The sequence below is a fragment of the Cornus florida genome, unplaced genomic scaffold (genome assembly GCF_030987335.1).
Source record: "Cornus florida cultivar Cherokee Brave unplaced genomic scaffold, ASM3098733v1 CherokeeBrave_3.0.0_Hap2_Chr08, whole genome shotgun sequence".
NCBI classification, from domain to species: Eukaryota; Viridiplantae; Streptophyta; class Magnoliopsida; order Cornales; family Cornaceae; genus Cornus; species Cornus florida.
In genome coordinates, this window is record NW_026775578.1 from 74797160 (window position 1) to 74941338 (window position 144179).

General features: G+C 35.8%; 6 protein-coding genes and 1 pseudogene across 8 annotated transcripts; 4 read left to right on the forward strand and 3 right to left on the reverse strand.

The window, feature by feature from the left end:
- Window positions 1-37514: 37514 nt before the first annotated feature.
- LOC132270469 (F-box/kelch-repeat protein At3g06240-like) lies at window positions 37515-38615 on the reverse strand. The gene has a single exon (XM_059771648.1). The coding sequence runs from the start codon at window positions 38613-38615 to the stop codon at window positions 37515-37517; it is 1101 nt and encodes a 366-aa protein (XP_059627631.1).
- Window positions 38616-42016: 3401 nt separating this feature from the next.
- On the forward strand, window positions 42017-60149 carry LOC132270470 (uncharacterized). The gene is made up of 4 exons (XM_059771650.1): window positions 42017-42136; window positions 57573-57866; window positions 57948-59474; window positions 59730-60149. The coding sequence occupies exons 1-4, from the start codon at window positions 42017-42019 to the stop codon at window positions 60147-60149; spliced, it is 2361 nt and encodes a 786-aa protein (XP_059627633.1).
- A 315-nt stretch (window positions 60150-60464) lies between these two features.
- Window positions 60465-62159, forward strand: LOC132270471 (uncharacterized). The gene is made up of 2 exons (XM_059771651.1): window positions 60465-60626; window positions 60783-62159. Exons 1-2 carry the CDS (start codon window positions 60465-60467, stop codon window positions 62157-62159), a joined length of 1539 nt encoding a protein of 512 aa, XP_059627634.1.
- Window positions 62160-78081: 15922 nt separating this feature from the next.
- LOC132268131 (pentatricopeptide repeat-containing protein At3g20730-like) lies at window positions 78082-86278 on the forward strand. Of its 3 annotated transcripts, none has more exons than XM_059768874.1 (6): window positions 78082-79167; window positions 79954-81466; window positions 81965-82039; window positions 82130-82207; window positions 84045-84170; window positions 85549-86278. In XM_059768874.1, the coding sequence occupies exons 1-2, from the start codon at window positions 78429-78431 to the stop codon at window positions 81066-81068; spliced, it is 1854 nt and encodes a 617-aa protein (XP_059624857.1). In that variant the 5' UTR covers window positions 78082-78428; the 3' UTR covers window positions 81069-81466; window positions 81965-82039; window positions 82130-82207; window positions 84045-84170; window positions 85549-86278. The 3 variants fall into 3 exon arrangements, with proteins under 3 accessions (XP_059624857.1, XP_059624856.1, XP_059624858.1); XM_059768873.1 differs by lacking the exon at window positions 85549-86278 and adding an exon at window positions 85088-85421; XM_059768875.1 differs by lacking the exon at window positions 85549-86278 and adding an exon at window positions 85088-85421 and having other exon boundaries at window positions 81973-82039.
- A 24091-nt stretch (window positions 86279-110369) lies between these two features.
- On the forward strand, window positions 110370-111066 carry LOC132268133 (uncharacterized). The gene has a single exon (XM_059768876.1). The coding sequence runs from the start codon at window positions 110596-110598 to the stop codon at window positions 110770-110772; it is 177 nt and encodes a 58-aa protein (XP_059624859.1). The 5' UTR covers window positions 110370-110595; the 3' UTR covers window positions 110773-111066.
- Window positions 111067-117961: 6895 nt separating this feature from the next.
- On the reverse strand, window positions 117962-121212 carry LOC132268134 (putative glycerol-3-phosphate transporter 1). Its single transcript, XM_059768877.1, has 3 exons — window positions 121097-121212; window positions 118975-120056; window positions 117962-118853 (listed from the first exon to the last, which is right to left on the reverse strand). The coding sequence occupies exons 2-3, from the start codon at window positions 119975-119977 to the stop codon at window positions 118288-118290; spliced, it is 1569 nt and encodes a 522-aa protein (XP_059624860.1). The 5' UTR covers window positions 119978-120056; window positions 121097-121212; the 3' UTR covers window positions 117962-118287.
- Window positions 121213-126099: 4887 nt separating this feature from the next.
- Window positions 126100-126205, reverse strand: LOC132272285 (small nucleolar RNA snoR100; annotated as a pseudogene).
- Window positions 126206-144179: the final 17974 nt, after the last annotated feature.

The window sequence follows — 144179 nt, forward strand, 5'->3', positions numbered from 1 at the left end:
ACTCCAACTGAAACTGAATAACTTAAAGTAAAGATATTCCAAAACTAAATTATGAAGTGAAATCCTACATCGTCGGTAGAATGAATGAGAGTCCCTGCTTAGCATGATCAAGCTTGAGACTGGAACCGTCTGTTACCTGAAAAGAATAATAAAGGAGTGGGTCAGGCCCACATGCAAGTCCTAATCTAACTGTAATCCATACAGTGCCCGATGCGCAGATACACCCTAGATACCCTCAATATAACTACGTAATCCATAAATATACATATATATCCACACTAAGGACATTCACTGAACTGTAGTAGACGTCTCAACCTGAATAGAAGGCAACATGTGAAAACGCACCCAAAGGTGGGCATGAGTACCTAGACCTAACAGGGTATACCTACCTACTATATCTAGCTACGCATCCACTGCATATACGCACCCTAACCAACGACTCTGACACTCACGCTCATATCGTGGTACCATAACCATATATCTAAAGTCCATCCGAAACTATAGTATGTCATTCACTTATTCAATGAGGAGACATACAAAATACCGTCCAGATAAGCACTCAACTTATTCAGTTGAAGTGACTTAACTACAACCAATTAATCCAGGAAGTCACTCAACCTAGTCAGTTGATTTGACTTAAACACATTAATGGATTCCATATTTTACAATCCATATTTTCCATCCGGTAGGTTAGGTTAGCGTTTTTAAGCTAAACCATCCCCTAGTATGCCACCGTCCCATACCGATGCATACAATCCTCCATAATCATGCAGATTATAACATATAAACAATCATTAATTGATTTACAGTCCAAACCCTCATCCAAGTAATTGCAGAAGAACAGTTTATATTCTAGCAATTTAAATCCGAGCAAAAATTTAGGTAATTTCAAAAAAGATTAAATCTGTCAACCACTAATATCCAGAGCATGCATATAACATATTTATTAAATAGATGATCCTAATATGCATTTAGAATCAACATATAAGCTCATGTTAATCCACTGGATTCACAAAGTTTAGCCTAAGCAACTAAGTCTCCTTCCATCCATTAATCGTATACAATGTGCATAACTTTTCTACAATTTGTTCCGTTAATTTAGAAGCAAGCTTTGATCAATCAAGGATCTTATTAGCACTTAAAATTAGCTTCTTAGTCCCAGAATTTTTAGACATAGTTCAGACACTCAAAACTCCAAACAGCTCGTTAAATTCAACTTCAGAACAAAGTTTGAGAGAGAGCCTGCTCTACTTTTGAAAGAGCAGGCTCTTGGAATTCCTAGAGCCACCTCTTAGGAGGGTAGAGCCGGATCTACCTCTCTTAGAGCAAGCTCTTCAATGGGGGAGCTGGCTCTATGCATTCCAGAGCCGGCTCTCTCCTCCTCCTCGAGCCTCCTTCAACCTTTGTTGCTCTTGCAACTTTCTGTAGTAATTTCGACCATTCCCAACCTGTATAGTTGGTTATAAACTGACCCTAAGATTCCCATCTAAGTCCAAAATAAATCCCAAGATGTGTTTATAGCAGTTAGATACAAAAACAGAGGCTACAGATTCTTCAGATTTTTCATGCTTCAAGAAACAAATAAATCACAGACACGCACAAACTGTAACTGAATAAATTTTCACACATACAGAACATTGATATAACAACTATTATACCTAAAGCAGTTAAATGTTTAATTAAATCCTAGAAGCTATCTAGGTGCACAGAACACAGGCAAAGGGACGAAGAAAGAAAAGAACTTGCCTGTTCAAACTTTGCTTGTTCCGGCAATACAAACCACTGTCAAGCCTCCTCTGCTTCTAGTTAGTCCACCACTGTACCTCCTTGGTCCTCTCTATTCCTCCCTTGACAGACCCTACAATGCTCTTTTCTTACAAAACCCCTCTCTGTTTCACTCTGTAAGTTTGAGACGTAAACAGAGCTCTCGTATTCCCAAAACCCTAAATCCACACACTGTTCTATATATATTGAAACGTAAAATAAATCCCGATTCCCTGTAGGTATAGAGACAGAGCCCTAATCCTAATCCTTGTTGGCCCATAACAAAACATACGTCTTAAAACAGTGCCGGCTACACACGAACTCCATTATACAATTGACTTTAGCTCATGGTTAAGGCAACTCAAGATCAACACATCCATGCATTTCATACCCAAGACAATCAATGAAACTAGTCCGGATCATGCTCACTACATTTCAAATTTGCAATGCCATTTCAAGTTCAAAATTTGTAAAAAAATTTCAGGTTCAAAATTTGCAAAAAAATTTCAAGTTCAAGAAGATTTTCATTTCATTTCAAATTTCATTCAACTTTGACATTTTGGCATTCAAACTTTGCACTTTAATCAACAAACAAATTTTCAAAATCATGATATTTCCAAAGTGCAAGAGCTTCACATTCCATATCAAATTGGAGGTTCAAAACAATTTTGTCAAAGACTTGAAAATTTTCATTCTTTTCAATTCCATTCCAAACTCTTTACTTCAAAACTCTTTTTCAATTCCAATTCAAGTTTTCAAAAACATGCCATTCGGAATATAAAATCAAAGTTCCAACTTAATTTTGCAAAAATTCGGCATGGTTTCCCTTTAAAAATAAACTTTCCAAAATTTCTCAAAGGCACTCATGCATAGAAAATTCAGTCTAATATTAAAACAGTCACATAGATTTTAAATCACACTCAACATTCAACAACAAGTCAATAGGGACACCGCCAACAACAAGCATTAAACCATGATAAAAAAAAAATACCCATTCTCTTTCTAAACTACTACAAACCAAACATCAGTCTTCAAAATTTTCCCATCACTATTCATTAGTTGCATTGGTCCATTTTATGTATACATTTTTCATTATTTATTATTTATTTTGTTTTTTCAATTTTTATATGCACCATTTTTTTCTATTCACAAACATATATACAAATGAAAAATAAAGATAAAAGTAAAAATGAAATATACAAAATAAAATAAGAACAAACAAAACAAAAATAAATAAATAAAATAAAATAAAAGACAATAAAATTGAACATACCCGATCCAAAAATTGGAAAAGAGAGTGAAGAGAGAGAGATTTGGGAAGAATCGAAGCTTTCCGGCCTCACCGTGATTGGAGATGGTAACCGGAAGCTCGCCGGAGCTTCGCAGGAAAGTGCAGAGGATGTCAGAGATGGAGATTGAACTCTCCTTGGCCGAAATCGGCCGGAGAAGACTAAAACGAGGTAACCCGAGAGAGATAGAGCAAGAGAGATGACAAGTTTAGCCCCTTTTGGCCAAAACTCTTTATCGGTAAAAATGGAGGTTATGGATGACGACGGGATGGGTGCTTGGGATTCCGCCGTCATTGAGGGAAGGAAGGTGGAGATGGTTGATAAGTGCTCAAATGTGACGCATTTTAGTACCTAAGTTAGGGTATTTTAGTCCATTCATCTATCTTTATTTTCCTGTTTGAGTACTTATTTGTGTTTTTATCTATTTGAGGTCAATAAGGTTCAAACGGGCTAAAAATGGTCCATTGCAGCCTTTTTGGAGTCAGGCAAAAGTTCCGAGAAGATTCTAGAAAAATTCGGAAAAAATGTCAAAAATGCTGAATTTTTGGATGGATCAAGAATTCTTCGATCGATCGAAGATTTCTTTGATCGATCAGAAATACGCTGGCAGCAAGCTGTTTTATTCCCACGTGCCCGAATTCTACCTACCACATAACTGTGGGATTAGATATTTTAAAGGCTTATTTTTTGACTTGTTCCTTACTCCAAGGACTTTGTATTTAAAGGGAATTGAACTATTTTGTAAAAGATCTTTTGTCTTTAATTTTACATTATAATAGTTAGTTTCTCTCTCTAAAAAAGTTAAAGATTAGGGTTAGAAGATAAAAGAAGAGTGAAGCATGAAGAACACATCTCAATATCTACACACACACTCTCTCTAGAATTTAACAAAGAAGAAGAGGAAGAAGATGGAGCAATGTTTGGGGAATACCCTTGAGGGTTCCAAGATCACACCCACCTCCTTTATGATTGGCTAGACTTCTCCTTGGGGCTTGGATGAGCCTCAAGTTTGTAATCTAAACCTCTATCTTTTTCATATTTTTTGGGGAATAATATCATGTGATTAGTGTTTTAGCCTTGTGAATTTAATGAATCTTTGGTTCTCCTTTGATTTTTATGGATTAATTATTTCTATTGATTGGCTATATGATTACATGCTGTCTTATGTGTGATTATTTAGGAATTGATCTTTACACTAGTTTTTCTATATTAATTAGATGCCTATGTGTGGTTGATTGAGAATCTAGTGATGACTAGACATGGTTTTTATTAGATGGGTTTGTCAGTTAATTTGATGGATTATACTTATGCTTGATGGGTTATTCTACAATTTAATTCATGCTTGTAGGTAGGTATATAATCTTTACATGATTTGATATTCTATGGCTTATTATTACAAATTCCATGACTCTCTAGATTGATGTGTGCTACAATTGTGACTAGTTTGATGGGTCATGCTTAGAATTGATGGGTTGTTTTACACTTAGTTTAATTGTTGGTTAGGTAGGCAATTCATTATTGAATTTGATGGTCCATGCTTAATATTGTAATTGGTAGTCGCATTTTGTTCACAAGAATGCTTTCTCCAAATTAGTTAAAAGTGTGTGGTTTGGTGAACGAGCTTGGTGGCGATTCCAATGCACCCTAAGACCTCATTTCTCATCTCTTAAATCCCTACCTCAACTTAGTTTATTTTAATTGCATTTTAATTTCCTTGCATCTTAGTTTAATCAACCAATCTCTCTCTTTTGCAATCAATTAATACTCCCTACTCATTATACTTTATTAGTTGTAGTAGTAGTTTTTATAAATATAAATTTAACTAGAAAGGGTTCCGTATCCACATTCATATTTTGACCTTGTGAAGCTACCTCTCGCATTAAAAAGTCCGTTTTCTAAACATATAGAAAGGGGCTCGTCAAATTTTGGTGTCGTTACCGGGGATTAACGGTTTTGTTGGAATTAGACTAGACAATAGTGTTCATTTGATTGCTTCTATTTTTATTTTATTTTCCATTGTATTTTTTTTTCTCATTCTTTATATTATTTGTCAATTTGGTACTTGACTACAAGAAAGGAAAACTTTGGAGTTTGAAGCAATCATTGGAGCTTAAAGCTAACATTAAAATTTGAAGTTGCTTAAGGACCTTTGTGAGCAATTCTTGGAACTCTTGTATTTTAATTGTGCACTTCTTTGCATGCTTGTGATAGCCCTTGTTGAGACTAATTTCATTGGTTTATTTTAAGTCCAAGCATCGACCCGTGTGGAGGCCAAATTTTTTTCTTGCATTTGGATTTAAATTGTGAATGGAAGAATTGTTTGATCCAAATTTGGGGGGAAATTATATCCCTTCACCTTATGATCCTCCATCATATTTTAATCCTTATGAGATTGAGTCCAATGTTCAACATGCATCATTTTACTATGGGCTTGGTCACTCTTACAATCCTTTTTATGACTATTACCCTCCCCCACCATTTTATGAAGAACCACCTCCATCACCTCATTCACCTAAGTTGCAAGAAAAAGTGTTAGCTTTACTTGATGTGCATATTTCACATACTCAACTTATTCTTTCACATTCTCAAATTTTAGCCAAGCTTGAAGCTCAAGTTGAGCAAATTGCAAGTATTCTTTCTTGTCAAGAGGAGGAGGGAGAAGTGGTCGCGCGGTGTCGTGCTCAACAAGCTAAAATGTGATCATGTGAGTGTGTGGGCAAGTTTAAATTTATAAAGAACCATAACTACCTCTAACTAAAAATATAGCTAGGGTGAGTAAGGATCATCCCAAGGGATCGGAGGTGTGTTTGTGACGAAAATTAATGTTGGATTAGTAAGTCAAGTGATCAAAGATGATTGGTGGTTTGTTTAATTAAACTATAATACAATTAGAGATTAATGCAAATAAGGAAAACAATCTAGAAAGTAGGGAAAATATATGGAAGAGAGGTCTTGGGGCATAGAGACACAACTAAGCTTCACTTCATCAAACACTGGCAATTATACATTGATAGGGAAATTTAGATTGTAACTTTTGTGTGTATGACATCAATTAAAACTAAGCATGGAAGGCAAATAAGCATGGTTTGTCTAGTCAATTAAATTGAGTAGCACAACCTATCAAATGAGACCACAATCCATTCAATTAAACCACAATTAATTCACACAATTATCTAGAGAAATACACTCTTGGCATTCACAAGAATAGAACACCAAGAAACAAGCATGGATTGTTCACCTACCTAAGAATTTAAAGCAAGTACACTACACTATACTAGATTCATGAAATTAGACTAGAGATGTGACACAATCCATCAAGAAATAAGTGTGAACCATCAAATAAATCTCAAAAGTGTTCAATCAACCACTATGCCTTAACCATCACTAGATTAACATCATCAACACACATAGACATGCATCAATTCCATTAAATCTAGAAAAAAACACATGAACATCAATTCTAGCATACATACACATATGACTAGAGCTAAATGATCAATTGAAAGTGTTAAATCATACAAATCAAGTAAAGATTACAAGATATATATTTATTCATGGTCAAAACATCCATTACAACTAAAATCCCCAAAAATACATAAAAGCTAAGTTTGAGAAGCACGCCTAGGGGCCATCTCTAGCCCCAAGAGAAGGATTTAGCCACTCATGGTAGTGGACATGGAATCCTTAAGGGCTAACTTGGAGGTTGGCATTATCATCTTCATCCTTGTTTTCTTCCCAAAACCCTAGTTCTAGAAAGGAAAATTTTTATTCTATAATTGGTAATCAAAAACTATCTAGCTATTACAATTCTTGTTTAATGATATTAATTACACTCCTTTGAGTAAGGACCAAGTCAAAATAATAGCCTGTCATTAGAGGAAATTTGCAACTATGCAAGGTAGGTAGAAAACGGCATGCTCGGGAATTAGACAGCTCACTGCCAGCAGCATTTTCGATCAATTGAAGTTGTTCGATCGATCAAACACTAGAGCTTTGATCAATCAAAGCTGACGTGGCACCCAAAATATCTTCAGACTTTATTTACATGACTGAGCTGGGACCTTAAAGTTGCCCTTCGATTGATCGAAGTTGCCCTAATGCATTTTTCTTGGCTTCTTTCCAACTTTGCTCCTTAGCTCCAAAAATGATCTAAATGGCTCCTGTTAGCCTGATTGAACATTATTCACTTGAAATAGGCAATAACACAAATAAGTATCTATGACATGAAAACAAAATAGATGATTGGACTAGAATACCCTATCTTAGGTGCTAAAATGCGTCACATTTGAGCACTCATCACACCCCCAAACTTAGATATTGCTAGTCCCTAGGAATGAACTACAAAGGAAATAAAGAAATAAACAACTATACAACTATAAACTTGAAAATAATAAAAGGATAACACCACTTTTGTAGGGAACACAATTGCATTTAGCATATGCAACAAGCCTTTTAAACCCCTAGGTTACCCTAGTGGACTAGTGACGTCTCGTAAGGGTTTCCAAAAATGATACCCATAAATATTAAGTTCATTCTTACAAAAGAGGCACCAATATTGCAAACAAGAATTGGGAGAAAACTACCTCAAGTATGCAATTTTTCAACCATTTCCAAGCAATCTCCCAAAATTTCAACATCAATCAAGCAAATATGGTCCTCCTCACATCAAGAAAATGATCATGCAAATCAAAACAACTCTAAAATCCTTTTTGAGTTGATCGGCATCAAGTATGTTGCTATCTAAGCCAACTAAAAAAATGATCACATCCTTACCCACAAACTAGCACACAAATCTAGTCACGATCATCAAAACAAAGAGTGGACCTTTTATTAAAGCTTTATTCAACTAGGTGCGCTTATTCTTTTCACTCGTTTTTTTTTTTTTTTTTTTTTAAATATCCTAGAGGATTAAAGATGGAAGCATGGTGTAATATAGTGATCTATTAAGTTTTCTAGCAAATCATGAGGTCGAGTGTTAGGTCAATGACTCCCAAACCGGACGGCTTTAGGACATTAGGCGTTTAAACACCCCTAAGGACTTACAAGCTCAAATCAACTAGGTTACAAATCAAAACAACCTCCATCTAATCATTTCCCACTTCTCACATTTTGGAATAAGTCTTCACTTTTTTATTACTTTTGCGACTTTTTTTTTTTTTTTTTAACCTAGAGTTTGGGCCCTCCACCTTTCGGCGCGAGAAATTCAGTGTTTGGTGAGGCTAGAATGCCGGCTACTCAATGAAAAGGGATTGTTATCCACTTTTGTTAAGATAAAAGTTTTCAATGCACTACTAGCTTAATTGGGATATAACTGATCGGTATGACAATTATACATCAACCTTTGCAATAGCACAAATAATTGTAGAATAGGGCTATTGGTCGGATAAGTTGAACTACTAGGACTGTTAGTTTATGGCAACCAAGGTCTTTAAATTCACTTTTAGTTTGATAAAAGGTGTACAGAGTTTGATTGGATTGTCACTAGAATTAGGAATTAAAATGTGCATAAAACAACAATTAATGCAAGGAAATTAAGGAAGAGAAAATGAGTAGAGAGGGCTAGGAAAGTGAACCCACTACCAATCCTATAAACATGTTAAATTGCTATTAACTTGGGAAATAATTTCACTACATGGCAATGATATGTAGTAATACTAGATTGCTACATTATCCTCAAGAAATTCATAGGATCAAGACTTAAGTATAATCCCTCAAAGTGCCACATGCTAGAACTACCTAGATTAGGGTGTAGCTATGACATGCTCACTAAGCAAGGGACTATCAAACCTCTCAATCACTATGGTGATAGCACATGGAGCTAAGAATCAAGATAAAATCCATCAAAGGAAAGCCTAAGCAATGGACTACAAGCTTCTCATACAACATGCCAATAAAAACCATTCCACGATCTCATTTCCATTCTCACTATGAAAATGAAAACCATACAATCATATGAACATATAATCTAAGATAAGATGATAGCTTCAACATAATCATTTATACAAATTAAGATCCATTACAAAATGTAAAGTGTTCTAGATCATGGAACCACCATATACATGAACCATTTCCCAAATTAAATGAAATTAAAGCATGCTTACAAGAGAGTGTTTCATCACCTCCCTAGGTAGGGAGTTAGTTACCCATGGATGCAAGGAATGAAGGAGAAGAAGAGGCCTCACCTTCCATTTTCGCACCTAGGGGCTCCTTAGCACACAAACCCACTTGAACCCAATATTTCTCTCTCTAAACTTGCTAAAATATGTGATACCCCTTTACAATGTAACCACCTTCTAATACATATCCTTAGCCATCCATCTATCCCCAAATATGTGGTCCTCTAACTCCAAGACCATTTAGAGCAATCCCCTAAATTAAGGGATAACATTTGGTGAAGAAAAGTGAAGCCCATGCCTGCTTGTCTGCTGTCTGGCGGGCGCCTGCGGATGCATGAAATTTTTACCTGAATCGGCGGGCGCCCGTGGGTTCTTGGCAAGCGCCCCGGGTGCTTGTCAGCTTTGCGTACCTTTGGTAAAAAGGCCATAACTTTCTGCTCCAAACTCCAAATGACAAAATGTTTGATGATTTGGAAATCTAACTCAAAGATCTAAGTATATCATGTCTTAATAGAAGTCCAATTCTTAAGTTAGTTGGGTCAAAAATGAAGAACAAAGTCAAACTTCACTACTGTCAGGCTGTAAATTTCAGCATTGCACACCTGGGGTAAAAATGACATAACTCTTTGGATACAAATCCAATTGAGGTAAAATTTATGTCTATGGAAAGCTGACTCATAGCCCTTCCTATTTTATGTTTTACTGAAGACCAAATTCGCACATGCAAAGGATTAAAATTGGAAGCCAATGTCTGATGGAATATCAACCAGCGCCTGCGCTGTTACAGCCTTGCACCAATTTGCTACTTGCAACCTGAAATGATTTGGCTCGGCCTGAAAACGTGGTAATTCTTCCTAAAAATTTTTGCATAGGGCGTCATGAGTCCTGTGGATCATTAATCTTGGCCAAAACGAAGGTCCCTAGCAAAGGCGTGCTTTGATTCTTTAAGAACTCGACAAAGCAGCGCTCTTAACTATCTTTGGGGCACCAACCTGAAAATGATCAAAAACACGCAAATAAAGCTAATATGTATAATATGATCAACGAATGGACTTAACAAATGCAAATAAGGGCACTTGAATATGCAATATTCGGCGCTTATCACTCCCCCAAACTTACATTTTGCTAGTCCCATAGCAAAACTATAATAAAAATACTTAATGAAATGACAACAACTCTCCTCTTTCGTGGGAGTGACGGTTGCATTTAGCATATGCAACAAGCCTTTTATACCCCTAGGCATCCCTAGAGAACGAGTGAAGTCTCATGAGGGTTTAACAGGAATGTTACCCACAAACATCAACATGGTGCATGAAGATGCACAAAGCTCATTTGCAAACTTGGAACATAGAGAACATTGGAGATGGAATCATTATTAAGATTACCTTGTGTATATGAAGCATTGATAGAACAAAATGGCTAATCATCTTTCAACTCTCAAATATTAACATCATAGTCTATATAAATACTTCAATTGTCATATCTATAATAGAAATCATCTCTAGCTTCATTTAAAGTGAACCGGATTTCCAGTATGTAGCTTTTACCCTCTTGTTCTAATTTCAAGAACACAAGTTTTCAATTCATTGAATTTCCTTTTAAATGAGGTCTCTAAGGCATGATTTTATTCAAAACACAACTTTTGTTGCTTCTTTTTTTTTTTTTTTTTTTTTTAAATACATATTATGGTCGTGCAATGCTGAAGTCAACTTTCTAACCGACCTATGTAGCAAGTGTTAGGCCAGCAACTCCCAAACCGGATGGCTTTAGGGTGCTAAGTGTAAAGACACTCCTAAGGCTTAATAACTCAAGTCAGCAAGGCTACGAACTCCAATGAACTATATTTATTTATTTTTATTTCGTGAATGACCATGCAATGCCTAAGTCCCTTAAGCTTTCTAACTAACCCATGTAGCAAGTGTTAGGCCAGCAACTCCCAAACCAGATGGCTTTAGGGTGCTAAGTGCAATGACACTTCTAAGATTTAATAACTCGAGTTAGCAAGGCTACGAACTTAAACTAGTCATTATCATTATCTAACTTTTTTTTTTTTTTTTTTAAAGTTTCAACATGCCAAAGGTATCCATTCATTAGGGTCATCAATTCAAATCAACTGAGTCAAGGTCAAGGTCAATCAGGTTGCATGCCTCACAATTGAGTCTCCGGTGTGCATATGTGAAGTATGAAGCATAGAAGAGAGTGATACTCGAAGATAATCTAATTGAAGCATTTATACAACCACTTGGGAACCACATACTCATTTCAGTTTTTCCTCATTTCATAACTATCATTTACCTCTATACACATGAAATCTGTTTTTGGTAGCCCACTGAGTATACATTGAAGATTCATTGGCGGCAGGTTGCCGCCAACCGTCAACATCGCCGACTTTGAATTCCTCGGAGGCTCCCATCGGAGTGTTCATGGAGGCCAAGATGATCATGAATAGGCAGAGGAGGCCTAAGAGAGAAACTATGTTTGTGTTCTTCATTTTTTTCTTATAAGGTTGAATCAATTAATTAAGATTGTGGAAGTAATGGTATTGCAATAGACAGTTCAACAAATGGGGTGTATTGTATTTGTGTGTGCGTCTGTGTGCGTAAATATACAGTGAGTGTGGAATTAAAAGAGAATTTGAGATTTTGGAGGGAAAATGGCTATAGACGTGGCGGTTATGGTCATTATGGAACTATGATTGTGGATGGTCGTGAGGGGTTGAAGCCGTAACGGTTAGGATTCAAAAATTGGTGCGACGAAAATCTCACTGACTTTTTTTATTTATTTTTAAAAAGGTAAATATTTACAAGGGGGCAATCAAAGCCGAAACAGAACAATAGATGTTTGAACCAAAACATACAAGTGAAAAATTAGATTCAGGGGGGTTTTGTGTGGAAACCCAAAAATACTTCTGGGATTTGAAATTAGAATTGAAAAAGGAATTAATATAAAATTTTATTTTACCGTTTGGACCAAAATGGGATTTGTAAAAGGAAATTTGAAAAGAAATAAATTTTGGACTACTTAAATTTTATAGTTTGTAGGATGAGAGATCTAAAAATGGTTTGTAAAAGAGTTAAATGCCCGACACTCGAGGCTTGCTTTTATTACTCATATATTAAACTAGTGAAAAAAAAAAAAAAAAAAAGCCGCCTAAACAACCCCCTAAGATTTGGTTAACTTTGCCCTGACACCTCTTTCGTTAATGCACCGTTAAAATGTCAAAAGTCAACTAATTAAAAAAATATAACGTCAAAACTACCCTTGACTAGTGAAGATGATATGAGGCCATAAATGAGTTTGAGACCAACTAGACCATAGATAACGTGGACCTTTACTTGTTTAGTTTCATTTTCCATTGAGCTGGATGTTTAATTGAGGTATATAGTAAACATATATTAAACAAGGATAGAGCTCTTAGACCTGACGGATACAACTCCCATTTCTTCCAAGCATCTTGGTCTGTGATTGGTTATAATGTCACAAAGGCTATATCAAAGTTCTTCTCTAATGGGAAATTCCTAAAACAGATTAACAGCTAATACATATCTCTTGTACCTAAATGCCCTCACTCATCATCTCTCAATGACTATATGCCCATATCTGCTGCAATGTTATTTACAAGTGCATAACAAAGCTACTAGCAAACAAGCTAAAACCTATCCTACCTCACCTCACAAGCACCACTCAGACATCATTTGTTCAAGGCAAAAATATAGGTGATTCTATTTTATTAGCTCAAGAACTCATGAAAGGCTACCACTTATAATCAAATTCCCCAAGATGCACATTCAAGATCGACCTCAGAAAAGCCTTTGATCCTGTTGGATGAGAGTTATTACTTGATGCTTTATCTCTGTTTGGCTTCCTATCCCAATACATAGCCCTTGTTAAGGCATGCATTACATATTCATCCTTCACTATAGCACTTAATGGACAATTTCAGGGTTACTTCAATGGGCTTAAGGGATTGAAACAAAGAGACCCCCTCTCACCATTTTTGTTTGTCATTGTTATGGAGGTCCTCACCCTAATCTTTGATCAGATGATCTCAGCTTCCTCTACTTTCAAATTTCATTGGAGATGCAAGAATTTACAACTAAGTCACCTAACATTTAATGATGACCTCCTACTTTCCTGTTATGGGAACCTCAACTCAGTTAAAGTTATTAAGCAAGCCCTTGATACATTCTCATCCCTTTCTAGCTTGATAGTGAATGCTTCAAAAAGTTCCATCTTTCTGTCAGGAGTGGATCTTCTTACAGAGATGACAATTAAATCAGAATTGGGGTACACCATGGGAACATTACCCATCAGATATTTGGGGGTTCTGTTGACATCTACAAGGTTGAAAACCAATGATTGTAGGTCACTCACTGAGAGGACCACCAAAATAATTTCCCACTGGTCTAGTTGACAGTTATCTATTGCTTCAGCTTATACAATCCATCCTTGTCTCTTCCATCAATTATTGGGCCATCATGTTCATCTTACCCAAGAGCACTCTTGAGGACTTAAACAACATTATAAGGAATTTCTTATAGTCTAGGGTGGAACTCAAGAAGTCTAATGCTAAAGTGGCTTGGGCAAAGGTTTGCACCCCGAAATGCAATGGGGGTCTTAGTTTCCCCTGCATTGAAGCATCAAATTATACTAGAGCAATAAAGCATATGGGATCCCTACTCTCCAAAAACCGACAAAGCATTTGGGTTACTTATATGGTGATGGTCTTACCTGATCAAGACAGATAGTTTTTAGTAGGTCAAAATCCTACAACAATGTTCCTAGGGTTGGAGGAAACTCATGCAACTTAGACCTATGGCACGGCCATTTATCTTCCACAAGATTGGCAATAAGGAATCCTCCACATTTTGGCATGACAACTGGATAAGACAAGGTTCTCTACTTCAAACGATTTGAACTATTACAGTCCAGAACCTGAACATTCCTCTAAACACTATGGTGCCATCCTTTGTCTAGGATAACAAATGGAACTTCCCTCCAGTGACGTTTCTCAATTTTGCCATTTTTGGGCATTTTTCAAAATTTCGGATTATTTTATTTTATTGTCTCGTTTTGCATGCCATGCACTGGTTAGCATGCCACAAAGGTTCTAAGTGAGGTTTGGAGCATTTCTTAGAGTTTAGAACTCTTAGGAGTGCATTTTGAGCCATTTAGGCATTTTTGGGTTTTCGGGCCGAGTGAGTCCCGCACCCGGATTTCTCGTACTCAGGATCATTTTTTTAGGTCTTTGAATTTCATATTTTGTTATTTGGAGTATAATTATGTGGCTATGTGTTTAATTACATCATTGTAGGATCTATAATATAGTATAGTGTGTGTATATATATATATATGCATAGGAGGGCATATTGGACATTTCTTAGGTCAAAGCGGACCCCACATTTGACCAAGGTTATACATATAGGTTAAATGACCAAAGTTTGGTCATTCTTGCTCCTCCACTTTAGTCGAACCAAACCTCTCTCTCTCTAAACTCACACATTCAAGACTAGATTTCATTATTTTCCCCTTCATGGCAAAGTTTACGAGCACGACGAGGGCTACGATTTGATCGGAACCAATTTTCAATTGGACACAATGCCCTTGGGACTCATAGTTGCATTCCTTACGTTATATACATCAAATTTTCCCTATGTTGGTTTTGCAAACGTGCTATCTCGGTATGTTTCATGAGAGCCCGAGATTGGTAGTAGATTTCTTTGCCTATGCGTAAAGTTTTTACGGGATTTTGGGTCAGTTTGTGAAGTCATAGATTTGATGCCAGTTTCACTTTGTCATGTATGAAGCATGTAGAGTCTCATATTGGGCTATTTTATTGGGTTTTTTGTATGGGAGATTATCACCTTTGTGATTTAGAGGCAGTGTGTGTCCTTTTTATTATTCAGGGTTTTGGTGGTAATGTAAATGAGTTTTGTCGACCTACTTCCATGTCGGAAGTGAAGTTTTTGGTCTCAACAGCGTTACCTATGAGATAGTGGTTGGGATGTGAGCTTTGTGAGAGAGGGTGGTTGTCCTTCCAGAGTTCTTCTTTTATGAGTCTGGCTGTAATTGCCACGGGATTGATGTGATTTATGTGTATAGGTTGATGGTTGTGGTTCATTATAATGTTATTCTTGGGGACATGAGTCCTTTGTTATTGAGGATCCGTTTTGAATTCAGTGAATGAGTGGGATGTTTACTTGAAATCATTTATGATGATTGATTTGAGTTTTGGGAGTCTTAGGGTCAAGTGAGATTTGATGGAATGTTTAGGAAGTATTGAATTTTGATTGGTTTTATTTGTGAAATTTCTTATTCTAGCTTATAGTTAGGTGTGTATTGATAGTAGTTGCAATCATTATGCGACGGAATGATTTGAGGAGATTGGATTTGATCATGAAGGTATCATGAGTTTTCTCTCTCCAGCTCGATGTGCTGGTGGTGGTCTTATCATATTACAATTGTAACTGTAGCCCGGTCGGTGATTTGTGCAGTGGTCATGATATGAGCTTTATCATGTAACGATGGTTGTGTTGTTGAGATTCGTACCAAAATAATGTTATTTGGGACTTTTCTTTGAGATTTTCATTTGATGGTGCAGCTTGATGTATCCATTGAGGTATCTTGTTTTGGATTGATATGTTAAATAGGACCTTGAGAGGTTAGAGTACCATGGCTATTAAAGGAATGATTGTATTTTTTAAGCGATTTTTGATGAAAATTTTCTCGATTTTCTTGGTTGGTGATTAAGTACGAATTACTTGTTAAGGTCCTTGATGTGACTCTTGTTTTGTAAGGCACCCTTTGAGGTCGCATGGCAGTTTTCGAGGTTTGACATTCTGTTAATGAGTTTATGAGAATGATAGTTGAAGTTCCGACTTGAGGACAAGAACGACATGGCTGTAAGAGTCAAATTGACAAAAGGACATAGCCTGATCAACCATTTTCCTTGAATTAATTCTACTTAGACAAAATGTCGGGTCAAAGGTCTTTATTTTCACTTCAGTAGTGACTTTGAGAGTAGGAGGTTGGATATTGTAATGATTTGATATGAAAAAGTTCTTTTAGAGTTGGACGTACTCTTCTAAATTGGTAAGAGGTGTCATTGAGGATAGGGTGTGTATTGATAGTCGAGTTGGGATTAATGACATTGTGATCCGAATAGTTTCATGTGGCTAGTTTGATGGATACGTAGACCTTAATTTTTTAGACTTGTGTTTCAGGAGCTTGTCAGCTCACTAGATGATGTAGATGATCCTCTTGATTGTGATCCTAGATAGGATTGATTTCTAGTCATTATCTTAGAGTAGAGAGATTGGATGAGTGGGTTGATCTTGTCGTTGATAATTAGTTGAGTAGTAGTGGTGGTGGGACTTGGCTTTCGCAGGTGTTATTGAGAGACCACGTTGTCTAGGGATTGGTTATGATAAGTGATAGTATATGGTTAGAGACTTGTGAAATATACACCCGGTGTCGAGTTTTGTATTTTCTGTGGTGAGGTATCATATGGTCAGGTGGCCACTTTTCATTCGAGGATACATTGTGTTATGGCCACGAAGTCGTAAAGGAGATCGGGATGTGAGGTTCCTTTGTATTGGGATATGTGGTATAGCGTGTTGTGTGGGATACTTGGAGACGTACTCTATTTACGATGTACTGGTTGTATTTCTTGTGTGAGGTGACTTGATTTCGGGGACGAAATCTCTTTAGGTTGGGGAGATTGTGACGTGTTTCAATTTTTTCATTTTTAGGCGTTTTTTGAATTTTTGGATTATTTTATTTTCTCGACTCATTTTGCATGCCACACATCACTTTGCGTACCACAAAGGTTCCGAGTGAGGTTTGGGGCATTTCATAGAGTTTAGAACTTTTAAAATGCATTTTGAGCCATTTAGGCTTTTTTTAGGTTTTCGGGCCGGGAGGTCCCGTGTGCCTCACTTGGATTTTTCGTACTCGGGATTATTTTTCGGGGTCAACGCATTTCATATTATGTGATTTGGAGTATAATTATGTGGCTATATGTTTAATTACATCATTGTAGCATGTATAGTATATATATATGCATAAGAGGGCATATTGGACATTTCTTGGGTCAAAATGGACCCCACATTTGACCAAGGTTATACATATGGGTTAAATGACCAAAATTTGGTCATTCTTACTCCTCCACTTCATATAAACCAAACTTATCTCTCTCTCTCTCTCTAGACTCACACATTCAAGGCTAGATTTCATCTTTTTTCCCTTGGATTTAGACTTTGCCATTGAAGGCAAAGTTTACGAGCACGATGAGGGCTACGATTTGATTAGAGCCGATTTTCAATTGGACAACCTTAGATTTTTGAAAATTGGGGGAAAGTTAAGGATTTGGCTTGATTTTGAGGTAGGAATTTCTAAAACTCAAATCATTTGATTCTTGTGAATTAATTCTCTTATATGTGTCATGATTATGTGTAAAATGTGAACATAAAGCTTGTTAGTTAGGGTTATTGTTGTAAGTGCATGAAGCTTGTTGGTTATGGTTATTATTGAAAGTGATGATATGCATGCTTTAAGTGTTATATATGTGTTAAATTACATGCCTATGTGAACTATTGTGAAATGATATGCTTGATGGATATTGTTGCATGAATTACTTGTCTAAATGCCATGAATGTGAAGTTAATTATATAAAAATTGATGTATTTATTTATCTCCCAAACATACAAGCTTGATTATGTTTTAATGTATGAAATTGCATGTTGGCATAATGATGGCATTATTGAGACATTCATGCATTGGCATTAAGTGAAAAAAAAGGGAAATTGACTTTTGAAATGAAAAATTGACTCTGGAAAAGGTTTTGAAAAGATGTTTGCGAAAACTGGACGGCAAGGAATCGCCTTATGTCCGTGGCATTAATGGAACCTAGAGGGCACGTAGGGAAACTGCTCTATGCGTGGTTGAGCTACCTAGCCCCAAATGACACTAAGGAGTTGCCTTAGGTTAGGGATAGTTAACCAATCCTTCTCTCGTGACGTTGGGGAGTTGCTTTGGGCCGAGTTACATTAACGGTTTAACGATTGTTATGATTGGCAAAGGTTTTGGAAATGAGGAGTGATATGGTATAGCATTGACATTGCATGGCATTGTAATTATTGCGCTTGGATTGTATGGTGATGAGTATATGATTATTTTCCCCAAATTGAGCATGATCTCCTTCTCTATATTCTATGATTTGTATTCACGGGATCATTAAAGAATGTGTTTTAGGCACCTCCTACTAAGCCATTGTGTTCACCCCTTTATTACCATTTTCAAGTTACGGCAAGGAAGTAATTGAAGAAGGACCCTATCATAAGCTTAGCTAGGGTCAATGATTTTTTTTTTTGAAAATTTTGTACCCAATGCTTGGGCTTAGCTAATATTTTTGTAAGCATTGTATTTTGAAGCATTGAGGGCCTAGCTTGTAATCCTATTCCTTTGGGAACTATTTTAGATGTATATTATATCATGCAATGTCAATTGAAGGAAATATTAGCAATGTTGTTATTTTGTAATGAATTGAATATTTAATGATTCATCTAATGCCCATATTGATGTTTAGTGCAAAAGAATGGTCATTTATACTTGTCGTGAGTTGGGACAGGGTGTTGAAGGTCAAAATGACCTAAAGGCATGACGAAAATAGGTTCCGGGGGCAGAAGGGGCAAGGAGCCCCATTTTCTGGGCAGGGTCGAGTGCTTGTCAGGTATAGGGGCATGCCGCATGGCATGTCCCATGAGGGCTCGTGAGGGGCGGATGAACGCTTGTTAATTGGAGTGAACCCACTATTTTTTTTTTTTTTTTTCCAATCCTTTTGAGCATCTTCATGTGGGTCCTACATGACCTTTAGGATGTACGAGACCTAATGGTCACGCTCGGTTACGAGTTGAATAACCCAAAATGTCATTTTTACCCTTTTAAGCCCTAAAACAGGCAACTTTGAACCAAATTATTTTCTTTCAATTTCAAGGGGTTCCAAATGATCACTTATGACTTAGAAGGCAGTTATAAGGTTTCCAACGCGTGCACGGCCCAAAATGACCAAAATTACCCTATAACCCTAATTTGACTTGTTTAAGGATTTAGTTAATTCTTTCAACCATAAGTGAACCAAATCAATTAGTAATGATCGTTATGACATTATTACGGCCTTTAGTATGCGGTATTGATTAAATAAACCATTTTACCCTTAAGGGGTTTCGGGTCAGGTTGGGTCGGGTTATGACCCGGTTAAGGTTTCGGGTTCCGAGTTTGGGTCGTTATACCTCCCTCCCTCACCAACACATTTCCCATCTTGCTTTCCTCACATAACCCAAACCCCTTAGCCAATGACCAAATCCGCTGGTACTCAAACCCCACTGGGATCTTTCTCTATGATCAATCACACACGATATACACCCAATCAATATCCCAAATGTCTTTTGGTACCACCTCACATGGTGTCAAGCCTCCATTCCCAGACACAGAGTAATCCTGTGGATGACCTGCCATAAAAGGCTACCAACTCTTGACAAACACAACCTCTCCAAGTACCACTATCAAAATTTATGTAGACTCTGCTTATCTCATGGGAAATCGCACTCTCATTTGTTCTTTAATTGCCTATTTTTTTTCTCCAATTTGGAGTTTCATACAACAAAGATGTAGATCATTTACAAGTCTTACCTCTTGGAGACGACTCATTGAGTGGGCCAGTCACCACTGGAAGCAAAACAAGCCACAATTCATTATATGGAGGATGGCATTCACAGCTACGGTGTACCACATCTAGGTGGAGTGCAATGCTTGGCTTTTCTCAAGCTAGGTTTCCTCCCAAAACATGGTGCTTTATAGAATACTCTCCTCTATCTCCTACAAGTTATCGACATGTCTGCTGAAAGATTGCGCAAACTCTTGTAGTCTGCTGATCGATTGGGGAGTGTCGTTGGATTGCACATGTCCCCTTCCAAAGCCATTGAACATTCCTCTCCTCAGTGATTTCACTGGCTTCCTCTCTATTGTAATGACCCGGTCATTTCCTTCCTTTCCTTTTTCCTCAGAATTTTACGGATGAATTTTTTTTGTTGAAATTTCTTTTCTGAGTTCAATTTCTCATCGCTTAGTGTCGTCTCGAGTGCTCGGAAATGGTTTCTGAGACTTTTTCCTTTCGATTGACAACTTCCTTCGTGGACCGAGTCATTTCCACATTTTTCATTTTTCGACACTATTCACTTTTTCGTCCTTTTCCCTATTTTGTCTTTTCCCCGTTTGTCACTTAGTTGGCAAAACCTCAATATTTGTGTTCGGAGTTGGTTTTTGACTTCACATATCTTCATCCTAAGTGGTTTTCATGAAATACGTATCTTTACTTTTGCAGAAAAGTACTCTGGTTGCTCCCGATGTCTATAGGGGCATGGATGCACAGTTCTTTAGAATCTTTTTCTTTTCTTGAGGTGTTTTTCATAAATATCTTTTGAATATTTTATTTTGGGGGTATCTAAGAAAATATCTTTTGGAAGATATCTTTTGGAAGATATTTTCATTCTGGGGAAGTTTTGCAATTGACCCTTTTTTATAGGGGCCATTGTGCAATTAACGAAAGTTATTGCAAAATACCTTGTTTTAAGTTTGGATCCTTATATGGGATTCATTTTCACATTTTTTTGAGTCATGTACTCATAGAATTTCCTTCTGGTCATTTTTCTCCAGTTTTAGGGTTTCTGGACCCGGTTGCAACTAAACTTATTTAGGGCATATCTCTCTGCTCGGGACTCAGTTTTCGACGTTGTTTCTTCCATTGTTCATATTTTCTCATTTTAAATCTTTTTCGTTCATAGAGTTTTGCCATTTGAGCGCGTCTACTCAAATTCCACTTTTCCGGACCCGGCGGAACCTTTTCGGGGCACTTTTTGAGATTTTCTATAAATAGAGGGTCTTAAGTCAAGAAGTTAGATTTCCATCATCTTCTTCACCCTCTTGGCCGGCAACCATGGGAGCCCAAGGGGCTGCCTTCATTCTTTCTTCTTCTCCACTTGATTTCCTTAGTGAAAAGTCTTCGGCCTTAACGTTTATCGTAGGCCTCGTCGTGCTCTACCTTTCTCCCTTATTAGAACCCATTTCTAACCATTTTGTGAGTTTGGGTTTGAAGTCAAGTTATGATTTTCATGGGGCTTCCTTGGGATTCATGTTCGTTGTGTTGTCCCCGACAAAACCTAGGAATTTCGTCGGATTCGGAGCAGTTTCAATTCGGCGGGGATTTGAGATTTCATCTCAAAATGAGGTAGGGGATGTCTTAGGTTTATATTAATGTTGTATTGATTGTTATATAAGCATATACAACTTGTAAGCATGCCTTTGTCCAAGTTTTAGAATTTAATTTAATTATTTTTTATGATTAAGATTTAATTCACATGGATGTATGTTGCTTAGAATTAAATTCTAGCATGCTAGTAATTTAGGCCTTGGTATACTTGTTAACATATATTAAATTTGGGTCATTTGAATAAGAATTGCAAAACTTATTTAATATTTATCTTTTATGAAATATTAATTCACATAGTTGTAACAAACATGAAATCAACTTGTAATATGATATTAAAGTAGGTCTTGGTGAGTTCCTTAACATATGTTAAATTGAGGGCATTTGGATATGTTTGAAAATCTAGAGAAAAATTAATTAATTAGCTTAATTAATTTTGTTTTAAGTGTTGTAGTCGCTTAAATTACTTTTGGGTATAATATATGTGAAGACCATGTTATAACCTTTAATATATATTAATTTGAGCCTAGTTGGAATTGACTTGAAATCTAGAGACTTTTCATGATTAGGTTGATAATCTCTTGAAATGGAATATGTTTAATTACCTTGTGAGCATGCTACTAACTTGTTATAGAATTAATACTTGTCGTCTCTAAATATGGTAATTTGACTTAGCATGATATGTGATATCATTGTCTTGAATAGCTTGTTTAAATATATCTTGTGTAGGTATATAGCCTGTTAGAATATTACAATTATTTACCTTGAAAGCTTGATACTAAATTGTAGTCTATTTAGTACTTGTGGCTTAGGATGGTAATGTGGCTCAATTATTGTAAAATATTCTTGTTTTGTATATAAGTTGCATATCGAGGACATGACATGTCATATGCTATTTAGAGTTAAATTCTAGGACATGAATTGTATGGATTCAACCTTACTTGTGCATGGAATTGTTGGGAAACGTGCAAGTTTTAAAAACTTTTCGAGGGATTTAACTTCATAGATCTTGATTCATTACATAGAGACGAGTTTTATGCAAAAATAAAACATGATGTATCATTCAATTAATGGATTGAATACTTACATCAAAAGGTCTGAGTAAACCTTTAAATCTTTCCTCTAAAGTGAATGTTCTCACTTATTGTAGATCCCTTAGCAAGATGCATTCTCCTTAGATCTCCATCTTCTTGGTAATTGTTTTGCCTTTAGGAATCACTCATAAGCCTCCATGAATGACCTTGGAAAACTAGGCTTGTGGGAGCCTCTATTAGATGAGAACATAAACCCTAATTTTCTAGAGAGAGAAAATTTATTCCTTTTTCCTTCTCATAAAAATCACCCCCTAAAATATACATAGACCATGTATATTTATAGGCAACATAAAAATAAAGAAAAGGAAACAACAAATCCTTCTCCATCTCTAATTCATATGTCTCAAATCTAATATGATTCCAATATCAAGTTGGGCTATGAGTGAGAATCCATTGGGCCTATTATTTTATTGGCTACAATGAATTAATAATTGGCCCGGTCCATGGACCCAATTCAATTAATTCATAAATTAATTTCTACTCCACTAAAAGAAATTAATTGAACTCCAATTAAATAATAAATAACCTCTAAGTCAATGTTGCACTTTGACCCCTCTATGCATAATTAGTTATCGGATAAATAATGCCATCAATCCGACTACTTAATTAATATATTTATTTTGGTACCTTTGATTATTTCTGGCTCGATCACAATAAAACATTTGTTTGACAAAAATAATAATTTAATAAATAAATATATAATAAATCATTTTGTCTAAAATCATACGAAGGCCTTCGAATTTACTTTGTGATCAACCATAATCAATACAAAATAAATACAAGTAGTAATGATGCAAATATTGAAAATATAACCCTCTAACTATTAATTACATAACTACCCGAAGTGTCGGTCTAAGGATCCCGAAGAATTCGCCGAACAAATCAAAGTAATTATTAATTAATAAAAGAGTCTATACTTTTCTCATGCTTAAGAGTCAAATGCCATGACGGTGATAGGGAGTAATTGCATACGACGGCTCTCGCAATATATCTCAACCTAATGCGGATCCAGTTCAAGTCTTAATTAATTATGAGTCCATCCATAATTACCGACTATGAACAATTTATAATTACTATTTATATATCATGCATTGATTGCCATCACATACATATACATAAATATTTCTTGTAATTACATGGACGCTATCAATTTCATAGTGAATCGAAATATAATACATTGAATTCACCAATTGTATAAAACATAAATATTTCAGAAACGTCAGGAACATATGTCAATTAATCCAAACAGGAATTTGCTATGCCAGGGCATATAAATCCCAACAGCTCCCACTTGCCCTCATAGCCAATTCAAATTGCACCTAACTCCAATGTTATCCAGATGATGATCAAAATTATTGATCAATGACACCTTTGATAATGGATCAACAAAGTTGTGTTCCAATGCAATGTTCTAGCTACAAGTACATTTTCTTGCCGGACAATATCATGTAGAACATGATACTTCCTATCAGTGTATTTTGTTCATCTATGGAACCTTGGGTCATTGGTTTGGACTACTTCTGCACTATTGTCACAATATAGCTCGATAGGCAGGCTAGTATGCTCCACAACCTCTAAATCAGTGAGATCAAACCAATAGGCTTATATTGCCACCTTTAAGGCTGCAATATGTTCCACCTGCAGGTTTGAGTCAACAGTTGAAATCTGCTTGACAATCTACCAACTGATTTCCCTTCCATTAAGTGAACATATACTAAGTCATGAACCTCATAGTATCTACTTCTGATTGAAAATCAGAACTAGCATACCTGACTAGGACCATATCATCACATCCATAAATGAGTATGATATCATTGATTCTCCTTAGGTACTTAATGATATTTTTCACAATAGACCAGTTGTCAAGTCCAGTATTGGACTGATCTCTACTGACTATCCCTACTATGTAGCAGATGTCCTGTTTGGTATAGACCATGGCATATATGAGACTCTCATATGCCGAAACATATTGTTTCAGTCTCATTTGCTCAATCTCCTCTGCTAGTCTTGAAAAACTACTTACTAGAGAGAGCGATCCATATCAATAAAGCAAGAACTCATTCTTTGAGTTATGCATACCAAACCTGGTCAAAACTTTATCAATGTAGGATTATTAAGATAAGCCTATTTTCCTTTTAACCTGATCTTGCAAAAGCTTGATCCTAGGAATATAGCTTACATCTTGAAAATCCTTCATTTAAAAGTAATTGAACAACTACCTTATAATTGATGACAAAACTTCCACGTCATTATAAATGAGTAGGATGTCATCAATATATAGAATTAAGAAAAATAATGACATTCCCTTGTACACTCATGATTTATTCACTAAGAAATCTTCTGGTATCTTTTTGTAGATTAACTTGCCTTCCATAGGAATCACCCTACTAGAAAGTTCTAAAAGATCCCAGAATTTATTAGAATACATAGATTCCAACTCTGATTTCATAGTAACTCACCAAAACGATCTGTATCCACATCGGTTCACGCTTCCGTGTAGCTTACTGGGTCCAACTCATGTTTAACAGGGATATTCATAATGGTCTCACCTAAAAACATGATTCTGTCGAATTGGATGATAATCCTCCCACTACATCAATGTACCGATGCAAGAATCTGTGTAGTAGATGATGCTAACGCATCAATAGGGAATTCATATATTATTCTCAATCTCTATAATAAGTGTGTTCACATGTGGTACATCTGGTACTCATACCAAATTCTCTAACATTATGCTACTAGGTATGTGATTCATAATATGATTCTCCTATAGATAAACAGTGAGTGAAAACAATCAACTTTTATCTTTGAGATCATAAAATAATCCATCCTAGTGACATTTAGAGTAGCTATCAAATCTAGCATGCCTATGATCTGATTCCAACTTACTTGTCCATATCAAACGCACGTGTGCAAGACTACCCCATATGTGCATACGATTCAAACTAATATTTAGTCAAAAACACAGCTCAACGGTGTCCTTGAGATAGACTAAGATGGAATGCAGTTCATAATGCGCATCGATGTCATTAACGCTAAACTCTTAAATGAAAGAGATAATGTGGCATTACTGATCATAGATCTAACCATGTTAAGTGGAATTCTGTTATTCCTATTTGACACCTAAATTAATTTAGCGTCAATTGCGGAAAACTGGTACACAACACCCTCATTGACCATATAGTCTTTGCACTATCCCAAGAAATACTCAAATACTCGATCAGATCGAAGTGTCTTGATAAGTTTACCTAATCTGTGCTCCACATCAGTCTTGACCCTCTCGGAATATACCAAAAGTATAAGACTTGTGTTGCAACAGGTAAATTTATCCAAAACGTGAGTAATCTTGATTGGATGTTCATAAGACTACACGTGTACGTGTGTACCGACTCCAATTGTTCTTTATGTCTATTTCATTTGGCTGATTAAGCCCTTAGAGTTATCTATCCTTCAAAACAAGATTCACAAGTTTGGTTTAGGCTCCTCTGCCTCACTAGGTAATAAACCTTTTTTAACCAATCTTTAAATCTCATTTTGATTGATTACAACCCAAAAATAGACACCAAAAATACAATGAGTCAGGAATAACAAATTTTCTCTTAACATTCAATCTAGAAGATGCAACATTAGTTTCTACATCCTGCAAATCTTAAGAGCTTGTGATTATAGTATATTAACCATCTTTCAATGCACCAGAAGCAATCACATATCTATTCAATTTTATAAAACCAGTTTTACAAAATAACGATCTAGTTTTTATAAGCCAAAAGTGAAATAAGAATGAGATTGCGTTTCACTTCTGTGCATAAAGATAGTTCTCTAATACTAATATCCTCATACTCTCTAATTTCAGATGTAATACTCCCACTGACTTAACTACAACCTTGGCATCAGGTCAAAAGATAAATACATACCCATATCATCAAGGCTTCTGGATTCCTGAAATCCTTACAATAAATTGCAAACATGTTTAGTGGCTCCAGAATCTATCCATTAGGAATCAATAGATACAACCACATAACATGGCTCAATGATTAAATATATATTTTCCTATGCCACGTCATTGCTTAGACAGTTTGTCCTTTAGTGTCTTAGTTAGCGACAAAAGATACCTATGTTTTGTGCTAGCCTAGTCCTATTATCATCCTTCTTCTTTGCTTTGCCCGTCCACTTGGGCCTAGAAGAAGATGGTATAGACTAGGTTAGATTGATAGGAACGCCCATACTCTTGATTATCCCTTCATCTGTTACCAATTCTATAAGAATATCAGCGAGTGTGAACTCAAACTGATTCCTTATTTAGTTCACTATAACAGAATCGAACGAGTTTGGTAACAAGACAATAATCATGTCAACTTGAAACTTACCACCCAAGTCAGCCCTATTGATCTCCAGCTAATTTTAAATAATAAACAATCATTTTCCAAAATTTGATTTCAAACTGGAGTTCATGAGGCTATCTTGATGGTATTTAAATTTGACACAGTACTTAGGCATATGCTCTATCTAATCTCACCAAAATATCTCATTGACATTTAATATGATGCTTGAAGAAAATAAAATAATACAAATGTTAGCTTTGGAGTATATTCGAGCTAAATTCTAGAATATTGCACCAAGTCATATCATTTGCCTTATCTAATTTATTAAAAGCATTAATGTCAAATTTGGTATTTCAAAGTAAAAGAGATAGGTATAGGAGTAATAAACACATTTTGTACCCTTACGTTGTGAAAAAAATATCTAAGTTCATTTTTCAATCATTATAAATAAGGTCCAATATCAAATAATATGTAAGCAAGCAGATAAAATGGATTAAACATAATTCATCTGAATATAAATGCATTCATACAACATGCAAGGTGAATTATTAATTCTGTCATGCATATTTAAAATTAAAATGAGTTTGTTAACCACATAATATAATAAATCTCAATCGAACAAGAGATCATTATCATTATTGGTGAACAATCCCTTTTAATTAATGCGGGTCCCTCAACTCTGTAGCATAATAAATCAACCAATCAATATGTCAATAACTTATCCTGTTGGAGGAGTTCATTATTACTATTATTGAGATTCATTTGCTATTAGGCGAGCACTTCCATTAAAATAATAATATGTGGGTCCCTTAACCACTGCATGAAAAATCGGATAACCAATACATCAATAACTTATTCGGTTGGCGAAGTTCATTATTGTTATTGGCGGGCAAATCCCATCATTTCCATATCTCTTAAGACAATGCCTTGTCTATCTATATGAAATGATTTCCGATTATGTTTAGCCTTTCTAAAATCACCTAGTATAGACCACTTTGTTGGGGAGCTAACACTATTGATTTTAGATTGAGTGTATAACGTTATTAAAGCTCTAATGAAAAATAAAACATTAAATATCTTGTCATTATAATCTAGACTCTTTAAATCATGCGTAGGGCCTTATTTTTAAAGATCTAATTACAATGAACATTTAATATTATTATTTTTATGAGATAACCATTCTTGTAATATTAAGATTCTTCAAATCATGCGTAGGGCCTTATTTTTGAAGACCTAATTACAATGGTGTTAATAACGAAGGCCATGGGGCAATGTATAAAAATCCCCGCTCCCACTCAATTTTTTTTTTTTTAATCATTCATAACTAGGGTTTTCATTTTATTCATTTACATGATATAATGCATGCAAAACGTCTTAATTTTAATCCAATTAAATTTAGAAAATATTTGGACTTTAAACGATTTACTAATATTTAATTTGAAGCACACTTTAAAAATAATTTACAAAAAATAATTTTGCGTTTCCCAATAAGTGCCCTCAAATTAATTAGTAATCAGATCCAATTAATTTTCATAACTTAATTAATATAAATCAAGCCATTTAAATAAATATCATGGATCCAATGCATGAATAATAATTAATTAGCAATTATATATTACATGAATTTCATACATCGCATAAATAAATAAATGACAGATAAAGCAAATAAAACGGCCAATGGAATCAGCTTTTAACATTTAACTACTCTAAGTATCGCGGGAAGATCATCCATCGGCTTGCAAACACCCACATAAGGCTGGTACACACCGAGAGAAGCAAAACACCGCTTGGAACGCGCCTGGAGGGCCCCACACGCGCTCACACGCGCCTGGGGCATGCTGCAGGTGAAGGCACGCGCCCCCACGCGCTGGCACTCGCCTGGGGCGCGTGGGACGCGCCCTCACGCGCTGGCACCCGCGTGGGGCGCGTGGGACGCGCCTCCACGCGCCTGCACACGCGTGGAGGTCATACAACCTTGGCCGGCGCGTGCAATGCACGCGCCAGCATATGTCACCTCCTGGCGCGTGTTCCTCACGCGCCAGGCTCACCCTCTATGCACTACATCTGATTCCAGCCTCCTCCGACGCCTCTTCTCGCCGCCGGAGATACTCCGGCCACCGGAAAAAAGCCGAAAAATTCCAGAAAAATCAGAAAAATTCCCAGAAAATTAAATTAAGCCTCAAAAAATTCCAGAAAAATTCCAAAAAATTCGGAAAAATTCCAGAAAATTACTGAAGCATAATTTAACCCTTTTGGATCTTCTTGAAGCTTCATAGCATCCTTTGATGAATATTACATGGCTTTAAAAATATTTACAACTTGAAATACAATGGGAAAAATAAATTATATCATTGAACTTTCAAACGGCTAAATCAAAGCCTTAATTACATTCATCCAAAGATAAAATTACATTCATTTAACCTATAAGCTTCATCCATGGCCCAACCATACATCATCATTCATTCACAATCATTCATACATCATTATGTATCAATATATATCAACATATTAAATCATACATCAACATACATCGATAAAAATATATATGAATATAATTTTGGATCCATGAATGATGATTTTCATAAAATCATGATCTCTAGTAATGAATCAAACCATGCTCTGATACCACTGTTGGGAAACGTGCAAGTTTTAAAAACTTTTCGAGGGATTTAACTTCATAGATCTTGATTCATTACATAGAGACGAGTTTTATACAAAAATAAAACATGATATATCATTCAATTAATGGATTGAATACTTACATCAAAAGGTCTGAGTAAACCTTTAAATCTTTCCTCTAAAGTGAATGTTCTCACTTATTGTAGATCCCTTAGCAAGATGCATTCTCCTTAGATCTCCATCTTCTTGGTAATTGTTTTGCCTTTAGGAATCACTCATAAGCCTCCATGAATGACCTTGGAAAACTAGGCTTGTGGGAGCCTTCATTAGATGAGAACATAAACCCTAATTTTCTAGAGAGAGAAAATTTATTCCTTTTTCCTTCTCATAAAAATCACCCCCTAAAATATACATAGACCATATATATTTATAGGCAACATAAAAATAAAGAAAAGGAAACAACAAATCCTTCTCCATCTCTAATTTATATGTCTCAAATCTAATATGATTCCAATATCAAGTTGGGCTATGAGTGAGAATCCATTGGGCCTATTATTTTATTGGCTACAATGAATTAATAATTGGCCCAGTCCATGGACCCAATTCAATTAATTCATAAATTAATTTCTACTCCACTAAAAGAAATTAATTGAACTCCAATTAAATAATAAATAACCTCTAAGTCAATGTTGCACTTTGACCCCTCTATGCATAATTAGTTATCGGATAAATAATGCCATCAATCCGACTACTTAATTAATATATTTATTTTGGTACCTTTGATTATTTCTGGCTCGATCACAATAAAATATTTGTTTGACAAAAATAATAATTTAATAAATAAATATATAATAAATCATTTTGTCTAAAATCATACGAAGGCCTTCGAATTTACTTTGTGATCAACCATAATCAATACAAAATAAATACAAGTAGCAATGATGCAAATATTGAAAATATAACCCTCTAACTATTAATTACATAACTACCCGAAGTGTCGGTCTAAGGATCCCGAAGAATTCGCCGAACAAATCAAAGTAATTATTAATTAATAAAAGAGTCTATACTTTTCTCATGCTTAAGAGTCAAATGCCATGACAGTGATAGGGAGTAATTGCATACGACGGCTCTCGCAATATATCTCAACCTAACGCGGATCCAGTTCAAGTCTTAATTAATTATGAGTCCATCCATAATTACCGACTATGAACAATTTATAATTACTATTTATATATCATGCATTGATTGCCATCACATACATATACATAAATATTTCTTGTAATTACATGGACACTATCAATTTCATAGTGAATCGAAATATAATACATTGAATTCACCAATTGTATAAAACATAAATATTTCAGAAACGTCAGGAACATATGTCAATTAATCCAAACAGAAATTTGCTATGCCAGGGCATATAAATCACAACAGGAATATGGTAACTTGCATTTGATTTTGTATAAGTTTTGAACTTATTGGTTTTGGAAAGCTTGTGAGGACATAATTTATGTGATGGCTAGGGTTTGGCTCTAGTACGGAGATAAGAGTCTTCTAAGTCATAAGTGCGCACTAGGTGGTACCTTGTGGGTCGTAATTACCCAAAAATACCTGCTTGGTTTAGCGACCACATGTCCTAGTTTTTTCACTATTTGGTTTCACATTTAATTTCAAATTGTTAATCATGGATTACTTGTAACTTGAGAATTAATGCTTGCTTTGGATATTTGAATTCTATTTAGTATACTTGAACTTGTATACTTGCTTCATGATTTAAACTTCATTTATTATACTTGTGCTATGTATACTTGTCATATGCGAAATCCTATTATTTAGTATACTTGTGTTTGTATACTTGATTTACGAAATTTCCATACAAAATGTATACTTGTGCACCTATGCTTAGACATTGCATGACTTGTCTTAATATGGTTTAGTATCCTTGGAAATGTATGCTTGTATGTTGTAGAATATATTTTAACATTACTTAGTATGCTTGAGCATGTATACTTGTATACCGTTGTTCACTTTAAATCATATGTGTAGCTTAGGATGATCCCTGAGTCTCACTTTAATATAGACGTTTGGCATGAGCCCCTTTAACATGTTTCACCTTAAGGTGATGTAATTGTAAAATACTAGGTCGATGCATACTCATCTCCTACGAGTAGCTTTATGTTACTCACCCACGTAGTGGGGACATTTTCAGGTACAGGGATCTTGATTTGGGATGCACACTATACCATGGAAGCTTCGTAGACTTGAAGCATCATTTTCATGAAAATGTTAGTATAAAATCTTATTTGTAACTTTGTATGACAAAACTTGTAATTTTGTTTTAAATATGAATGTGTACATAAGTACACCTTTTGTAATGTATTTGATATGCATGACATGAAGCCAAGGGCCAAGCATGCTTATATTTGCACTTATACTCATTTGGTGCCACATTTTGTTCAAAAATGTATTTTTATCAACTTTAGAGGTTTGACATGTCAAATTTTGTAAATGAGATGTTATGAGGCCGTAGGCCATTGTAGCATGTTTAAAATGTTATATTAAATTCACTCGATTTGGAGTTCGGACAAGGGAGAACACTTGCGTGAATGTTCACATCATCACACATTAACATATAATGTAAATTGATCATGACATGAGGGATGATGCCACGAGGGATGCAAATGTGACTTAAGCATTCTTTTCAACCTGGTGCATAGCAGAGGTTTCTTTGCACCTTCTTGAGTCATTTCGGCTGACCGAAATGCTATTTCGGTCGATTGAAACCTTTTGGGTTTCATTTGCACAGTAAAACATGCATTCCAGTAGCCAAAATCAAGTTTCAGGTCCATTTCGGTCAACCTAAATGATTTTTCTTCATTTTCAGGAGTTTTGGAAATTTTTTTGGTCGGCTATTTCGGTCGACCTAAATAGCTTTCATTCAGCTACCTTCCAGTTTTGTATCAGCACTATTGTTCCGACTTCAAACGACAATATCTCCTTCATTTCTAACCCAAATAGGGTGATTCTTGAGCCTAAATTCATGGATTTTGAGTCAGCTTTCCAATGGTACCAATGCGATTCTTAGATTTCAATCACAATGGGAGTTATTCATGTTTTAGTGAGAGGGTATCAGTTTTCGCTCAAACCGGGAAAGGGCGTTTTGTGGGATTCTTGTCCAAAGTTCTTAGAACCTCTTGGAATGTTGTGAAATGATTAGCATAGGTTGTGTGGACCTTATTTAACTTGGTTGGAGTCAAATTTCCCTTCTTGGTTGCAAATTGACCATTTTGCCCTTGATTAACGGGTTTTGCTCGTTTTTCTTCATCTTGTCATTTCTCCTTCGTTCGGACGCTGAATCATGTGATTCTTGAGTCCATCTTGATTAATTTTTTATTTTCTATCCAATGGTGTGCACGATGGCACCCATTTCTGGGTAAAATGATCATTTTACCCTTGGTCCATTTCTTGTAGGGTTTTGAAACCCTTGTTTCCCTCTTGCTTCCGTTGAGTCATGGGACTCCTCAAGAAGCCATTTTTGTGTCTTAGGAGTGATGTACATCTCTAGAGGCCATGGTTTTTTTTAGATTCCGCATTTTTTTTTGGATCCGTCTCGGGTCATCACAGGACACACTGGGTTTGTAAAATCCAGGATCGTTACATCTGTGTTCACCAGAAGGGCAAATATCCTCTCATAACGTTGTACATGTGTTAGCAAGGGCTATTTGATATTGTCTTGTTATTTGGGCTGGTTGTATGTGTATGGATTTGGCCTGGTTAGCTTATGCCAATTCCTTATTTGGCTATAGCTCCCTTGTAATTACTCATCTTATTTAATACATTTTGCTTGACTTTCCGGGGAAAAAAAGAATAATCATAATAAATTGAGGCATATGATTGATAAAGCTAATTATGTTTCATGCTGATTAATGTTTTAGTATTTCTAATCAATTCAATTTATAAAATAAAGGAAGGTAGAAGGAAAAAAAAAAAAAAAAAAAAAAAAAAAAAAAAAAAAAAAAAAAAAGAAACGAAGAAATAAATAGAGAAAAAATATGACATCATATTATGAACATTATATAAAATATATTAAGTAAAAGAATAAAAGAAAAGAAGAAATAAATAGAGAAAAAATATAACATCATATTATGAACATTATATAAAATATATTAAGTAATCGTCGATTTATATTGATAGCTTAATAGCTAAATTGTGTATCATTACTCAAAATCAATTTCATAATAATTTCATTGGATTGATTTAAATATATATATATATAGTCATAATATTAATCAATTTCATAATAATTTCATTAGATTGATTTAAATATATATTCTGTAGAGACTGGTTCCTTTTTCATTTTTATGGATTTTTTTTTTTCCGTTATTTTTCCGAGTTCGGGTTTTGCCTAACCAAGTCAAGTTAAGTGCTCAAGAATAGTTCCCGGCACTTCTTTCATTAGAGTTCTGTGTTGTGCTTGTTCTTGTTTTATTTGATGATCATGTCATCTTTTTTCTTTTCCAAGGTTTATTGTCTTTTTCTTTATTTCCTTTTTCCTTATTGCCTTAAGGTTTTGTGAAACCAAGGTAGGGTTGGTGTCCGGGATTGGCTCCCGACTCTTCGTGCATCCATATTAGTACATTTCATCCTCATGACATGATTTCCTTTATATAGCAATGCATGCTTGTTCAATTTCATTTTCATGGGGGTAGATATGTTAACTTTCTTTGGGGACATTTTCATTTTTGGGATCCTTTATGCGACTTGAGATATTTTTATTTGGGGCATTAGTGCGATTAACTTTTTAGATATTTCTAGAGAGGACTTTTGTGTAATTTTGGGAAAGTTGTGCAAGGTGTCTTGGAATGATTGGGGTAAGTGTTGGCACTTGATTGGGGCATGTGGGGAATTTAGATGATGATAAATGGAGGGCTAAAATGAGAGAGTGTGTGTGAGAGGTAGTGCAAGACAACATAATAGGATATATCTCATTGTCTTACAACTTTTTAATAGGAACTTCATCTTCTCCAATTCGTTTCTCTCTCTAAACCACCATGGATACTTAACTTAGAGCTTAGATTTCACCATCTTCCTCTCACCTTTTGCTCACACCAAAGAAGGGAGAAATCTTGCTTGCATCTTGGACTACAAAGCTCTTGTCTTGGATTTCTCATTGCTTATCTTTTCCTTGGATTCTAGAGAGGATTTCTCTAGTGAGGTGGGGCTGTAGTATGATTGTAACTTAGGAATTTCCTTGAGTTTTGGGGTTTATCATGAGCTATATGTATGTTATGTGAGTTGTAAAACGATTCATTGAGATTTTCTTTATGACTTAGGTTATAATATTGATCAAATGCATAGTTATATGTTGTGAAAGTTTTTTGTCTATCTAGAAAGATGATGGTTTAATGTTGGCTTCTTTGACATATAAATATTATTACCTTTTTGTTGTTCCTACCATTATAACTTGATAGAGATTGGTGTGATACATCCGAATTTTTAAGTGCGGGTTGGCCAGGACCACGCTCGAAGATCCGGGGAGATCAGTGATAAGCACTGAAAAGTGCACATTTAAACCCTTGATCTTGAGTATATTAGGACATTATTCTATCTTATTTTCCTGCTTTAGTCTTATTTTACATTTTTCTCTTTTTCAGGTTCTTAATCCCAAAATGAGCTAAATCAGCTGAATTAGAGCATTGTAGAAGGCAATCCAAAGTCTAGTGGAAAGATGGAGCAAAGTGGAAGCAAAAAGATAGAAATTGTCTCTGTTCAATCGATCGAACCTTGGTATGATCATTCCAAACCTTCCAATTAAGAAAGTGAAGGCAGTTGCAGCATAGGTTGAATCACCTTCAAGCTAAATATTTAGCATGTAGTACTTAAAATTGATCTCTGCATGTGTAGTAAAGGAGTCCTAACTTGGAATCATTGAATTGTTTTCTTTTGCCGTGGTTTTTGTTTCCACCAAACCAGAGATTTTGTTGTAGCTGTGATTGCATTGTTGAAGGGCTACAATGGAATATATATATATATATATATATATGTTTGATCCCGAACACCGCCACCATTACATTGTACAGCCTTAAATGAGACTACCACCACCATTACACTGTACAGCCTTGAACGAGACTGTCTCTCTACAACAAAGAAGAAGAACAACCCAGAGGTGCTCCTCCAAATATAGAGAATTATTGTGTTTTTTTTTTTTTTTTTTGGGCTTACATCACCAGTTGAGGATATTTTGGAGTTTTTATAAAAATTTTGGTAAAAAATGATGACTAGGGGGCAATTTATTCAAAATGCTGATAATATAAGGATTTATATGCATTTAATTTTTAATAAGATTGTTCCTTGCACATTTTTTATAGAGCAAGTGGTTTTCTTTACACTTTAACCTATAATATATCATTAATTTTCCCACGCACAATGTACATTCAAAGTCAACCAAATGGTCATGTTTTTTTTTTTCCATCAGTGAAATATTAAAACGTTGAGGGGTGTAAGTGAAATATTGCCAAATATGAGGAAGTATAGATGGAATTTACCCAATATAAATCATTACAAAAATCTCTCCCTAAAATAACCTAACCTAACCTAACCTAACGGGTGAACTTGAGGAAGGAGCATCAAACTCTTTCTGTTCCTCTTTCCATACAAAAGAGACAAGTGGAGTTGTACTCCAGTGGAGATCGACCACTTCAAAAACAATAATCAAAATTGAATTATATGGATGGGGAGGAGTAAAACCGTAAGATGGAATAGTATTCACACCCACAAAGAGCTAGTTTTAGGACCAAACAAGATGACTTCACACACACTAGGCAGGATTAGATAGGAGGCAGTCCAATAGTTTAAAGATAGCAATATGAATTAGTAAAATGCGATTATGGCTGATAAATATTTGATTCTATCTGGTATAAATTTCAAAGCAACACACATGTTAAGATTTTTTTTTTCTACACATAAATTATCCTAAATTACAATAATTTTATTTGTTTTCCTATCACATTTTTCATGATGGGTGATACGAGACTATTTACATAGATTATTGCATGAATTAAACTTATGTTATTTACATAGATTACATATCTTCTTCGACCTGATCAGGCAAGTCAAGATCCCTATATGTTTCCTCTCTTATGTTGTATTAAACTGAATTAGTGCAGTCACTCAACATCAAAGTTTCTTCATAACTCAGGTAAGCGAATGCCTCATCAAAATTGGTGAATAGAGCAGGCATGGGAATCATCCACACTTTCAGTTCTAATTCCATGTAACACATCCACGTGATCTTATTTCATTTCAATAAGATTAAAAAAAAAAAAATCAAATTAATAACTACATGTTAAAGTTCAAAGAATGTAGTTAAAGTTCAAAAAACAATAAAAGCTTATGGACCTATGGTTAAGCTCCTTTCAGTTCCTTGTGTCAAGGGAGCAAATCTATTAAGGACTGGAGATAAGAGTCGTCTCAGAATTTTATTTATTTATTTATTTGTTAAAATCTTTAAAATTCACCCACCCATTTTTTGAAATACGCAACTATATATTCGTGTAATTCGGACTAGTATAGGCAATTTTATAGATTTTACAACTTAATAATAATGTTTTATTCATTCATTCGACAAGTTCTTTATTTATGTATAAATGGACATTGGTGCAACAAATCGAAGCAAATATTATTACTCAAAAATAAATGACCCCTTCAAGAATATGAACACGTGAACTAATTAATTAGTGTCCGACATTTACAGTAAGGAAATCATCACAATAAAGAAACTAATTAATTAGTGTCCAACATTTAATTCGTTCTCCAAAAATTGTGGTAAAAACCTAATTATTAAAACTAAAAAAATAAAAAGAATCTATTTAGAATTTTTTTTAAAAAATAAATAAATAAATCCAAAATATCCAAAATTGAGAAAACAAAATATTCTGAACCCTAAACCATAGAATTAATTGGGGTTCAAAGAACCCTAAACCAAAGAGTTAAGCCATTATATATGGGCGATAAAAACATGCTTTCTATCAGATAAATTATCCTAAATTTCATTTGTGCTCTATCACAGGTGATGTGAAACTATCTACATAGATTGTTAGCTTCAAATCCTCTTCTCCTTCGATGACAATATTTTCCGAACATGCGTCCTCTCTTGTGTTGTATAAAGCCGACTTATTGCCGTCTACCAACAGCATAGTTTCACCATAATTCAAGACCGCCAATTGCGCGAACACATCTGACTTTGGGACTTCATCACCAGCAATTCTAGTCCAAGACTCCTCCACCCCATATTCCTTCATAATCCAATATGCATGATCCCCTTGTGGCATTACACAAAGGCATCCTTGAAACACCGTGAATCGGAATGCCTCAAATTCGGTGTAGCAAGGGGGCATGGCAATCATCCACAGTTTCTCATCCGCCAAACTGAAAGCAACAATCTCGAATTTCGGAAGCAAACTAATCCAATGAATGACTCCATTCAGCTCCACCATAGGCTCACTAGCTATAAGACCATCATTGTACTCAGGAAAGTCTTGAACTTTTCTCCAAGAACCAACACTCACTGAATATACATAAACGCTATTGTCGGTTATTTTCACCAACTTGCAATCATCCGAACAATGGTCATAGCCAAATCCAAAGTTACGAGGAAATTCACGATCTGGTATTTGCATGAACTCCCTCGTGGAAGGATTGAATATATATATGAACCAAAAATCTTCAATCGGTTTAGAAAGAAAATCTACCTCCATGCATATCAACCCATTGCCAGAACCAACGACGCTACACCGAGGATGTACAGGATTGTTCGGAAATAAAAATTTAATCTTTTCTACGTCAATTTCAAACATGGATGATCTGAAGCTTGCCGTGTAGAGACGGTATGGAGGGCGTATAGTGGCTATGAGCAAGCGTTGTGTTTCGAAGCTGGACTTCGTGAGTGCGAGTGATTGATTGAGGTGCTTTTTCATGAAGGGGGAGTCCGAGATCAAAGAGCGCCATGACTTTGACACGCACTTGAATCGCAGCAGAGACTTCACGGGCAGTTTTGAGAGTATTTCAACAAGGATAGGTTCGGGAAGGCTAGGCAAAGGCTTGACTTCTTCTTCGCAAGACTCATGATTTGTATTCTCTGCATTCTTCATCGCTATGGTTTGCCTGGACCAAGCAAAACTAACAATGGGCAATTTTGAATCTCTCAACTATGAATATATTATATGAATAACTTGAATCCACAAAGCTGATCAACTTTGAATACATAGAAGGGTACGTACATATTTATAATGGAAATGAATCATCTCCAACGAAATTTCTTTCTTACTATTTTTAAGAATATAATCTTGTTATAACCCCACATCATCAACTTACCATTCCCTCGTTAATTTACCAAACTTAATTAATTAATTAATAAATATAATATCTTTGTACTAAAATTTCCAAGATAATAATTACTGCCGATTTCCCATCCCCTAAAACTTTCACTTTACTTTTTGGCAAATTCAATTTTAAGAGGAAAATAAACTTTTTTTTTTTGTTATAGTTGTCTAATGCAGTGAAATCTATATTCTTATTCACAAATTTTTTTAAAAAAAAAATTATATCCAAATTTTCAGATTTTTACTAATCCAATTGTAACAGTGTCACTAATTGGATGAGAAAGAACCACAACGTTTTTAGTCCAAACGATACCATATTTATTAACTCAAAAAAAAACTGTGAAATCTTTGTTCCAATGGATAAAACTCTGGAAGGTAAAGGAGATCCAAATGAGCTTTGAGTTATCTGATGTATCAAGATCTTAAAATACTTTCTCAACCTAGAAAAAAACTCTAAAATCTTCCAAACCTTAAATTGTAGGTAATAAAGATTGATGATATTGGAGAGAAATTGAAAGAAGGAAGCTTAATGGTAATTGTTATCTTGAAAATTTTAGCACAAAAAAGTAAAGTGAAAGTTTTAACGGGATAGGAAATCGCCTTAATTGTTATCTTGGAAATTTTAGTCTAGGAGATATCATATTTAGTAGTTTATTAATTAAGTTTGGTAAATTAATGATGAAATAGTAAGTTGGTGATGTGGCATTAGAGCAGTTGTAAGATTACATACTGAAAGATGCTAGGAAAGAAATTTCCTTGAAGAGGATCCGTTCCTATTTATAATAGAGAAAACCTATAAAGCTTACATATGGGTTTAGGAAAATCTAATGGTATATGGAAACTGAAAAATAAAAAAATTAAATATTTTCTTTATAAAAAAAATTTACTTCTTTTGACTAGACTGAAAAATAAAACGTGAAAAAAAAAAAAAAAAAAAAAAAAAAAAGAAGGTTAACTGTTAAATAAATTGTTTGTTTCGATTTTACAAAAGTAAAGTTACTATGGAATAAAGAAAACCCTAACACAACATTATAAAGAAAATAATCCTGTAAGGAAACTGTCAGGAGGAAACCTAACCTAAATGGGTTTAGGAACACATAATAGTATATGGAAACTAAAAATAAAAAATTTACCGAAAATTAAATATTTTTAAAAAATTATAAAAAAAAATATACCTCCAATCTTAAAGCTACTTTACAAGGAAATTATTATCATTTTTTAAATTAGGCAACTGTCTTTTCAGATTTTCTATTTTTAGCTTTAATCCTTAATATTTTAGGTCTCGTTTCGACATGACCAAAAAAAAAAAAAAAAAAACGGAAAACACATATCCAATTTTTTTTTTTATTAAAAAAAATTATGTTTAGTAATTAAATTGCCTATTTTGATTTAAAATATATATATACCGAAAAAAGAGGATTCCAAAAATATTATGTATATTGAATAAATTATCTCTTTTGAATAGAACCAAAAAAAAAAAAAAAAAGTTTGTTCTATTAAATAAATTATTTCTTTGACGCGTAACCTATAAAAAATTACCAAAAAAAAATTTGAAATTACTTGTTTGGACTAGACAAAAATACCTGAAAAAAATTAACTTTGCTAAATAAATTATTTGATTCCCCAAATTCATAGGATCAGGATCCTGAGCGAAAAACGGTACCAAGGGCTTTGGATTGCTAACTTCAAATGGTCATAATTCTTTAGTTTTTAATCCAAATGAGGTCAAATTTAGCTCAACTTGAAGGTTTTAGGTCTAATTTTCAATGTAATTGGTTTCACTCAAAAAAACACTAAACCACAAAAGGAATTATGACTATTTAAGTGATGCAAGATAAAGAATTTTTTAAACCGAGTATACATAATGTAAGTGATAGTTATTTTTGAAAAATATTTCAATGTAATATTTGGCCAAGCTTGATGAGTGTTAATGTAATTAACCCAAATATATATATAAGATAGGGTTAAATGCAACCAAAAAAAAAAAAAAATAATAATTCCCTTACATTTTTCAATTTGTACAAATAACGACTTTCGAGAAAATTGAACAATAAATTGACTAATATACCCTTATAATAAAATAATATATATACAATTAGATAATGTGTATATATATGTGCATCTCTCTTAGGCTCCGTTCGTTAGGAAGGAAAAAAATTAGATGGAAGGGAGAAAAGAAGGGAAGGATGAGACATCCCTAGGGAAGAGATTATGAACTTCCCTCATTTTGTTCGGTTAGATGAAAAAGAAGATAAGAACCCACCAAATTCCTTTGTTTGTTACGAGAAAAGGGAAAAGAGAATTTAAAATTATTTTTATCATTATACCCTTCATTATTTTCTTTTCATCATCTTTACTACTCATTTGAACACTACCATTAATTTTGCTCTAATTTGTTGTTTGTTTTATTTACATATACATATACATATATATATATATATAATCATATTTCATCATGAATAATAATAATATAAAAAAAAGTACCCCACTATATACTGACTAGTGGCACTCAACTGAAGAGACTCAGAGGAAGGTCCTTAGTTAAGCAGTCTGGAATTGTTTTTCTGGTTTGTAAAACTTGATGCCACTCCTAGCAGTCAGATCAATTTGATACAAGTTAAGCAAACTGCGTATTTTCGGCTTCAAACTAGGATTACGGATTTCAGACCGATCAGTCTCTGCAACTCAAAAATATGTCTGGTCCCTTCAACGTAGTCCCAGAAACTCTACTAACATAATAAAAGGGAGCAAACGTAAGGAAATGGTGCTTCTGCTTCCTTATAGCTATGAAAGTAAAGAGGACTATAAGGTAATGCTTTCTGGCGAGCAGGGATAGAAGACGAGGATGATGATGTCAACGATATTAAATAAAAAACAAAATCTTCCGTGTCTTTTAAATAAAATAATTGGGAAGGCTAATATTGTAATTTAGTATTTTTATAATAGTACCACTTGTTTTCTCTTGTGTCTTCTGCCCAAATTTAGGTGGATGAAAATTGTAAAAAATGAGGGATAAGTCATCCCTCCTATTATCCTTTCTCTCCGTGTTTCCTTCTTACCGAACGAAGGAATTTTGTTCATTCCCTCCTATTTTTCTTCCACCCATCTTCCTTCCTTCCAACCAAACAGAGCATCAGAGGAACGTAAAATTGAAACTAGTTGAAATTACGATGGCTCTGGAAGAGAAATTTGAAATGCCACTCGGAGAAGAAGGTGTTGCAAATATGGCAACTGTTCAAGAAGGCACTGATCTAAACGAGAAAGTCAAGGTAGTTGCTGTGACGACCCTGGTTTTTTAGGCCAGCGTGTCCTGTGATGAACCGTAAGGATGATCCGATAACGAATCCGAATGCGGAAGCGAAAATAGAAAACAAGACTCTAAGAAGTCAAAGTGACCTTCCATGAGGTCGTGGAACTCAACAAGAACAGAAGCAAAAGATCGAAAATATGACAAATAAGCCCCTAGGGGAAAAATAGTCATTTTTGAAAACTGTAGATTCGGGAGCCACCGAGCACACCGCTGGAAGGACAACGAAAAACTAATTAAGATGGACTCAAGAATCGCATGATTCGGAGTCCGGACGAAGGAGAAACGGCATGACGAAGAAAAACGAGCACTTAAAGCAAAAAGGGTAAACTGGTAATTATCCAGGAAGAACCGGATGCAACCGAGCAAACCGTTGCAAAGACAGCGAAAAATTAGTCAAGTTCAAAAAAAAATTCACTTGAATCGGAGTCCGGACAAAGGAGAAAAGCTCAAAATAAGAATTGACGTCGCGGCGGCCCGACGAAGGGCCATGGCGCACACGGTGCCCATGCGCGAGCCCACCGGCGTGCATGCCGGCGCCCAAAAACATGGCTGGTGGAAGCCCTTGGCTGCTGCTACATTTTTTTTGATCTTCCTAGAACTGAGGCTTCAAACAGAGGTCAAGAAGAGTATTTCTGGAAAAACACGAAGAAGAAACCCACCCTAAAATTGAGTTTTCTACCCGATAACGTGGACGGAATCGAAAAAAACTCACTATGAAATCCCCAAAATTCCCCTAGATCAGAACTGAACAAGAAGGTCATAAAGCTGCTAAATGAAAACTGGAAGCTGAAACTTCACGAGGGATTTCCGGTATGAAGACGACATTTTCTGGAAAAACACGAAGAAGAAACCCCCCCTAAAATCATGTTTTCTATTCAATCATGTCAAAAGAAGAAAACAAAACTGATGTGAAGGATCCATAATGCCCCTAGATCAGAATATGCAAAAAAAATGCGAAATGAATTCACAAGAGGCTCAAAACACAAACGATAAGGTTTTGCCCGGAAACGACTATGCACGCAAACGTAACTTACCTATTTAGACGCGCTACAATGGTCCATAGCTTAAAAATATAGCCGATGCAAAATCCGACCCCCCAACGGGCAAAAAGGCGAAAATGGACTTGGAATGGAAAACATGGAATCCAAAAATGCAAAACGGGATCAAATGACCGTTTGGCCCTTGGCCACACTTCAAACATGATTAATAAGACCATATGAAATAATGAAAATGGAATTCCCACACCCGATGCAACCAAGGAGAAGCAATGAGTTGCGATTTTTCAAGGTTTTCAGAATATTTCATGAAGTTAAAAAGTTGTATAGAATACAATACATATGTCATTGGCCTCCAGCCTCATCTCATACATGTCAAATACATTGAAAGGAGTGCACTTATGTACACATTACATACATGGAATCAAATATACATATTTTGACATATAAGTCTACAAAATGACATTTCATGTTAACATTTGCATGAAATGGAAACTTGAAAGCTACACGACATCCAAGGAATGCTAGGCTTCACGAACCAAGTCTTCGTACCTGAAATATACCCCAGTATCGTAGGGGTGAGTAACATAAAGCTACTCGTAGGAGATGCGCATGCATCGACCTAGCATTTTACAAATTTATCACCTTAAGGTGAAACATGTTAAAGGGGCTCATGCCACTAGCGTCTATGTCCAAGTGAGACTCGGGGAGCATCCTAAGCTACCTTAGAGTCTAAGCAACAAGAATCATGATATACATACGTGTATGAAACGAATCATGGTTGGGATAATCCAAAGAACACGACAAGAAGAATGCTTGAGCATAGATTAACATGAATTGCATTTTCAATACAATTGAACTAGGTCTACAGTAATCCATACAACATGACAAAAGCATATTTGAATACAAGTTAACAAGAATCACATTATCCATGCAATTCAACAACAAAAGAGCATGTTATACAATGCAACAAGGTTTCAGTTCTCAAAGCCATCAACTTAGAATCTAAAGCACAAAATAACAGTAGTGGTTCATGCCATCTAACGTCTATGTTATAAATGATTCAATAGGATCAATCCTAAGTTTTATTAGAACGTTAAAACACGATTTTCAATATCGATACAATTTAACCAACATTGGAACTTCCAATACAACGCATAAAGCATAATTTCGCGAAGTTAACATCCTGTAACTTAAAATGGAACGACAAATAAGAAACAACAAGTTACAACATCATCTAGTTATCAACTTGAAAATGAAATGCGAAATCAAACAAAGTGGATACTCGGACGTCACGCCAGATCAGACCGACAACATAGTTACTTTAGGGTTACTAGCCCATGGGTAACCTCCCTACGTGCGCACTAGACCATATAGAGGGACTATCCCCCGTACTAGAACCACGTTCTAGCCATAGTCAAACAATGACATCCCCAAGTTTCCAAAATCAACAAGTTGTGCAACAACGCATATATCAACAGGAATATACAAGATAATCAACTATCTACCAAGTACAACCAAATTTGGAAACCTATACAATCCATGCTCTAAGTCCACAACTAATATGATGTGATGAATGTCGAATCTTCAGTGTGTGATTCGTTACACAGTACGCATGAGAGATGTTAAACACGAAGTGTGCAAATCATTACACAAGGCAACAATATATTCAATAAGGAAAACATATTCTCATAAATACAAACATAGCAACTATGTTATCCAATGTTCAAAACATAACCAAATGAATATACAACAAGTCTAAGTCCATGATTTGAATATAGAAACCACTTCTAAAACACAAATAGATCATGGAGCAAATTGATAGAATTTAAATAGATAAACACAATTAAATTCTATAGATTCCGATTCAATTCCACTTAACCTCAATTTAACACATGTTAAAGGACATGGCAAGGTTATCACCTATATCCATTCTAAAACTCAATTAGGTTGTTAGAACAACAAAGTAGAACTTTAATTAAATCACACTAATTTAATTACCAAGGTTCTAAAACAACTTCTAATAGTCCCAAATTAATATATACTAGTAAACAAGTCATGGCTAATTTAAATATCAAGTTAAAACCTTAATTAAGCTAATGGGACCACAAAATAGATTTTAATTAATTCTTTTAATTAAAATCTCTTGATTTTTAAACTTAACCAAATGCTCTCCATTTAACATATCTTAGAGAATATGCCAAGGACTAATGTAATATCACATTACAAGTTTATTTCATTCAATTTACGACCACGTAAATTAAACTTTCACTAAAGTTAAATATAAAATAAAAGTTGCAATTCTCATGCAATTAATCCCAATTTAATACATGTAAACAACTATACCTAAGCTTAATTTTCTAGCATGCCACAATACAATTCCAAGTTATATATCACCATGAGGATTAAATCTTAAACATGGAATTTAATTAAATAAAAGGTTTCAAAACCACACAGAATATTCTAAATCAAATATATGTGAAGCTATATGGCATGTAGATCAAGAATATCAAGTCGAAATTCAAATAGAGTGAATAGTGCACTCGGGGCAAATTAATTAATCAAATTAATTAATAATTACTAATTTTCAAAACTCCTCCAATCACTTTCGAATTCAACTATGTTGAAGAGCATGCTAAGGCCTAATTTAATATGCTAACACATATTGATTTTAAGCTAGTTAAGGCCATGTGAATTAATCTTTCACCTAAGATAAATATTAAATAAAATCTTTAATACTTATTCAAATGTTCCAATTTTAATACACGACAATGAGCATATCAAGGGGCAATATAAAATCATGCTACATGTTTAAACCAAGTCATGAGCAATCGGGAAAATTAGATCCCGTACAAGAAAAATAAATAATAAAATCTCTAGATTTTATATTTAATCATCCAAACAAGTATTATAAGCATCACAAGCATGCAATATAATAAGAATTTAAACCTAGAATATCTCCTACCTCAATTTGAGATGAAAATCCCAAAGGCCCACCAAAATAAAAGTGCTCCGAATTCGACGATACCGAAAGGTTTTGTCGGGGACAACACCTTGAACATAACCCCCATCAAAGCCCCATCAAAATCATAACTTGACCTCAAAACCAAACTTAAGAAATGGTCAAAACTGAATTCTAATAAGGGGGAAAGGTAGAGCACGGCGAGGGGAACAACAGACGTTAAGGCCGAAGACTTTCCATCAAGGAAAATGAACCAAAAGAGGAGAGAGAAGATGGTAGCACCCCTTGGGCTGCCATGGGAGCTCCAGGTCATGCATGAAGAGGGGAGAAGATGAAAATTGAAATATCTCACCCCCCCTTTTATAGAAATCTCAAAAAGTGACTCGAACGGGCCCCGCCGGGTCTGAAAAAGTAAACTTTGAGCAGACGCGCTCAAATTGCAAAACTTTGTGAACAAAAAAGATTAAAAATGATAAAATATAAACAACAGAAGAAACAACGTCAAAAATCGAGTCCCGAGTAGAAAGTTATGCCCAAAACAAGTTTGGCGAAAACCGGGGCCAGAAACCCTGAAACTGGAAAACATCGACCAGGAGGAAATTCCAAGAGTACACAACTCGACGAAATGTGAAAATGAATCCCGTATGAGGATCCAGGCTCAAAAAAAGTCATTTTGTAATAACTTTCATTAATTGCACAATGGCCCCTCTAAAAAGTTAAAACTACACTTATGGCCCAAAATGAAAATATCTTCCAAAAATATTTTCTTAAAAACCCCTGAAATAAAATATCTTCAAAAGATATTTACGAAAAACACCCCAAGAAATGAAATTAATTCCAAAGATTTATGCATCCATGCCCCTATGGGCACCGGGAACATCTAGAGTACTTTCTTGCAAAAGTAAAGATACGTATTTCGTGGAAACCACTCACGATAAGGATACGTGAAATCAAAAACCAACTCCGAGCATGAGAAGTGAGGTTGTGCCAAAAACTGACAAACGGAGATAAGACGAAATAGGGAAAATGACAGAATAGGGAAAAGACAAAATAGCGCATAGCGTCCAAAAACGAAAAATGCGAAAATGACTCGGTCCTCAAAGGAAGTTGTCAATTAACATGAAAGAGTCTCAGAAACCAATTTCGAGCACTCGAGATGACACTAAGCGACACGAATCAGAGCTCAGAAAGGAAAATTAAACGAAAAAAATTCATTCGTAAAATTTCAGGAAAAAGGAAAGGAAGGCAAATGACCGGGTCGTTACAAACTACCCTCCTTAAAGGAATTTCGTCCCCGAAATTAGGAACACACCAAAGAGAACAGAATCATGACCGAACAAAAGGTCAAATCAAAGGATAGCTCACAACGCACTGAAGGACAAATCCTGAAGTCCTAAGATCAACTGAAGGAACACGAAACCAAGAACTGAGGCAACACCTCATACGAATCGGCACGTTAACTCAACGTCAACTACCGAGAGAATCCCAAGACAACGAAACGTTGAAACATAATAGAAGATGAGAGTCACAAGGCAGTACGAACAGTGACCAGAACCCGCCCACACTTACTCGTCAGCAAGGTAGCATAACAGTATAAGGCACTAATTCGTAACATGCCCCAGAAGGGAACTTTTCGATACCAATGACATCAATGTCGAAAATGATCATTACCAAAAGCACCACGGGAACCAAGCATCTGCGAGAGTTGGGGTAGCAAATCCCAAAACTCTGACACCAATGATATTGGCACCATTATACTTAAGGCCTTAGATCTAAAAGCCATGATGGAAAAGGAAATGAAATGGTGCCTCCCTGGCCCACGTCTCACTCCACCAGATAAGGAAAAGGAAATGAATCGCAGTCGTCTACGCTCACATGAGCCTCACTCGCATCAACCAACAGAACAGACAAGAAGGTTCCCTACATGGGTCCTCACAGAATGAATTTCTCCTATCCAAGGAAGAAACTCGTGAAACAAGAACGCATCCAAGGGATACGACAGATCCTAAGAGACAATGCCAAAAACAGACATAAAAGGGGACAGCGAGCATGCATCATAGCAATGGACTATCTACTCAAGGTGCCACATGAGCAAACAGACATGTTATCAAATCAAAACATGTTATCAAGAGCATATATACACATAAAGTATGCTTAACAAATAATGGATGTCTCAAAGCACCTAAGCATGTGAACATGTTATCATACAAGACATGTTATCAAAGAAGGCATGTTATCAAGATATAAATGACACATCAAAGCAAAACAACGTGAGCATGATATGCACCCAAAACCCGTCGTCCAAGGTATTCGAACCCGGACGTTTTGATACCACCTATGACGACCCTGGTTTTTTAGGCCAGCGTGTCCTCTGATGAACCGTAAGGATGATCCGATAACGGATCCGAATGCAGAAGTGAAAACAGAAAACAAGACTCTAAGAAGTCAAAGTGACCTTCCATGAGGTCGTGGAACTCAACAAGAACTGATGCGGAAGCAAAAGATTGAAAATATGACAAATAAGCCCCCAGGGGCAAAATAGTCATTTCTGAAAACTGTAGATTCGGGTACCACCGAGCACACCGCTGGAAGGACAACGAAAAACTAATCAAGATGGACTCAAGAATCGCATGATCCGGAGTCCAGACGAAGGAGAAACGGCATGACGAAGAAAAACGAGCACTTAAAGCAAAAAGGGTAAACTGGTAATTATCCAGGAAGAACCGGGTGCAATCAAGCAAACCGTTGGAAAGACAGCGAAAAATTAGTCAAGTTCAAAAAAAAATTCACTTGAATCGGAATCCGGACGAAGGAGAAAAGCCCAAAAGAAGAATTGACGTCGCGGCGGCCCGACGAGGGGCCATGGCGCACATGCGCGAGCCCACGGGCGTGCATGCCAGCGCCCAAAGACATGGCTGGTGGCAGCCCTTGGCTGCTGCTACATTTTTTTTTATCTTCCTAGAACTGAGGCTTGAAACGGAGGTCAAGAAGAGTTTTTCTGGAAAAACACGAAGAAGAAACCCCCCCTAAAATTGAGTTTTCTACCCGATAATGTGAACGGAATCGAAAAAAACTCATTGTGAAATCCCCAAAATGCCCCTAGATCAGAACTGAACAAGAGGGTCATAAAGCTGCTAAATGAAAACTGGAAGCTGAAACTTCACGAGGGATTTCCGGTACCAAGATGACATTTTCTGGAAAAACACGAAGAAGAAACCCCCTCTAAAATCATGTTTTCTATTCAACCATGTCAAAAGAAGAAAACAAAACTGATGTGAAAGGTCCAGAATGCCCCTAGATCAGAATATGCAAAAAAAATGCGAAATGAATTCACAAGAGGCTCAAAACACAAACGATAAGGTTTTGCCCGGAAACGACCATGCACGCAAATGTAACTTACCTATTTAGATGTGCTACAATGGTCCATGACTTAAAAATATAGCCGATGCAAAATCCGACCCCCCAACGGGCAAAAAGGCGAAAATGGACTTGGAATGGAAAACATGGAATCCAAAAATGCAAAACGGGATCAAATAACCGTTTGGCCCTTGGCCACACTTCAAACATGATTAATAAGACCTTCTGAAAGAATGAAAATGGAACTCCCACACCCGATGCAATCATGGTGAAGCAATGAGTTGCGATTTTTCAAATAATATTTCATGAAGTTAAAAAGTTGTATAGAATACAATACACATGTCATTGGCCTCCAGCCTCATCTCATACATGTCAAATACATTGAAAGGAGTGCACTTATGTACACATTACATACATGGAATCAAATATACATATTTTGACATATAAGTCTACAAAATGACATTTCATGTTAACATTTGCATGAAATGGAAACTTGAAAGCTACACGACATCCAAGGAATGCTAGGCTTCACGAACCAAGTCTTCATACCTAAAATATACCCCAGTATCGTAGGGGTGAGTAACATAAAGCTACTCGTAGGAGATGAGCATGCATCAACTTAGCATTTTACAAATTTATCACCTTAAGATGAAACATGTTAAAGGGGCTCATGCCACCAAACGTCTATGTCCAAGTGAGACTCGGGGAGCATCCTAAGCTACCTTAGAGTCTAAGCAACAAGAATCATGATATACATACGTGTATGAAACGAATCATGGTTGGGATAATCCAAAGAACACGACAAGAAGAATGCTTGAGCATAGATTAACATGAATTGCATTTTCAATACAATTGAACTAGGTCTAGAGTAATCCATACAACATGACAAAAGCATATTTGAATACAAGTTAACAAGAATCACATTATCCATGCAATTCAACAACAAAAGAGCATGTTATACAATGCAACAAGGTTTAAGTTCTCAAAGACATCAACTTAGAATCTAAAGCACAAAATAACAGTAGTGGTTCATGCCACCTAACGTCTATGTTATAAATGAATCAATAGGATCAATTCTAAGCTTTATTAGAACGTTAAAACACGATTTTCAATATCGATACAATTTAACTAACATTGGAACTTCCAATACAACGCATAAAGCATAATTTCGCAAAGTTAACATCCTGTAACTTAAAATGGAACGACAAATAAAAAACAACAAGTTACAACATCATCTAGTTATCAACTTGAAAATGAAATGCGAAATCAAACAAAGTGGATACTCGGACGTCACGCCGGATCAAACCGACAACATAGTTACTTTAGGGTTACTAGCCCATGGGTAACCTCCCTACGTGCGCACTAGACCATATAGAGGGACTATCCCCCGTACTAGAACCACGTCCTAGCCATAGTCAAACAATGACATCCCTAAGTTTCCAAAATCAACAAGTTGTGCAACAACGTATATATCAACAGGAATATGCAAGATAATCAACTATCTACCAAGCACAACCAAATTTGGAAACCTATAATCCATGCTCTAAGTCCATAACTAATATGATGTGATGAATGTCGAATCTTCAGTGTGCGATTCGTTACACGCTATGCATGAGAGATGTTAAACACGAAGTGTGCAAATCATTACACAAGGCAACAATATATTCAATAAGGAAAACATATTCTCATGAATACAAATATAGCAACTATGTTATCCAATGTTCAAAACATAACCAAATGAATATACAACAAGTCCAAGTCCATGATTTGAATATAGAAACTACTTCTAAAACACAACTAGATCATGGAGCAAATTGATAGAATTTAAATAGATAAACATAATTAAATTCTATAGATTCCGATTCAATTCCAATTAACCTCAATTTAACACATGTTAAATAACGTGGCAAGGTTATCACCTATATCCATTATAAAACTCAATTAGGTTGTTAGAACAACAAAGTAGAACTTTAATTAAATCATGCTAATTTAATTACCAAGGTTCTAAAACAACTTCTAATAGTCCCAAATTAATATATACTAGTAAACAAGTCATGACCAATACAAATATCAAGTTAAAACCTTAATTAAGCTAATGGGACCACAAAATAGATTTTAATTAATTCTTTTAATTAAAATCTCTTGATTTTTAAACTTAACCAAATGCTCTCCATTTAACATATCTTAGAGAATATGCCAAGGACTAATGTAATATCACATTACAAGTTTATTTCATTTAATTTACGACCATGTGAATTAAACTTTCACTAAAGTTAAATATAAAATAAAAGTTACAATTCTCATGCAATTAATCCCAATGTAATACATATGAACAACTATACCTAAGCTTAATTTTCTAGCATGCCACAATACAATTCCAAGTTGTATATCACCATGAGGATTAAATCTTAAACATGGAATTTAATTAAATAAAAGGTTTCAAAACCTCACTGAATATTCTAAATCAAATATATGTGAAGCTATATAGCATGTAGATCAAGAATATCAAGTCGAAATTCAAATAGAGTGAATAGTGCACTCGGGGCAAATTAATTAATCAAATTAATTAATAATTACTAATTTTCAAAACACCTCCAATCACTTTCAAATTCAACTATGTTGAAGAGCATGCTAAGGCCTAATTTAATATGCTAACACATATTGATTTTAAGCTAGTTAAGGCCATGTGAATTAATCTTTCACCTAAGATAAATATTAAATAAAATCTTTAAAACTTATTCAAATGTTCCAATTTTAATACATTACAATGAGCATATCAAGGGGTAATATAAAATCATGCTACATGTTTAAACCAAGTCATGAGCAACCGGAAAAATTAGATCCCGTACAAGAAAAATAAATAATAAAATCTCTAGATTTTATGTTTAATCATGCAAACAAGTATTATAAGCATCACAAGCATGCTATATAACAAGAATTTAAACCTAGAACATCTCCTACCTCAATTTGAGATGAAAATCCCAAAGGCCCACCAAAATAAAAGTGCTCCGAATTCGACGATACCGAGAGGTTTTGTCGGGGACAACACCGTGAACATAACCCCCATCAAAGCCCCATCAAAATCATTACTTGACCTCAAAACCAAACTCAAGAAATGGTCAAAACTAAATTCTAATAAGCGGGAAAGGTAGAGCACGGCGAGGGGAACAACAAACGTTAAGGCCGAAGACTTTCCATCAAGGAAAAGTGAACCAAAAGAGGAGAGAGAAGATGGCAGCACCCCTTGGGCTGCCATGGGAGCTCCAGGTAGTGCATGAAGAGGGGAGAAGATGAAAAATGAAATATCTCACCCCCCTTTTTATAGAAATCTCAAAAAGTGCCTCGAACGAGCCCCGCCGGGTCCGAAAAAGTAAAATTTGAGCAGACGCGCTCAAATGGCAAAACTTTGTGAACAAAAAAGATTCAAAATGATAAAATATGAATAATAGAAGAAACGGCGTCAAAAACTGAGTCCCGAGCAGAAAGTTATGTCCAAAACAAGTTTGGCGAAAACCGGGGCCAGAAACCCTGAAACTGGAAAACATCGACCAGGAGGAAATTCCAAGAGTACACTACTCGACGAAATGTGAAAATGAATCCCGTACAAGGATCCAAGCTCAAAACAAGACATTTTGCAATAACTTTCATTAATTGCACAATGGCCCTTCCAAAAAGTGAAAACTGCACTTATGTCCCAGAATGAAAATATCTTCCAAAAATATTTTCTTAAAAACCCCTGAAATAAAATATCTTTAAAAGATATTTACGAAAAACACCCCAAGAAATGAAATTAATTCCAAAGATTTATGCATCCATGCCCCTATAGGCACCGGGAGCAACCAGAGTACTTTCTTATAAAAGTAAAGATACGTATTTCGTGGAAACCACTCACGATAAGGATACGTGAAATCAAAAACCAACTCCGAGCATGAGAAGTGAGGTTGTGCCAAAAACTGACAAACGGAGGTAAGACGAAATAGGGAAAATGACAGAATAGGGAAAAGACGAAATAGCGCATAGTGTTCAAAAACAAAAAATGCGAAAATTACTCGGTCCTCAAAGGAAGTTGTCAATTCACATGAAAGAGTCTCCGAAACCAATTTCGAGCACTCGAGATGACACTAAGCGACACGAATCAGAGCTCAGAAAGGAAAATTAAACGAAAAAAATTCATTCGTAAAATTTCTGGAAAAAGGAAAGGAAGGCAAATGACCGGGTCGTTACAGTTGCAGCATAGGCTGAATCACCTTCAAGCCACATATTTAGCATGTAGTACTTCAATGTTTAAATGCGTAGTAAAGGAGCCCTAACTTGGAATCATTAATTTGTTTTCTTTTGCTTTGGTTTTTGTTTCCACCAAACCACAGATTTTGTTATAGTTGTGATTGCATTGTCTAAGGGCTGCAATGGAATATATATATATATATATATATATATATATATATATATATATATATATATATATATATATATTAAGGTTTATATAAATAATTATATACGTATATTTAACAAATATGATTATTGTTATTATTATAGTTGTATATATATTTTTTCCTTTTCTTTTTCCTTCTCCTAAAGGTACCAGAATTGGTTTTAGGATAGGATTATAGTAGTATATATTTATACTTAGCATAGTCTGCTACGGTTATATACATATTATAGTGTAACAGAGGCAAAATAGAAAAATAAAGAGTTTTAGAGAGAGGAAGGAAAGAGAGGGATTGGCCAAGAAAGGAGGCCGAACCAAGGAAAGAAGGAAGGAGGATCTGCTTACGGGTTAAATCAGGAGCACATAGGACTGAGAAGGCAACCCAAGGTTCGCCTGATTAAGAAAAGAACAGAGGAAGAAGTAGTTTAAGGTTTTCAAATCTGAAACCTTAAAGGCAAGTTCTTCTTCTATCTCTTTTCTTTAGATCACGTGTTCTATACATACCTAGTACAATTCCAGGATAATTAGAAGTAAATTCGACCATGTATACATACTTAAAAAGATTAAAAACAGTGTTTATGTTTATATATATATGATTGTTAAATCTTGAATCTTGATGCATGAAACTTGTTTTGATTCATTCTTTTAATGCATAATGGCTTAAAATAAAAAGTTTGGGACCATATGAGACTTAGTACAGACATATAGGACCCTTAACGAAGGAGATTAAAGCAGGCAGAGGTCGTCGGAGTTGGAGAAGACGACTCGCAGTAGGAATGAGTCGACTCAGTTGCTAAACGAGTTAACTCAGTTGGAACTCAGTCGACTGGATTGATGAAAGAGTAGACTTGTTTGAAAATGAGCCAACTTAATTAGTAATCGAGTCGACTACTTCTGTGAATGAGCCAACTTAGTTGGGCCGAGACCTGGGTTAAGCATTTTAAGTTCCCAGAAGTAGTTTTAATCTATTTTAATTAATTTAAATGGATTAATTGGACTTGAAAAATTCCCAGAATGCATAATAAACTTAAATATGCTAAGGACTTAGATATTATGGATGTTTAAATAACTAGCTTCAAGTTGTTTAATGGATGTTTTTATTAATTTAATTGTCTTAACAATTAAAATAGATGTTTAAATGATTTTAATCATATTTATAGAGGTTTATATATTTTAAATGAGATATAAGTTGATTACTTGGGATGTAAGTTAACTGTATGCTATTTAAATTGTTATTATTGCTTAAATAAATGCAATGAATATCTGTATGATGTATATCATGTTATTTCTGGATTATTTGATGTATAAATAGATATGTTGCATCAATTGTTGGATTATGTGGAAACCATTGATTGGTTATGGATGAATGCACCATTATCAAGATATGGGGGCATATTATGGATTGACTAGCTATTAAGTTAAGTCTCATCTATTCATGTCAGGTCATGGAACTATATGGATGACATGCCATTGAGAGGCTATGGTAGATAGTTTATTTTTATGTTCTGGATAAGATGGATTTATATATATATGGATATGTGTCATGATATAAGCTTAAGTCTCAGGATTAATGGTTAGGGAGTGTATATTGCCTAGGATGCATTGCTAGATATTGTGGATAATTGTATGCCCTGATAGATCATAGTACTCATGTCCACTATATGTGCGTTTTGCATGTTGCCTACTATTCAGATTGAGGCTGCCCTATAGTCCAGTGAGAGTCATTTTGTGTGTATCTATATATATACAGATTATGTAGTTATTGTTTGAGTTGACTAGGCTATATATGTGTATCGAGTCTTTGTTTGGGATATAGTAGAGTAGAACTTGTTCGTGGGTTTCAGGTGTTTATCAGGTGTAGAGATTGTTCGTGTTGAGCAGAAACCAGTCAACTTCAGTCTTCCGATTCTACTTAGGTATCTACTTTATGTTTTCAGTTTTTCAGTTTGGATTATTATTTTTAGTTGGGATTTTATTAGGGGTCCCCATTATGGATTCTCAAGTTGTAATCTAGATGGGTACTGGTATCAGAGGATTTTGATTATTTAATGGGGCATCTATTTTATTTGGATATTGTTAGAGGAATTATTATTTAGTTTTCTTTTCAACTTTATTATTTATTCTTATTATCTTTTGTATTCTGTGTTCATTTATTACTTAGTTGTTTGATATTCCCTTGGTGTCGTGCGTGGACTTGATCAACCTGTATTCCAGAATAGAGGGGTATCACAGGGTGGCATCACGCAACCCACTATTTTGCCCCCAATATGATAGTCGGGGAATTATAATGTAGAGACCTGTTCTTATATAAGAATGAGGAAACCCGTTGTCAACGGATGACTTTGGGATGGTTTCTATGATCGGAAACCTTCATCTTGCCGTCCAAATCGCATCAGAATTATTATTTCTTCAGGGAACTAATCGTTCCCACAGATGGCACCAGTTGTTGATGCGAAAATCCTCGTGACCCAAAATGGTGGCATTTACTGCAAAACAACGGGATGTCACCTCGAATGGCACCGGTGGGGTACCGACCGAGGACCCTCTGATGATCAAGTTAGTACTTGAAATTGTACAACAGAAAAGTAATTATGTATTCAATGTTAGGGTTTTTTCTCTTATATGATTTAATGACTCGATATCCTATTTATGGCTGCTGTGTCGATGATTAAGATCTCCCTTGTCATCAGTAACGAGATCTGTTGGGGTGATGAAATTGGTTGCGATATTGAGGTTCATCTTATGTTGAATAATAATATCTCTATAAAGTTGGAGAGGAATGACAGCAGGTCAACCTAGGGCATTTTTTTTCCCCACAAAAATAATGGCTTTTATTCTATATTTAATAACTTAGTTGTTTATTTAATAATAATTTAGTACAGAAAACATAATAAGAAAAGAAAAACAAAAGAAAATAATCCAATAGGTCTTCTTTAAATTAACCTTCCAAACAAAAGTAGTGGTACTACTCTTGGAATCGAAGATAAAGATATATATATATATGTGTGTGGAGGGAAAAATCTCCCTCCAATAAGAATAATCCACATCATCATAAATATAAACTTATCCACGATGAGTTTATGAAGCCTACCTCGCTCAAACCCAAATTGAATTTGAGGCTAGTCCAAGATCACTATTCACAAGCCCAATACTATTGTTATTTGACCTTCAGTCCTGTTGAAGCCCGAATCAAGAGATTATCAGCCCAACACGGTAACATCAAACATCCTGCCTGTTATTCAAGCCCAACTGGTTCAAGGTGTATTCAGCCCAGTTTTCCAAGATTGGACAAATCCTATCGGTAGAAGGATTTATCATAAAAGGAGAATTCTTTTATGGGAAGTTCTATACAAGGCAAGTTCTATGTAGGAAATATTATACAATAGAAAGAACTCTATTTGTAAAGAAAGTCATGTATGGGAAAAATTACCTTAATTCTACTAATTTATATGTATAAATAGAGGCCCAGACCTCCAATAAAGGGATCCAAGCAATTCTACACTTCTCTATACACTGTTCTTATTTATTTTTACTGTTCTTGAGTGTGTTGTATTATTTTTCTCAATTATTATTGGTTGAGTAGAATTTTGGACCTACACTTTGGTGCCGTCTGTGGGAATCGTGTGCAAATATATTCCCACTCTTGTTTTTGTTTCACAAGTGAATCTTGCAGCTACCATCCAGAATGTCGAACGGAGGATCTTCAGCAGATCAACAGACGGAGTTGATACAAAAGATGCACGAAGAGTTTCTACACCAGTTTGACGTACTTCGTCAGGCAAACGAAGCAAGCGTGGCTCAGATCTCCTTGCTTCAACAGCAGAATAACACTCTGCAAACGACGCTGGCTCAATTGGTACCACCGCCACTAGTGGGTGACACAGCAGCACCCCCTAGTCAGAATATTCCTTCGATTACTGGACTTTCGCCTGATGGGGTTCCACCTAATGGGGCACGACCCAATGAGGTTCAGCCGAATGAGGTTCAGTAGCAACGGAAGGCAAGATTCGAGGCTGCGGCTTCAGATAACGTCCCTCGTTGCACGCAGGATGAGCAAGTCGAATCCAGCCATAAGCTTATGGTGTGGTCCAATGGAATCCCAGATGGTACAGGTGTTCAGGATGTCTTTGACGAGAAGAGACTCCTGAAGATTCAGACACCTGCCGAGATGGCTCGAGAATACAAAAATTCTTTGATCAAAACTCCTTTCACTGACGATGTGTATCTGGTTGAGAGGCCCAAGAAATTCACCATGCCTTCTTTCACCCAGTTTGATGGAACAAGGGATCCTTCTCGGCACCTAGATCATTATACTCAAAAGATGGCTTTGGATGATCGTAATGACCCTTGGATGTGCAGAGTTTTTCCTACCAGTTTGACAGGAGCAGCACTAGAGTGGTTCAGGAATAGACCGCATAAATCCATCCCGGATTACGTAACTCTATGCACCATGTTCCTGGCACAGTATTACGGAAATAAGAAGCAAAAGAAGAGCATTGCCAGCCTCTTCACCGTAAGGCAGAAAAGGGGGGAAACATTGCAGAATTTCTTGTCAAGATTCAACATGGAGGCATCAGAAATAGCGGATTCTCATCCCACAACTGCTATAGAGACATTTAAACTAGCAATGATTCAGGGGACGAAGTTCCACACTTCCTTAGTCAAGTATTCTCCTCCCGACATGCAGACTCTAAATGCCAGGGCCCAGATTTACATTCGGCTTAAGGAAAATATAGCCCACCGAGCGCAGCACGCTACCCTCATGACAGTGGAAAACAAGCCTCGAGAAAGAGTTCCAACTCCAAAGATTCAAAAAAGCCAACGTTCCTCAACGCCGATCACCGAGGCACCTGAAAAAAGGCAAAGGGTAGAGGAAGGATTTACACCTCTCCGAACTACCTTGGCTCAGCTCTTCCAAGAGAATAAGACGAAGTTCACAACTCCGCAACCGATAAAGCAACCCCTGGAGCAAAGGGACAAAAGCAAGCATTGCGCTTATCATCGAGATTATGGGCATTCAACTAACGATTGCCGATCCCTCAGGCGACAAGTGGAGAATATGATCGCCAGAGGTGACTTGACGGATTACCTCATGACAAAGGAGCATGCAAAGCCCCGCGAGGTCTATCCCCGCAAGGTAGAAGGTACGCAAGTAAAAGTCATCCATGTAATACATGACAGGTCTGAAGATGATCAAGAGTCCGAGGAGGTGTACAGATCCAGATTGAGGGCGACCCACAAGCTCAGGAAGATATCCTCGGTCAATGTTATCAATTCGGGTAGCATTAGTATTGGATTCGGAGATGGCGACCTATCCAGAGTGCAACTCCCCCACGAGGATCCATTGGTCATCAGTCTTTTAGTGGCCAATTGTATGATCAGGAGGGTTTTGGTAGATCCAGGAAGTAGCGCTAACATAATCACAAAGACGGTCTTTGATCAGTTAGAGATCTCGTCATCATCTATTCGACCTACCTTCAGCCCGTTGATGGGATTCGATGGCATAAGAGTAGATCCCCTTGGAGTAATAGACTTGTCCGTAACCGCGGCGAAGAGGACTCTGAAGGAGAACTTTGTTTTAACGGAGATCCATCCTTCTTACAATCTCATCATGGGAAGAGGCTGGATACATCGGATGAGAGGAGTTTTGTCCACCCTCCACCAAGTGATGCGGTGCTTATCTCCAGACGGGAAAGAAGTAATTAATATGTGGGGTGATTAAGTCGCAGCGAAGGAATGCTATATGTTGACACAAGTTGAAGCGAAGAGGGTGTCGACTCAACAACAACTAGGTGTGGCTTCCAAAATTGGACCCAAATAGTAATTACAGAGCATTCTGCCCAAGTATCTTAAGGTCAAGGAGGAAGAGAAAATTGCGAAGCCCACCGAGGGGACCCTCGAAGTCGTGGAAGTTATCCTCGGCGACCCTCAGAAGGTTACTTATCTAGGCTCTTCTTCCACGTCCGAAGAAAAGGAGGCACTAATTGATGTTATCCGGAGCAATGCAGATGCCTTTGCGTGGGATCACTCGGACATGGTAGGGATCGATCCCTCAGTTTCCTGCCATAGCCTGAAGGTGGATCCAGAGTTAAAACCGGTCAAGCAAAAACATCGAAGGTTTACCCCTGAATGCAATCACATTATAGCTGAAGAAGTGAGCAAATTGTTGCAAGCAGGTTTCATTCGAGAAGTGCAATATCCGCAGTGGTTGTCGAACGTGGTAGTCGTACAAAAGAAGAATGGAAAATAGAGGGTTTGTGTAGATTATACCAACCTCAACAAAGCCTGCCCTAAAGATAGCTACCCTCTGCCCAAGATAGACCAAATGGTTGATGCTACCACTGGCTACGAGAGGTTGACATTTCTAGATGCATACTCGGGATACAATCAGATTCCTATAAACCCCGAGGATGAAGAAAAAACGGCTTTTATTACATAAAAGGGGACTTATTGTTACAGGGTCATGCCCTTCGGACTGAAGAATGCTGGAGCTACTTATTAGCGCCTTGTCAACAAAATATTCGATAATCTGCTGGGAAAGACAGTTGAAGCATATATAGATGACATGGTGGTTAAAAGTGTGAAGAAAGAAGATCATCCGAAACATCTACAGGAAGTTTTCAATACTTTGAAGAAGTACAACATGAAGTTGAATCCATCCAAGTTCTCCTTTGTGGTATCATCAGGACAATTCCTCGGCCACATAGTGAATAAAAGAGGGATAGAGGTAAGTCCGGCTCAGGCTAAGGCCCTCATCCAGAATTAAGAACCAAAAAATCGTAGGGAGGTGCAGGTTCTTACTGGTCGGATCGCAGCACTCAGCCGGTTTATATCCGGATTGTCAGATAAGTGTAAACCATTCTTTGATGCTATATGATCCAAGAATAAAGATATATGGAGACCTCAGCAGCAGGAGGCCCTCAGTCGGTTGAAGGGTTACATGGCTGAACCACCAATTCTATCCGCTCCAAAACCCGGGGAGGTTCTTATTATGTATTTGGCAATTTCTAATATAGCGACAAGGGCAGTATTGATTAAAAAGGAAGGAAAGAGACAATATCTAGTCTTCTACACAAGTAAGACCATGACAGATGCAGAGATGCGATATAGTAAAGCAGAAAAAGTCATTTTAGCTTTGATCTATGCCAAGAGGAAGCTTCGGCATTATTTCGAATCTCATAGCATTGTGATACTCACCAACTATCCTATACGGGGTATACTCTCTAAGCCCGATTTATCTGGGAGAATTACCAAGTGGGCTATCGAGCTTAGTTCCTTCGACATAACTTATGAGCCAAGGGTGTCGCACAAAGGACAAACCGTAGCGAACTTTCTTCTCGAGTATGAAGATACTCCCGAAGAGCTGGCACACCTTGAACCACAGTGGGAACTTCGAGTCGATGGTTCCTCGAATCAAGCAAGTGCAGGAGTAGGCGTTGTAATGTCAACACCTGAAGGCACCAAGCTGCAGCAATGTATCTGTTTGAAGTTCCCAGCTATGAACAATGAGGCCGAGTACGAGGCATTACTTGCTGGTCTTCGATTAGCTAGCAGTCTCCAGGTACGTTGCTTAAAGGTTTTTAGTGACTCACAGCTTATTATAAATCAAGTGACAGGTCAGTACCATCCCAAAGAGGAAAGAATGAATGCATATAAAGAAGCTGTAGAGAATGTTGCACGGGGATTCGATCAGATCGAATTCTATCAGGTACCTCGTGTTGAGAATGCTGAAGCAGATCAATTGGCCACATCAGCGTCATCTTCAAATGAGGATCTGATTCAGATTGTGCCGATTGATGTTCTGGACGAGCCCAGCATTAATCCTCCGCAGGAAGTAATGGTGGTTCCAATTATTCCTCGAGAACCATGCTGGATTGATCTATTGGAAAGTTACCTCAAGCATAGAGTTCTTCTAGACCAGAAGTCCGAAGCACGAAAGCTCTGTATCACCGCAGCTAAATATGCCATCATTAACAATCAGTTATACCGAAAGTCATTTTCAGGTCCTTACCTGAAATGTTTAAGCCCTACTGAGGCTTTTGTGGTGTTGAGACAAATCCATGACGAAGATTGTGGCAACCATTCTGGGGGCAGATCCCTCGCGCATAAAGTCCTGACTCAAGGTTACTTCTGGCCGTACCTGGCCCGGAATGCAGAAGAGTATACACGGAGGTGTGACAAATGTCAACGTCACAGTCCCATGAAGCATCAACCTGCCGAAGATTTGCACGCAATGGCAAATCCATGGCCATTCGCATAATGGGGGATTGATATGGTGGGCCCATTACCCAAGACTGTGGAACAAAAGGAGTACGTGCTACTGGCTACAGATTATTTCACTAAATGGGTAGAAGCCGAGGCCTACTTAAGTGTGACCCATGAGGAGGTAAAAAGTTTCCTTTGGAACAACATCATTTGCCGGTTTGGGGTCCCAAAAGTCATTATGATGGACAATGGTAAGAACCTTGATAATAGAAGTACAAGAAAATTCTTTGCTGAGCATGGAATTATACAAAAGTTAGCTGCAGTCAGTCATCCACAAGGGAATGGACAGGCTGAAATAACTAATCGGACAATTTTCAGTTGTTTAAAGAAGAAATTGGAGAAATTCAAAACGAAATGGTACGAGAATCTCCCTCAGGTGTTTTGGGCGTACCGAACCACACCATGACAGCCTACGAGAGAGAGTCCCTTTGCCATGGCTTATGGATCTGAAGCTGTGATTCCAACCGAAGCGGCAGTTCCAACCCTTCGGACATTCTTATTGCTTGAAGGAAACAATAGTCAGCAGCTCGAACATAGTCTCGATCTCCTAGACGAAAAAAGGGATGCTGCAGCAATTAGGCAAGAGACAGCTCATGTAAAGAAACTGGAACCTAATTGGACCGAACCCTACAGGGTTACCGAAGTAGTGGGGAAAGGAGCATATCGTTTAGCCGAAGCTGACGAACGTCCCATTGCGCATCCTTGGAATGCAATACACCTTAAAAGGTATTTCCATTAGATAAGTTTGTCAATTTTGCTACAAATTCTTCACAAATAAGGCTGAGTATGCCCACAGTCAGCCAAACTTTTCTTTATTTGCTTCTATCATATTCAGTATAATTCTACTCCATTTATTCCTTTCCATAAAAATGGGGGCCATACTACTATATGATTATGAAACTTTTATGCATGCGTCGCATCATGCAGATTTTATGCATGCCAAGTCGCACTATGCAATTTTTATGCAGAGCAATGTTAGAAGCAAGCTGTTAAAAAAGCATTCGTCACAATGATTTTTAAGAAAAAACATGAGTTATGGCCTATGGTTAAAATTCTCTATCCCACATCGACAAAAAAGTATGTGTTACATTCTGTTATATATGGGAATATTCAAATAGTTGATTGCGGTGTAAGGAGGGCCCACTAGTATTAAAGGCTGTCAAGCTCAATACCAGAGGCATTCCTTACACCGAACTTTTTGACAAAATCTAGTCTATGTCCCACATCGGATAGAAATACAAAAGAAATACGGTTAATATATACGTAGTCCACTACATTTGGTTGCCAAGAAGGGAGTATCAATGGAGGAAAGTCTCCAAAGTCAACAAATAGGAAACTTCACAACCACTGTTACTCGCTTTCTTGGCCTCCTATCATTTTTGAATCATCGGCCTCATGATAAGTTGTTTGAGAAAAATATATGCAAACGTCCCCTCAGGCCCAGTGCCGGGGAGTAATTCATTAGCCTCGGACCCTAAGTGTCCAGCTCGGCAAGCCTCCCCTCAGGTTCAGCGCCGGGGAGTAATTCATTCGCCTTGGACCTTAAGTGTCCGGCTCGGCAAACCTCCCCTCAGGCTCAGCGCCGGGGAGTAATTTATTCGCTTCAGACCCTAAGTGTCGGGCTCGGCAAACCTCCCCTCAAGCTCAGCGCCGGGGAGTAATTTATTCATCTCGGACCCTAAGTGTCCGGCTCGGCAAACCTCCCCTCAGGCTCAGCGCCGGGGAGTAATTTATTCGCCTCGGACCCTAAGTGTCCGGCTCGGCAAACCTCCCCTCAGGCTCAGCGCCGGGGATTAATTTATTCGCTTCGGACCCTAAGTGTCCGGCTCAGCAAACCTCCCCTCAGGCTCAACGCTGGGGAGTAATTCATTCGCTTCGGACCCTAAGTGTCCGGCTCAGCAAACCTCCCCTCAGGCTCAGCGCCGGGGAGTAATTTATTCGCCTCGGACCCTTAGTGTCCGGCTCAACAAACCTTACTCTTACGCTCATATTCACTGATTCTAAGTTCGGTAATATAAGCCACGAGATTGTCCCACATCGAAAAACCACAAGAAGAAACAAGTATAAATATACTTGCTTCACACAAATCCATTTCAAGAAGGGTTCCCTTAACGGTTAAATCACCAAAGGAAAAAACAATCCTCTATTATCAGATAAACCATTAGAGGAGATCTCTTCTTCACATCTTATTTATTTTGCTTCGGAATAGAACAGATAAGGAACTCTCAAGCAGGGTACTTTCTTTAAAAATAATCTCATCTAACAAAGTGTGTGCAATATTAAAAGCATACAAGCATACTTAGTCGAAGCAAAATAAAAATGACACTGCTTAAGAAACATGGTTATATCATTCATATCTATCATTCCCAATGTTATTTCATTACAAAAATATTACTCTATCCTACTTCCTCTTCGGATCAAACGGGGTAGATTCAAAAGCATCTACCACAGCTGGACTTGCAAGTGGAGGATTTGATGGGCCAGTTGCAAGAGTGGAGACACTTGGAGCTGAAGGGACCTCAGGATGAGCTTTCACCATCTCGACAAAAAAAACTTCAGCTTCCTGAGCTTTTGGACCCTCATCATAAGGGAAAGACACTCCCATATGGGCATCAAAAGCCTCGGGATCTGTTGTCTTTTCCCCTTAACCCTGATTAAAGCCGGACCTGAAAGCCTTGGCGCTAGATAAGCACACCAAACTAGAGTAACGACCTTGCATCTGCCTCCCTGCAATGATGCAGGTGTTAAGGGCATCATTCAAACGCTGGACTTCAGCCTCCAGCGACTCAACTTTGGCATCAGAAGTAGCCAGACGCTTCTTGTAAACATCCCGAGCCTCGTATGCAATTTGTGCATTGGCAATGGCATGGGATGCCTTCTTCTCAGAATTACTGAGGTCTTTCTCCAGCTTCTTAAGGGAAAGAGACTGAGCCTCAGCAATAGCACAGAGGGCCATAGTATGGTACAAGCCCTGCATTATGAGATAATAACAATGTAAGAAAGTGTGTAAGGCAATTATGACAATGGAAATGAAGGACGGAGCAAACCTCTATGGCTCGAACAGGGGCAGATGGGAGTAGCTGTTCCAACCCCATTCTGCCGATAATTTTTTCATCCTTGGGGAGCCACATTCCCCGAGCAATAGCCAGTGCTGTAGATGAGTTAGCGATCATAGAATCACCAACATGGAGGATGGACTTGTCAGCCCTCGAGAAGGAAGGAGTCCAAGGTGCTCCAGCCTCGGTAAGGACGTAAGCGCTGACCTCATCCTCAGGGTTAACCTCTTCGGTTTTCTTCCCTTTGCTTTTTGGGTTAGAAGCACCCTTGGATTTCGCGGTTGAAGAGGAGTTCAGCCTTGCCCTTTTGTTCAAAAGGACTTCGTCAATCTCCTTTTCCTGCTCATTTGTACACAATATAGTCAACGGAGCATTCTCTGCAGCTTTCCTCTTCAAGTCTTTAGCCCTCTGTTTTTCTTCCTCAGTCATGGGGAAGCTGTCAAATGATGGAAGTGAGAGGTCTATGAGATCAGCAGCTACAGCTCTGGAAGCAACTGCTTTAAGACTTGCAGAAGTGAGTAAGCTCTCGATCGAGGGAGGGTTGCTCCAGACCCACCTTTCCAGGAAGGAAAGCCTCTTCTTGGCAGCCGAAAAAGGAAATGTTGCTGAAAAAACACCAAGAAACTCGTAAATATATCGAAATAATAAAACTCGACATGGGAAACAGCCCGAGCACTCTTCATGAAGAAAGGGGGGATGTTCTATACCTAACTTCCTGAACTTGCGAAGGATTGGGAGTTTGCTCGATTGGGGCACGGCCCATCTCCCTTTAACAATTATCATCCTCTCTTTCCACTTCTTCTCAGAAGTAGGAAGGTCTGTACATATCCTTTGGTGCAAGGGGGAAGTGAAAAAGAAACGACAAGGTTCGGTTCCATTCTTAGAAATAATCAGCAAGTCAGCCAGAGTCAGGTCAAGACTCTCCTACCACCGGCGAATAAGGAGTGCTGAGATTACTCGAAGGAAGTTAGGGTTTACTTGCAAGGGTGCAATCCCCAATTTGTTGAAAACTAAATGATAGAAGGGATGAAGGGGGAACCTAAGAGCATTGAGATGTCCAATAGAGAGAAGCAACTCATCTTCTTCGACGCCCTCGCCGGCACAAAAATCAGCGCCTTTAGGGTACTCTGCAATTTCTATCCCCTCGAGAATCTCGAATTCTTCCATTACGGATTCAATGGAGAACGGGATGCGTCAAATAGATAGAATTGCATTCCTTTCTTCCTTAGTAAGGATATTGTCTGACCCAGAGGTGGATGCTTCAGCCTGGATCGGGGAAGCACCTGGCTGATTAGCCGAGTCACTTACATGTTTAGGAAAGTTCAAAACCCTAGGTGGGGGAACCCTAATGAGACTAGGGGAAGACGAGGGAGTGGACTCAGAATCTGCGATCTCTATACGTTCAAGAGTAGTCGAAGTACTCATAATGCAAGATCGAAGAGAAAAAGATGAAGAACTAACCTGATAAGACGACGGAGTGAAGAATGCAAGAAACGTAGTGAGAGCAAAAGTAACCCTTATAGAATCTCTTAAGGCAGAATGGCAATGGGCAATCTTCGAAACGTCTTTTTGTAAAATAGACAACCATGCAACTTCAATTCCCTTTTTAATAGGAGCCGCAATTCGATTAAAGAGGGAATTGGGGGCAAAGTGTGGAGGGAAAAATCTCCCTCCAATAAGAATAATCCACGTCATCATAAATATAAACTTATCCACGATGAGTTTATGAAGCCTACCTCGCGCAAACCCAAATTAAATTTGAGGCTAGTCCAAGATCACTATTCACAAGCCCAATACTATTGTTATTTGACCTTCAGTCCTGTTGAAGCCCGAATCAAGAGATTATCAACACAACACGGTAACATCAAACATCCTGCCCGTTATTCAAGCCCAACTGGTTCAAGGTGTATTCAGCCCAATTTTCCAAGATTGGACAAATCCTATCGGTAGAAGGATTTATCATAAAAAGAGAATTCTTTTATGGGAAGTTCTATACAAGGCAAGTTCTATGTAAGAAATATTATACAATAGAAAGAACTCTATTTGTAAAGAAAGTCGTGTATGGGAAGAATTGGAAGACAAGCAACGCGAGTCCTACCTTAATTCTACCAATTTATGTGTATAAATAGAGGCCCAGACCTCCAATAAAGGGATCCAAGCAATTCTACGCTTCTCTATACACTGTTCTTATTTATTTTTACTGTTGAAAGTACAAAGAATTTTTCCCTAATTGTAGAGAGAGAAACTTTACACTCTCAATGATTTTTTTTCAACCCCTTTTCCCTCTCAATCCCTTCTATTTATAGACGGTTACAAACTCCACTGAGCTGGTTCTATCTTGTTCTCCTTTGGCTAGACTCGATTTCTCTCACTTTATCATGGGCTTCTGAAATGGCTTTATGGACCTGGGCCCATACGGCGCGAACTGGCTTCATCCCGTTCGTCCACACCCGACCCATCCTATGCAATATGGATCACTCCAAACCCGGGTCGTTTTGGTATCCTCATCTGCCCCCAATAATCTCTTTCCTCATTAATGAGGGTGAGATTATTGAAAGGATATGATCTTGGTCTGACCGCTTGGAGCAATAACTCGAGGAATCGAACGGCTGGCACAAGAACCCAGGTTTCGAGATCTGCAGCGCCACTTTTTGCCTTGACCTTTGGAGTTCCATGTCGCTTTTACTTCTCCTCTTTATAAACTCTGATCTTTCTCTCCTTCACCCTCTCTCTTACCTCTTGCTTCTACTCCCTGTTGCTTTCCTGCACATTCCGGCGATCCCTTTTAATTTCTCCGGCAAGTTCTTCCGGCAAGTCCTTCCTTTTCGATTCTTAGCTACTGTGCCGTTGCTGAGTTCATCACAAACTTTCAAGGTTAGTTTCTTTTTTAAAAAAAAACCTCTCCTTAAGAGACGCCTTTACTGCCTAAAACTCTTCCCCTTTTTCATGGCTTCCCCTAACCTGAACGCCATTCGATCCAAGAATTGTATCCCTCGCGACATTTCTCTCAGAGTCTACCCAACAAACTTAGACGAGAGATCTGGTGAGGGTCTTCTTCCTGGGGAAGTTTTATTCTCTGCCGTTCACTTGAACGTCATTAGGTTCCCCGTACACCCATTCTTTTGTTATGCTTTCAACAAATTGGGGCTCTGCCCCCTACAAGTTAACCCAAACTTTCTTAGGGTAATTTCAGTCCTCCTGCTCTTTAATCGTGACAGGGGTCTCAATCTTGACATTATTGACCTTCTCCTCTACTATCGGATTAACAAGATTTCACAAAACGACTTGTACTATCACTTCTTTCCTATTGACAAACGGTCAATCTACACTGATAAAAGCTCATTTGAAAAGGGTTGGAAGTGGAATTTAATTGTGGTTGGTGGGAATTGGCGGACTCCGCTCAGCCATTCCTTCCCAATCCCTTCTTCCTTCGGAGCCTATTTTGTCTCTGGCTACAAAAACCTGAAAACACATCCTTCTGAATGCAACTGTGAAAGTTATCTTCCCGTTTTTGCACTTTTCTTTGTAGATGCCTTCAAATTCCCCATGATGAATTAGTTTATAGCGTCTGTAGGGCTAGGCTAGATACCTTGCAAGAAAACGTACTGAACGATGTCCTTTCAGCTACTGATTTGCTTACATCTGATAATCTTTCTGACATCTCTCTTTTAGGGTCTACAATGGAAAACATTCAGATCCCATCGTTCAACAGGAGGAGGCGTCTTGCTCCCACCCCTTTTAACGCTCCTGCCATTATTCCATCTCCTACACCTACTTCCACATTATCTCTTCCTGCTATCTCTGCCCCAGAGCAAGTTGTGGTTGCCCCAGCTGCGACTCAAGTCTCAACCCGTTCTGCTGATGCGCCCTTAGAGCCCACCCATGCTGAGAACCCTGTTGTGGGCCATTCTGCTGAAGTCCGTCCTGCTGTCCCCGTCATTATGCCATCAAACATTTCGTCCGACACTTCTTCAGAGAGCACTCAGGATGCTGGAAATTCTGAGGACAATGGGGGGCCAGCTAATGCTGCTCTGTTGGAAAAGAGTTTGGGAAAAAGGCCAATGCCTGAGGGCGACCATGATCAGAGTGATATCCCACCGACCCGAAGGATAAGGATGGCTTCCTTCAGGGTTACTGAACTATCGCCCCCTGCCTGGTTCTTCATTCCTGAAAGCGAGTCGGCCAGAACCTCTGGTCTAATTCCATCCGTTCTTCCATGGCGACCTTTGCTCAGCCGTGAAGATGGATCAACCATTGGCCCCACTGACTCAATATATAAAGACCCCCTCACCTCGTTTGCTTTCTGTAAGGGCTTCTGGACGCCCAAAGACCTTGAAATCCAGAACAAACTGTCCTTTAGTGAGATGTTCTAACAGTTCCCGACCGCTACTATGGAGGTGACTCTTCTTCTACTGAACTGTGTTCCTTTTCAGTTATGATTCCTTTGTACTTAGTCTGACCTGAATTTCTTTTTCTTCATGCAGACTCTGTTCGGGATGTTCACCTTTCAGAAAACAATTGAAACTCTGAATAAAAAACTTAAGTCTCTCTCTATGGGCCTTAAAAGGTTTGTTGACGCAGAGACTCTTCTTGAGGCCAGAGTTGCTGAGCTGGAGTCAAAGCTTAGTGACTTAGAGAAGGAAGTTGCTGACCTAAAGGCAGAGAAAGACGGTCTGGCAAACGAGAGAGATTCCCTCAGAGCTGAACGGGATTCCCTGGAGACCGAACGGGATTCTCTTCATGATGAGGTTGACGTCTTAAAAACTGAGAAGAGTGTAGCTCTGACAGAAAGGGACTCTCTCAAAGCTGAAAAGGGAGACCTTCAGCGCTCATTCATTGCTGAACGGTTATCGTATGCAAATTCCCAAGAAAAACTTCTGAACGAACGGTCTTCCCTGATGAACATGATCAGCAGAGTCGAAGGAGGTATGAGGGCTCTCCTTGCTCGCTTTACCAGGACCAGTGCCATCCGGTATGCTGAAGGGTACAGAGACGGTTTTGTTGACCGTTCTCCCCCTGAAGGTGAATCAAGCTCTTGTGCTGGTCCTGATGAACTAGATGCTTCCCTGGACATCCACCCCCCAAACAATTATCAAAATCCACCATGCGACCCAGCTGAGAACATTTTTATTGAATGCATTGAGGTCGCCTCTTCAGGAATTGTCCCACCTTTTCATCCCTTGAACATTCTTCCTCTTTCTACCATCGTGCCTTCTTCCTCTGTTGCTGCCGACAGACCTGTGCCCGCTGAGTGGGTGATTCATCTCGACTCCCCTTCTAAGGATGATGGGGCAGGTGAGAATGGAGGGGACCTCGATGGTCTAGAGGAAGATGGTGGCGGAAATGACAAGTCACAGCCTGGAGAAGATCAGAACTGATATCCAATAGCAGCAGTATTTTTATTTATTTATTTTTTTTTTTTATGTATGGTACTACGTACCTTGAGGCCTTTTTGGCTATGAATGATAATGTTTTTGCTCAGCATCCCTTTTCTCCTTTGAGTTTTCTATTTTCAGCTTTGTAGTGTATTTTCACAAGTGCTTAACGTTCGGTCATGTCACCATTCTATCCTTTTCTTACTCATTTGTGAGCAAGTGTTTGGCGTTCGGCTTGAAGTGCCAGCTGCCACTAACTTGCTGAATGTCTGGCGCTCGGCTTGAACGCCTCTTGCCACTTGGCTTTTTTTTTTTTTTTTTAGCAAGTGTTTGGCGTTCGGCTTGAAGTGCCAGCTGCCACTAATTTGCTGAATGTCTGGCGCTTGGCTTGAACGCCTCTTGCCACTTGGCTTTTTTATTTTTTCAGCAAGTGTTTGGCGTTCAGCTTGAAGTGCCAGCTGCCACTAATTTGCTGAATGCCTGGCGTTCGGCTTGAACGCCTCTTGCCACTTGGCTTTTTTTTATTTTTTCAGCAAGTGTTTGGCGTTCGGCTTGAAATGCCAGCTGCCACTAATTTGCTGAATGCCTGGCGCTCGACTTGAACGCCTCTTGCCACTTGTCTTTTTTATTTTTTCAGTAAGTGTTTGGCGTTCGGCTTGAAGTGCCAGCTGCCACTAATTTGCTGAATGCCTGGCGCTCGGCTTGAACGCCTCTTGCCACTTGGCTTTTTTATTTTTTCAACAAGTGTTTGACGTTCGACTTGAAGTGCCAGCTGCCACTAATTTGCTGAATGCCTGGCGCTTGGCTTGAACGCCTCTTGCCACTTGGCTTCTTTATTTTATTTTATTTTTTTTTTTTATTTTTTTTTAGCAAGTGTTTGGCGTTCGACTTGAAGTACTAGTTGCCACTAACTTGCTGAATAGGAAGAGTGTAGATTTTTAACAAAGAAGAGACTTTTTATGAAGCATGGAAATTTCGTACACTTGCAAGCATGCAATTTAGAACGTACAATATGCTTGAAATTAAACTCTACTTTTACCGGTAGTACCTTTTCAGAGACATAGCATTCCATGGCTTATTGACTACCCTTCTTGTCATAGTTTCTAGGACGTATGCCCCCTTCCCTATGACTTCTGCTATTCTGTATGGACCTTCCCATGGGGAGAACATCTTTTTGACTATTCCCACCTTCCTTTTCAGAACCAGATCGCCAGGAGCGAAACCCCTGGGCCTCACCTTCTTGTTATGGCTATTCACAAGCGCCTGCTGATAAGAGGCGAGCCTCACTGCAGCCACATCCCTTTTTTCTTCCAACAAATCAAGATTGAACCTCAGCATTCTATCACTCTGCTCTTGATCCCACGCCAAGCTCCTTACAGTTGGAACCAACTGCTCGACTGGTATCACCGCCTCGGTGCCATAGGCCATAGCGAATGGGCTCTCTCCAGTTGGCCGTCTTGGGGTTGTTCTGTAAGCCCACAAGATGTTCGGTAGTTCATCTAACCATTTGCCTTTTTCATTCTCCAGCTTTTTCTTGATACAAGCAAATATTGTCCTGTTTGTGATTTCGGCTTGACCATTAGCCTGAGGATGACTGACTGCTGCTAACTTCTGATTGATTCCATATTCCTCCAGCAGTTCTCTCACTTACTTGCTATCAAGGTTGGTTCCATTGTCCATCACGATTGACCTTAGTATGCCAAAACGATAGATAATATTATTCCAGATGAAGCGTCTTACTTGAGTTTAGGTGACACTAGGGTACGGCTCTGCTTCTACCCATTTGGTGAAGTAATCAGTAACTAGCAGAACGTACTTATTCTGCGATCTTGCAGTCGGCAAAGGGCCAACCACGTCCATCCCCCACTGCGCGAAAGGCCATGGGGTGGCCATTACGTGCAGGTCTTCAGGTGGTTGATGTATCAATGACCCGAACCTCTGGCATTTATCGCATCTTCTAGAGAATTCTTCTGCATCTCGCACCATGTTTGGCCAGAAGTACCCCTGTGTCATTGCTTTGTGTGCTAAAGATCTTCCTCTAGAGTGATTTCCGTATACTCCCTCATGAATGGTTCGCATAATCTGTCTAGCTTCTGTAGGGGTAGCACACTTCAAATATAGACCCGAGAAGGAGCGTTTATATAACTGATCGTGCACAATGGCATACTTTGCTGTGCTGGACCTAATTCTTCTTGCCTCGTCCTTACGCTCGGGGAGTGTACCACTACGTATGTAAGCTATGATTGGATCAATCTAACTCGGCTCATATGGTATAACATTAACATGTTGAGTGCTCGGATTAGGCAGTTCTTCAAAAATGGAAGGTTAGATCAGTATGTCGACCGGGATGACCCTAGCTAAAGTATCTCCAGAACTGGATGCACTACAAGCCAAGCGGTCGGCATCTTCGTTATACTCTCTCGGTAATTGGATAAACCTGATCTGATCAAAGACTTTCGCCTCACGCAGAACCGCAGTTCGGTATGCTTCCATAGTCTCATCCTTGGCCCCATAGTCCCCATTGACTTGTCGAATGACTAGTTGTGAATCACTATAAGCCATCAGATTCTTAATCTTCAATTCTTTAGCCAACTTCAGCCCAACTATCAACGCCTCGTATTCTGCCTCATTGTTGGTCGCGCTGAACTCTAGTCTTATCACTTGGCTTAGCGTAGTTCTTTCTGGTGGCCCCCATTTGATTCGAGGAGCCGTCCATGAAAAGCTTCCACCAGGAATAATTACAATCCTCTACCGTATCTTCAGCATCACAGTCAAGTAGGAAATCCGCCACCGCTTGACCTTTAATTGCCGTCCTGGGCTCGTACGCGATATCAAATGAACTCAATTCAATGGCCCACTTGGTCATTCTCCCCGACAAGTGCGGTTTGTGCAGGATCATTCTCAAAGGGAAAGTTGTTAAAACGACGATTGGATGAGATTCAAAATAGTGTCTAAGCTTCCTTTTTACGTTGACCAGCGACAAGATCATTCGTTCGGCCCTAGAGTACCTTCTCTTCGGTTCAGACATCGTCTTGCTAACATAAAACACCGGGAACTGCTTGCCCTCTTTGCAACGGATCAGAACGGCACTGGTTGCTATACTGGACACCCCAAGATATAGAAAAAGTTTTTCATTCGGTTCTGGAGCAGACAGAACCGGAGGATTACGCATGTACTCCTTCAGGCTAGTTAGTACCTGCCGTTGCTCATCCCCCCAGGTTTGTCTTCCATGCCCTCGTATTGTATCAAAGAAAGGTTTACAGCTGTCCGAAAGCGTGGAAATAAATCGGCTCAATGCGGCTATCCTGCCTGTGAGTGCTTGCACCTCTTTAATTGTCTTTGGCTCTGCATTCCTGATCAAGGCTTCTGCCTGTGCTGTGCTGACCTCAATTCCTCTATGATTGACCACATGTCCCAGGAATTGACTGGAGCTTACACCGAACGAGCATTTGGCCGGATTAAGCTTCATCCCATACTGGCGCAACACATCGAACACATCTTGCGGGTGCGCTAAATGATCGTTCTTCTTCTTACTCTTGACCACCATATCATCAATGTAAGCCTCGACAGTGCTGCCCATCTGGCCCTTAAAAATCTTGCTGATCAGCCTCTGATAAGTAGCTCCAGCATTTTTTAATCCGAATGGCATGACTTTATAGCAATAAGTCCCTCGTTCAGTAACAAATGAAGTTTTCTCTTCATCAACTGGGTCCATAGGAATTTGGTTATAACCGGAATAAGCATCCAGGAAAGTTAACCGCTCATATCCTATGGTGGCATCTACCATTTGATCAATCCTGGGCAATGGGAAACTATCCTTTGGGCAGGCTTTGTTTAGGTTGGTGAAGTCGATGCATACTCTCCATTTCCCATTCTTCTTCTGCACTACAACAACGTTAGAGAGCCAGGCCGGGTACTGAACTTCTCTGATAAATCCGGCTTCAAGCAGCCGATCAACCTCCTCAGCTATAATCTGGTTTCATTCTGGAGCAAATCTTCTCTGCTTCTGCTTCACTGGCTTTGCATTTGGATCCACATTGAGGGAATGGCAGGATACAGCAGGATTTATCCCTGGCATATCTGAATGGCTCCATGCGAATACATCCGCATTCCGAATCAGGAAATTAGTCAACTCTAGTCTCTCTTCTTCAGTGAGTTTGGTGCCCACCCTTGTTGTTCGGTCTGGTTTCTCATGATCAATCTTTACTTCATGAAGGGGTTCTGTGGTCAGAACTGGTGGCTCCTCCCCCTTATCCTTGCTGGGAGGAGGGTTCTGTAATTGCTATTTTGGAATGGCGGAACGGATGGGATTTTTCCCTTTTCCAGCAGATTTCAAAGTTACTGAATAACATTCTTTAGCCGCAACCTGGTCCCCGTGTATATCTATCACCTTGGTCCCATCCGGACCCAGACATCGCATCACTTGATGTAAGGTCGACGGAACACCCTGAATTCTGTGAATCCATCCTCTGCCCATCAAGAGGTTGTATGATGGATAAATTTCCACTACCACGAAACTATCAGTCAAAACCCGCTCAGCGGCTTGTACTGTCAATTCCACTATTCCAATGGGTTCCACTCGCTTCCCATCAAATCCGAGCAACGGATTTCCTGTGGGTTTGAGTTTTTCGGGTTCGATCTCCAGTCGGTCGAACGTCACCCTGGGCATAACATTTGCACTACTTCCTGGATCAATCAGGACTCTCCGAACCAGGCATTCTACAATCGTCAGACTGACGACTAGTGGATCTTCTTGAGGAATCTAAACGCGTAGCAGGTCCGTTTTATCAAACTTTATCGACGTGGACGTGTTCTGCTGGTGCAAAGCGCGCACACTACCAATTCTTCTTTTCAGCTGGGCCTGGCGTAACCTCATCCTGAGCAACTCCTCTGATTCTGTCGTTTGTTCAGGCCGGCCATGAATTGCGTTTATAATCCGGACGGGCTGGGAGTTGTGTTGGTTCGGCCTCTGGTTCCGCTTGATTTGTTCAGTTGGGCGGTTATGCTCTTGCACCGGACCCTGAACATAGCTTGCAAACTCCCCCTTTGCGATCAGCATCTCTACCTGCCTCCTTAGGTTCCTGCATTCGTTAGTCTGATACCCAAAATCACTATGGAAAGCACAATGTTTAGTCTGATCCCTCTGTTCAAGAGGCTGCCTGATTAGCAGAGGAGGACGAAACTTATCTTTGTTCTCCCGGTATAGCCTTGCTAAGGTGACTCTGAGTGGAGTGACTGATTCCTCCTCCCTGGGCCTCTTCTCCGCCTTCCATGAGGGGTGACGTTGCGGTTGAGCTTGTTTTTGCCGGATCTTGGCTTTGGACTTCTCCTCCGTCGAAATAATTGACGTCTTCCTTGAATTAGCTGCTTCTTCCTCCTCAAGGCGAACAAAACCGTCAGCTCTCTCGTTCAGCTCGTCCATTGTCTTTGGCGTATTAACCACCAAGTTGGTGTGGAACGGCGTCCCCCGGTTCATTGCGAGTTTAAATGCTTGGACTGCTGTTGACGGGTGACACTCCATTACCATGCTTTTAATGAGGTTGAACCGGGTGAGAAAAGCTTGGAGCCGCTCATCCTCATGCTGCTTCATTGTAAAAAGGCTCGATACGTCCTTAGCCGGACGCTTATTCCCGTAATACTGGCTTATGAACTTATCACATAAGTCCTGGAAACTGGCGATTGAGCCTTGAGCCAGATTCTTAAACCAATTGAGAGCTGGTCCAGCCAAGCTCGTAGGGAAGCACTTGCACATCAAAGGATCATTATTAGTATTCAAAGCCATTTTCAACTGAATATGGTATATGTGATCGACCGGATCGGTTGTTCCGTCGAACAGAATGAAAATCGGCATGGAAAACTTCTTCGAATTCGGCGCGTTTAGAATTTCATCAGTGAACGGCGATGCGACCGTCCTTGCTGAGGAACGCAGTGCTTCGTTTTCTCTTGAAAACCGTGACGGAAATCCTCGATCAGCAGATCTCCTTTCCGAGCTATGGTAATCAACTGTCGCTAATGAAGGTCGGTATGGCAGATCGAACGACCTATCCTCCGCAAATTCACTCCGCCATGGTGACGCAATCCGATGTTCATACGCCGGTGCTTCCTCCCTCATAATCCGTTTGTGATGCGGTTCCAGACGAACAGATCCTTCCCGATCCTCTACTCGGCCGACATTCGGAGGCAGATTACCGATTATACCTTCATCACGACGTTGACCACCACGATTGACGTCTTCTGGATCACCTTGATGATCAGCTTCGGACGATAAAGCTCCCTCTCCTTCAGGAGGCGGCCTCGAAATTGCAGGAGCCTCTCGATGCTCCATTCCAGCTTATAGCTCTGCATTTTCTTTTCTCAAAGCATCGATCATGTTCATCAGCTCATCGAGCTTTGTCTGCTGGCCGTTCTCCAAAGAATTCGGGTTCGCCTCTCCGATCATCATTCCAGATCGGAGCAAAGTCATCAACTGCAGGCTTCTTGATCAAATCGGAGTTCCGCTAACGCACGCACACCAGATCTGAACTTATGCTTGCCGAATTCAGTCCACTACTGGCCGGATTCAGTAACCACAACAGATCACAACCGCGCAATTCGCCGAATCAAGCACGGATCTGATCTGCTTGGATCGGACGCCAATTTTCCAAAATCAACCGGATCTGGACTCGTCAAGACAAATCGTATTATCACCAATGTTGATTCAGCTTTCGCAGATTAATCGTCTTCCTCGCAGAATGCGTTGAATCAATCCGATCTGGAATGATATCAATCAATCCTTCCCGTTCTTCCCACAGACGGCGCCAATTGAAAGTACAAAGAATTTTTCCCTAATTGTAGAGAGAGAAACTTTACACTCTCAATGATTTTTTTTCAACCCCTTTTCCCTCTCAATCCCTTCTATTTATAGACGGTTACAAACTCCACTAAGCTGGTCCTATCTTGTTCTCCTTTGGCTGGACTCGATTTCTCTCACTTTATCATGGACTTCTGAAATGGCTTTATGGACCTGGGCCCATACGGCGCGAACTGGCTTCATCCCGTTCGTCCACACCCGACCCATCCTATGCAACGTGGATCACTCCAAATCCGGGTCGTTTTGGTATCTTCAACTGTTTATGAGTGTGTTGTATTATTTTTCTCAATTATTATTGATTGAGTAGAATTTTGCACCTCTAATATAGATATATATATATATATATATATATATATATATATATATATATATATATATATTATCGAAAATAAACTGACACAACTGATTCCCACGGGACAATAAAGTCTCAAGAACAGTGGCGCCCCATTTTGAAACCAAAATATTCTTCCCTTTTTTTTCTTTTTCTTTTTTTCTTTTTTTTGTAAATTATCAAATTTTGAAGCGAGTGAAAAATGTACACTGTACGAGTTAATGGGCATTATCTAGTGATCTAGAGTGCCCAGTTCTCCCGGTGTGTCCGTTTTAGATTTCTTCTCACCCTAATTTGGCAAAAAAAAAAAAGCAGCCCATTTTGGATAGAAGCGTCAAATGATGACTGTACAAAAAAAGCCCACTACGACAAGGGAAGCAAAAACAATGCCTTGTTAGGCCCAATTGAACAGGCACAGAGAGAGAGAGCCAAACCTACGATTGCGATTGCGAATGAACATTCTACCTGAAAAAACCTCAAAGTTTCGTTCACTCCAAACGTGGTATATGCATACCCAATTGACTTCCAGTGGTGCGATACCGATCTCATGAAGGAGTTGCAATTCATTGGACATGAGTATGAACCACATATATTCAGGATGAATCACCAGATTAGTTAAGAGTGTTCAAATACTTTTGCATGGAATTCTACCATGAACAGACTCAGCATGAAAACGGCTACCAAACTCAACGAACCAACCAAACCTGCATTTCTAGAATCAACCATTCAATCATTATGCAATTTGGGAAGATTACAAAGCGCTCTGAAACTGTTATTTTCCCGACCATTTGAGCCGGATTACTCTTCGTATTCAAAGATTTTGCAGCTTTGCATTGATAAAAATGCTGAAAAAGAGGGCCATTTGATCCACAACCATCTCTTAGCAAATGGGTTTGGTTCAAATCTGTATTTAAACACCAAAATGATTATATTTTATGCGAAAATCGGTGACATGGTCAATGCTCGTAAAGTGTTCGATAAAATGCCTGAAAAGAGTGTCGTTTCTTGGACAGCATTGTTGTCTGGGTACTCTCAGAATGGATTTTCAAAGGAAGCCCTGATGGTGTTTTCGGCAATGCACCGGAACAGCGTTAAAGCTAATCAGTTTACTTATGGAAGTGCTTTGAGGGCTTGTACGACTATGATGTGTTTGGATAGAGGGAAGCAGATCCAAGGATGTATATGTAAGGGAAGGTTTGTTGAGAATTTGTTTGTCCAGAGTGCATTGGTTGATTTGCATTCCAAGTGCGGGAAAATGGAGGATGCTTGTTATGTTTTTGAGTCGATGTCAGAGAGGGATGTGGTTTCTTGGAATGCGATGATTGGTGGGTATGCCGTTCAGAGGCTCACTAATTGTGCCTTTAAAATGTTCCGTTCAATGCTTAGAGGAGGTAACATCAGATGTGCTTGCATTTATAACTTGTTCCTTTCTGATTATATTTTTTTGTTCGCGCTTTGTCCAATATTTCTCTGAAGGGAGGTTACTTAATATAATTTTACCAAAGTGGTCATGACAGAAGATAGATAATGAAAATTATGAAATATTTAACCGTTTACAAGGAATGCCCGGGGCATAGGACTCACTAAAAATATTGGAAGGAATTAGCGCTCGGGACTCTCTGGTCATTTAGCTTTTTTTCTAAGCTATCTAGCTTGCCAGTCTATCAGATGCTGGGCTGTTGTTTCATTGATGTAAAGGTCAATGGTCAGGTTGTGAGGCGAATGGGCCTTCTGTTTGTTGCCATGGAATTATAGGTAGGGATTGTTTTATGCTGGGAAAGAACATTTAAATTTATATAGGTATTTTAGTGATGTTGACTGGACTATCCTCTATGGATGAGGGCATAAATTTTTAAATAATAGGTTTGGTGAAATTAGCTTGTGCAATGAAGATTAGTTATAGAGTTATAATGATTATTGAATTTGTTTCAAGAACTAAGAATTATGAAGTAAAATAAGCAAGGAGCTGCTAACACTCCTTTCCCGAGTCCCCACACTCTCTCAGTCACTCTCATATCTTCTTTCACTAACACTCTGTGTCCTAAACGTCATTTTCCCTTTCTGTTAAATGTGTTATTTTATTTCTTTTAACTAGATGCTTTTATACAGTCTCACAAATGTGTGTAGAATTTCTCTTGAACTTCTTCTCAGCATTATTGCCTAACTAATTTCAATAGGTATGATCCCTGATTGCTTCACCTTGGCAAATGTTCTGAAAGCTTCCACCGGCGGTAGTTGTCTCATGACAGTCAACCAAGTACATGCATTTGTCATCCATTTGGGTTTTGGGTCTTATAATGTTTTGAATGGATCGCTGATCGATGCATATGCAAAATGTGGAAGTGTGAGGAGTGCGAAGTGTATATACAAGAATATGCTGAAAAAAGATACAATATCATGCACAGCATTGATCACTGGATATGCACGTGAAGGTATCTGTAGTAGAGATGCCTTGATTCTCTTTGGTGGGTTACATCAGATGCACTTAGGGATTGATGGTGTTATATTATGCTCCTTGCTCAACATATGTGCCAATACAGCATCACTTGACATAGGAAGACAATTACATGCTTTGACTTTAAAATATCCACTTAGTCATGATATGGCCTTAGGCAATGCTCTTATTGATATGTATGCAAAATCTGGAGAAATTTCAGATGCTAATCATATTTTTGAGGAGATGGAGGATAAAAATGTTATTTCATGGACGTCACTGATTGCTGGGTATGGGAAACATGGCTATGGACACAAGGCAATTGCACTATATAGAAAGATGGAATGTGAAGGGTTGAAGCCAAATGATGTCACATTCTTGTCTCTTCTCTTCGCATGTAGCCATAGTGGATTGACTGGTGAAGGATGGGAATGTTTCAGTAATATGGTCGGCAAATACAATATCTTGCCTAGAGCGGAGCATTATTCTTGTATGGTGGACCTCTTTGCACGTGGAGGCCTGTTGGAGGAAGCCTATGATTTGATATGCAAAATGGATGTCAAACCAAATGCTTCGCTTTGGGGTGCGATTCTTGGGGCATGTAACATATATGGCAATATGTCTCTTGGAGAAGTAGCAGCCAAGCATCTATCTCATCTAGACCCTGTGAACTCAGTCAACTATGTGGCTTTGGCAAACATATATGCTGCAGCTGGCTTGTGGGACAATGCTTGGAAGACGCGGAAGTTGACTGAAGTGAGAAGTATGAAAAAGAATCCTGGATATAGCTTTTTTCTTTCCACAAATAAGAGGGTAGCTCTTCTGCAGACTGCAGAGAAGTTAAAATTACAGAACTGACTAATTTTGCAAAGTTGGCTTTTGAGATAGTGGCTGAATTGTTACCTGATGCAAAAGACTGCTTTGATACCAAAAATGATTTACCCACAAAAGTGAAGATTATTATTAGAAAGGAGGGTGGCCGCTCCATCTTGACCTGGTGGTCACAAGTTCGATATAAGGAAACTTCCTCAAAGGTAAGGCTGCGTACATCTAACCCTTTCCCAGACCAGTAATGGTGGGAGTCTCATCCACTGGACCAATCCATTTTATTAAACAAATTGGTGATGATACAAAGGAATTAGTGGGAGTCTAGGAGATGGTAACGTCAACTCATTATGATCCAAGGGCATTAGGATGTCATCATTGTACTTCTCTTGGTCGGATTCTCATAATCATTCTGAGCTTCAAACATTCAGGTACCTTCCAACTCTTCCTTATGATGTTCCCCTGTTGCATGTTTTTTTTCCTCCCTTTTTCTAGTTGACTATATAGTCAAGTTGATTCATATTATTATCATATATGTAGCCTATTCGATGGATATTCTTGTATATATTTTTGTTTACATATTCTTGATATTCTTATATTTTTGATAATGACAATTAACCTCTTTAATCATCTACCTGTTACAGTTATATAAGATCTACTAACACTGGTACATGCATCTTATTATGCAAGTATCCAGAGGATTGATGTTCACTATGACTTCATCTTTATTTAGAATTAGAGTTAAAAGTTCGTAAAAAGTAGCCTGTTCTAACAATTTACAATGTAATGCATAGGTCGAATTTTACCATGTGAAGTTCTTTATGCGTAGTATATTAGTGGCAAATCTCAATTATATTTATAAGTTTGAATGACAAACAATTCACTATGATTGATGTATTGTACACTCTACTGACTTCATCTTTCTGAAGCAACACAGCTGAAATCTGATCAAGAAGCTGCCGTGAAAACTGCTTGGAAACCAGAAGCAGTGGCAGTCCAAATTGGTAGGCTGTATAGTTTTATCCTTCTTCTTTTTGAAGTGTACCAATGGCCAGAAATGAGTATTGACCTCCAAGTTGGCTATACATGTGCAGGGAACAATCATTTTCTTTCAGAAAACTATTGGCTGCAAATTGAGAAATGGAGTATCTCCTTGCGGTGATAATAATCATGTATGCATTTTCATTATCATGTAGACTTCACACTAAAGTGAACCATAAACTAGTACAAATTTTCTTTTATTGCATATGGAATAAAGTACATTTAGTATATGTACTAATATTAATTTGGTCTTCTGTTATCATAGCTGTAATCACTCATATCTGCACTGCAGTTTCTTTACCTTAGAAACTAAAAGAAAAACTCTACACAACCTTACAGATATACGTATATATATAGATGTATATATCTATGTACATGAATGGTCATGGTGTGTATGAACATCATTAGACAACATGTTGCACTCCACTCTTATCATTGATTTGGTGGTCACTAATCTTATCTCTTTGTAATAATGAACGATGAATAATGAGTAATGCCACCTGATGGGAAATACCTGTGCTGGTTATTGCTTCTATAACAGTTGTTTTAACTGATACAGTGACCTGCAGAATTGTTTGAGACCATCTTTCAAGCACTTTTATGATCAGTAGTAGATCATGACTGTCTGAGTGGTTGGGAAAACATGTCTCTGTTGTGTAAGTCTTTTTATTACTTTCTTCATTCACATAAATTAATGCAATTCCTGGATATTTTTTGAAAAAAAATTAAATATTATGGGCATCATTTTTTTTTTTTTGGATAATTAAAAAATTATGATTGATCATCATGACACTCATAGAATGCAAGTGAAGAGCATTAGCAGTGTAACTTAAGCATCAGTGAACTCTACTCTTCTTTTTCAAGTAAAAACATTTGCCAGCTTGTCATCTACTATTGCCCACTTGTAGATTCCGAGGACATTCCTTGTTTCAGGGCTTTTTTTTCTTATCTTGATTTCAGCATCTCTACCTCATACATATTATATTCATCTATTCAATTGAGGACCATAATTTCAGCTGATGTGTTGATCCAAGTACAAAGTCTTCATTGAATATGAATAGATCTCCAAATGAGTTTGATTTGTAATTCTAAATAGATTTGTGTCAAGCTGAGTAGAGATCAAGTTTGCATATGGTTTTAATACAATTTTTTCAAGATTAGCTTTGCTTTATGTTCTTTTTGCCTTGGCATTAAACTTTTACAGTTTATGCCTAAAAGTAATACCATACAATTATTAGAATTTATATTATTATCTATACATAGAACGACATAAATTGTCAGTCACTCATCCCTCTCAAATTATATATTGTATGAATATGTGTACGGATATTCCTTTTTAGTAATATTGCCTATAGTCTTATGCCATAGACACCTCAACTTATTAAAAAGCCTATCCTCCATATAAAGATGGAAAAGTAGAAATTACTCTGTTTTTCAACCTCTGTTCTTGTTTTTATCTTTTTCCACGTAGGGTTACTTTTAATATTATGATTACAGTGTACATGAAAAGTCATTACATTAATATATGATTTGGCCCACACATACACCTTTCTGTAAGAGTCCAATAAAATTTGTCAGGAGAAGTTGAAGCACTGTAAGAAATGCTTGTTAGTGCTTTGATGGAGGGAGGCTAAATATAAAGATGTGCTGCCTGAAGACTAAAATGGTGGTCCATGAAATTCTCTATCACAAAGGTCTATGCTTGGACAGAAGAAGTCTTCTATTGGATATTTTAACTTTTCTGTTGAAAATATGAAACAGACTTACTTTTGGAATAAAAAATGAACAACTTTGTCATCCATATTATTCAATTTGCGAGCAAAGAGATATTGCATGGTCAATCCTATTTGTTCTCAATTCTATTTTGAGACGATTGGGCTGCGGTTAAGGTTGTCCATTTCTATTTGTTCAGGTTTTACTGCCTGTTAATACTTATTCTTTAGCTCATGGTCAATTCTTTTTGTTCAGGCTGAAGAGAAACAGATGCATTTATGAATGGCACATGTTGGTCTGAAGGTTTCAATTCGCACAGTAAACTTTCTGCTCTAGCTATTTGTTTCTTCCTCATCTTCACTCATTGATTTAAGCTTCAAGGTAGGTAGCAGTACAGATCCTAGTAATGTGCTAGCTTCTATTGTTAGTAGTTTATTTATATTTTTCAATTATGATGGAAAGTACTTTTGCTTGCAGCATGTTCATTTCAGTTGCTCTAATAGTGGAAAGGTGCTTTGTTTACTTGTATAAAAAATTCTATTCAAAATTTGATTTGGCAAAACAAAACTTGGAATGTTGCTTTCATTGCCTCAACCCATAGTTTAGATGCCCATATTTAGCCCCTTGCTGATGTTATTTTGATAATTCAATTCCCATCAATTAAAATATCAGTTTATAGCTCAAGTAAACATGTGTGCAGTATGCAAATTTATATCACAAAAGCATATATATGAGAGAATGAAAAGGAAAGAATTATAAACTCTGGTGCAATGTCCTACCACTACATTTTTCTATATTACAAGACCATGAATCTTGCAACCTCTAAAAAGGCACAAACTTTATAGACATTAAATGACTTGAGTAGAACAAAAAGGGAAAAAACTTTACAATGAAACCGTTTTTGTCGGGGATCTGAATTACACAGTTCCCAGGACCATGGAACTGGCAGACATGGGTCATTCCCTTCTTGTGCCCAATCTGCTGATGAGTAAAGTGACACCACTCTTGTAAAGTGCCCAATCTTACCATCTAGGGAACCATCAATTTTCTTAACATACTTATTTATCCCAATTGCTTTCAGAAGGGGCCCCAATGAGGAATCAGATATTCTCCCAAAGCTAAAAGATAATTTTCTTAAGACACTCTATTGTACTTTGTCTTTTTTATTATTCTCCTTTTTCTTTTTCTTTTTTTACCAGTTTTTATTTTTCTCAGCATGCAGTAGTCTTAGTTGTTTTACTATTTGTAATGACAACTATAAACGGTTATCTTATGTAATTAATTTCCATGTATTGAAGTAATTTGTTTGGCATCGAACCTGAATCACAAATTGGAGAGGCAGCAAGAAAGGGACGTCGGCAAGATATTTTACATGGACTATTGAGAAGTAAATGTTGCAAGAATTGTATATAAAACATGTTATGGTTTGGAGTGCATATAATTAAAGGCTATCTCTGTAATCTTAACTAGATGTGCTATACATTAGTTGCAAATGTTTTGTTGAGGAGTTGTCAACTAAGCCAAGTCACTCCATTCTTAATGAGCTTGGTGTATTATTTTGTGCCTAGATGGCAATTAAATTCTTGTATACGAGTGTTGACATATGTTGTTGATGCCAATTTGCATAGAGAATTCCCGAGTGTTGGAAAGTTGTTGCTTTTATGCTTTGTGTTTATTTATTTTCTAATATGTAAGCTGTGAATTGCAGACATTGGTACATTTGTGTATTTTTGTTGACACTGGCTGTTTCTTGTCACAGAAATGGAAAACTATTTAGGTGTTCATTCCTCTAATATTGATGAAAATGAGAGAAGAAAATAAAGGAAGTACATCTTCGGTTTTCATGTAATTATAATGGCGAGTTGCAGTTGTGTGGTGGTATGAGAAGTATAGAAGCAAAGGTTCCCGGCCGCCTGCCTCCTTGTGTGGAAATGCTTCTGGATAAGGAGCCCTCACAAGATTTGAAAATGGCACGGGAATTATATTTACGCCGCCTTTATTATGGGAGTGAGAGTGCTTGTATTGAACAAGTATGCCTTAACAAAGAAAACCTTTGATAATTTATGCAAGATTCTGAACAAGTATGCCTTAACGATACGATGCATGTTTGTGTTGAAGAAGTGGTTTGAGGTAGAAGCTGGATTAGCAAGGCAATCTGTTCATGGTGATGATGACTTGGAAGTTGCCGAGGAAATTGATTTTCATGGTGGGGCAATCCCTTATAGCTAATACAAATCGTATTGGGACAATCTAGACATCAAATGAATGGACTCAAAGAGACGCACTGGCACAAGCAATGTTTGCCGAATATCAACAAAGAAGAGGAAATTTATGATGCATTCCTTGTTTGGCTTTGTCCTTGTTTGCTCTATTATGATGTTTATATGTAGTTTGTGTTTGGGACTTGGGATGGTGTTGATGTAATGTTTTTTTGTGTTAATGGATTTTACTTGGGATTGGATAAGGTAATGTGAATTGAGAATTGAGAAGTGGACTTTTACTGCTGTGTGCGCTTTTACTCTGGCATTCCACTGTGCCAGTTTCAACAATTTGAAATCTTTACGACTTCCCTCTAAATTTGCCCTCTAATTGTCATAGAAAAAAACAGCTAGACTTGAGCCCAGTTCAAGAACTTTTTGTTCCTTTTATATGCCTTGACTCTGGGCTTTACAACATATGTTATAAGATCTGCTATCGGTTTGGTGCCTTTTGAAATACCTTGGACCATGGTTTCTCTTCTGATTTTTCTTTCCTTTCCTTCTCTCAGTTGGGTAAGTCTTGACAGAGTCTTTTGATTAGCCTTCGTGTCTAGCTTGTTGCATTGTGTGTATTGAATGCAAACAAAGGTTGCCAGCTGGTACAATGGAACTTATACATAGCATACTAGTATATTAATTGCAGTTGTTTTTTCATTTTATAAATTGTACCTGAATATTATTTTTGTTTGGTTTATTGTTTGGTTGAGTAGAGATTTGGATGAACATGCTCATTCAGCTCAATAGCAGGACACATCCTATCTGTATCCGAAGGTAAGGCTGCGTACATCTAATCTTCCCAGACCCTGCAATGACATGAGTCTCTAGGTTTGTCCTTATGCTCATTCAATTCATTTTTTTTTCCCGGTAAGTTGCAGGGGCCATGCTAATCTTCAAGTTATGCTTTTCCCTTTTGTTAAGAGTATATTCCGATTTTTGGGTATGTCTTGTGTGTCAACCAATTTTGTTTGCCGAGGAATGGAGTATTTATCCTGGATTTTGTGTAGTTGCGAAGAATTTTGAGAAAAATAAAATTAGAAATACGAGGATGTTCGTCCCATGATCTTTGTCTGCATTGTGTGTATTAAATGCAGACAAGGATCTGGTTGCTGCCTGATTTAAAGATAAATTTAGTTTGTGAGAGTGTGTTAATGTGCATTATTGATATTTTTCTAACAAAAAGTTGCATCAGTAACATATTTTTTCTGCGTGTATTGTGCACAATTATTTTAGTGCTTTTGTGCATCCCCTGGTAGGGAAAAACAGTTGTAGAGTGAATAATTTAGGTTACAAATGAGCTTGCAATAATAAATGAGAATGGGGTGTGATTCATTGAAAAATTGCTTTCATTTTTATATTGGCCTGATATTTATATTGTCTATCTATCTTTATATATAATACATAGTTAGGTGGATAGAGCATTATATAAAGATAGATGAAGGTTTTTGTTGCGTCACCATTCTCTATATGATTCCAAACTCAACAACCTTCAGTTCAACTCTCCTTTTTTATGATCAGTGGTTGATGACTACGAACCCCAATTATTTCAGGTGTGGCTAAGGCATGTTTATGATCAGTGGCTAATGACTTCAAATGTCTATACAAGTGTTTATATATCTCTATATATGTGTATATGTATGTGTTGGATCCCCGTGTAGCACTTTCACCCCTTATTTGAAAAAATGTGCTAATAACTCCTTTATTCTTTTAACATTTTGTGAAAGAGTAACGATATTCTGTCCGATTAAATTGGCCTACTCCTAGTCCGAATCCTACATATAATTGCCACATAATTACCTAAATCGTTAATATTTCTTCACACCCTAAAGATACCAAAAATAAATAAAAATGGAAAGAAGTTGAAGAGGTTTTGCCGACCCTTCTTTGATTTCTCCCCTGGTAACTTCGTTTTCGTCCTTTATCTCTCTAACTTACATTCTCTTTTCCACTTTGAAAAATTGAAAGGAAAACAAAGGATTGACAAGATGCAAATTCCATTAAGGTTGGAGTCATCTTCTTCTTGGCAACAAAAAACTACTTCTAAGTTAAATTGGAAATCTAATGTACAAATGAAAAATGAAAATTCTATTAAGGCTTAAATTTAGATACAATATTTATGTTGTTTTATGACGGCAAACAGTTAAACTTTTATGATTGAATTGTTGATGTTTGGTAATTTTTTTGTTTTCAAATATCTCTTTTTGGTGAGCCTTGAAACAGTGATAAATTGATCAATATGATTTCTGTTCAAAAGTTAATGTTTTTATTGTCTTCAACTTTTCCTTATATATTGGTAAATACTATGTATAATGGAAATAGAATTAAATGAATGATTCAGGGATGCCAACAATTATATCCTCTAATAAATGTGAATTGTATTCATCCAAGTGATTCTATTCAACATTACTTTTTACTTATATATGTTCTGCTAAAAAAGTAGCCCATATATCCACTTCGTAATGAACTTTTGAAGTTTATTAATTTTTTTTTTTTTTCTAATCAAATCCGCAAAACTCATGGTACAATATACTGAAACCAAAATATATATTGAAAAATATATATATATATATGAATACATACTATCAATCTTATTATGATTTTTTTTTTTTCTCTTCAAGCAAACATATACGTTTATATGTATTTTCCCTTTTGATTTTATGAACCAATAGCAACTTCTCAATCCTTTGTTTTCCCTTCAATTTTGCAAAGTGGAAAAGAGAATCATGAGTCAGAGAGAAAAAGAATGAAATCAAAGAGGGATCGTCAAAACCTCTTCAGCTTCTTTCCATTTTTATATTTTTATTTTTTATTTTTGGTATCTTTAGCATGCAAAGAAATATTAATTTAGGTAATTGTGTAACAATTACACATAGTATTCGGACTAGGAGTAGGCCAATTTGATCGAACAAAGTATCATTACTCTCTGTGAAAAAATACCATTTAAACAATTTTTTGACATAAAGTAATGTTGTATTGCTCGTTTTGCCCTTTAACCCTTCTAAAAATGTCCAAGGGGGTGTGTTTGCTAATAATTTCATAGTATAGAGATGTTATGTGCACATTTAACCAACTTTTAAGGATTTTTCTCACATTAAAAATAAAAAAAGAAAAAATTCTCTCTATATATTTCCCGTAACAGTGTATTATCTCTCTCTGAGTAGAGAGTTATACATTTCCTAGGGTTTAATGCCACTCATAAGTTAGAAAGTTCTAATATATGTATTTTTTTTACTAGTTAAATAGAGATTAAAAAATATATATCTCAAAAAAATATTTTGTTCTCACCATTGTCAGATTAATGGATAATATAGAAAATCTCAATTCTTTTTAAAATTATAAAGAAAAAAAAAAAAAAAAAAAAAAAAGCTTTATTCCCAATTAAAATTTAATATAGTTACGACCTTCCGTAGCCGCTTTCCTCCACCGCCGTCGTTGGCCTTCCACCACTACCTTCCTCCGCCTCCACCACCTTTCACCACTATCTTCCTCCACCGCCATCGTGCCACTGCCTTTCATCACCATCGCCGTCTTCAACTGCCTTTCACCACCACCGCCACCTTCCATCGCCATCATCACCTTTCGCCACCACCTTCCACCGCCGCCGTCGACACCCTCCACCGCTCGCCTTCCGCCATCACCACCACTTGGAATTGTGACTATCAATTTATTCCAATATCATTTCATATTTATAACCAAATAAGAGAATGAGAATACTCCATTCCCAGCTTAATTCCATTCCATTCAATTTCATTTCTACATACCAAAGTAGGCCTAATGAATTGAATGGATGACAGCGCGGGATTACCATAAATTGTTCTCATCATAATATTTTCTTAATTTTTATTCAATTCTAATTCTAAATATGTGTAACCAAACACACTTTATTCTATGTTTGGCTTTTGCAACATGAATTTTACGTTTGAACTTGATAAGGACAATTTAAACAGATAAGATAAAGAGGTTCAACCGGGTAAAGATAACCTCGATACAAATTCAAATTCAAAGGAGCAAATAATCTCCCTAACAAATCTCGTATGATTTGGTAACGAACAAATCTCCTCTAATCTCGCAATGAACTGAGGGAGAGCTGGCTATAAGAACAAGACCCTACCAGTTAATCAGGTATGACAAAAACAATATATTAAATCCCTGCCTTTTTCTTAGATCTTTGGTGACTAACTTGATTATCGGAGAGCTCTTAGTAGGCACCACACCGATGTCATCAAGGTTCATTGATCTTATCCTCTTTTCTTTATAGGAAAATGGTGTCGTCTCGGGTCGTGCTGATTTCTACTTCAACAGCTAGTGCCATTTGTGGGAACGACGATTCCCTTTTAAATCAATAAGTTGCTCTGTTGGGTATATGCATTTGAGGTCCGGTATGGTTATTGGAGAGGAAACATTGTTGCAGGGATCCAATCAAAGCGAAGGGTCAGGTGAACACCCAAACGTCCCAAACGACAAGGAACGACTTGCAGCGTTGGAACAGCAAGTCCAAACTCTGAATCAAGGTATGGACCAGTTGATATAACAAAATGCAGCGATCCTGCAATATCTTGTCCCAGCGGGTTATCGGTTCAGCAGAATTTCCCACAACAAGATCTCCCAAAACCCAAATGATGGGAATAGAAACCTTAAGGAGCGGGATAACAATCCTCCCCGAAATAAGACTGAAGTGGAGCAAATCTAGGTTGGGAACCTACATAGAGAAATGACTCATCCATCTCTTCCACGGAGTTCCTAACCTCATAGAGACGCAACAGTCAATGAAAAGACAGAGGAGGTTACCCATTTTGACTTGCATATCCAGGATCCCAAGGCAAAAATAGAAGATGTAATGCAAGCTATGAATGAGGAAGGTCCTGCCGCCGTAGATGACTAAGTGCGGAGGACTAGTTTGCCATTTAGCCCCGTCGTTATGAAATACCCCCTGCAAAGCAAGTTCAAGATGCTCTCATTCAAAAGTTTCGATGGGACCTATAATACCCCTAATTTCAAAAGGATAGTCTCGGTATTATTTTAATTATTTTAATTACATTTTAATTATTTATTTGATTTCTCGGCTGATTGTTTGTTTGTTTAATTGATTTAATTATTTATGTTTTAATTGATTTATTTGTTTAAATAAAATTGTATGTGATAATGTGTATTTGTTTAGGAATTTAATTGTTTTATTTTATTTTTATTTATATATATATATATATTTTTAAGGAATTGGATATAGATAGTAGTAATGGACCAACTAATTTAGTCCCATGGACTACTTGGATAAGGGTTTAGTTACATTTTTAGTATTTAAATTTTATTTTTATTTTTATTAAGTTGACTTGGATTGGGAAAAGGAATAGGGTTATTATTTAGCCTATAAATATATAATTATAGGGTTAGGAAAGTGGATTAGAAATATATCACGTAATATATTTTAGATAGAGAAAGGAGGAGGAAGAAGAAAGAGAAAGAGAAAGAAGGAGGTTAGAGTTTTTATCAAATCCATAAAGGTAAATTTTAATTCTTCTCTTCTCCTTTAATTCGTACTCTACGCATGCTAGATTAATTATAGGTCCTTTAAATAAAATAATTTGATTAAATTTCATGGATTAATTTGAAAATTTCAGCTCATGTTTTAAGAATGGGTTTAATATTCTCTCCTGTTGGGCATTGTTGGTGGCCTTAGTTTTAATTTAATTTAATTTAATTTATTTATTTTTATATGAATTGTTTTCTAAGCACGCCGAACGAGGAGTTTAATGAAAATTGCTTTATAGGCATTGTTAGTGGTTGGATTCTTTATTGTTTTTTTTTTTCAAAAAACATAAAATGCTTAGAAGGAATCAGTTTGTGCATATGTGAGGGAAGTTAGCATTTTGTTCTTCATAAATTCGGCACGAACGAGGAAGCAACCATCAGTTTGGTAATTTTTATATTCTAGAATTCTACGAATTGAATTGTAAGCAACAATCAGTTTGGTTTATTTCATTCATGGATGGTGCACGCCGAACGAGGAAGAGCAAGATATGACTTTAAAATAAATTAGTTTATAATATAATTATAATTGAAATTTGTTTTATTCGTAAAGTGTACACGCAGAACGAAATTTGTATAAATTATAAGTCAGTTTGATACAACAGTATTGGTTTTGTATTAAATAAATTGTATGTGAATCTGATTAATATAAGAATATTAAATTAATATTTATTGTTTTTGATTGATGGATCTAAATTAAATATTTATTTAATTTAATTAGATTCATTAAGAATTGGAATGCATGATTTAAGTTTACATGCTAAGTATGGAATTTAATTAATTTTAAAAGGATAAATTAATTAAATATTGTTAGATTAAATTATTTTAATCAATTGTTAGATTTAAATTAATTTAATCAGAACATGGAGATGTACAACTTAGTTGAGATGCATGTTAATATCTTGTGATGTAAATTAAATGCATGCTACTTAGAATTGATATTTTTGCTCAAGTAAATGCAAAAGATGTGTATATATATCATGTTTATTTGGATTATTAGATGTAAATATTATTTACATTATCTTTGTATTGGAAACTTTTATTTGGTTATGATATGGATTAATGCACTATTATGGGATGGGGGCATATTAGGGACGGATTAACTTAAGAGTTAAGTCATACCTATTTTTAATAAGGGAATGGATTAACCATAGTGTTAAATCTTACTTATTCGTGTCAGGTCAATGGAACAGTTGAATGACATATTATTAAAATAATAATTAGATAGTTTATTTTGATGGTTGGATAGGACGGATTTTACATATATAATTTTACGTTATGATATGAGCTTAAGTCTCAGGATCAGTGGTTAGGGTGCGTATATTGCCAGGGATGTGTAGCTAAATATAATGTAGTTGTGTACCCTGATAGGTTTAGGTATTCATGCCCAGTATATGTGCGTTTTACATGTTGCCTACTATTCAGGTTAAGACAACTCTATAGTCTAGTAAGGTTCCTTTAGTGTGTGTATATCTATATATGGACTATTTAGTTATTGTTGAATTAATTAGGATGTGTACGTGCATCGGGTCTCTCTTTGGGATACAGTAGATTAGAACTTGTATGTGGGCCTAACCCACCATTATTTTTCAGGTGGTCGTCAGTTCCAGTCTTAGAAATTGTTCGTGCCGAGCAGAGACAATCATTCACTCTTCTGACTTTACGTAGGACTCTTCTTTATGTTTTAGTTATTAGTTTTATTTCAGTTCAGTTATTTCAATTAAGATATTATTAGGGGTCCACAGTATGGATTCCCGAGTTGTAGTTTAATTAATTACTAGTATCGAAGGATTGGAGGATTTTATTATTGAATTTTTAATTATTATTTATTTGAGAATTTTTAAATAAGGATTTATTATTTAGTTTCCTTCAGCTTATTATTTATTTATTTCTTTATTATTCATTTTATATTCAAATGCTTGTTTAAATATTAATTGTTTGATATTCCTTGTATTCTGTACTCAGACTTGATCACCCGTGGCTCTAGAATCGAGGGGTATCACAGTTGGTATCAGAGCATTCCAGGTTTAAGTGTCTCTAGGAATCTATTGTTTTAAGACTTACGTGTAGCGTTTTCTTTTATTTAGAGCCTAAGTTTAGGATTTATTGTATACCTTTACGGTCCGCTTAAATCGTATTGATGTCTGTCTTTCTATGTTAACAGAATGGTTAACGCTAAAAAAAGACGGGACAATCAAAGAAACAAGCAGTGAAGGGGAGCGACACGTAGGCGTTAGTCAATTGCACATTAAGCAGGAGGAAGTACAGCAGAATCAGGAGTCTCAGGATCAGGGCTACAATCAGGGCAGGGATCCAGAGTTTCCTCCTCATATCAATGACCTCATTGCTCGGGCTATTGAAGCAGGTGTAGCAGCTGCACTTCGGAATCAGCCACAAGTTCAGCAGGCACCTATACCAGCACCAGTGGTTCAAACTGACCTTTGGGAAAAAGGTTAGGAGTTCTTTCACAAAGGGGAGCCTTCCTGAGTTTTCAGGTTCCACCGATGCGAAAGTAAGTCACCAGTGGAAGAAGGACGTCGAGCGACATCTTCGAATGGTTAAGTGCACAGAGGTTCAGAAGCAGATGCTTGTTACTTTCAAGCTTGTCAGGGATGCACTCTAGTGGTGGGAGTCAGTTACTTCTGCGGAGGAGAGGACTTCATTGACTTATGATCAGTTCAGTGCTCGCTTCGATGAGAAGTACTTTCCATATGCAGTCAGGACAATTATGAAGACAGAGTTCCTTAATCTACAACAAAGGAACATGACAGTGGCAGAATATGAGCAGCAGTTCACGTGTAATACCCCTAGTTTTCAAAAGGATAAAATGGGAATATTTTGGTTTGTTTTTCATTTTTATTTAAATTATTGGACTTATTTTTTTATTTATTTTTTTTATTTGGTTAAATTAGTTGTTTTATTATTATTTGTGTGTATTTAATTTAATTGTTATATAGTGAATTGGTTTGTTTAATTGATTAAGTGTGAATTATTTGTTTTAGATTAATTGATTTATTTTAATTGTTTATTGGTTTTAAATTAATTATTTAATTGAATTGGTATTTTAAATTAATTATTTATTTATTTTAATTTAATTAGTTTTAACTGACGTGTCTTGTTTATGGCTTATATGGTTTATATTTTAGGGTTATTTTAATTTAAGTTAGGGTTTCATTTATTCATGGTGTAGCCGACTGCTAAATTTAATTGAATTAAACATAGGTTAAATAATAGCCTATATATATAAAACTGTATGGTCTGCTAGGGTTGGAGAAATAAAAACAAAACCCTATTCACGGAATAGTATTTTGAGAGGAAAACAGAGAGGGTTCTTGAGAGAATCTGTGAGGCTAATGGAGGAAGGATAGAGGACGAGCAGAGGAGTTGCTCCTGGGTAAGTCAAGAAACAACAGAGGAATAAAAGGTTTTTCAAAGGAGGAAAACAATCTGGAGAATTCTGAAACGTAGAGACGGCGTAGAGGTTTTAATTCAAAATCTCATAGGCAAGTTTCAGACTATCTCTTTCCCCATAAACTTGTGTTCTGTGCATCTTATATAGACTCCAGGAACTTAATTAAACTATTAAAAACGGATTTTATGCATTGCTAGATGATTTCTGAAATCTGTTTTGTGTTTTTAAAGTTTAAACCCGTTGTTGCTTAAACTATTCTGTTGTGAGTTTATTTTCTGTCGTTTGATTTACACTGGAGTAGGAGAGGTTCTAGGACTATAAGAACTTAAACAGTATCCAAAGAATGCTACAAAAGTTTGGGATATGACACTGGACTTCGCCGGAAGCGAAGAAGAACTGAATTGGTTGTTTGCATAAACTGTTTTTGTCTTCAAATTAGATTTTTGCCAAACTATTCTTAGGGAAATCAAAGGAGTTTCTAGGAGTATTAGGGCTTAAATTGAACTCTTAAAATCCTTAAGAAACTTAGGACAGACAGTTAGAAGTTCTACCGGAAGCAAAGACGAAGCAGTGAAGCAGAGAGGGGCTCTCAGGGGTGAGAGCCGGCTCCTAAATGGTGGGAGCCGGCTCCCATGAAGAGAGAGCCGGCTCTAGAAGCCTAGGAGCCGGCTCCAATAAAGGGGAGCCGGCTCCCATGGGAAAAAAACCCCTACGGGTGTTTTCTGTAATTTTCTGAAGGTCAGGGGCTTAAAGGTAATTACTGGAAAGTGATGGGGGGTTTTAAATGATTAAAATTAACTTGTTAAAGCCTTCAAATAGTTGGTTTATGCTAAGGTGCTAAACCTAAATGCATGTCATAAAACATAAGCTTATGATAGGTTTACTGTCAAGGAAGGAGGAATGCTTGTTTTGCTAAGTTGTTTTGACAACTTAATTTGGACTGACATTGTAATTATTGTTAGAATTTATATCAATGATATATTTAGCATAGTTCAATTCCAAGAATGTTGGTTATGACGTCATGTACTCGTATTTAATAAGTTGTATATTGTCGGGAGTAGTGGAAGGTTAGTTGCTAGTTTCGTGTTAGCAAATTAAATGAAACTGGTATAAAATACTTTTGAAGTTTCATATGATGTACTTAAACTTTGGAGTGTCATTATATCCGACACAGAATTTATAATGGGGAATTACATAAATGCCATGAGATTTAATTATAAATTTGCATGCCGTAAATGATATGGGAGGATTTAAATGCTAGTCATCATTTTAACATTTTAAACGAACTAGTATGGATGTGTTGTTTTGGAATTCTAGTATAATGTGCAGTTTAAAATTCTGATATTCATTATATTATGTTATGAAGGATAATTGCTGAACTGTCTTAATTTCTGTTCTGTCAATTACATGGAAATGGATGGTTTAAATTGTTTATTCTTATTTTAACAATTTAAAAGGAGGATCTATGAATATAATCATATACTGGATGCATGATAGGAGCTTATCTATATCTGATTTCTATTATGTTGGTTCTGGATATACTTGATGTTCATTTTGAGTGTGCATCATGTGTGGATCATATGCATTATATGTACCGATATGGGACGGTGACATATCAGGGATGGATTAGATCAAAAAGCTAAGTCCTACCCCTTTCATACATACGGAATGGATTAACTAAAATAGTTAAATCCTACATGGATGCATGTCCTGTCAACTAAAACAGTTGAACGACATAATTGATGGTTGCTTTACTTTTCTGTATTAGGAAGAGATTTAAATATATATTTATGGAACCGTGATACGAGCTTGAGTCTCTTGATCACGGTTAGGGTGCGTATATTGCAAAGGTTGAGTAGCTAGATATAGCTGATGTTCCCTGGTAGGTCTAGGTACTTGGCCGCTGAAAAGCGTGTTTTATATGTCACCTTCTACCCAGGCTGAACTATGTTATAGGCTAGTGAGCATCCTATAGTGTGTATTTATATATCTATGGACTATTGTAGCTATTGTTGAGCTATCTAGGATGTATCTGCGTATCGGGTTTATGTACGGATTGTAGTAGGATGGAACTTGCATGTGGGCCTGACCCACCTTTATTTTTCAGGTGTTCGTGAGTACCAGGCTTAGGGTTTGATCATGGTGATGCAGATACAGTCACTCACTCTTCCGACTAAATAGGATTTTTCTTTCTGGTTTTAGTTTTGGATTTTATTCTGTAAAGTTTTATCAGTAGAGATTATTAGGGGTCCACTAGTTAGATTCCCGAGTTGTACGGATTTAAATTATATTAATTTATTATTTAAGGTTCGAGGATTTTATTTTAGAATTCTTTCAGCGTTTTGTTATTTTATTCTTAATTCAAATTTTATTCCTGCTTGTTTACATATTAATTGTCTGATATCCCTCGGATCTGTGCTCGGACTTGATCACCCGTGGCTCTAGAATCGAGGGGTATCACATCACGCACTTATCTCTTTTTGCTCCAGAGGAGATGGATACAGAGGAGAAGAAACGTAATAGTTTCGTTAAGGGACTTATGTGGTCTATTAAGCGATCTATTATAGGTAGTCCATCCTACACTACTTATGCTCAGGTGGTAGACATTGTTCTACAACAATATCAGTTGACTGTGGACTTCAGACAGGCTAGGGGTGAGAAGCGGAGTGACAGAGACTCTGCTAATCAGTTAACTGAGAAAGGGAATGGCAATGGACACCGATACAATGATAAGGGCAGATTTCAGGGACAGCAGTCTTGAAAGAAGCACAAGGGTAGTTCAGATGCTCACAGAGATGGGGCACCTATTCAGAGGCAGCAGAATGGGGGACCATAGGTAGGACAGGATCAGCCACAGGCTAATCAGCGGAGGAGGCCATTTGGTACTTTTAAAGGTACTTGCTATACTTGTGGAGAGCTTGGACACACTTCCAGGTAGTGTCCTAGAGTAAGATAGGGTCAGCATGTGCAGCAGGGACAGAGGGCACCATTACCTTTACCCACTTCATAGATTTTGCGCATTCAGGGACAGACCTTCCCAGCTTTACCAGCACCACCACAGCCACAAGGATAGGCACTGCAGTAGTTGTATTATGGCAGGGTATATAACCCTCGGCCACAGGATATTCAGGCGCCTCAGGCTGTTGAGGGTATGTTTCCTATTCATGGTACACATGGTTGTGTTTTATTTGATACGGGTGCTACACATTTATTCGTGTCTAAATCTTTTGTTGCATTATCTGGGATGATGGCGCGAGTATGCGATAGACCTCATAGTATCTCTACACCTTTAGGCGATACTGCCATTTTACATGAGAGTAATAGGCCTATAACACTAGATATTGGTAGACTTAGATTTCTAGCCAATCTATTGGTCCTGGACATGCACACTTATGATGTGATACTTGGGATGGATTGGTTATCTTACTACCATGCCCAAATTAATTGTTATGATAGGTCTATTCTTTTCACTATACTTGGTCAGGATATGTACGTCGTCACTATGCCACATTCTAATGGGGTTACTAGTACTTACTTGTTCTATGTGAAGGAAGAAATGGAGGAGGAGGTTACTGTGTCATTGGATAACATACCAATTGTACAGGAATTTTCGGATGTTTTTCAAGAGATTCCAGGGTTGCCACCTAATCGAGAGATAGACTTTGTGATCGACTTAGCTCCAGGCACTACGCCTATTGCTAGAGCACCATACAGGATGGCACCAATGGAAATGCGAGAGTTGAGGGATCAGATTCAGCAATTGCTCAGTTAGGGTTTTATTCGTAGGAGTACTTCACCTTGGGGAGCGCCAGTTTTGTTTATGAAGAAGAAGGATAGTTCACTTCGCCTATATATAAATTACAGGGAGTTGAACAAGGTTACTATTCGTAACAAGTACCCGTTACCCAGAATTGATGATCTTTTCGATCAATTGAAGGGAGCTACTTATTTCTTTAAAATTGATTTGCGTTCTGGATATCATCAACTTTGGGTTAGGGAACAAAATGTTCCTAGGACAGCATTTCTCACTAGATATGGTTCTTATGTGTTTCGTGTCATGCCTTTCGGATTGACTAGCGCACCAGCAGTCTTCATGGATTTAATGAACAGAGTCTTCAGGGCTTATTTAGATCAATTTGTCATCGTATGCATTGATGATATTTTAATATATTCTAAGTCGAAAAACGATCATGCTCGATATCTTCGCATAGTGTTGCAGACGCTTCGTGAACACCAGTTATATGCCAAATTCGAGAAGTGTGAATTTTGGCAGCGAGAAGTGAAGTCTCTGGGTCTTGTAGTGTCAGAGAAGGGGATAGCGGTCGATCCAGCCAAAGTCTCAGCAATGGTAGAGTGGGGACAGCCTACTTCACTTACGGAGATTTGAAGTTTCCTCGAATTGGCAGGATACTATCGTAGGTTCATTCAGGGGTTCTTGAAGATAGCGGGACCACTCACTTATTTGACTAAGAAGGGTGTACGGTTCATATGGGACAAACACTACTAGGAAGCTTTTGATGAGCTAAAGAGCAAATTGACTTCTGCACATGTTCTGTCTACGCCACAGAGCGGGATAGAGTATCTTGTCTATATAAATTCTTCTTTGCAAGGTCTTGGGTGTGTTTTGATGCAGGATGAACGACCAATTTCATATGGATCTCGTAAGCTTAAGCCTCATGAGCTTAATTATCCAACACATGATTTGGAGTTGGCAGTTGTGGTCTTTGCCTTATGTATTTGGAGGCATTATTTGTTAGAAGAGCCATTTAGATTATTTAGTGATCACAAGAGTCTGCAGTATTTGTTTACTCAGCAGGAGCTGAATATGAGACAGCGTCGATGGTTAGAGTTTGTGAAAGACTATCATTTCTCTATACAGTACCATCCAGGGAAAACGAATGTGGTGGCAGATGCGCTCAGTCGCCAACCTTATGCTAGCCTTTCTGCATTATTCGCCACTGAGTGGGATGCTTTGAAGACAGTTGATGAGTTGTCCGATGTTTTTATGGCTTGTATGGTAGTTAAACCTTCTATCATTCACAAGGTACTAAAGGCATAACTCACAGATCAGCAGTGCATTGATAAGGTTGCAGAGATAGCTTCTGGGGAGGTTCCATTTTATCATGTGGGGACAGATGGAGGCTTGAGGTACAAAAGGCATTTAATAGTACCTTCTACTGATGATTTGAGGAAGGATGTGATGACGGAGACTCACCAGTCTGAGTTTTCTGTTCATCCAGGAGGAGATAAGATATATCAGGATATGAAACGGCAGTTTTGGTGGGCAAGTATGAAGAAGGACATTGTTATCTTTGTCTCTATGTGTAGTACTTGCTAGATGGTCAAGATCGTTCACCAAAGACCGCCAGGTTCACTACAGCCACTACCTATACCAGAGTGGAAGTGGGAGAATATTTCTATAGATTTTGTGGAGGGATTACCTAATTCGTTTAAGAATCACAATTCCATTTAGGTCATCGTTGATAGGTTGACCAAATCAGCTCATTTCTTGCCTATTCGCACTGATTACACTTCGGAACAGTTGGCGAGACTTTACATTATAGAGATTGTGAAGTTGCATGGTATTCCGTTATCTATTATGTCTGATAAGGATTCGAGTTTTGTGTCAAGATTTTGGAATAGTTTTCAGTAGGCTTTAGGTACAGAGTTGCATCTTAGCACTGCTTATCATCCTCAGACTGATGGACAAATCGAGAGGGTTAATCAGATAATTGAGGATATGTTTTGTTCTTGTGTCTTTGACTTTAAGGGCCACTGGGAGAAGTATTTGCCACTTGTGGATTTCGCATATAACAATAGCTTTCAGAAGACTATTGGTATGGCACCGTTTGAGGCATTATATGGCCGACCATGTCGATCTCTTATTTGTTGGATGGAGGTTGGCGAGAGCAAATTTTTGGGTCCTAAGTTCATTAAGGACACCTCTAAAAAGATCGCACTTTTTAGGGATCGTATGCGCATTGCCCAGAGTAGGTTGAAGAGTTATGCAGATCGTCATACTCGTGCATTGGAGTTTCAGGTTGGAGATCAGGTTTTACACAAAGTGTCTCCTATGAAGGGAGTAATGCGCTTTGGGAAGAAAGGGAAGTTGTCACCACGTTTTGTTGGTCCTTTCATAATTACGGATTAGGTTGGAGTTGTAGCTTATTGGTTAGCACTTCCGAACCACTTGCATCAAGTCCACAATGTTTTTCATGTTTCTATATTGTGAAAAATTTTGCGAGATGAGGATCGTTATCAGCATATAGATGTTGGTGAGATTGAGTTGTAACCGGATGCAACATATGTGGAGCCACCGTGTCGCATTACAAACCGTAAGGATCATATTCTTCGCCATAAGGTCATATTGTTAGTACATGTCCAATGGAGTCACCATAATGAGGCTAAGTTTACTTGGGAACGCGAGGATATCATTCGCTCATAGTTTCTAGATATAATGAAGGAAGGTAAGGATGAATTCTGAGGACGGAATTTCTTTTGTTAAGGAGGAAGAATGTAATACCCTTAATTTCAAAAGGATAGTCTCGATATTATTTTAATTATTTTAATTGCATTTTAATTATTAATTTGATTTCTTGGCTGATTGTTTACTTGTTTAATTGATTTAATTATTTATGTGTGAATTGATTTATATATTTAAATAAAATTGTGTGTGATGATGTGTATTTGTTTAGGAATTTAATTGTTTTGTTTTATTTTTATTTTTATATATATATTTTTTAAGGAATTAGATATGGATAGTAGTAATGGACCAACTAATTTGGTCCCATGGATTACTTGGATAAGAGTTTAGTTACCTTTTTAGTATTTAAATTTTATTTTTATTTTTATTTTTATTAAGTTGACTTGGATTGGGAAAAGAAGTAGGGTTATTATTTAGCCTATAAATATATAATTATAGGGTTGGAAAATGGGGCTAGAAATATATCACGTAATATATTTTAGAGAGAGAAAGAATGAAGAAGAAGGAAGAGAAAGAGGAAGAAGGAGGTTAGGGTTTATCAAATCCCTAAAGGCTATTATATGAATTGGATATAGATAGTAGTAATGGACCAACTAATTTGGTCCCATGGACTACTTGGATAAGAGTTTAGTTACCTTTTTAGTATTTAAATTTTATTTTTATTTTTATTAAGTTGACTTGGATTGGGAAAAGAAGTAGGGTTATTATTTAGCCTATAAATATATAATTATAGGGTTGGAAAATGGAGTTAGAAATATATCGCGTAATATATTTTAGAGAGAGAAAGGAGGAAGAAGAAGGAAGAGAAAGAGGAAGAAGGAGGTTAGGGTTTTTATCAAATCCCTAAAGGCTATTATATGAATTGTTTTCTAAGCACGCCGAACGAGGAGTTTAATGAAAATTGCTTTATGGGCATTGTTGGTGGTTAGATTCTTTATTGTTTTTTTTTTAAAACACAAAATGCTTAGAAGGAATCAGCTTGTGCATATGTGAGGGAAGTTAGCATTTTGTTCTTCATAAATTTGGTACGCCGAACGAGGAAGCAACCATCAGTTTGGTAATTTTGTATTCTAGAATTCTACGAATTGAATTGTAAGCAACAATCAATTTGGTTTATTTCCTTCATGGATGGTGCACGTCGAACGAGGAAGAGCAAGATATGACTTTAAAATAAATTAGTTTATAATATAATTATAATTGAAATTTGTTTTATTCATAAAGTGTACATGCAGAACGAAATTTGTACAAAGTATAAGTCAGTTTGATACAACAGTATTGGTTTTGCATTAAATAAATTGTATGTGTATCTGATTAATGCAAAAATATTAAATTAATATTTATTATTTTTGATTGATGGATCTGAATTAAATATTTATTTAATTTAATTAGATTCATTAAGAATTGGAATCCATGATTTAAGTTTATATGCTAAGTATGGAATTTAATTAATTTTAAAAGGATAAATTAATTAAATATTGTTAGATGAAATTATTTTAATCAATTGTTAGATTTAAATTAATTTAATCAGAACATAGAGATGTACAATTTAGTTGAGATGCATGTTAATGTCTTGTGATATAAATTAAATGCATGCTACTTAGAATTAATATTTTTGCTCAAGTAAATGCAAATGATGTGTATATGATTTATATCATATTTATTTGGATTATTAGATGTAAATATTATTTACATTATCTTTAGATTGGAAACTTTTATTTGGTTATGATATAGATTAATACACCATTATGGGATGGGGGCATATTAGGGACGGATTAACTTAAGAGTTAAGTCCTATCTATTTTTAATAAGAGAACGGATTAACCATAGTACTAAATCCTACTTATTCGTGTCAGGTCAACGGAACAGTTGGATGACATATTATTAAAATAATAATTGGATAGTTTATTTTGATGGTTGGATAGGACGGATTTTACATATATAATTTTACACCGTGATATGAGCTTGAATCTCAGGATCAGTGGTTAGGGTGCGTATATTGCCAGGAATGTGTAGCTAGATATAGTGTAGTTATGTACCCTAGTAGGTCTAAGTACTCATGCCCACTATATGTGCGTTTTGCATGTTGCCTACTATTCAGGTTGAGACAACTCTATAGTCTAATAAAGTTCCTTTAGTGTGTGTATATCTATATATGGACTATTTAGTTATTGTTGAATTAATTAGAATGTGTACGTGTATCGGGTCTCTCTTTGGGATGTATTAGATTAGAATTTGTATGTGGGCCTGACCCACCATTAATTTTTAGGTGTTCATCAGTTCCAGTCTTAGAGATTGTTCGTGCCGAGGAGAGACAGCCATTCACTCTTCCGACTCTACGTATGACTCTTCTTCATGTTTTAGTTATTAGTTTTATTTCAGTTCAGTTATTTCAGTTAGGATATTATTAGGGTTCCACAATATGGATTCCCGAATTGTAGTTTAATTAATTACTAGTATTGGAGGATTGGAGGATTTTATTATTGGATTTTTAATTATTATTTATTTGAGAATTTTTAAATAAGGATTTATTATTTAGTTTCCTTCAACTTATTATTTATTTATTTCTTTATTATTCTTTTTGTATTCAAATGTTTGTTTAAATATTAATTGTTTGATATTCCTTATATTCTGTACTCGGACTTGATCACCCGTGGCTATAGAATCGAGGGGTGTCACAGGACTAAAAGATCCCCTCTACCACCTGGAGATCTTTTAAGCTCTTATGCATTTACACGTTATGCCAGATGAAATCATGTGCCAAGCATTTCCCACAACCCTCAAGGGATCGGCACAAGTTTAATTCAATAAGCTGAAACTAGGAACCATCGACACTTTTGAAGAACTGAGTAAGCAGTTTATAAGCCACTTCATTGCAGGCCAGAGGCATAGGAGGTCGGCCACCTATATGTTGACTGTGAAGCAACAGAAGGGAGAGTCGATCTATGAATACATCACCCGATTCAACACAGAGATGTTGTAGGTAGAAGAGGTAGACGACAAAGTGGCTTTGACCGCTTTCATGGGATGACTCCAAACCTCTGGATTCCTACTCTCCTTGTCAAAAGAGCCTCCCACCAGTATGACAGAGTTATTGGTCAGAGCGCAGAAGCACATGAATGCAGAAGACGTTATTAATGCATGGAATGAAAATGAAGGAAATAACAAGAAGAGGTCAACCCCTAGTACTAAAGATGAGAAGGAAACCAAATACAAGAAATCATTCTTCAACCAGAGCGATAGGACCACTCGTGAGAAAGAATCAGATAACTATGCCGACGACACTCCTTTGAATATGTTAATTGACCATATTTTCTTATAGATCCAAGACAATGCATCTTTGAAATAGCCACAAAGGATGAAGTCTGATCCAGTGAAAAGATCTCGAAATAAGTATTGCAAGTTCCACCAAGATCATAGGCACACTAGGGATGATTGTTTTGACCTTAAAAATCATATTAAGAATCTGATTCGAATGGGTCACTTACAAAGGTTCATTGCCAATGAAGGGAGCAACCCCAATAATCGCCGGGTAGCAACTAATTGGGGAGATCATGATCATCTCTGGATGAGTAGACCTTGGATGATGAATCCAACTCGGCTCAGGAAGCTAGCATGATAAAAGTTGCGTCCTAGTTAGAATCAGCCTCATCAAGTCATTCAAAATAAAGACCGGGGGCATGTCAGTTAATCACTTTAAGGGGGGGTAACTCCCTCACATGTCATCTTATTTTGCAATGAAGTTACCATCACCAATAAGATGGATGACCCTCATGTTTACGCAATAAAATATTACGTTTTCAATTACCTGACCTATGTGGTAATACTTTACATAAATCTAACAAAAAACCAAGCTCCCTTACTAAAGGGATTAGATTATTAAAGCTCGTGAAAACAATTCCCTTACTAAAGGGACATGCTGAGTGAAGTTCGTAAAAACTCATTCCTTTACTAAAGGGACGAGCTGAGTGAGGCTTGTAAAATTTATTCCCTTACTAAATGGACGAGCTGAGTGAAGCTCGTAAAAATTAATTCCCTTACTATAGGGATAGGTTGAGTGAAACTCGTAAAATTTATTTCTTTACTAAAGGGACAAGCTGAGTGAAACTTGTAACAATTATTTCCTTACCTCGATGTATTGTTCACCTCGAGAACAGTACTCGAGGTGACACTGTTCACCTAGGGAATAGTAACTCTAGGTAAAAAAAAAAATATTGTTCACCTCGGGAACAGTACCCGAGGTAAAAAAAAAAAAAAAACTATTCACCTTGGGGAACAGTACCCGAGGTGACATTGTTCACCTTGGGAATAATAACTCAAGGTAAAAAAAAATATATATATATATATATATATATATTTATTGTTCACCTCGGGAACAATACCCGAGGTGACACTGTTTACCTCGGGAATAGTAACCCGAGGTAAAAAAAAAATGTACTATTCACCTCGGGAACAGTACCCCGAGGTGACATTGTTCACCTCGGGAATTGTGTCCGAGGTAAAAAAAAGAAAAAAAAAAAAAAATTTGACATTCCCAAAGCTAGACGAACAAGCTTAGGAATGGGGGCAACTGGTAAGGAGAATTTAAACAGATAAGATAAAGTGGTTCAACCGGGTAAAGATAACCTCAGTACAAATTCAAATTCAAAGGAGCAGATAATCTCCCCAACAAATCTCGTATGATTTGGTAACGAACAAATCTCCTTTGATCTCGCAACGAACTGAGAGAGAGTTGACTATAAGAACAAGACCTTACCAGTCAATCTGGTATGACAAAAATGATATATTAAATCTCTGCCTTTCTCTTAGACCTCCGTTGACTGACTTGATCGTTGGGGAACTTTTGACAGACAAAAACACCAGTGTCGTTAAGGTTCATCGATCTTCTCCCCTCTTCTTTACAAGAAAATGGTGTTGTCTCGGATCGTACTGATGGGTCCTATAAAGCTCCCGGACCCGATGGTTTCACGCCTTTGTTTTTCCAATCCAATTGGGAAGTGCTGAAATTTGATCTCCTACAGGGTTTCAATGATTTTATTAAAGGCGGGCAGTTACCTCAATCTCTCAACTCTATAAATCTGGTTCTTATCCCAAAGGTGCCCCACCCCACCTCTATGTCTAATTTTCGGCCTATCACTTTATGTAATGTCTCCTATAAGATTTTTTCTAAAGTTCTTGCCAATCGTCTTAAGTCTCTACTCCCTCTTCTTATCAGTGAGACCCAGAGTGTATTCGTACCCAATTGGCTTATCCATGACAATATTATTCTTGCTCACGAACTTTTTCATGTTTTGAAATCTAAAATGAAGGGTGACTTATGCTTTATGGCCCTCAAGCTTAACATGGTGAAGGCTTATGATAGGGTTCATTGGGCTTTTCTGGGCAAGTTTTTGAGGCATTTGGGGTTTGCTCTGAGATGGGTTTCTTTAATGATGGAGTGTATTTCATCCATTTCTTATTCAGTTTTGATAAACGGTGAAAGAGGCGCTAATTTTATCCCATCCAGAGGTCTGCGGCAGGGGGATCTGTTGTCCCCTTTTCTCTTTCTCTTCTGCACTGAAGGTCTTTCCCTCTTGTTTAATGCATCCGGCCTAAAGGTTTGGAGAGGTTGTCCTTTGATTTCCCATCTTCTATTTGCAGATGATGCTCTCATGTTTTGTAAGGCCAAAGATCTTGAGGTTCGATGGGTTAAAACTATACTTGATCACTATGCCGCTCTGACGGGTCAGTTGGTTAATTTGGCAAAATCTAGTTTGTATTTTTCTCCGAATACTTCCTCCTCTCAAAAGGCTTCCTGCCGACAGTTGTTGGGTATTTTTAATATGGATTGGTATAATAATTACCTTGGTTTACCTTCATTCTTGGGTCGCTTTAAGGTGCTGGCACTCAATTTCCTCTCGGAAAAACTTTCAGCCAAAGCTAGTTCTCTGAAGGGTTTTCTTATGTCCAAGGCGGGTTGCGAAGTTCTTTTGAAATCAGTTCTCTCGACTATTCCGGTTTTTTCTATGCAATGTTTCCGTCTCTTGAAAAAGAATTGTCAAGCCTTGTCTAGTCAGCTTCTCAACTTTTGGTGGAGCGGCGTGGAGAAATTGAACAAAATCAAATGGATAAGTTGGTCTGATATGTGTAAATCCAAAGATGTTGGTGGTTTGGGTTTTAGGGATGTTGAAGCCTTTAATATGGCGCTCCTTGCCAAGATTGTATGGTGGTTGGAGGTCGAGGATGACTTTATGTTGTTCAAATCTTTTAAACCTAAATACTTTAAAAACTCTTGTTTTTTTGGAATTGGCATCTCGGTCCAATGCTTCGTGGGTTTGGAAGAGTATTTCGTCGGTTTAGGAAGTGATTCAGAAAGGGTTAAAATGGAGTATAGGGGACAGTGCGCATGTGAATTATTGGTTTGACAACTGGTTGCCTGACTCTAACCATGCTGTTACTTCTATCCAAGGTGCGGCGCGGTGTTCTTTGGTTGCTGATTTGATTATTCTTTCCCTGCATTGTTGGAATGTTGCTTTGGTGAACCAATGTTTTAATCAGCATGATCGAGTTCTCATCCTTCAAATTCCCCTTTCTTCTCTTCGAAAGTCTGGGGTGCATCTCTTAATGGCCAGTTCTCTGTTAAAAGTGCCTACAATGTGGCCCTCTCAATTCTCTACCAACCAAAGGCCTTTCCATCGGAGACAAGCTCCAGTTTTGATGCTAATTCTCAATCTATGTGGCGCAATGTTTGGAAAATTAAAGCCCACCGGAAAATCATTCTGTTTCTCTGGTAATGTATGCACAATCGTATTCCAGTCAATTCTCAGCTTGGCATCAGAAGGGTGCCTTCCCCTCCCGAGTGTCCTCTTTGTGAGTCCAAGGTGGAGACGGTGGATCATCTTCTCTGTACTTGGGTTTTTGCTCGCTTGGTTTGGAAATTATGTCCGCTTAGAATTGATTTTTCTTCTCAAGCTCCAACTATTTGGAAAAAACGATGGTTTGATTTATGTGCCCATTGGTCGCAGTCGGGCATCTCCGATGATTGCTTGAGTTTGGTTGCGTTTGTTTGTTGGTTTATTTGAAAAAGCCGCAATGATTTTGTTTTTAAGCGTAAATGTTGGGACCCTTTTGATGTTGCTCAACGAGCTTTGGTGGACTTTCAGGAATTTAAGGAAATTTCTCGTCAAAATTGTTTTCTTTGTTTGCCGGCTCTCCCAGTCCTCTCTCCTCCGGCAGTATGGAAGGCTCCTGCTCCGGGGTGTCTTAAGCTTAATTTTGACGCGGCTTTTAATTCGGCTCGCAAGTTTTGTGGGGGAGGTGCGATTCTAAGGAACCATTTGGGTTGGCCTATTAAGGTTGTGTCTTTCTTTTTTGAGCATGTCTCCAGTCCTTCATTAGCCGAGACTATTGTCTTGCGTGAATCTCTTTTGTTGCTGCCTTGTTGGGGTTATAAGGATGTGGTGCTTGAAGGAGATTGCAAGTCGGTCATGCATTTGCAGGTCTCTGTGACAGGTCAGGTGGAGGTTCTCCATGATATTTGTTCTCTTCTTGTTCATTGTAATGGATCCTCTCTTGCTTGGGTTCCTCGTGGTGGAAATTTGGTAGCTCATTTGTTGAGCAAAAATGTTCTTGTAGCCGAGTGTGGTGATTTAGAGTGGAAGGCCCCCGTGGTTGTTAAATGCTTTGCTCTTTGACTGTTCTTCTTCTTTTTTTTATTATGGTTTAATCTATTTGTTGGTGGGAAAAAAAAAAAAAAAAAATGGCCATCCCTCGTGGAGTATAGGTTTAAGATAAAAAAATTTCTTACTAATGGATTTCATTTTCCAAACGTGTTAAAAATGATTTAATTTAATCTAAGTTTATAAACTTTTAAATAGTTGGTTTAGTGCATGATGGTCTTCAGAAAAATGTTTTAAAAATGAAACTAAACTTTCAGATCATAATTTCAAGATGCTATTTTTTTATTTTATTTTGAATTGGACATATTCGAACATTAACACACGTATGTAAATAGAGCAGTGATAAAGAAACCGAACATTTCTACCGAAATAAATATCGAATCTTAAGTGACTTTGTCCACGTCAAATAATTTCATTATCATTGATCTTTTCTTTCCTAGTTTTTCCGTTTTCTCTCTCTTCCTTTTCGTTCTTTCTCCTCTTTGTGTCTGGTTCTTCACCAATTCTTCTTATACATCTCCTCTCTTGAGATACACATATCGGAAGTATTCTAGAGACAAGATCCAAAATTCTTTTTCCTTAGCTCCTTTTTCAAGATTACATACTTTTCTCTATTCATAAACCTTCCAATAATAAATCTTTCCAATTTCAGATGAAAACTATGCAAATTTTTTTTTTTTTTGGTAAGTAAATATCCACACAAGAGTTGTCATTAATCCAAAGAAGAGAAACGGGTGAATCTTCTAAAAGTTTCTATTTGATTTTTAATATAAAGGAGAGAAACAACAATTGTAACCTTTATTTTCTTTTTTCTTTTTCTTTTTTGTTCTGTTTTGGTTTTGTGATTCTGTATTTGCAAGACATGAAGAAATCTAATTTTTTTTCATTTTATCTTCAATTTTACGAAATCAAAAGAGAGACAAAACCAAAATCAAAGATAAGATTGGATACAAAATTAAAATCGAGAATTAGAGAAAGAGATGAGAGAGAAGGGAAGAGGTATGAGTTATCTTTTTAGAAGATAATCTGACGTGGCTCAGCCACGTTAAATTCGACATTTTATTTAGTTGTTTGGGATGATTCTTATGAATTCTATGTATGAGATGATTCTTATGAATTCTATGATACATCTCATGTAAACATATTGTATTTATTATAATAAAATCGCAAGAGGACTATAAATATTAAATATGTAAACATAGTACTATATTGGATAATAAATCATCATTATTAACAAAATTCGAAAAGAAAAGAAAATAAAAATTTTGTGAATACAAAGATTTTAGCGGCAGGTGTTTTTTTTTACTAGCTTGTTCCAGAATTACAAGAAACCAGGAATTTTGTCAACAATAATTGCAGTTTTTTAAAAAATCATTGCGGTAGGGAGACAGATATACGAAAGCCCTGCAATCTGTTCAAAACCCTAACCCTAACCCTAACCCTAATTTGTTTTGGAATCTGATCAATTTGTTCTGCGATGGGAATAATAAGGAGCGGTTTCTCCTTCGTAATGGGCACAGTTTGTGGAATATACATCGCGCAGAACTATAACGTTCCCAATGTACAGAGGCTCGCTAACACTGCAATTTTCATGGCGAAGCTCGTCGAAGAGAAGTATCGGAAGCCCAAGAAGACTGGCAACGATGACGTCTAGTTCACAAAGATACATCTCCAGTCCACTACAGGTCTTTTACTCCACCAATGATTTTAAACAGTTTGAGGGTTTTGTGATTTTTGCACAAATTAGGGTTTTGTGGTTTTTTAAACAATCGATTGATTTGTATTGGAATTAAAAATAAAAAAAAAAGCAGTGCAAATTGATGGTTGACAAAATTTAATCAATGCTTATTTCTGTTACAGATGAGGGTTCTGTGATTTAGGGTTTTGTACTGTATTTTTTTTTTTTTTTTTTAAAGAAATGAAAATTGATGGTTTATAAATTTTAATCAATGCTTATTCTGTTACTGCCAACCCATCTCTGTTCCCTCTCTCTATATGTTTATATATATACACATATGAACTCCAAGAATTGTATGTTGTAACAACTTGAAAGAAAGCATATATGATCATGCTAACTAAATCTGTTAATCTATATCCTGTTTCAAGAGTTGTATGATCATGAAAAAAAGTTCTTTTGTTCCATGCTTTGTTCTCGTGATTTAGTAATGCTTGTTTGTTAGGCTTGCAATGGCAATCGACGTACTTATAGATAGTTGAATGTTTTCTAGATATCATTAATTTGACATCCAATTTCTAGGATAAGTTGTTTATGTAATTATTTCTTGTCAATTGTGATTGACATACCCCTTTCTTGTATTGGCCTAGTATTTAGGGTTTTGGTGGAGGTGTTTGGATGTCAGTTTTTTACTTCCTTACTTTGAAACTCATTTGTGTAACTGGATAGTTCAAAGAATTCTTCACCATAGTGAAGAATATCTTGATTTGCAAATAGAAGTTGCGCAGTAGAAGTGAACATGGGGAAATAGTTAGTGTTCTACTATAGGTTGTGTTATATCATGGTAGCTTTTACAGATGACATGTTTTCCTCTTGTGAAACCTCTCAATTGTGGGGTCCTACAATCTTTTTGGTAACAGGGAGAACGATTAGGACTGAAGAAAGGGGGAAAGGTAGAGGGATGGATTGGAAATAGTTTCCTTTGCTTGGTAGGAAGGAAATGGATAGGAAAGTGAAAAGTGAAGGGGGAGTAAAATCATTTCATGCCCGCCAAAATCAAATCAGCAAAAGGGGTCAGAAACAGGGAAGGGTTGAAGGTAACTACTTAGTTCTGCATTTTTCTCTCTTTAAAGAATATCATTGAATTAATATTTAGGGTACAAGGTAAAATAATTTTGACATTTTTTCTTTACTGCTCAACAATACAAATGGAGTAGAAACCTACCAAAAATTAAAATACGGATGGAGGAGGAGACAGAAGCCTTTCCATCCTTACCTTTTCCATCCCTCCCACATTTTGCATTTGTTAGATTAAACGAGGCATTAGGTTATTATAAGGTGCTTCAATTATGTACAGTTTTTTAGAGTTAAAAGCCTTTCTAATTATCCTCTTGATCTCAGATTCAAAGCACCCTGTAAGGCCTTACTTTATTTGTGACCACAGGATGGGGTTGTGCAAGGGGGAATGGTCTTTGAAGTTTAAAGGCGGCAAGCTTATTCTTGTTAGAAACTCTTTGGCTTCTCTTTCTGCCACTGATTATTTCTATTTAATTCTTGCTTCTTTGCCTACAATGCTATAAAAATCACAAAGAATTTACCCTTTTTTTTTAATAAGCAAAAACAAGCAAGGACTGTAGCAGTTTATATCATTAGTGGAGCAAAAGAATGGGAAAGGCTGCATGTGGCCCAGAAAAAGGGGAGAAGAAGGGATTGGTATGCCGGAGGCTCTAGTTGGATGTTTTCAATGCTAAGTATGTGCACCTTACTTATCAAAAAAAATAAATAAATAAAAAAATGCTAAGTATGTGCACCTTGAGAAATTATTCCGAATATTAATGAAGGAAAGAAAATTATTAGGAGCATAATAGTTCTTGGAGATAGAGTATCCACCTTGGTATTACTCTTTAGACAAAGTGTGTCACTTCAAAATTTCTATTTCTACATAAGTGTTACTTTAGAAGTCGATATGGTCAGACCAGATGCAGGTTCATCTGGCTTCCATGTGTCAATGAAATTTGCCAGATTGGGTGGTATTAATATGGTTGATAATTTAAAATGAGACCTAATTTTGGCATGTTAGGTTTAATGTCGAGAAGTCTTACTGCAGTTCTTTTTATTTTCCAGTATTGAACTAATGCAATTTTGGTATTAGGATGTAATATGAAAGGGAGGGGATCTCCTTAAAATGTAGTATGTCTGAAATGTCAAACCCACAGTCCTCTCAAATGAATTATTCTATTACCAAGTCACTTTAGATGGTCATAGTTGATTCTCCACTAGGTACATCTAGCCAATACTGTGTACATTGTTAGTTAGGTTCCTATTCCAATACAGTGGAAGATCCTCCATGTTATTTCTTGTGAACCAAAGCGCTAGGATCTCCACCAAGTAGGAACACTTCTGTGTTCATTTACCAAAAATACATATCTAGGTCTCTTATTGTAAATTCCCTACATGTGCTAACACATGTTTTACATATGCTCATGGCACAAACAACTAAGTGGGACTGACCCCGCTTCCTTGGTTTAAAGGTCTCTTATATGAAGCTTTGGCTTTGATCAGATCCTAGATTTGGTGTTTGGTAACTGTTATACTAAATGTTAGAACATTTTATTTATTTATTTTGTTTTTTGAGTGTGTGTTGTTTGGGGTGGGTTTGGTTCTTGTACTTTTATCTATACTTTTATTTTGGGATAATGTTGAAATCCCTGAAGTGCATCCTCTGTCATGGTCATAAGCAGTTGCCAATGAAGACTCCTTGTATACTTCTATATAGAGGTAGGTTGATTCATCTAACCTTTTTTTCATTGGGATGTCAGCTCGCTATAAATTTATGATCATGGTTGGTTGGTTAAAGAGCTAGAGAATGGTTGTGTCTGGATTTGTCACTTGTCTTATGTGCAAAATGGTATCTGCCAATAGTTGATCTTCTCATGCACACACACGCATACCTCCATTGAGGCTTGAACACCCGACCTCTCTTTGGGGAGGAGGGCTTGTTCCAGCTGGGCTATTTCCCATTTGGCCAAAAATGCACGACCCCTTTTGATTCAACACAACTTGTAACTTGTTTCGTGATAAGGGAATGTATAAGAAATCTCTGTGACCTGAAACTTAGAAACTTCTCATTACATGGCTCGGCGTTAGATTAGTGATTACATAGGCTGATTCGGTGTTGCTTCTTCAATGAATATTTGGATTTGAATGCATCTGGATCGTTTTGTAGACAATATAATGCCATGTTTGATTAATTTTATGGGGTGGACACAAGAACCACCTTGGGTTAGTGAATGCATACTTGGATGCCTCTGTACTTCCTAAAAGCTGTTGCATAACTGCATACATGATTCACATAGTTCTGATTTTGAATCCAGTGTCCACTGTGGTTGTTTCTGTTTTATATGGTAAAATTATGTTCCTTGCTCATGATAATGACCATTATGAAATGCTTAGGCTTGGAAGGAAGGTTTCTAGTAAGAAACCAGCCATTTTCAGGGCACCAATTTGTGCCTTTATGGGGGCACTACAATACTTTTCAAACATGTGGATTCTATTTTCTTCAACACCCAACTCCTTTTTCTTCACCTAGGAAGTTGGTTAAAATTTCCTGTCTTTTATGTCCAATCCTTGTCGTCTATATGTCTCAGTCTTCTCTATTTTTCCTTAGGTTTTTTATTTTTATTTTTTAAGTGCCGGGAATTTCAAATTTTAATGTTGTATGGATCAAATTCAGGATTATATTTTACTATCTTTTATATTTTTAAAAGAATAATGATTTAAGAACCGAATTCGTAATTACAGAATTTAATTTATGTGAGTGGGGTGATAAGCCCCCACTGTATGATGTCATCATACGTCATCATGTGGTGGGACTTACCACCCCTCCTACCTAAATACTTTTTCTTTCTCAAAATAGTTGAGCATTTTGGGAATGGTGACTCACACTCAATTTTAGTTATTGAATACTCTCTCTGTCCCAAAATAGTTGGAACTGTGACTCCTAAAATACCCAACTATTTTGGGACAGAAGAAGTATTCAAGTGAGTTATAGTTCTTAAAGTACCAAGTGAGTTATAGTTTTTAAAGTACCTTACTATTTTGGGACAGAGAGAGTACGCAATAATCAGAATTGGTTGCCCAAATCACTACTTTTTAGAAATACACTCAACTTTTTAAAATTACACTTTAAAAGACGTCACAATTTACAAAACATTTTTAGATAAGTTAATTATCCATGTTATTATTATTATTATTATTATCTTTATTATTATTTTCTCTCGTGTTAGGTTAAGTTGAGGTTGAAAATTATGCATTAGACTTGGCCTTATCGGCATCTTTTAGAATGCATCTTTTGAAAATTAAGGATATGTTTGCTTTTTAAATATTACATCTGTTAAAGGCTGACAGGAATATTTGTTTTAGTTATTTAAAACAGTTATTAATAGTTTTCAATAAAGAAAATTACCCGAAAATTGGTCTAGATAATTATCTGGGAATGATTATTTTTTAACTCTATTTATAGAAAAACAGTTTTAAAATAAATCCCAAAAGATACTGGGAATTAAGAACAGGCCCCAAAGTTTATTAATTTTTATTATTTATTATTATTATTTTTTTCCTTCTTTTGTGTTTTTGGAAAGAAAATGTTTAGTGTGCTGGGCACTAAGAACAGGCCCCAAAGTTTAATCAATATTATATAAAGACATCAAATTCATTAATTAATAGAGCATTTTTGTGGATAATATACATAGTAAAAACTTTAAGCTAAAAAAAGGAATTTTTTTATTTTATTTTCTTAAATAAATAAATTAAAATTTAATATTACTGAGATAGACAACTCAACTAAGTATTTTATTAGTTGAACGCATGCATGGATCTCATCAAATTTTCTTTTTATATTTCCTTGATTTTTTGCATTCTAATAATGAATAGTATAATAGGGTTTCTTAAAATATATTGTTATGCAAAATATATATATATATATATATATATATATATATATATATATATTTTTATATATATTTACAAGGCAAACAAACAAGCCAAAAACACAAACAGAGAAAGAAACAGCACCATCTCTGCTGCGGGCCAAACACCTAAACCAATATATATATTAATCTACCATGCAATCAAGATGGGTTGTTTGTCTGTTAGTTTGCGACGACCTAATCTGGTGGAAGACGTATCCTGTGAAGTTCTTTTCCTATTAGGGACAAAATATGAAAAGAAACAAAAAAGTGGTTGTTATACGTGGGTTTAGTTAATTTTATGTATCCAATTGCTTCGCTCATTCAGTTTCTAACAGGTGATTGACTTAGACCGCATTTAGTTGGTGCCTGTCTATTTTTTGGGCTGCAATTAGGTATTAAACACTCACAATTACATGTCATGTGTTTTATCTAGTGGTCCATTGTAGCAAGGGTCATTTGTCCCACATCAGATTCGAATGGAAAAGTAATTAAGTATAAATAGATAGGTATGCAACATTACCCAATAGTTTGAGCTTTTAGATAAATGAGCAAGTATCCATTCGTTACATTTAGTATCAGAGCCAGACTCAATCCTTGATTCGGTATTACGCCAAACGCTCGATCCGGAAGGCGTCCAGGTGAGCACCCCAGGTAGGTAAGGTGACCCGAGGGCGTTGCGAGTTTGGGCGGGAAAGAATATAACAAGGGTCATTTATCTCACATCGAATGATTGGTATAAATGGGTGGGTTTGCAACACTACCTAACAACTTGAACTTTTGGGTAAATAGACAAGCACCCATCCGTTACATCCATCCACTATTTACATGTATGGCTTTTGGATGAAAGAGAGAGGGGAAGGGAAAGTGTATCTCTCAATTTTCGTTTGGTTAAACGAAATGGAAAATAGAAAGGATGGATGAAATGACACATTTTTTTTTTTTTTTTTTGGTTAAAAGGAAGAGAAAAAGAGTTTTTATATTCTTTTTACTAATATACCCTAATTATTTAAAATTATAAAATTACTTATATCCACCCCAAAATTTTAAGAATGTTAGAAATGGAAAATACATATTTATATTAGTTATTATTTCTTTTTCTCTTCTCTTCCTCCCAATTTTTGGGCAGATAGAAAAATACAAACATAGAAAGCATCCCTCCTTGCTTCCTCCTTCTTTTCCCTTCCCTCCATCCAAACACAAAAAAGTTATTTCATCCCTCCTCTCATCCATTCCTGCTTAATCCTTCCCTCCAACCAAACATAGCATATTTAGCATTATCTATATTTTTATTTAACCATATTATCACTCAGGTCAACCCCTTAAATATTGGACAACTTACCTCTCTTATTAAGGTTTTGTCAAATATTTTACATAGACTCCCACTTCATTTCATAATTTCACTTAACTCTCTTGAATTTCTAGGTAATGTAACAGATCTCCCTTGCTGTTGTATTGTTAGGCACGTGACGGAAGCAAGTAGATTCAGAACTTGTTGGCATCAACAACAGAAAATTGATAAAATGTTAGTTTTGCCCTTCTAATGGATGACATGACAAACATTTCATGGGAACAATGATAAAATAACATACTACTGTTGCCAAATTGGACGACTATCATTGACGGGTGAAGTAAGTGGAATTATGAAATGTAGAGAAGGTCTATTGGGAATATTAATAAATATCAAGGGAAGTAAGTGAAATTTAATCTTTATATATATATATATAGAGCAAAAGATATCTTAAAAAGTATGTTTGGACTTTTCTAAAGTAGAAGTTGGAGGGTCAAGAAATTAGTGTTTCAACTTTCAAGTGAGTTGATGCCTTGCACCCCTTGGTGTAAAGACCAAACTTCAGAGGATCATATATAATGTCGTCGAATAACTTTCCATTGAATTTCAGAACAGTGTGTTTAGTGATTTGGCTGCAATTGCATGGTCTAACAATCTTACTGATCCAAAAGTTTTGTAACAGCTGAAGTGATTCTCTCTATCCACAATTTCTCTTACCGAAGGTTAAAATCTTGAACCAAATTTTCCATTGGGTTAACACAAGCAAGTTGTTTTTCCCGGGAAAAGAGAGACATTGCTGCAATCCTTTGTGGTCCCACAAACCCTACCAGTGGACAACTTCTGCCCAGAATTTGGTCTAATCTCATCTTGTTTTGTAGCATGATAAGTGAAAGTTACCATAAGTGAAGAATTTAACTCATGTCAACTCAAGTTTTGCTTGTTTGGCAACTAAAATTAAAACAACAAAAACTGCACCCAAAGTACACACAAAATGTTCTTCCACTGTCATTTGGACCATTTTCATTATCCTATATACATACTAAAAGTGTACACATACATATGTGAACCAATTGGCCCACAAATTTCCCTTCCATGCTAAAAACTTCTTAGTGTGAAAGGGCTATCCCCTCTAAATCTAAAAATGACCGAGGGGCTGTGATTTAGAGCTCGAAAAACACTCTCGAAGCATTACACACAGGCATTAAAAAGGAAGCCTTTATATCAACTTGAATGAAATCAAACTTCAAGTGGAGCTGGATGAGGCCTTGAAGAAGGGGTACATTGTGACCTTGACTTCTGAAACCTTGCAGCCACTTCGGCCACGACAAGCCTGGTTAGAAGCAATCCCGCCACCAGAGCCGATGCCATTAGCATTGAGAAAACCCCATTCCAGCTCTTCCTAGAAATGTAACCGGTTACCAATGGTCCAATAGCAGCTCCAATAGAGCCTGTTCCGTCTATAATTGCTGTCACAGTTGCTAGTGCGCGTGAGTTGCCTTTCAGTGAGCTGTGTGTCCCAAGGTCAGCTGAGACCGCTGTTGTTATAAGAGCATAAGGCCCGTTCACAAACATGCCAGTGATTAGCATGAAAATGATGTTTAGGGGCAAAGAGATGTGTCCGTAGCTTCTGTACAAGTAGAGAGCAGGGATGGAACAGTACATGAAGCTTGCAGCTGTTATAGCTCTGGCATCCAGGTGATCAGAAATGTGGCCTGCAAGGATTCCTCCGACCACACCTCCGACGTCAAACAATGTAGATAAGTTCCCAGCTGCCTCATCAGATAAGTACTTGCCATCTATAGCTGCAACATCAAAGATATAACAAACGAAACTAAGAACACATTTTCATAATTGAAAAAGAGACGACTAACAAAATTAATACAAATAAAAGCAGAATAAAACAGTTCGGAAACGTTAATGTACCTGTGTGGCTAATGTAGAAAGGAAGCCAATAGAGAAATGTATAAGCAACCAATTTAGCAAAGAAGAGGCAAAGAGCAAAAGGAGCAACCCCGGGAATTTTCCATGCTTCTACAAACCCCACAGCTTCCTCCTTATCTGTCTCCGGTTTCAACAAAGGTTCGGTTATTCTCTCTCCACTTTTCTTTGGAGAGTCTAATTCATCTTCATCTCTATCAGCTCCAACGGAATTGGGACTGACCGGCAAGAAAAACAAAACCACCAAACCAAACAAAGCAATAATGAGACCGGGAACAACCATGGACCAACCCCATCCATACTTCAATAGAGCCGAAGCAATCAAAGAACCAGTGATGTTTCCGACAGATGTATGAGCATTCCAAATCCCCATCACGAGCCCTCTCTTTTTCTTCCCGAACCAGTTCCCAACCACAGCAACAACGGAAGGCCATCCAGTGGATTGCAACAAACCCGCAAACATCTGGACTATTAAGTAATAATAGAAAAGATGGATGTTTGCAAAGTACCCAAGTCCAAAGAGTGAAGTGAACAAACCAGTTCCCACCATTCCCACTGTTAGAAAAATTCTAAGATCCATTCTGTCACCCAAATGTCCCGAGAAGTACATTCCAACTGCATACACGGAAAGGAAAGCCACATCAAGTTCACCGAGCAAGGCTGTGCCATCGAAACTGTTAAAGGGCGCCCAACCACTTCCAAGCACCCATGAGACTCTGTTGCTTTCAGACGGTTCTTTAGCGTAGGTTCTTTGCCATGAGAAGAGCTTCAAGCCCACATTTGGTGATTGCGGATCAAGGGAACTTTTGACAATGCTTGTAGTCTTTCGAGTGGTATGGTAGCTTGTGTATGCAAGAAATGTTACAATTAGGACGATCGCTTGGTGTGCTTTGAAAGAGAGGGCGGATTTCTTTCTGTACTCTAGGAATCGGATTCCGAGTGGCTTCCTAGAGTACTCCTCTGATTCCAATTCCGGAAATGAATCCATGTATGGGTTGTTACTGTGAAAGAGATAAAGAAGAAGAAAGGATTGAACTTCCTCTTGCAGATATCCAAAAAAGAGCAAGCTGAAAAACAAAAGAATTAAGGAATTAATACGATATGCAAACTATACAAACAAACCAACGATTAGACAAGAGAATCGACTCACAAATTTAAATATAGAATTAGAAAGAACTAAATCTAAAAACTATAGAGCTTTATTTTGATTACACTTAATCAAACATGAAAGTTGAGATGTAAAAAGTTAGGCTCAATTCGGATTGATGATTTGAGTAGTGTGGTTTAAACTTAAATTTAATAACTTTGATTTAAATTTTAACAAAATGGATTAGATGGACTACTTCAACAGCCAATCTTTTATATAAACATTTGAAAATTATTCAATTTCTTGGATCAAATCAAATCGAGTTCAAACTCACTCGTTTTAATATATAGATATAACAAACTCACAGAAAGACAATTTCCTGAATTTTATACAAAATCATCAAATTCCAGACAGTATCACAATTCCCACTTAGGAAACCACTTCAAACAAAGTCATCAAATTCCTAGAATAACTTCCAGGAAGAAAAAGGCAAAAAATATAATAAGCACTACATGGAAAATCGAATTCAAAATTTTCCCTGGAAAATCCTTTACTTTCCTTCTGACCAAAAGGACAACATAGTATGAACGAATCTGAAGCAGAATTAAAAACTGATTGAATCCGAACATGACTAGATTTTTTTTTAATCAAAAAAATGAACTTCAGATCGACTGATTCATGAACAAAACACTAACAAAATTGCAGTACAATTAAAGCATTTCAGACATGGAAAACAGTAAATAACTAAAAAGAAATTCTGCAAACAAATTAATGGTAACCAAAATAATTTTTTTTTTTAGAATCCAACACAAACCCACAACAAATTTTCCCTTAAACAAGTGTTTGAACAAATACCCATCAATTATTATTGCTTATTAACGATCATTTCTTGCTTCATGTAATTAATCAGAGAAAAAAGAAAAAAACGGACAACCAAAAAACACAACCTAAAAAATGCAAAAAAAAAAAAAAAAAAAATGTTTAAGTTTAAGAGACATTGGTGCAAATATAAAAAGTTACCTTGCTTAGTTGAAGAGATCAGATCGCTTACAAACGCCTCTCTCTTGTTTGCTCTCTCTAGAGTCTCCTCTCTGCCTTTTTCTTTCAGTTGCTTAAGCTTAAGCAACAAGTGAGAAATGGAGGACTTTTAAAGCAGACGCTTGCTCATTTGAGCAACTGTGAACTACCGATAGTACCCTTGCCTTTTTTTCTCTCTGTGTTTTGTTTTTTTTTTTTTAAATTACGTAAATGGTAAGGTAGATGGCTTTGACTGACAAGTGAAGACCCCTCGTCATGACACAAATATGATAGAAATACGCAAAAGAAAACTATGTCTATGCGTATTTTGCTCGTGTTTGTTTAATATTCCCCCATTAGAAATCAAATGGGAATCCTTTGACATCAAACAATTTTATCAAATTAAGTATGCTTGCACGTGGATAGCATTTGTTATATTAGGAATATCAATGTACACAATTATTATTCTTATTCTTCTTATTATTATTATTATTATTACTATTACTGATAAAATTGTTTAACATCAAACAATTTTATCAAATTAAGTATGGTTGCAGCGATAGCATTTGTTATATTAGAAATATCAATGTACACGATTATTGTAATTATTATTATTATAAATTATTATTATTTTTGTCAAACTTACATGTTCTTTTTTCTTTGTCATTGTTATAAATATATCTATTCATAAATTCGAGATTTACGTTATATACTAAAAGTTACGGAATAATCTATGGAATAAGGAATTTACAAACCTTTTGTTAATTAAGCTACACTTGAATTTGAACTGAGTATAATGATATGTGTGGTGGCATCTACTATATCAAGAATATCAATGAATCCAATTATTGCAATTGTTTGTTTGGATTTTTTTTTTTTTTTTTGTCTAATTCACTTTCTTTTTTTCTTTGTGCGTTTTAGGAATATTTCCATTCATAGGTATGAGATCTATGTTTATGAATTGAAAGGTCCAAATGATGAACATAATAAGGAATTTTGAATCCTTTGTTAATTAGGCGACACTTGGATTTGAGTTGAGTATAATGGTGTGTGGTAGCAACTACTATTTCAAGAATATCAATGAACCTTATTATTGCTATTATTTTGTCTAATTCATTTTTTTTTTTTTTTTTCTTTATGAGTTTGAGGAATATTCTTTTTCATAGATACGAGATTTACATTTATAAATTGAAATGTTCATATCAACAAAATAAGAAATTTTGAGTTTTTTTGTTGATAAGACGACACCGGAATTTGATCTGGAAAAAAAATAATTATAAAAATAAATTTTGTTCATTTTATTTTTATATCATAATCTATGTCATTAATTTGGAGCATAGGTAAGATGTTTGTTATTTTTAGTTTTTTAAATTTTAAACCAATATATTTGAAACCAAAAAACTTTTAACTCCTATTCTATAAGTGTTTCTGATGTGTTCCTACAACGTCAAACCAAGAAAAAATTATTCAAAATTCCGAATAGAAAAAATTATTCAAATATTCAACATACATTTTTAACTGTGTAGAGTTATCTTCGAAATGAATAACATTTGAAAAGTGTAAAATTTAAATATATACCATGTATATATACTTATTTACATACACATAATTATGTATATACACACATACAAGCAGACCTATTTTGATTTCAACACACACTAATGTTCAAAATCTTCAATACCCAAATCCTGTCCGCCACATCCACCTGCCTCCGTCCCCGCCCCCGCCGCCGCCGCCGGCCGCCACCCATGAATACAGTAATTACACAATTACAATAGGGTCATTATTGTAAATCAGTACCCAGCTGAGCATGAGGGGATGCGTAAAGCAGGTAAAGTATATTCGCATCTCGAAACAGAATAATTCGCTACGGGGCAGTGCATATTCTCCCACCATACAGGTCCGGACCCACTTCTGCCACGTGGAAAATCCAAAATGGGAAAACGCATGGACGAGTTTTAAAGAGAAAAAGACGTAGCTAACGTTCTTGGCTCCCAGTCAAAGGCATGTCCGATTCAGTATCCATATCCATATATATATATATATATGATATACTATAATATGTGGGCCCTCAAAGAAACATCAGGCGAAGTTTCGTAGTCTGGTGCCATTCGCTTTCAACAGGCCCATCACATATGGGCCTTCCCAGATGAAGTATTCTTGGAGCATCCGCTTAAACTGCCAAGTTAAAATACCTGTGGCCAGCAAGCATTGTGAGTTATGAATCTCTCTCTCTCTCTCTCTCTCTCTCTAGTCTCTCCCTATATTGACACACACGTATAAGCATATCATTTTCACAGATACGGGTGCTCAAGAATAATATAACTATATTTGTGTGATCCAACCCGGTTTGAATATTAGTGGTCGAGCTTGAACTCTATTGGAATTAATTTTGACTTAAATCGGAGTGATCGGATTCGATTTGAATATTAGTGGTTAAGCTTGAACTCTATTAGTTTAGTCAATTTTAACCTAGATATGAATTTTTAACACTAAAATTGATTAAGAGAGAAAGTAATCATAGCAAGTATTTATTTGCAAGAAATAAGATTGTATGCATATTGGAACTTGAACCGGATTGACTTGTACGTTTAGTCAATTTTGATTTTGAAGTAGGATTTGACACCAAGTATTTGTTTATAAAAAATAATGTTGCGTGTTCGAACTCAGATTGAATATAATTTCTCGATCTTAAAACTTAAATCGTTTCTCAAAAGAGTTTGATGCATGCCAAAATTGATAAAAAGAAAAAGCTAAATTACACTGATCTCTTCTATGATTTGACATAATTACACTAATCTCTCATATGATTTAGGATATTATTCGAATTTTTCATAAAAATAAAACTAACCAACACGGATCTCACTTCTATGAAAGTCATCGCCATTCAATAACGAATTTTGTTGATGTAATTTACTTAATTAATTAAAATGTCCATAATACTTTTATCCCTACCATTTTATAACATAACTGTTGCTTCACAATATGTGAACATTTCAGTAAATTAGACTTGTCTGTTAGTGCATTTGACGATCTGTCATACGGAAGGGAAGTCCGTATAAATTAGTTTCATTTTTAAAAGAGGTTCGAGTAATTTTCTAAATCATAGGAGATGTCCCTGTATTATGGCAAACCATGAGAGAAGTGCGTATAATTTACCAAAAAAAAAATCATGAAATTCAAATTAGTCTTGATGATAAAATATAATAATAATAAAAATAAATAAATGAAAATGGAAATGAAAATAAAAGCTTTAAGTTAAATTTTAATTAAGCCTAACTTAACATTCCTTTCACTTGTGGTCTTACATTAAGCATGAAAGAATATGAGATTGAAAAAGGAAAAGTTGAAAGCTCCCTTGAATAATCACAACACCATTATTTTAGGGTTAGTTTGGTGCAATGGAATGGAATAATTTTTATTTCATTCTTGTATTTGGTGCCCAATTTTAAACTTGGAATTGTCATTCTCCACTATTCTTGGAGAATGGTTATTCCATCAAAATTATTCTACCTTTTCAAATGACCATTTCATTCCTACTTTTAAAAAATACAAACTAAAAAAAATATTAAAAAATAAAACCTAACAAATTACAAACCCACGCCGGCATCATCGTCTCCTTTATCAAACCCACCGTCGGCATCATCATCTCTTCTGTAGACAGTGAAACATACAAGAACACCCAACCCATTGTCTAACAAACATAATATTGATCTTGAACTTCAAAGTGATGGATATCAAGACACAACAAAAAATCAAAAGTAGATCTGAGTGAAGCAAACAGTGAACAGGATCCAAAAGCACTGAAGCTTTTTCGTGATTTTCTCATTGATTTTGTGAAAGAATTGCTGAAACCAACTTGGGAAGAGGGTCGTTCATCACCGCTGATCAAATCACCGCCGTTCGTTGCCGCTGATCAGATCGGATTCGTCCTCACCCTTTTTCGATCGCTTCCTTCTCCCCATTGCCTTTTCTCGCCTAATCTCCAACACCTCACTTGCCCAGTTTCTTTCTTCTCTCTACTTTCTCTCTTTATCTCTTACCCCAATTTCCTTCTTACATACCTCTTTCTAACCACTGGATTAAAAAAATTTTGATGTTAATTTTTTAGTTAAATTTTTTTTTTTATTAATGATAAAGGTAATTCGGAGAAAACAATATAAATGATGATAAAGATAAAACAATATAAATTCATTCCATTTCAAATTTTAGTCCAACTAAACAAGTAAATGGAAATTATAATTTTATTTTTACACATTCTATTATTTGCAACCAAACAAAAGAATGAGAATCATCATTCCCATTCCATTTCATTCTTAATTTCATTTTCATTCCATTTCTTTTTATTCTTGCGCACCAAACCAGCCCTCGGTACGTTACCATATGTGGCCACATGAGTATTATAGAGCTATCCTTAGGCCTGATCACAGTTCGGATTGGATCAGTTTGGGGATAAAGTTCAAACCGAACCGGTCCCCGCAGATTGGTGAAAATTGAAACCGAACCGATCCGTGGAGGCCTTCAATCCGAACCAAACCGATCCGTTACTTCACGGATCGGACCAGATCGGTTTCCACAGATTGGGCATAAAACAAACTTAAATCTTATCATTTAACTTACTACGATATTAGATCTCCAAAACAATATTATATCTGAACCCAAAATAAAAACTAAATATACGGAAGAAAGGAATTCAGATTTGGAAAAATCAAAACAAAGTCAAATATGGAAAAATCAAAACAAGGAACTAAATATATCAAAGAAACGAATTCAGATCTGGAAAAATCAAAACAAGGAATAACAAGAGTCACCAAGATGATAAAGATTTAGAACACCCAACAGTGCTTGTTAATAGAAAATCTATATCAAACGAACAAAACAAAATTAATTAACCAAGGAACATGATACAAGAAAATACAAAAAATGATATAATAAGACTTTACTAGCATATATTTTTTTTTTCCGGAAAGTATAAAAGATTTATAGCAAAACAAAAAAATAAATATAGATGTAGGTCTGATCCAGGCCCCCAAATCAAAAAGCTACAAGCATCAGAGGGGGAGACATGATGACCCTTCATTCTCTGTGCACTTTACCATGCTTCCTTCATTCTTATATTTCAAAACATCGGCTTATTATACACAGATATAGATCTCAACGATGATATATATATATATAAGAGGAGGAAGACAGAGGCGAAGAGTGAAGATTGAAGAGAGAGTCACAAAGGCGAAGAGAAGAGGGTGAAGAGAGAAGACTGAAGAGAAGAGGCTCAGGGACGGAGGCGCGGCTGAAGTGTAATGAAATGATATGAGAGTAAGATAGGGTTAACTTAAAAGAAAATGAATAAAATAAAAAACAAAATACGGTGGTAAGTAATAAGTATATTTAATATTGTGTGTGTGTGTGTATATATATATATATATATATATATATATATATATATATATATATATATTATATTAATAGGCAACGGTTCGGTTCGGATCGGTTTTTTCAGGATCCAATCCGTTAACCGAATTGCGAATACCAGATTGCAAATTTTTCAAACCATCACCGAATCATGAGATCTGAAAACCGAACCGAACCACACGGATCGGATTGGTTCCGACCGGATTGGCGGATTAACGGATTCTTTACTCACCCCTAACTATCCTACATAAAGCCTTTCCTAGATGATAAATATTCTTGGATTATTCACATAAATTGCCTAGTGCCGACAGATACATGTGGCCAACAAGCATGGTATTCATATGTCATTTCATTTCAGTCGGATAAAAATCCTTTCCGGCACAATAGTGCATCTATTTCAGCTGATGAAAATAAGTTCGGATATATTTAAAGATGGATCCATGTGTGTGTTTTGGTAGGTTCAAGTCCATCCCAATTTTTTTATTTTTTAAGTAATTTTAGTCCAGCTAAAAAAAAAAAAAAAAAAAAAAAATTACTGATATTATCCAACCCAAAATAAATTAGCCCGCCCCAATAATAATTCCTAAATCCGCACATGGACCATGCACCTTAGGAAAATATTGTGATATTTGGCCTTGCATTCCAATATTTTCCTAAGGTGCATCACAACTTTTTTCTCACTGACTCGGACAAATATACTGTTGCGTCGGAGAGGATTTTAATCCCTCTCTACTCCCTATTAATTCACAAGAAATTAAATTGCATGCATATTAGAATTCAACCCGGATATTGCTATTGAACTCGAATCCGATTGGCTTGTTTAGCCAATTTTGACTCCGACTATAAAATAGAGTTTGACACCAAGATTGATCAAGAGAATTTTTTTTTATAGACTTGAATATTACTCCTTGAACTTGAACTCTTCTTGTTTAGTAAAAGGTTAAATTAAATCTTAGACAACAAAATAGATAAAAGAGAAAGACATCAAATTTGAACAACCTTTGATGATCAATGAGTTATAGTTAGACTTGTAAATGGATCGGGTTTGATCCGAATCCAAACCAATAAATAGAATATGAATTAAAACATTCAATCCGATACTTCGTTAGCAATACAAATCAGATATGGTTTATGGTCGATCTAATCCAATAATATTCTAAACCAATATAATATATAATATAGTATAAATATATTATTTGATGTTATAATATATAAAATTTACATATCATTAAAATGAAATTTTGTCATTATTATTATTTTTTTCTTTTTCCCACTCCCTATTTTGTCTCTCTTTATTCTATTTTTCTTTAATAAAAAGTTAGATACCTACTTTTCTACTATTTATATATATATATATATATATATATATATATATATATTAATTTTCTTCTCTCCTTCTATCTTTTTTTTTTCCCCCTATGTTTTGCTACTCCCTCTACTTATTAAATTTTTTTTAGAATAAAATATTACATTTTTCGAATCAAATATCCAATTAATAACAAAATTAAATATAAATTTAATCATAAATAATTCATCAAATTATTGAATCGAATTAGATCATATATTTTTCTTTTGGATTCATTCGGACCAATCACAAGACTAGCTATAGTAAAGAGCGCGTTTACAGACATTTTTTATCTTCATGAGTTGAAAGGGCAAAATCATAAGCAAAGACGGACCCAATGCATTTGGAGGCCCTTTTTGCAATTATATACCTATGAAATTTCAATTTTACCCCCTGAAATTACAAATCCAAAAAAAGTTCGGGTTTAGTTTTAACATTTAAGTGAGCCGAATTGGATGTACATTCCATTCATTTGTAGTCCTACAAGAGTGGAAGAAAATAAAAATATAGTATAGTAACGTACAGATGTGGTACTTATTGTTGGAATTATCCACATAAATTGCCAAGTGCCAACTTATACATGTGCCCACCAAGGACACACTTGCTCGTATGATTTTCATAGGCATGAGGTTTTTAAGAAAAATATATCTTTATTGCTATATCAAACTCAACTTGGGATAAGGCGGTCACGTAGGCCGTCAATTTAAAAAGATCTCAAATTTAAAAAGATTTCAAATTTTATATCAAAATACAAATATAATAGTATATATTTGAAATATCATTACTTTTCATTGTCCAACGTAACTAGTATTAACCAATTAAAAGATATTCATTTCAGGCCATAATTTTCATAATTAAAATATATATATATATATATATATATATATATATATATATATATATATATGTCATAGCAAGTATTTATTGCTTCATCGAACACAACTCGAATATTATTGCTTGAGGTTAAACTCATTCATTTAGAGTGTGTTTGGCTGCATGAAATTAGAGTTTTAGAATTAGAATGGGTGGAATTTGAAAAAAATTTGGTTCAATTAATTTTCTTAGTTGTTTTTTTTTTTTTAAATTTCATCATTCTAATTCTAAGTCTTTAATTCCATATAACGGAACATAACCTTAGTCAATTTTGATCGTTGAAGCAAAATTTGATATGGTTGAATAGCTGAACAAGTCTCACTTAATGTCAAAGTCAGGTCGCAAAGAACAACCACATGTGAACTGTGGACACCAATATTAATTATTGTAATAGAAAAGATTTATCGTACCAAGTATGCACAAAAATAAGATTGCATGTTAGAACTCGATTTCGATATCAATGCATTGATAAAAGAGTATATTTACAAATACTGTTTATGAATATGTTGGGAGTATAATGAGCTGAATATTATATATATATATATATATATATATATATATATATATATATATATATATATATTGTTTAGATTTGCTTTTGTTAATAGATATAAGGGTTAGGGTTTACATATATATATATATATATATATATATATATATTGTTTAGATTTGCTTTTGTTAATAGATATAAGGGTTAGGGTTTACAATGTATAGCAGCCGCCTTACGTACCCATATTTATCATGTATATGTTTACTTCAGCAACACTCACACATGTACACATACTCTTAGTTATTTTTTTTTGGTCTTGAGATCACAATAGCTACAAATAGTTACAATTGATAAACTTATAATTGTTATACCTACTTATGTGTGTGTGTATATATATATATATATTATAGGGTAAAGTGTAAAAAACTCCCATGAACTATGTTCAAATTTACAAATAACCCTCTGAAATAGCTTTTGTGCATATAACCCTCTGAACTATCAAATTTAGTTGCAAAATGACCCCATTGCCATTAAATGAGTCAAATGACTATATTACCATTTCTTATTGAATTACACTTAATCTATTTTTCTTGTTAAAATAAATTATGAAAAAAATTTATACTGATTTGATGAAACATTCTCCATTAAATTTGTATAATTTTGCCTTTAATTTTGAAGTTAATACTTTAAATAAAAATCTGAAGTAGAAAATTTGGAAATAATTTAAGTAATTTCTTAATTTTGAATGAATATATTACATAAAAAAGAAGAAATTTTTTATTTATGTAATTTATTAATATTGCATAAAAAAAAAAGATATTTTTTATTTACGTAATTTATTAATATTGCATAAAAAGAAGATATTTTTTATTTACGTAATTTATTAATTTTGCATAAAAAAGAAGATATTTTATTTACATAATTTATTAATTTTGCATTAATATTGTATGAAAAAGAATGTATTTTTTAAAGTGAGTATAATAAGTTTTATTATAATAAGTTAATCATTTTAAAAAATGGTAGCTACTAATCTATTTATTATTTTCTATTTTTATGATAAATTGATAATAATTATAAAATTAAGGTAAATGGTATAATTAATTTTTGAATAAGAGAAAATATAATAAAAATAATTTAATAAGAAATGAAAATTTTAATAAGAAAAGGCAAAATAACCTTTTGTGATGAATTTGTCCTTAATTGTAACAAATTAATCATCGTTACAACAATTATTTATAAAAGGACAATAGTTTAAAGTTGGTTTTTTTTTTTTTTTTTTTTTTTTTTTTTTTTTTTTTAAACACTTTACCCTATATCATATTCACACATGACACATTCGTGCAGACCTATTTTGATTTCAAGTTTCAACATATATTGATATTCCAAATCTTCAATACCCTAATCCTACCACATCCACCTGCCTCCGCCTATGCTGCCACCACCTGCCGCCAACCATGACTATAGTAATTACACAATTACAATAGGGTCATTATTGTAATAAATTGATCACTAGTCATCTAAGCATGAGTTAAGTTATACAATCCTTTTTAATAAGTGTCGCTCTCACGTTCTGAACGTATTTTCGCTCTCACACTTCGAACATACTCTGACTCAAATCCTCATTATTTTATAATTTAATTTTATTACTCTCACTCTCGTTTTTTAATTCACTCTCACTCTCAGACTCTATGCGACTTAGAACATGAGCGGAGAAGTAAAGCCGGCAAAGTGTGTATTCGAAAGAGAATAATTCCCTACGGGCAGTGCATATTTTCCCACCATGCATGTCTGGACCCACTTCTGCCACGTGGCAAATCCAAAATGGGAAAATACATGGACGAGTTTTAAAGGAAAAAACGTAGCCAACATTCTTGGCTCCCAGTCAAAGGCTTGTCGGAATCAGTATCCATATTCACACACACACACATATATATATATAATATGTGGGCCCTCAAAGAAACTGCCGGCGAAGTTTCGTAGTCTGGTGTTATTCGCTTTCAGCAGGCCCATCATTTATAGGCCTTCCGATATGACGTATTCTTGGAGTATCCACTTAAAAGAGTAGTTTAGTACTGCGAGTCTGCCAAGCCAAGTTATACTGTGGCCAGCAACTATGGCGAGTATTTAGTGAAATGTCTCTCCCTTTCTAGTCCCTCTCTATTATGTGTATGACACAGTACACAAGCATATCATTTTCATACGCATGGTGACCAAGAAAGATATAACTTTATTTGCATGATCAAACCGAGTTTGAATATTAGTGGTCGAGTTTGAACTCCATTTATATGGTCAATTTTGACCTAAATTAGAGTGATCGGACTTGATTGGAATATCAGTGGTTGAGCTTGAGCTCTATTTGTCCGGTCAATTTAGACTTAGATTTGGAGAAAAAATTTGTTACACCCGTTATACCGTGTAACGAGCGCATTCGAATTATCTATACCTACAATACACGCACAATAATTAACGGTTGAATGTGCCCATTGCACAATGCAACAAACGCAAAGAAGTTTTTTTCTTACATCTCATTTTATGACACCAAAGTTGATTAAAAGAAAATGCTAGCAAGTATTTGCTTGCAAGAAATAAAATTGTATGAATATTTGAACTTGAACATAATTGACTTGGACGTTTAACCAATTTTGACTTTGAAGTGGGATTTGACAGCGAGGAAGAAATAATGTTGTATGATCAAACTTAAATTGAATATAATTTCGTGATCTTGAACTAAACTAGTTTCTTGAAAGAGTTTGATGTATGGCAAAATTGGTAAATTGAAAACCATGAAATTCAAACTAACCTTGATGATGAAAAATACAAAAATGAAAGAAAGAGAACCTAACCTAAGCATGAAAGAATATGTGATTGAAAAAGGAAAAGTTGAAAGTTCCCTTGAACAATAATAACACCATTCTTTTGGTACTTTTACCCATATGTGGCCACACTTAGTTCTGTAGAGCTATCCTACATAAAGCCTTACCTAGATGAAAAATACGTAGTCTTGGATTATTCACATAAATTGCCGAGTGCCAACTTAAACATGTGGCCGGCACGCATTGTAGTCACAAGTCATTTAGTAAGACACGCATCCCTCTCTAGTCCCTTTCTATGTATACACATATATACCATTTTCATACACATAATTGAACTTTTTTTTTTACATCAAAATTGATATTTTTCAAGGTAAATTAGGAAAGGGAGGACTGTGCACATCATCGGCTATCCAATTCGAACTTGATTGCCTCGTTTAGTCAATTTTGACTTTGAAATAGAGTTTGACACAACATTTTTTGAGAGTTTTAATGTTGCTCGTGGAGTTTGAACTCTAATTGTTTAGCAAAATTTGACTTTGACTTGGATCTTGACAACAAATTGATAAAGAGAAAAACATTAAATTCCAACTAAGTTTGACATCAAACATGTCAATGGATAATAAATAAGATATAAATTACAACATTCAATCCGGCAATTCGGTGATCCGATAACTATACAAATTGAATATAAATATATTATATATTGCTATAATATAAATTTTACTAAGCATTATTAAAATATTTTTTTATCATTATTATTATTCTACACAATATATTCTATTTTGTCTCTCTTTTAAATACCTACTTTCTATTATATATATATATATATATATATATATATATATATATATATATATATATATATATTATTTTTCTTCTCTAGCTTCTTCTTCTTTTCTTTTTTTTTTCTTTTTTTTTTTTTTTTTTTTTTTTATCAATGATTTGCTAATCTCTCTTGGTATTATTATTTTTTTTAAATAAAATATTAAAATTTTGAGATCAGGTGATCACATTGAATATTCATTTAATAACAAAATTAAATATGAATCATAGTTCGCGAATTTAATTTATACTGAATTTATTCTGAATCTATTACACTGTGATTGCGATCAATACTGCGAATTATAATATAAATTTAATCATAAACAATCTACGAAGTTATCGAGTATAATAATCCGATCATCCGATCATAATTATTTTAAGATATTATCTTTTAAGTGAGCCCAATTGAACATTCCAATAACTTCTTGTCCAACAAACGTGGAAGAAAAGTATACTAGGTGTTTAGTAAGGTACATATGTGGTACCATGATTGGATTATCCATATAAATTGGCAAGCGCCAACGAATTTATACGAGTGACCGCAAGAGAAAAAAAAAATGCTAGTGGACATTTGTAAGGAAAAAACAAAGAGGACAAAAATTGACAATTGTTTCCAAAGGACAAAATAGAACTACCTATTGAGTCAAGAGAACTACTTATTAGTGATCAGAATTCTCTTCATCACATAAATAAAAAAATTTGCCTATAAAAATGTGTAGTTTATATGAAAATGCTTCTCTCTTTGATATTTTTTGAATGTGAAGGTTAGGATATAGGGGTTGGTTGCTGAGAAAGTGGAGGAAAAAACAGCAGCAGGATTTTATACTTCCGTATACTTTCCATATCACGCAACAGGTTTTGTTTGAGGCCTAAAAACACGAATTTATCTTAGTTGCACTGTTTGGTCAGAAGTACGATGAACTACATCGATTTTCCAATAATTAAAAATATTTATTGCCAAATGATGTGATTAAGATATGCACTCAAATGTATTATGAAAAATGAGCGAACATGCAAATTATATTTATTTATAAAAGAAATACATGCAAACACAACACATATTTGTAGAGTAGCAAAAGTTGTAGCAACAATCACCACTCAACAGTTACATTTATTAATTGGACAGAAAGTGTTTCACACTTGACATCCCAACATGACACCTTCTCTTTCTCCGCTCATTATATACATCATATATGAAAAGAAAGTAGACTCAAAGTAGACTCTGGCATGCACGCAGTGCAAAATCGAAACGCATTCGGGAAAGCTCCCTTGCAAAGAAAAGAGGCCTTCCAGAAGGAGAAGGAGATGTTCCACAGACTCACTACCTCCCCCACAGCAAGGACAAACAGCATCCAAACATAAACCTCTTTTTATGAGCGCCACACGAGTGGGCAGCACAACACCGGAAATGCTTTATTTTTGCCGGGAGAGTGCCATGCCAGATGAGTCTCCGGCAACTCCGACGCAGTAAAACTGTCGGATCATGAGCTTGCGGCTGCACAAAGAGCTTAAACGCCACGTGGTAAGCTGATTTAAGTGAAAATGAACCCCATTCAGAAAAAAAGCCCAGCATGAAGATGGATATCCGCAACAATCTCCCGGGAAAAGAAACTTTCAATAAGAACTGCTCTTCATTAATAAGATAAGGATTTTCAATTCATGACATGGACATGGCAGGGTGGAAACCCGATCGCACAAAGCACACACAGCCAGCCAAAAGAAGAGGATGAGTACCCATATGAAAATGGCCTCCATTATTTAGTCTTTTCGACGACAAAGATTGCAAACACTAAGCACATGATGAAATTAGCAATCCTATCCGCTAACCGTGTTATTGCTTTACCATTATTATCAAACATGCCAATTCTCAGAACCAAAATAGCATTGCTTAAAGAATACTCTGAATTTGGCAAACCAAGATAGGCCTTCATCATTCATATTAACATTATAATGAGAGCTAACCAAGAAGGGTCTTGCAGCTTTAATGTCTCCAGCTTCAATGAGGACCTTATATTAGGATATAGTCCCCTTTCTTCCATCCCTCGAAAAGGATGTTGGGCATGAGAGCAACTAGAGGTTTTCATTCATGGCAGAAACAACCTATAAGAGTGGTGTAAGTAACAGCATTAGGAACCAATCCCATCTCAGAAATTTCTTGAAAAAAGCCTTGGGAGCCTCCGCCATTCTTCTCTTCTTACAATATATCCATCAATCAAGTTGTTATAGCTCTTAACATCAGGTGCACAACTCATACCAACTATCAAATCAACTGTCTATGAAATTTGCTTTGTAAACAATATCCATCAATTGGTGAATTAGGCTGCTCGCCTCTTTGAATAATCACTTCAACTATTTCTATTGCTTCTGCAACCTTCCCTACATTTCAAAGTGCATCCACCAATATAGTAAAGGTTTGATTTTTCAGTTCACCATTTCATTCAATATTTGTAGCCTCTATGCACTAAGAATCTATCAACATTAGTATCTATGGCACCACCATCATCACCACTGTTCTTTCAGATAGAATCATTAACATTTCTCCCATAACTTGAACAGTAACCGTTGGTAGACCAACAAGCCTTTCCTCTCTCGGGGAGGGAATTACAACTCCCGCCTACACAATTCAAACCAGTGGAAGGAGGCTACAAGACTATTGAATGAATCAAACCGAATGTAATAACCTTCGCTATATTGGTGGATGCGCTTTGTGAGGAAGGGATGGTTGCAGAAACAGTAGAAATAGTTGAAGTGATGATTCAAAGAGGTGAGAAGCCTAATGTTATTGTTTGAAGGACAGTTGTGTTGGTTTCAACACAGAATAATTGAAGCAAAATTGAGAGATAGTTGTATTATAGGAAAAAGACGTGAATGCCATTGAAACAGTAGAAATCCTTCTTCGACAATCACTGGCAAAGATGGGGGGAGAGAGAATTCACCACATAATTTATTTATTTTTTTTTTCCTCCTCTCTCTCCTCTTCAAAATCTTCATCTAAGATTTCCCAACATCTGTTGTCGCCGCTGTTACAGTTTCAAAATCTGAAAAAAATAAAATTAGGGTCGAATACAAATACAGCACTCACGCTTGAAGATGGTGGTGGTAGTTGATATTTTGGCGGCCGCATAACAGGCGTTGATGGCGTCATGGATGTGGCGGGTGTGGTATTGGAGGCCGTCCCCTACGGTGCCGTAGTCGGTGACGGAAATAGTGGAGCTAGTTCTCCGATCGGCCCAACTGTATCTTCGATTACAAAGCCGCCTGTCGAAGGCTGTTAGGGCAATCTGATTCGTGAATCTGTGTGCCCTAGGTGAGAGAGAGTGAAGGATAGGAAAAAATATAGATGTGTAGTCTATTCTAGGCCCGCCGCCTCGTTCCATCTTTATTTGAATGGGCCTAATTGTGTTAGAAAGGAATTTGAAAAGAGAGTTTAAAACCTCTGCCTCCATTTATTATTAATATATACAAAATCTTCTTTTATCTGTGATATTTTTTTTAATGATAATTTTAAATTTTAAGAAATTTTTTGTTAGGGTTAATTTGACTTAATCCACATCTTTTATATTTAACGATCATTTTTCAAATATATGTATAGTCATGATCTTCTTCTGCTCCCAGTACAGTAAGAAAATTAATCTACACTTTTTATATGGACCATTAGATTATTTTTCAAATCCACCTATATATTTTCCTTTTAACACAAAACTACTCATATTTTTAGTTTCTATATTTAATTTTACTATTACCCGTAGCAATAAAAAGGTAATTACCAAAATAAAAATAGAAACATTTGAAAGAAAAATAATACATGTATATATTACTAAAACTAAAATTTTGCTTTTCTTTGGATGTTTGTTTGAAAAAAATATTGAAACCTTTGAAAGAAAAATAATACCCGTATATATTACTATAAATAATAAAAAATTGTTTTTCTTTAGATGTTTTTTTGAAAGAAAAATATTACTTATTAGAACATTTTCCTAATAAACATCTTATTGTTCTCAATGTTCAATAGTATGTGATCTTTTTTGCGTGTGCATATACAAAATTTCAAATAAATATATATATTTCTCTAGTATAAGTAAATTTATCAACAAATATACTATAATATTGCATTTTGGAATATCAAATTGATACATTGAAATTTAAATTGGAGAAAATTTCATTTTAATTTGGAACAAAATTCCTTTTTATTTCAATTTTAAGACGTTTCGGTATTCCCAAACTAGCTTCATGGTTTTGTATTAAAAGAAAATGATATAAGTAGGTTTGAAAAATGACCCTTAGATATAAAAAATGTGAATTAATTTTGTTATTCCGTGAGAGCAAGAGATTAAGACTCTCTCTCCATATAGATATAGTGCGTTGATTACAAAATAAGGCTATGTTTGGTAGGATGGGTTTTAAGGGGGAGGATAACATTAGTTATAAGGGAAAGGGAAGGAAAGGGAAGAGAAGGATAAGTTTAATCCTCAATCGTGTTTGGTTGATTAATGAAGGAAAAGAAAGGGAAGGATAACAATCATGTTTGGGAAAAGAAAGGAAAGGGAAGGATAATAAAAAATTTACTATTATGCCCTTTATATATTTTAAAAGATAAATTTTTAGATTTAAATATGCAACAATATTTTTGCCCCAAGATTCGGTTCTAAGGCTCAGTTTGGTAGCAAATGCCACATTCATCTTCTCTTTCCAAATCAATATTTTAAAACTCAACAGCACTTAACTAATTTATGCAGTGGTATTGAGGCTAAGCAGCCCAACTTTGCCATGAGAAAATCTGCTCGTGTGCAGCTGATTAAGAATGGGAAGAAGATCGCTGCATTTGTACCCAATGATGGTTGCTTAAACTATAGTCTCCTCAATATAGTTTAGTGTAGATCTTCTTTAATGTATCAAATCTTATAAAAGGAGCCGGCTCAAGTAAAAGTGGAGGAGGCTCCAATATGAATGGAGCAGGCTCTACTTTAAGTAGAGGAGGCTCCAATATGAGTAGAGCAGGCTCCCAATTACTAGATCTTCCTTCAAGCAAGTAACAACAGAGAAAAGTAAAAAAATGATCATTAATTTAATCTTTAAATTTGGCTTCTTACTTTTTTAGGTGAGAGGGGTTTGATCACAAATGTAATCAATGATGATCAACAACATAAAACAGTAAGTTAGGTTCTTTCTGACTTTATTTAAAAAAAAAAAAAACTTAACAACCCAAGGCATGAAGTGGATCGAATGTACAGATCCACCAATTTCTTGCAAATACCATATCTTCAACTGAAAAGAATCAAAGACACCAAAAGATTCTATAGTGAATTATGTTTGTGCTAATTTCGACTAAAAATTAAGAGCAGGAATATATATAAATTGAAGAGGGAATTTCATGGATTTAACATACCAGTGAAGGAACCCATCATATGGAAGAATTCGCCCAAAGCAAGATGAAGTCTCCTAAGTCAGTTTGCTCTCTGGAATGTTTCAATAATGACCCCAAATTAGGAAGTGCCGAGATATAATGGGAATAGGACACTTGAAGGGAGTCGGCTCAACCATGATCATGGAGCCGGCTCTTATGGGTTTTTGAGAGGTGCCGAGTGAAATAGGAAGGATGTAGATGAGTGGAGCCGGCTCTTCCTTTTTGTGGAGCCGGCTCCACATTTTTTTTGGAGCCGCCTCAAGTAGTTGCTGGAGCCGGCTCTCTTGGGCATTTGAGAAATCCCGAGAGTTGGTGTATGCAGGCCAATAAAGGAGCCGGCTCAACCTATTTCTAGAGGCGGCTCTTCTTGGAGATGCCGAGAGCATGGATTTAGGAAATTTAAGGAGCCGTTACAAACCTTTCCCTTCTATCTCTATCATCAACTTCCTCCTCCGGCACAGAGACCATGCAGTGAACCCACTTTCCCTTCTCTTTCTCCCATATGTGAACCCACTTCCCCCTTTTCTCTCTCCTATTTCTTCTTATACCAGTGAATTTTGGCGCCTTTGTTCCCGCGCTGAATATACGCCTTCCTTTGTTCCGGCGCTGAATACAGGCCCTAATATGAAGAGCAAATTTGAGGGTAAAATTGGCCTAACAAATATTTTGTATGCCATTGCCTTCCCTTTCCTTTCTTATCCTCCCAATTTTGGAAGGTTAAAAAATTATTGTACGTTGCTTATAAATAACCCTCCAAACCCCTCCCTCTCCTTCCCTTTCCCTCCACTAACTTTATCCAAACACAATTTTTTTATTACCCTCCGTCCCCTTCCCTTCCCTTTCCCTTCAAACCCATCCTACCAAACTGACCCTTAGAGATTTTTTGGTTGAAAGAAGAGAGGTCAGGCCTGTGAGAGATTGAGTTAGGCTTCATAAGCCTAGCGCTGGAACCAAATTTTCTCTCCACCAAGTGCCTAATTACAATGGGCTCTGTGCCCTAAATAACTTGCAATTAATTTCTAAATTTAATCTCCACCAAGTGCACAATTACCTCGGCGGATGATGAGTACAACAATAGCAAAGTTGACGTCGTTGAGAAGAGAGACCAATATATGTGTATATCCATTTTTAATTTAAAAAAATGGTAAAATAATGGATTATTAAATTTAATAATATAATTGTTTAATTTTTATTTATATTATTTATATTTAAAATAAGGCTTCATAATACTTTTTTAATACTTTTTTTAAAGTAAAACTAATTATTAGTTTAAGAGAAAATAAACTTTCAAAAAAAAAATGATTACTTGTTATTTATTTATTTATTTTTTTCCGATAAATTATATATCGTTGTTACCAAGTATAATTTTATCAAGTATTAGATGTATACTATTATTAAGTATTGGATCCTAAAAATATTGCAAAAAAAAAAAAAAGAGTTAGATGAGCCTTCGATCTATATAGTAATTTATGGCTCACGCAAACAAAGAAACTCCTCTTTTTTGGCAAATTGTTTTGCACCATTAAATTTTTGAATAAAATAGAAATATAGAATAAAAAGGAACTCTGTTTACGCCTGTTTTGGACATGAAACGTTTTAGAAACAAACAAAGCCTATCTTTATGTATGTGTGTATATATCTATATGTATATCTATACTATTATTAAATGTGCAAAGTATTTCAGTATTTCAGTATTTATTTATTTATATAAAAAAATATTTATTAATTGATATAAAAATAATTTTTGTAAAAATAGTTTCTATAAACCTCTAAAAATTACCTAATAAAATCAATCACATTCTATATACAACTCTTATTTTTAGTTATTTTTTTTTTATGGATAATTATAGTTTCTATAAAACTCTAAAAATTACCTAATAAAATCAATTACATCCTATATAACACTCTTATTTTTAGTTATTTTTATGAATAATTATCACAATATAACCTGCCCGGCCCATTTATGATTATGTTATTATTAGAAAAGGACACATGTCATCATCCTATTCATCCAAGGAACCTATAAATAGAGGCATGGAGGAAGGAAAAAAGGGGAACAGAAATTGAGAATTCTAGAAATCCAGAATTTTAGAGTAAAATACAGAAACTCTACCAAAGAGTTTCAGTATTTATTTATTTATATAAAAAATATTTATTAATTGATATAAAAAGAGTTTTTACCTAATAATAATAATAATAATAATAATAATAATAAATTTTAAATTAACCTATTTATCTATTTATTGTTATCCATTTTTTAATAAAAGAAAATCTAATTAGACAAGATTTATTAATATAAAAAATATTTATTAATTGATATATAAAATAAAATAATTTTTATAAAACTCTACCACAAATTAGCTTTTATTATGAGTATCTTAATAAAATTAAATTTTAATAGACAAGTATATATTTAAAGAAAATAAAATAATTTCTATAAAACTCTATTACAAATTACCCATTTTATTATCAATAAAACTTTATCAACAAAGATATATTTAAAGAGTTTTTTTATAAAATTCTAATACAAATTACTTATTTATCAATTTATTATGAGTTTTTTTAAATAAAAGGAAACCTAATTAGACAAGTATTATTAATATAAAAAATTATTTATTAACTGAACAAAAAGAGGTTTTAAAAGAGTTTTTAAAAAACTCTAACACAAATTACCCATTTATCTATTTATTATGAGTTTTTTTAATAAAAGAAAATCTAATTAGACAAGAATTATTAAAATAAAAAATATTTATTAATTGATGTAAAAAAGTTTTTAAAAGAGTTTATATTAAATTCTAACACAAATTACCTATTTATTTATTTATTATAAGTTTTTTAATAAAAGAAAATCTAATTTATCTAATAAAATCAATCACATTCTATATAAAACTCTTATTTTTAGTTATTTTTTATGAATAATTATAGTTTCTATAAAACTCTAAAAATAACTTAATAAAATTAATCACATTTTATATAAAACTCTTATTTTTAGTTATTTGTTATGAATAATTATCACAATATAATCGGCCCAGTTATGATTATGTCATTGTCAGAAAAGGACACATGTCATCATCCTATTCATTCAATAAGCCTATAAATAAAGACATGGACGAAGGATGAAAGAGTACGGAAATTGAAAATTCTAAAAATCTAGAATTTCATAGTAAAATACAGAAGCTCTACCAAAGAATTTCAGTATTTATTTATTTATATATAAAAAATATTTATTAATTGATATAAAAAGAGTCGAATTCTAGAATAAAATATAAAAGCCCTGTCAAAGAATTTTAGTATTTATTTATTTATATAAAAAAATATTTTTTAATTGATATAAAAAAAGTTTTTATCTATACTATTATTGATGTGTAAAGAGTTTCAGTATTTATTTATTTCTATAAAAAAATATTTATTAAATGATATGATAAAACACTAAAATTCACATAATAAAAATTAAATTAACCTATTTATTTATTTATTATTATCAATTTTTTAATAAAAGAAAATCTAATTAGACAAGAATTATTAATAAAAAAAATATTTATTAATTGATATATAAAATAAAATAATTTTTATAAAACTCTACAATGAGTTTCTTAATAAAATTAAATCTAATTAGACAAGTATATATTTAAAGAAAATAAAATAATTTCTATAAAATTTTATTACAAATTACCTATTTTATTTTCAATAAAACTCGATCAACAGAGTTTCTATAAAACTATAACACAAATTACCTATTTATCTATTTATTATGAGTTTTTTTTAATAAAAGGAAACCTAATTAAACAAGTATTATTAATATAAAAAATTAACTGATACAAAAAGAGTTTTTTTAAAAACTCTAATACAAATTACCTATTTATCTTGAGTTTTTTTAATAAAACTAAATCTACTTAGAGAAGAATTATTAAAATAAAAAATATTTATTAATTGATATAAAAAGAGTTTTTAAACGAGTTTATATTAAACTCTAATACAAATTACCTATTTATTTATTATAAGTTTTTTAATAAAATAAAATCTAATTGGACAAGAATTATGAATATAAAAAATATTTTTAATTGATATAAAAAATAAAATAATTTTTCTAAAACTCTACCACAAATTACCTTTTACTATCAGGTTTTTTTTTTTTTTTTAATTATTTTTTTTTTAATGAAAGCTAATCTAATTAGATAAGAATTATTAAAATATAAAAATATTTATTAATTCACATAAAAAGAGTTTAAAAATATTTTCTATAACACCCTAACACGTATTACATATTACAATTTTTTAATACAAGAAAATCCAATTTTCAGAGTAAAATACAGAATCTCTACAAAAGTGTTTCCGTATTTATTTATTTATATAAAAAATATTTATTAATTGATATAAAAAAAGTTTTTATCTATACTAATATTAAATGTGCAAAGAGTTTCAGTATTTAAGTATATATTTATATAAAAATATATTTATTAATTTATAAGAAAAAGGTTTTTATAATAATAAATAAAAAAAAAACTCTATTAAACTCCAAAATCTATCTAATAAAATTTAAATTAACCTATTTATCTATTTATTATTATGAATTTTTTAATAAATGAAAATCGAATTAGACAATAATTATTAACATATAAAATATTAATTAATTAATATATAAAATAAAATAATTTTTCTAAAACTCTACCACAAATTAACTTTTATTATGAGTTTCTTAACAAAATTAATTTTAATTAGGCAAAGATATATTTAAAGAAAATAAAATATTAAATATGTAAAGAGTTTCAGTATTTATTTATTTACAAAAAAATATTTATTAATTGATATGAAACGAGTTCTTATATAAAAATAATAATAATAATAATAAAAACTCTATAAAACTCTAAAATCTACCTAATAAAATTCAAATTAACCTTTTTATCTATTTATTATTATGAATTTTTTTTAATAAAAGTAAATCTAAAGTTTCAGTATTTATTTATTTAATTAAAAAATATTTATTAAATGTGGAAAGAGTTTCAGAATTTTAGTATTTATTTATTTATATAAAAAATATTAATTAATTGATATGAAAAAAAAACTCTATAAAACTCTAAAATATACCTAATAAAATTCAAATTAACCTATTTATTATTATTAATTTTTTAATAAAAGAAAATCTAATTTTCAGAATAAAATATAGAAGTTCTGTCAAGGTGTTTCAGTATTTATTTATTTATATAAAAAAATATTTATTAATTGATATAAAAAAAAAGTTTTTATTTATAGTATTATTACATTTGTAAAGAGTTTCAGTATTTAATTATCTATTTATATATATATAAAATATTTATTAATTGATATATAAAGAGTTTTTATAAAAAAAAGTCTATCAAACTCTAAAATCTATTTAATAAAATTTAAGTTAGCCAATTTATCTATTTATGATTATGATTTTTTTAATAAAAAAAATCTAATTAGACAAGAATTATTAATTTAAAAAATATTTATTAATTGACATATAAAATAAAATAAATTTTCTAAACTCTACTACAAATTAGCTTTTATTATGAGTTTCTTAATAAAATTAAATCTAATTAGACTAGGATATATTTAAAGAAAATAAAATAATTTTTATAAAACTCTATCACAAATCACATATTTTATTTTCAATAAAATTCTATCACACTAGACAAAGATATAATATTTAAAGAGTTTCTATAAAATTTTAACACAAATTTCTTTTTTATATATTTATTAAGAGTTTTTTTAATAAAAGGAAATATAATTAGACAAGTATTTTTAACATAAAAAATTATTTATTAATTGATCTAAAAAGAGGTTTTAAAGGAGTTTTTATAAAATTCTAACACAAATTATCTATTTATTATGAATTTTTTAATAAAAGGAAATCTAATTAGACAAGCATTATTAAGATAAAATATTATTTATTAATTAATATAAAA

What these genes read in the sequence shown, in the direction of transcription:
- LOC132270469 (XM_059771648.1), bottom strand. Translation starts at nt 38,615, where the DNA reads ATGAAGAATGCAGAGAATACAAATCATGAGTCTTGCGAAGAAGAAGTC.
- LOC132268134 (XM_059768877.1), bottom strand. Translation starts at nt 119,977, where the DNA reads ATGGATTCATTTCCGGAATTGGAATCAGAGGAGTACTCTAGGAAGCCA. An exon ending in TTTCTACATTAGCCACACAG is followed by an intron (nt 118,854 to 118,974) that starts GTACATTAACGT and finishes TTGATGTTGCAG; the next exon opens with CTATAGATGGCAAGTACTTA.
- LOC132270471 (XM_059771651.1), top strand. Translation starts at nt 60,465, where the DNA reads ATGGTGGTTAAAAGTGTGAAGAAAGAAGATCATCCGAAACATCTACAG. An exon ending in TGAATAAAAGAGGGATAGAG is followed by an intron (nt 60,627 to 60,782) that starts GTAAGTCCGGCT and finishes ATATGATCCAAG; the next exon opens with AATAAAGATATATGGAGACC.
- LOC132268133 (XM_059768876.1), top strand. Translation starts at nt 110,596, where the DNA reads ATGGGAATAATAAGGAGCGGTTTCTCCTTCGTAATGGGCACAGTTTGT.
- LOC132270470 (XM_059771650.1), top strand. Translation starts at nt 42,017, where the DNA reads ATGGCTCTGGAAGAGAAATTTGAAATGCCACTCGGAGAAGAAGGTGTT. An exon ending in ATGGGGCACGACCCAATGAG is followed by an intron (nt 57,867 to 57,947) that starts GTTCAGCCGAAT and finishes CGTTGCACGCAG; the next exon opens with GATGAGCAAGTCGAATCCAG. An exon ending in GGACTCTGAAGGAGAACTTT is followed by an intron (nt 59,475 to 59,729) that starts GTTTTAACGGAG and finishes TAGTAATTACAG; the next exon opens with AGCATTCTGCCCAAGTATCT.
- LOC132268131 (XM_059768874.1), top strand. Translation starts at nt 78,429, where the DNA reads ATGAACAGACTCAGCATGAAAACGGCTACCAAACTCAACGAACCAACC. An exon ending in CCGTTCAATGCTTAGAGGAG is followed by an intron (nt 79,168 to 79,953) that starts GTAACATCAGAT and finishes TAATTTCAATAG; the next exon opens with GTATGATCCCTGATTGCTTC.